Consider the following 135,586-nt stretch of genomic DNA (forward strand, 5'->3'; position numbering starts at 1 on the left):
CCAAGCAGGACATCATTTAACTCTCCTGCAGAATAAGAGAAATGTTGGTTGGATATACATGTGTTAAGACTTGGCAATCAGAAGCTTATATGGCTATCTATAATAAAGTATGACAAACACTTCCTTAAGATGACCTCTACACCTGACTTCTCATTAGATTACCAAAATTATGCAGCCTGAAAGGACCTGTCCCCCATTTTTCTGAGTCTGGTCCTAGGTGGGTGTAGGTCAGGTGTTTGTGAAATGTGGGACGGAGATGTAATAAGGTATCAATTAGTTTTAATGAATACCACGTTCTTTTTCGTTTAATTTCATGTTCAGTACTTGTACAGTTGTGTTTCTTTAGTTTCACTGACAGATTGATTTATTGTTTTTTTATTTTATTTTTCGAGAACATGATGGTGATATGATAACCACAAATTTTACATGAGTTGCGGGAGCGCGGAATTCTACCAGGTGGAAATTTCTTTCAGGAGTCTGTTACAGCTGGTCAGACATTCTTTGACATACAGCTAAGCTAAGCTTGAACGTTAGCCTGCCCAGGAGCAGGCTAATTCAGCGGCATACATTACCATAGTTACTCAGCGGGCATTCAAATAAGCCACGTTGGTGGAACAGAACTCTCTCTTAAATGAGCCAGAATTATCTAAATAAGCCAGGGTTTCCCTTCATCCAGCTTCGTGGAACCAGGTTTTGATGGTAATCTGTGACTTTCTTCTTATTGTTGTTTGTCAACAAGACTACAACAAGTCTTAAAAATGTAATAGACAGAAAGCACATTTAATTTTTATTTTGCTGTACTCCAAAGAGTACAACAAAACAATTTGATTGTATGATGGCACAGGCATTAGCAAAGCCAAAGCCCACAGTGCCCGTACTCTTGTTATAGTTTAAAGCACCATTGTGCTTTTTCCTCCCATGTTTGAAAGGAGAACTGAAAGAAAGAGGGCGAGTGAAGAGAGAGTTGGAAAAAATAGACACCAATAGCCAAAAAACAAGTGACCAACTGCTGCATCTATGAAGAGAAAATAAAGTACACTGTGGCCATGTCAAGACTCTGCAGAAACATAAATGGAAGGAAACACACAACAAGAAAACAAACAGCAACAACATCACCAGCAGCAAGTATATGAGAAAAAAAGTCTCTGTAGTGACTGATTATTATTAAAGCCAAAAGTCAAATTGTAATAGTTGGGTGAGCATGTGAGTGAGTGAATGCTAGTGCATATGTGTATGTGTCAATAATATGCCAAAGGCTTTACATGAATTGTGTATAATGATTTGGGAAGAGGGACCCTCTCCAGAGATCAGGAGCAGACAGGAAAGGCTCCCCGACCCTCCCCCCAGCAGTGGACAACCATGCACACAACGCAAAGACATACACTCACAAATTCAAAGACACACACTCACAGATACAGACACAGCCTCACAGATACAAGGACACACATTTACACAGATAGACATACACTCACAGATGAAAAAAAGAATGTGGCCATCCAAGTCAAGTCAAGTCAAGTCAACTTTATTATCAATGCTGCCATATGTACAGGACATACAGAGATATTTAAATAGAGTTTCCCTCTTATCCCTGGTGCAAACAGCAATAAACATGAAATAAAATATAAAGTAGAAGATAAAAAATTAAATTATTATATTAAATTATTATTAAATTATTAATGATTAAATTATTAATGATTAATTATTAAATTATATAAAAGCTAAAAGATATAAGAAAAGGCACACATTCACTCACTCACAGGTCTCCAGGGGCCATGCACCAGACACCTCAATAGACCCAGAACCAGACAACCAGTCCCTCCTCCTGGTCCCTCCAGCTTGGGCCAAGCACCAAGACACCAGGAACATACACAGAAATCCCAGCAACAACAGTTGGTGAAATCCGCTTATACTTCCTGATGGCGCATGTGGCCAAAACCCAATCTCTGTCCGGCACCACTGTGCCTGAGATTGACACATCTTCAGTTATCACCTTGACAGAGACCATTCTAACCCTGAATAATATATGATCTGAGCAGTAGCAAGGCCTTGCACATCCACATGCCCCCCAAAATCCTTTGTGAATAGGTGTGTGATATGTAAGGGGAGGAGGGGTGTGAGGATGCGAGTTACAATAGGCGCCCCCCTTCCCTGTTGTCCCCCACTGGGCAGAAGGACTCTCCGCCCACCCAGAGCTACATTGCACCTCCAAGAAAGCACTCTCCTCCATGACAAATAGATTTGTGACCAGAAGTTTTGACTAGCGTCGATGGATAAGTCTGTCTCACATTTCAAGATTGGTACTGACAGAGTCTGTTTTTGGACAGTAATCTGTATATTGTTATTGTAATTTTGGAGTACTAAGATTAAGAAATTCTGCTACTCTACGGGGAAGTTGTACACTCTAAGAAATGATTCATGGTGTATTGCAGTATATTGCAGCGCTGGACTCGGAGTGCCAGAGCTCCCGCAGGAAATCCGTCAGGCCGAGCCCCGTTATCCGGAAACATGTCATATCTATATTCAGCTTTATCTCACAGAAGTTGTATTCACACTTGTCAGAGTATAATTGGCCAGTTTTGAGTGGCATGATCAGGCCAGCTGCTGTCCTTGTTGTGTTCTTTGGATGTGATAAACAATGTGTGTGTATGTGTGAGTGCTGTTTTAGGTGTCTAATGTACCAGACCTATCTGCCCTAATAGAGATGTTTTGTCTGACCCAGTTGTTTATGTCATTCTAAGGTCTTGGACCATTTAAGGTCATCTGTTGTGCAGTATGAGTAGAGTGGAAAAGTACCAGCTAGGAACATAGGTTATTAAGGAAAATACAGAATATGAATTTATAATGTCTAAGATCAAAGCCAATTATAACAACTCCCCCTTTTGACATGATTTAATCATGTCAACTAAATGAGGTAGGAATGTTATATTCTGTATTGTGTCACACCTGTTAGCGGCAGCCAACTTAGCAGGTCCCTAAACTGCAAGTGGCCCACTACCTTGAGGTGCAGCACAACCAGACAGGAGACTGGTTCCCCCTTACCAAGGAATCCCCCTTTTGATATAACTTCATTATGTGAGCTGTTATGTGTAAGCTGTTCTTCTTTGCGATTCTCAGCAGCAAGCAAGTTTTCATTGCATATGCATTAGTAAAACAATTGTAATGCGTTAGCTAAACCTTTCTGTATCAGGAGTGTTTATCATGATGCTGGGAACAGAACCTCTTTCCCAGAATAGTTCAACCTTCATTACTCAACTGATCATAACTCTGCAATGAGCACATTTCATAAAAGCTATAAGTAGCACGCCTGTACGTGTATGCAAGGAATAAATTAATAAATGTTTTAATATTTCTTAATATATGTGGCCCCGAACCCAATCTCTGTGTAGAATCTTAGTTCATTTTGGCCCAAAACTATATGTGGTTTGAGTAGTGTCGAGGACCTGCTAACCCATAAGTACCATCACAACACATAACAATAATTAACTAAGCTACAACAATTTATAAAATATAGAAACTCAAAAAGTGCTTAAGACAATTAACATTACCATCAGGTAACTGTTCAACTGTTCGCAGCGAATAGGAGCGAAAAACCCGATGGCTGATATCTGGGAAAATTCTCCTATGGCCCCATTCCCCCTTGGCGACCGACCACTTAATTACCTTTTGTCATGATCGTGGGAAGGTAGGACCCAGATGCAGTTCTCTTTTAGATAAAAAAAAAAGGTTTATTCGCAAAACAAGACCGGGAGCATGAACAAAGGGCGCGGCAAAGCCGGATCATCAAAATGACTTGACTACAAAAAGAACTATGACAAACAAAACGAGGCTATACAAAACAAGGCTATGAAAAAACACTAAACAAACAAGGCTATGAAAAACACTATGACTATGGCTATGAGGCATGAAACCGGACTTATCTTTAGTGCAACAAAGCATGGAGGGATAGTGAGGATTCTGCAATGAATCAAAGTAAACCAGGAAGCTAAATACTGTGAGGGGAGTGATCAGTGACATGAGGTGCAGCTGTCAACAATTAGACAGGTGACGTGAGTGAACTGAACGTGACAGGGGAAAAAACATGACTTGAACAAAACATGATTAAACAAACTGTCATATAACATAAGGTGATAGGGCAGACTGTGACAGAGCCCCCCCCTCAAGGATGGCTCCCAGACATCCAACGAGGGTGGGAGGGAGGGGCTCTGCAGGGCCAAACCCCGGGTCCCGTCTGGCGGACGGCCAGACTGCCAGGGACCAGATCCCCAGCTCCGGTGACCTGGCCATCCCTTCAGGGCAGTGAGGCGAGGTGAAGTCCGCTGCGGAGCTACCAGAGTCCCCACTGGCACCAAGCGGCGGTGAGTCCGCCCGGGCTCCCACCGGCGACGGTGCAAGGTCGCCCAATCCTCCATGGGCCAGGACCATGAGCCCACTCGGGCTCCTGTGGGCGATGGAGTCGACAAGGTCTTGCCCACCCGGGCTTCCATAGGCAGCCAAGTCAAGGTTTTGCCCACCGGACCCATTCCCCCTTGGCGACGCCCATAGCCCCCCCCTCAAGGAACGGCTCCCAGACGTTCCCAAAATGGGGTGGGTGGGTGGGACTCTGACCACAGCAGCAGGCTTGGTCGTGGCTACAGGCTTGGTCGTGGCTACAGGCTTGGTCTTGGTCTTGGTCGTGGCTACAGGCTATGAGGCATGAAACCGGACTTATCTTTAGTGCAACAAAGCATGGAGGGATAGTGAGGATTCTGCAATGAATCAAAGTAAACCAGGAAGCTAAATACTGTGAGGGGAGTGATCAGTGACATGAGGTGCAGCTGTCAACAATTAGACAGGTGACGTGAGTGAACTGAACGTGACAGGGGAAAAAACATGACTGTGATATAACATAAGGTGATAGGGCAGACTGTGACACCTTTCAGTGCCTAAGGTCCCGCTCCGAACAGCCGATTCACACCAATGGCAATGGACATATGTATGAATTCCAATGATTAGTAATTGGTCTACTTAAAATCATTAAACTAAAGAGGAACATCACAAAACACAAAACAATACAGACATTGAAACATGATGTGAATATGAAGATATGACCCTGTTGAGAACAGATGAGTAATGATAGACGTAGTGTAAAAACTGACAATTTCTTTTGAGTGAAAATTTCATGATAACATTGTGCAGAGTGGTGAAGTTCAGCTCAGTCTCTTGTGGTCCAATCCTGTCACTGCTTGGTGTTTAGTTGTCCTTCTGGCTGAACCTCAGTTCAGCAGTCTGAGCTAACTAGAGAGAGGTTGCCAGCACTTCACTTCCACAAAGGGGTCTTTACCACCCGTTTCCCCTAACTAATCTTTTTCTTTGGGACAATTCAGGAGATAATTCAGATTATTTTGTTTACAGTGGTTGAAGGTTGTGTGGTTGTTCAACCATTATCTTGGCATGATGATCATGCCTCCCAGAATTTCAGACTGACGTCTTGTCAGTCACTTGGCTGTGAGTCCTGTAGAGGTTCTGCTGCCGATGCAGTTAATTTGAGCTGTGGATGAATGTTAGCAGGAGAGAGAACCGAGAAGCACAACATTTCATTTTCACAATGTTCTATATTCAGGAATTCCCTTTTAACAGGTTTAATCCCAGTATTCATTGGTCGACCAATTAAGTTTTCATATGAACCCCAAACAAAAACAAATAAATAAACCGAAAAAAATTAATTGAATAAAAATAAATTAAATGAAAAACAAAACAACTGGCCAGTTGATAGAAACCATGTTTTAGGACAGTACCGTAATACTCACCAACCTGCTGTACAGCATTAATGTGAAATCCAGTACCATCAACTTTTTCTGTGGAAAAAACTTCAAACCATTTAGAGAACACAGCAAGACAAAGAGAAAACACAAGACAACATAGAACAAAAGACAAAAGAAAGACAAAGACACAGACACAGAATTTTGGGAAAAACTTGAGAAGTGTTAGTAAACTATGATTAATTGTTACCTTACTTAGAGCAGCTCTGCCTCAGTTTATTATGTTTTACTTAATCTTTACTTCTTCCTTCCAGTATGTGTGGATGTATGTGGGTGTATGTGTACGTATAGATGTGCGTGTGTGTGTGTGTGTGTGTCCTTGGGTTTCACTGTTTTGTTTTATTTTCTTCTATCTTGTGAAGCACTTTGTGCTACATTTTCTTGCATGAAAAGTGTTATAAAAATAAAGTTTGATTGATTGATTGATTGATTGAGTGCACCAGATTAAACAACTTGGATCATCTTCCGTGTAATTTCTCGAATGAACCAGAACACATGATTAAAACGTTCTCACAGAACATTTTATTCATCCCATTCATATCTTTTTCGTTTGACCAACATGTCATGACTGAGCACAGATCGGATTGTACATATTGTTTCTCAATAAATTGCAATTGAAGTGGGTTGTTGCCATTTTTCAGAGATCTTTTAGTCACCTGGTGTGGAGTGGTGGGAAGAGAGGGTGTGTCCAGATTATTGTTGTAGTTCTTTGTCACTTGAGCTTTTAATGTCTGACTTGCACACCGGAGAGGTGTGAAAATTAGTTATTGTAACCATTATTGTTTCTGCTACTGCGGTTCTACAGTCTAGTCTCCACAGTAGTGTTTTCCTTTGGTTTCATCGTCAGTGGTCCGTTCAGTCTCTGATAGAGTTTTAGTCCATTTGGTCTAGTCTTTGTCAGTAGTCTAAGTCAGTCCGGACCTCAGTTAATGTTCTTTCGGCAGGATCTTGAGCCTGAGTACAGTGATCTTTGTGGATCCAGTTACTCAGTCTATTCTCGGTCAACCATACCTTTACACAATGTGTTGTAGCTTCTGCGTCCTGTCCATATAGGAGAGGACCAGTTAAGTTTGTTCACTTTCCTGGTCCTGTTCCTTGGTAAGTATTTCTGTAACCTGTTGAGATATCCTCATCACCGTGTTATTCAGTTGTTTCACATTCACACAAGTTTCCATACTGTAGTACAACAGGGGGTGAGCCTGTTGGTGCAGTTGTAAATGGACAGGGTGTTTTCTCCCTGTCATGACCTCATGTGGGACAACATGACAACATTCATGGTGACATTTGGAGTAAATCTTAGGCTGACACAATACGTAGAGCTTCAGCCCAGGTTAACTGTGTGTCTGCACAGACTTCTGTTCGGCCTTTTTGATGGTTCTATTTGATCTTTTCACTAGTCCTTGTAAAGCTGGGTGAGAGACTGCACCGAGCTTATGTGTAATTCCAAACATCTTTTCTACTTCTCTTAGTTCTTCATTATAAAAGTGAGTGAGTACCATTGTCTGATCTTATCACTTCTGGTACCCCAAATCTTGGAATAATTTCTCTTGTAAGCCATTTAATGACTTCTTTTCCTTTTTCGGTTTTAGTAGGTGTGGCTTCTACCCATCTAGAAAAGGGATCCACACCCACTAGAAGATTTCGTTTACCTTCAGTCCTGTTTGCTGCTCCCATGTCAGTAAAATCAATTACTATCTGTTTCCAAGGGGCATCAGGTACTGGGAAACTTGTCTAGTCCTGCTTTGAGAGATACTTTTGGATTGAACAGTTTACAAATTTCACACAATTGCACAAATATATTTTATTGTGTCTTTTAGGTGGGGGTGCCACCAGTGTTGTGAAATGAGCGCTGTTACTTTTGAGCTAGCACAGTGAGCTCTACTGTGTGCTTCTTGACATAGCAAATTTAGTAGTCCAGTTGGAGCTACTATTTTGCCTTCATGATTCCAGCAGAGTCCTGTGGAATCTTTTTTTTTTTTTTTCGTTCCATGCTTGCTTTTCAGATGGTGCCGCTGCTTCGTGAAGTTCTTTAATGTTTTGTATACATAATTCTCGTTGTGATTTTTCCTCCAATGTTTTCTGAGACATCTGATTAAATGCAGTATACCCTGCTTTTGTTTTTGCTGCCTTATCTGCCGCATTGTTGTCTCTCGCTACTCTCCCATCTCCCTTTTGATGTCCTCTGCACTTGACTATAGCAACTTGTTTTGGTTCAAGTATGGCATAATATAGTTCGAGTAATTGATTTAAGTGTTTAACCGGGGTGCCTGCTGAGGTCACAAAGCCTTTCCTTTTCCAGTGACACATGTCTGGTTTAGAGGCATGTCTTTAACACTGTTTTTGTTGTTATTTCACTAATTTATTCAATGTTTATTGTTAAATTCATTAATATTTATCTGCAGGGTTAGAATTTGCTAATAGTATTAATATAGTGTTCAGCTCTACAGCTCTCTGGTTGCTGTGGCTGTTTTTAAATGTGTCATGAAAACAAACCTTGACTTGACTTGTTATGACTCAGACTTACTGCAGCTGTCTTTAAATTTCTTTTAGAGTTTTCTTCTTCAAGAAACTCATTGGACTCGTTGTGCCTTTTATTGCTGTGTTTTTGTTAATTTCCTAATAATCTAACTCATTTTAAACCTTTATATAAAGCACTTTGCTGCTCTGTTAAGATAACAGGGTGCTGTTGAGAGTGTGAGGTGCTGTTGAGAGTGTGAGGTGCTGTTGAGAGTGTGATGTGAGTGTGATGCTGTAGTGTCGCGAGATTGTGTGAGACAATCGGCAGATTCAAACAAGGCGCGCCTCAAATAGAGCAAACAATATAGTAAGATTATAATTACGCCAATAACTACTGTTTAAATAAATATATTATCGGGTGAAACAAAAACAAAACACTGGAGTACAGTGAAGAAAGCCTGGAGAGCCTCACGGATTTCATCGACGAGTGTTTTGACAGGATCGTCATGGGGAAAACTAACCAAACCCCATCTGCTAGCAGCAAGGCTTCAACTTCAAAGAGAAGTCGTAATGAAGAGTCACCCGGAGCGACGTCTCCAGCTGGTAATGATTCAACGGACATTTTAACATCGATCGATAACAAATTATCCAGCTTCAACGCCCGTATGTCTCTGTTGGAGATTCTACACAGAGAGTTCCAGGCATTACGGGAGTCGTTGGAGTTCAGCCAGCAACAGGTGCAGACGCTGGCTGCAGAAAACGCAGCCCTCAGAGGATCGGTGAAAACACTCACCGAGGGAATGAGCCGGATCTCTGATGAGAACAAGAGGATAAAAGAATCAATTATTGATCTCCAGGCTCGTAGTATGAGGGACAATCTGGTGTTTTCTGGAATCCCGGAGCAGGCAGACGAGGATCCTGAACTTGCAGTGAAAAACTTCATTCAAAATCAGCTGAAACTTCCAGGAGATGTAGTGAACAACATTACTTTTCACCGAGTCCACCGCCTGGGAGGGAAGAGACCTGATGCCCGCCGACCGAGACCGATTATGGCCAAGTTCGAGCATTATCAACAGAAGGTCCAGGTGAGGGGACGCGGCAGGGAGCTGAGAGGAACGGACTTCAGCGTCAACGACCAGTTTCCCAAAGAAATCCTGGAAAGACGCAGGGTTCTGTTCCCCATCCGGAGAAAGTTCATGGAAGGAGGCTCCCGAGCTGTAATCGCGGTGGATAAGTTATTCATCAACGGGCAGCTGTACCGCGACCAGGAAACCACTCCTTGGCTCTTCTAAATTCCAGGTGATCTGTATTCGTTAACTTGTATGAATCATTTCACTGTAGATGACATAAGTAAGATGAAATAATCTATCCAATTCACAGTTAACTATCAAGGCAAAATATATAACTCACTGCCAGTCTCACCAGCACAGGATGTATGCAGTATTTGTTTATTTGGGTATGTTTTTTTGTTTTTGTTTTTCCTTTTTCTATCTCACACTTCCACTCTTTTGCACTGTTTTTCTATTCTGTCTTTCTTCCCCAACCCGCTGCGTTTCCACCTTAATAAGTAATGTTAACAAGCACGGCGCACATAGAGTTTTGAGCAGAGCACATAATCAAGTTCCACACAGCACACAGACAACATCAACATGGAAATTAACTCAGCACACATGGTTCTCACAGTGTTATGTATCGCAAAGAAAACTATTCTCATGAACTGGAAAGCGAAGAACAATCTGTGTATTAACCAGTTTAGAAATTTTCTTTTAGACTATATTAGCATGGAAACAATGTCTGCCTCCTCAAAACATCAATTGGCTGAATTTAATTCTCTCTGGTCCCCACTGATTAGCTTTATCACATAGTGGTGGTGGTGGGTTGCTTTCCCGTCGCTCTGGGCGGTTGGGTGTGTGCTGGGGGGGGCTGTGTGGCTTCGGGCGTCTGGTGGTCTCTCGGGTCGTGGGGACCGGGTTGGTCATTGCTGGGGGGGACTGTGTGTCGGGCTTGGAGGGCAGTTTTGGGGGCTTGCGGGTGGGACTGTCTTGCGGTGTGGGGCGGGGTCCCTTAGGGGCCTTGGGGTGGTGGCTGCTGGCTCTATGCCGGGTGGCCGGGCCGCTCTGGCGTGGGTGGTGGTGCTGGGCCTGGGCCCTGGTGGCTGGGCGCTGCCTTGCGCCCATGGGGGGGGGCCCTGCCTGTGCCTGGGGGAGCTGGGTTGTCCTGGACGCGCCACAGTATGGGTGGGTTGGTGCAGGTCCTGGTGCCGGGCTTGTTGCTCTGGGACCTCCAAGGTGTCCGCAGATGGTTGTTTTTTTTTCAGGGTGTTGGGGCGTGCGGTGGGGGGGGGCGGTGCTTTTCCCCCGTTGGGGGGGGGCCTGGGTGATGGTGGGTCTCAGGCCCGGGCTGCTGCGACTGGTGTGACCGGGTGGTTTGTTTGTTTGTTTTTTGTAGAGGTCCTCCGGGGTGGGGTGGGGCGGGATGGGTACCTTCTGGGGGTACAGTAGCTCCCGGAATATGGTCGTTGCAGGCCCCGAGCCTGGTGGACATCAGCCCCTCCTGCCCTGGGTTGGCTCCCAGGTAGCGGGGATGCCTATTGCAGCCAGTAGGTGGTCCCCTTTGGTTGCACTCTGCAGTTCCCCGCCCCTGTTTTAATTACACCTTAGACATTACTACTTATCAAACACACTCACACACACACATTAGGTCTTGGGGGGTGGTTACACTGAGTGGCATCTGGTGAGTGGGGCTCTTTGGGTATGTAGGCTGCCCAGAGGGCCACGCTCCCAGTTCTACAAGTTTGGCTGCCCCTCAATTTTAATCGCTCACTATTAGAAAATATTGAAGAGCCAGAAGGGTGAGGGGAGGGGTCTTCTTCCCACACCCCTGCTTCCTGGTTGCTGCTCGGGGCGGGAGGGGCCAAGAGGATTAATTAATTGTTCTGCTGGTTCGGGGTCTGTGGTGGCTGGGGGGCTGCTGGCCCCCTGGTGTGCCTGCTGCGCTACACCCCAGCGGAGTTGAGGGAGGGAGGACGTGTGGATGTATGGGATGTGAAAGTGTGTGTGGTTAGGGGCTGCTGGTGGCCTGGGTCTTGTGGCCCTCTCTGCCTGCTTCTGATTGCTGGGGGGGGGGGGCTGTGGATTGTGGCTCTGTACACTTATACACTCATAACTAAGCACGGTTACCATGTAGGTCCTGTGCCATGGGTGTTGCATGTTCTCACACACACACACACACACACACACATTTATTAGCCCAGTAGCATGGTCGCTAAGCAGTTGATGTATTATCATGTCGTCTCAGGTCATCTATATTCACAGCTGTGTTGTATGTGATTACCGCTTCTTGTGCTTGTTTTTGTTTGGTTGTGTGTTTGTTTTTTCTCTGCTTGTCTGCTTTCAGGTGCTCCTGGTGGCGTTAAGGCTGTATTCCCCTCAGAGGCCATGGATTGTTGTCTGTTTTGTTTTTTACAGGTGTAGCAGCTGGTTGTCTGGTTTTTGTTTCTATTTTTGTTCTGTTTCCTCTTCTTTCCTCTTCTTCTTTCCTTGTCCCCTGGTCCGGTTCAGTTCTATTACATGTCATATATTGTAAACAGAAATAAATAAATGGGCATCAAGGGGAGCTTTACATTTAGAAAACTTCCCTTGGCAAAGCAAATCTGTTTGGCATCAAATGTATTCAGTCCTGTTACTGTGATCTCTAACACAATAAAGGTTAACCTTTAATGCTTTAATATGGTAAGAAACTGTCTGACATCTATCTGCCTGACCTTGCTGTTAAATCCTGATATTTCCTGCTTCAGTTGGAAATCATAAAGTCTCAATTTGTAGAACCTCTTTTGTTCACGCAGTTTTTCAATTAAAAGATCAGAGATTTAAATGCTATGTTTGTTTGTCTGACCTTAACTTTTTAAGAGAGCTGTTAAATCTTAATTCAACAACAAACTTGTTCTAATGTTTAGTTTTAAACAGTCTGTTCTTCCTGGATTTATTTTGGATTTTTTATTGCTTCTTATCTCTTCACTGTGATACTTGCATTGAAAAGCGGATTTCAGATTGTCCATTCAATTTGGTATTTCTCCCATTCAAATTTATTTTAAAATAAATTAATTGTTGAATTGATGATAAATGCTTTAGTAAAAACTTCCATTATCATTGTAAATTTTTCAACTAAATAACTATATGTAACTCTGGTATTCTTTAAGTACAGGCCAATGATCAATCAGAATCTGTCCTCACTCTCAGGGCTGAATGAGGGAAGAAGGAAACAGGGTTGGGATGAGATAATCTTAGGGTGAGAGCATTTATGACAAAGCTAAGGATATCTAACCTTTTTTTTTTCAATTACACATGTCCACATGTACAGCCTAAGCTGTTTATGCTGAATCTGTATAAATGGTCAGTTTTTTCTTTTGCTAAAAGGCATGCTTCTGTTATTGAGCATTGTTGGGAAGATGTGTCTTATCTTCTAGTGTAGTAGGATGTGTCCCTGGAAAAGATGATGTTGTGTCTGGCACATGCTGTGTTAGTTGTGCAGAGGACTGCGTCTTAATAGAGAATTTAACTTCTCCAAAAAAATACTGACAGTCTGCAAGAAATGTTACTGTTTTGTTGTTTTTTTCCCGTCTTTTTCTGCCCTTGCTCTCTACAATAAAACTACCTCCTTTAGCTTTGCTGTTGCTTGATTCCTACTGCCTGTTGCCTGTTTTGAAAACATAAAGAAATCACTCAGTTGTGGTGGAGCACTTTCACACCCTACAAACATTCCTTTCCCTTGCATTTCTCTCGTCCAGTTTACAAATCTATCTGTCCCTCTTTTTCCGTCTTCTCTTGGAACTTTGTCTGCCATCTCGTCAACGTGTCAAATAATACCGACCCCAATGAGCCGGGTTTACATGTTTTCCACTAATCAACAAAGGTTTGTGACATATTCAGGTATTTCACGTGTTAATCAGAATGGGTGAATGGCGCAATGCCCGAGTGTTGGACCCGACCAAGAAGCTTCTACACAGAATCTTTTACTCTTACGCACTTGATCGCTGGGGGTTCTCCCAGTCTCTTCACTCGTTTTAATTCACCAATCTCTGTAACACCCTAACTAAATTCCCCTTTAATTTGTAGTCCAATGCCCCCCTTTTACAGAACCACTTGAGATCTGTGTCAGTATAGGAATTCTCGATCAGTCTCGACTGCTCGATACACTTCCACTAACACAGTAAAATATCAACCAAGTAGCAAACCACCCCACATTTTCATGAAAAATAACAAACTTAGCCCTGTGTCCTTATGCAGAGATAAACCCTTAGTGTATCGTCTGCAGAACCACTGCCGATTGCGGAGAAAAAAAACTAAAAACAGACACACCGCTGATCGCGTATTTTACAGTCCAACCACCAAACGTGAAGTAATACAGACCCACCGCCGATTGCAGATAAAGGTCCAAGTGCCTCTTGCACAGAAATTACTCACTCAGTCTATTGTGACGTAATACAGACCCACCGCCGATTGCAGATAAAGGTCCAAGCGCCTCTTGCACAGAAATTACTTACGCCGCCTATAGTGCAGTAATACAGACCCACTGCCGATTGCAGATAAAGGTCCAAGCGCCACTTGCACAGAAATTACTCACATCGCCGGTCGTGCAGTAATACAGAAATTACTCACACCGCGATAGCGGACTAATAGACCCCCGCCCATTGGCATCTAATTCCTATTCAGTTTAGAAGACAGGATGAATTTATGTTATATTAATTTATGTCTTTTATTTGGCCAAATTGTACTAAACTAGGACACATATGACTCTCCCTATGTGAGACTATGTGTTTATACTTTACATGTGACCACCTAGTAAACCTGTACACAAATTTTGTGCTTTTGATTTAGTGATCGGAGGACATCCTAATTCAGACAATTTAGTTTAGAATGACCAATGTGCAGAAATTTCACAAATCCTGATACAAGAGGTTTTCTGCTCACCTTGTGTTTTAGGCGCCTTGAATTGTCTGAAGAAGAGTCCCCTCCAACCAGCTCCGGAAGTCCTCGATCGGACACGGTCTCAGAGTCAGCCAATCCGGGTCACGGCACCAATTGTTAGCCTGATTTTTTCATTGGAAGCTCAAGAATAAGCTGGAGAAATCGTTTATTAAAAAAGTATTTATTAGTGGTCACAAGTAAAGTATATTGCAGCGCTGGACTCGGAGTGCCAGAGCTCCCGCAGGAAAAGCGTCAGGCCGAGCCCCATTATCCGGAAACATGTCATATTTATATTCAGCTTTATCTCACAGAAGTTGTATTCACACTTGTCAGAGTATAATTGGCCAGTTTTGAGTGGCATGATCAGGCCAGCTGCTGTCCTTGTTGTGTTCTTTGGATGTGATAAACAATGTGTGTGTATGTGTGAGTGCTGTTTTAGGTGTCTAATGTACCAGACCTATCTGCCCTAATAGAGATGTTTTGTCTGACCCAGTTGTTTATGTCATTCTAAGGTCTTGGACCATTTAAGGTCATCTGTTGTGCAGTATGAGCAGAGTGGAAAAGTACCAGCTAGGAACATAGGTTATTTAGGAAAATACAGAATATGAATTTATAATGTCTAAGATCAAAGCCAATTATAACAACTCCCCCTTTTGACATGATTTAATCATGTCAACTAAATGAGGTAGGAATGTTATATTCTGTATTGTGTCACACCTGTTAGCGGCAGCCAACTTAGCAGGTCCCCAAACTGCAAGTGGCCCACTACCTTGAGGTGCAGCACAACCAGACAGGAGATTCTTGTTATCCCCCTTTTGATATAACTTCATTATGTGAGCTGTTATGTGTAAGCTGTTCTTCTTTGCGATTCTCAGCAGCAAGCAAGTTTTCATTGCATATGCATTAGTAAAACAATTGTAATGCGTTAGCTAAACCTTTCTGTATCAGGAGTGTTTATCATGATGCTGGGAACAGAACCTCTTTCCCAGAATAGTTCAACCTTCATTACTCAACTGATCATAACTCTGCAATGAGCACATTTCATAAAAGCTATAAGTAGCACGCCTGTACGTGTATGCAAGGAATAAATTAATAAATAAATGTTTCAATATTTCTTAATATATGTGGCCCCGAACCCAATCTCTGTGTAGAATCTTAGTTCATTTTGGCCCAAAACTATATGTGGTTTGAGCAGTGTCGAGGACCTGCTAACCCATAAGTACCATCACAACACATAACAATAATTAACTAAGCTACAACAATTTATAAAATATAGAAACTCAAAAAGTGCTTAAGACAATTAACATTACCATCAGGTAACTGTTCAACTGTTCGCAGCGAATAGGAGCGAAAAACCCTATGGCTGATATCCGGGAAAATTCTCCTATGGCCCCATTCCCCCTTGGCGACCGACCACTTAATTACCTTTTGTCATGATCGTGGGAAGGTAGGACCCAGATGCAGTTCTCTTTTAGATAAAAAAAAAAAGGTTTATTCGCAAAACAAGACCGGGAGCATGAACAAAGGGCGCGGCAAAGCCGGATCATCAAAATGACTTGACTACAAAAAGAACTATGACAAACAAAACGAGGCTATACAAAACAAGGCTATGAAAAAACACTAAACAAACAAGGCTATGAAAAACACTATGACTATGGCTATGAGGCATGAAACCGGACTTATCTTTAGTGCAACAAAGCATGGAGGGATAGTGAGGATTCTGCAATGAATCAAAGTAAACCAGGAAGCTAAATACTGTGAGGGGAGTGATCAGTGACATGAGGTGCAGCTGTCAACAATTAGACAGGTGACGTGAGTGAACTGAACGTGACAGGGGAAAAAACATGACTTGAACAAAACATGATTAAACAAACTGTGATATAACATAAGGTGATAGGGCAGACTGTGACAGAGCCCCCCCCCTCAAGGATGGCTCCCAGACATTTATAACAATTATAACACTTATTCAGAGAAGGTAGTGAAACTTGAAATAAATAACGGTTGCCTTTACTTAATAATTTCTAGATTTTCAGGAAACAGATTTGAGTTCACCTAACAACAGAAAATTATAAGTTTGTGAAACTTGATTTTCTAGCGAGTGTACTTAAATCTGAGATCACTGGAACTGGTGCTGACTGGATCATGTCTGCAGTCAGACCACGCCAAGAAGAACAAGAGATAGAAGTTAGACAGACCATTCCTCAAGTTTAATTTAAGACTGGTCATTTGGTAAGTACCTGGTTTTTTTTGCCAATACAAAAAATGACATCAGCATACAGTGCAAAAAGCATGTTTTAGTATGGAAATTAATTTAAAAATAGCCCAGCAAAGCTAGCCAACTTCAAAGATATTTAGCTAGTTCATCAATTAAAGTGTTTTTTGTTCTTCGGGGCTCCCAAATGTTAATTTTTGCAGAACATAACATCAATCAAACACATCAATTTTAAGTCGGAGATAAACAACATCACTATATGTTACATAAGTTCATAGTACAGACATAAATTGAGGTAACAATTTGCATGGACTTCTTTTTTTGTAGAATTGAGACAAAAAAAGGAGTTAGAATCGCTTAAATAAGTAATTTGGCAACTTTATTGACCAAAATGCTACAATTAGAATTAAGTTGGTTCAGTGTGATTAAACTTGTAGAGGTAAAATGAAAGCTTATTGGCCGTAGTAAAAAAAATTGGTTTGTCCAACTTGAAAAGTCTCACTGTGTCTACTCAATAGTAATTGAGTTGGAAATACTTAAAAAGATTTTTAATTTCAATTCAATTTTTTCATTGTATTCTTTTTTAGAGTGTAGGAATAGTTGGGTGATTGTATATTTCTTACTTAGTATGGATTTTACAATTTGATACCATACTAAAAAGTGACTAAAATAAATTATTTAAATTTTTGACTTCCAATTATATGTTCTAAACACTTTATTTCATGGTTGTTCCACTGAGTAAAATTCAGCATTTTTTTGTTTTGAAGGATGTCAGGACTGTTCCAGATGAGTGTATGATTACACAGGTAGAGTGAAGACTTGATTATTTTAAGGAATTTCCAAAAGGCTGTCAGAGAGGAGCTGATGTTATTGCTTTTGAAACACTTATTAGGCTTGATATTTGGGCTAATAAATGGCAAGTTTGAGATTTCTAAATCATCGCAAAATTTTTTTCTAAATCTAACCATGTCGTGGACAAGATTTACACCATTTCGACATATACTGTAACCTGTTGGCTAAGAAATAATGGTGGAAATCTGAAGAGAAGTCTTCTACTGCATTTTTGTTGGGATGACAGATTGTGCATTAAAAAAAAAACTTATTTCTGATTGTGAACATGTTAGCCTGCAATGAAACAACTCCTCCCTGTTATCCTGGACAGGAAACATAAAGCGAGCCATATCGACATTCACCACTGCGTGAACTGCGTATATGTATAAGTATATGCATAGGTGGTGTGGGCTTGCATGACTCTTGAGTCTGCCAAAGGGAAGGATTGTGAAAAGACAGTGTCCTGGGTGGACGGGGTCTTCCCGGATCTTTGGGACTCATTGGAGGAGAAAGCTCAAGTCCATCTCGTCTGGAGGGAGTGGAAGCCAATGATCCACTGAGCAGTCTTGATGACCTGCTGCAATTGTTTCTTCTCAGATGCATAAATGAATGAAACAGAAGTATAAAACAATTTTATTTCTACATACTTTCTAGTTTTTAAATAGTTTTTGTATAGACAATTAGCACGGATTAACTTAACACAGTTCTATATTTATTCTATATGCAAATATCTAATTCCTCTGCACAATTTTAATTCCTCTGTACATATTTAAATTCTATGCAAATGCTTAATTTCTCTGCTAAAGTTTCATTTTGCGACATCTATCTATCTATCTATCTATCTATCTATCTATCTATCTATCTATCTATCTATCTATCTATCTATCTATCTATCTATCTATCTATCTATCTATCTATCTATCTATCTATCTTTATTCTTTATTCTTTATTCTTTATTTTGCCTTCTTGGTTAAGGTGGTTCTTACCTCACTAGTCCACCAGTGCTTGGACCTCCTCCCTGTATGGTGCCTCATCATTGTTAGCCCCACAACGATTGTGTTGTCTGCAAATGTGATGAAGGTTTTGGAGCCATGGGTGTACAGCGTGTACAAAACTGGACTCAGAACACAGCCCTAAGGAACACCAGTATTGAGGACGATGGTGGAGAATGTGGAGGTGCCCATGCTGGGGTCTGTTAGCCAGAAAGGCCTTGATCCACAGACAGAGGGATACTGCAGCAAGCTGATTTGCACATGATCTCAGCACCCTTCCTGGTACTCCACCTGGTTCTGGTGATGATGTCGATGCCAAACAGGACTCGCAGTACTTGATGTTGTTGGATGGTGGGAGGCTGGTCATGCTCTGATGGTGTCAACTGTGTGTCCTCTGCCAGTCTGCTGTCCTGTTCAAAGCAAGAGAAAAATGCGCTGAGCTGGTCTGGGAGAAAAGTGGGGTTTTTTTGTGGCACTGCTTGTAGTCCGTAATGGATGGCACCTGGATTGGGGATTATTTTCCTTGAAACTGGCCTCTATCTGCTTTATGTACTTTATTTTAGTAACCTTGGTGCCTCTGTTCAGGTCCGCTCTCGCCTTTCTGTAGGCCTCCTTGTCTCTTGATCTCAGTGCTGAATCCCTGGCCTGGAGTAGAGCTTTGATATTGGTGTTAAATCAGGGTTTTTAGTTGGGGAATATTTTCACCTGTTTTCTTGTAGTTACGTCGTCCATGCAGAAACTGATGTATGACAGCACAGAGGACATGTGGAGATCAATGTCTGGGTCCTCAAAGAGCTCCCATATGGTGGACAATTTGGCCTCGTCAGTCCAGCACTGCATTGGCTTGTATTGTGGCTAAGACCTGAAAAATGAAGGGCTTGTAAGCTAGTGTCAAGAACAGGGAAAGATGGTCCTAAATGAGGGGTTCTGCCCTTCCTTGTTTTAATGTCCACATTCTTGTAAAATCTGGGGAACACATTAGAATAGAATGGAATAGAATGATTGTATATAAGAACAATAATAGTTAAAGCTCCAAGCAGCCATGAAAGGGCCCTTGCAGGTGCGCACATCGGGGTATGCGCTGGACTCAGTTCGATGTGCACCATACAGCCGTCCGTCAAGTGGAGAGCTGGATGTGAGAATCCCAGCCAGGCGTAGTACCGCCAGGTGTAAAAAGTGACGTTTTTGGCAACCAGTAGGTAGTGCTATAAGCTTGTGTAAGTTTGGTCATATGTATGCGTTCTGGGTGGAGCCCAAGTGCAGCCTATGAAGTTTGGGGAAGATCAGACAATGTATGGAGAAGTTATAAGTTACTGTGTTTTGTGGCGAGCAGTAGCAAGTCCTCAAAGTTTGAGGGTCTGCCACGGTCACAACCTTCAGACTTTGGAAAAAATTCTCCTAACTTTTAATCCCCCATGGCAGAAGAGTAAGTACATCAAGTTAGAGAGCGTGAACATTAAACCAATAGGTTTAAAGGTGTAGGTTTAGACCCTAATAATAATAATAATAATAATAATAATAATAATAATAATAACGCCAACAGATACAAAAGGTTTCTTGCTGTTTCACAGCTCGGACCCTAATAATAATAATAATAATAATGCCAACAGATACAATAGGTTCCTTGCTGTTTCACAGCTCGGACCCTAATAACGCTAACAGATACAATAGGTTCCTTGCTGTTTCACAGCTCGGACCCTAATAATAATAACGGCAACAAATACAATAGGTTCCTTGCTGTTTCACAGCTCGGACCCTAATAACGCCAACAGATACAATAGGTTTCTTGCTGTTTCACAGCTCGGACCCTAATAACGCCAAGGGATACAATAGGGTCTCCGCTGTTTCATAGCTTGGAGCCTAATAATAACGCCAAGGGATATAATAGGGCTTCACTGCCTTGCAGCTCGGGCCCTAATGATACTTAATGAATAAATTAATTAATTAATAAATTTGAGGAAAAACATGTCAGTAGTCACTGTTAAAAAGCCTTATGGCTGTGGGGACAAAGGAGCTCCTGAACCTTTCAGTCCTGCAGCGCAGTGAGTCATCCACTGCAGCTGCTCCCATGTCCTGTCAGGATGCTGACACATTGCAACAATATGACAAATAACGGTGGGAAGCAAAGTGTTTTAAATATCAGGAATGAACATCAATATTCAATCCTGGTCTTACTGTACTTCCCAATCATCACAATATTATAACTGATTTTCACCAACTGTACAGGCCATTTAGCCAAACATACGTTATATGACATGAGTTAATTGAACAAAATTTTAAGAACAATATTTTTCAGTACTTTTCAGGAAAAGCCATCTATGCCTCCAAAAATCACACTGTTGTAGTTTTGTTGTTGAAAGACAAAATAAAGTGGGTATCTATAAAACACATATTAACACATACAATATATAAACATGCACACATAAACAATCTTAATTTTACTTTACTTATTGTACAAGTTTGTGATTTGTATGAATGTGCATCAGAGATTTTAGGCTCGGGACTTAGAATATTCTTCTGACCATACAACAAAGCTGGGCCATTCTGGGCACTATACTTTAGGGCTGCAGCTATGGAATATTTTGGTAATCAAGTATTTTATCGAATATTCCAATGAGTAATCGGATAAAACAACTTTTGCTTAATTAAAGCCAAATTCTAAATATACAATAGAAAGGAAGTCATGCTGTTATAATACGCCATCTCCATCTTGCAATGTACACACACCATGATGTTGTCCAACCATCCATCTATCCATTTTGTATACCTGCTTAATCCGTCAGTCGGGTCGTGGGGGGGCTGGAGCCTATCCCAGCGGTCATCGGGTGAGAGGCGGGGTACACCCTGTACAGGTTGCCAGTCCATCACAGGGCCACACAGAGACAAATGAGACAAACAACCACACACGCTCACACTCACTACTAAGGACAATTTGGTACAAAAACCAATTAACCTAACATGCACGTTTTTGGACGATTGGAAGACACCGGAGTACCCGGAGAGAACCCACGCATACACGGAGAGAACATGCAAACTTCACACAGAAAGGCCCCAGCCGGGAGTTGAACCTGGAACCCTGTGAGGCGACGATGCTAACTACCACACCTTTATTATTAATCTAAAATGATCCCACACCTTTGCCATCTTCTGTCTCATCCTCTAAGAACTTTCGCTTTGCTGCGTTTTCTCATTTTCGCTGTTTTGCTGTTACCAAAAGCCCGCTTCCGTTTTCTTCCCCTTTGCAGGGAATACATAACCTGTAACGCAGACCTCTTCAAATGGCGGACCGCAACTTTCCCAAGGGATTACAGGAGAGGGCTGCAAAAGGGCAGAGTTTGATTGCATGTTACAATAGGAGCAGTTCAACCAAAGTATGGTCATGCACAGCCCAAGTAAGACATACAGCAGCATCCCTTCACGTTTTGTGGATATTGGATAGCATTTTCATTATTTTATGATGTGCATTTTTAATTAGCCTTTGTGAGATATGACTAAATTAAAAAAAAAAAATTAAAGCTGCTATAGTTTCCATATTGTGAAAACCCATTTTGCCATGTGCCTGTGTAGTGTCCTTCTCGACATTCCTAACAGCTGGGCTACACATGTCAAAGGTAAGCCTAAAGTGAGATGGTGTGATGCATATTCTTTAGAAATCAATTCTCTCATGGGCAACAATAATTGGTGTTTAGTTTTATCTTTACTGCAGACCATTCTCTGTACAGGAAAAAATACACCCAATATGTCCTGACCTCCCGAAGTCAAGGGAAGGAATCCCTAGACAGCACTAAGAGCATTGGGGCAGATGGCAGATGACTGGGGACGGGGGGCATGACCCCCCCGGATTCATAGTGACCTCGATCCCGTCCGTACTTAAGGCGGCAAACATCGCCGATAAAACTGATGATTAATGTCCCATTACTTTGATTAATTTACATTGCAGCATGCATTGAGTGTGCAACAACTAATAATGTGTTCCAGTTGTACCTGGATGTCGGAATTTCCTAGATCCGAATCAGACTATCTGTCTCGGAAAGTTGGATTAATCTTACCAGCCCTACATAGAATTCATGCTATTTACAACTCACATAAACAGTAGTTACATGCTTTTTTGTATGTTTGTAAGGCTGAGATGCGCTGGGAGTACTCAGAGACTGTCACTCCCCAAGGTCCTAAAGAGGAACAAGTTGCTGCACGTGTCAGTGACAGAGTGGATGATTTCAATTCAAGAAAAAAAAAAAAAAAAGGAAGAAACCAAAGACAATCAAAGTGTTTTTCCTAAAACCAAACAATGTAAGGTTTTGGTGGGTGTTTAGTATTCCAGAAAGTTTCATAATGTATGGCCGGTGTTAATCAGGTAGGCCTTTGTTTAACAATGTTCATTGTTGTTTATCCATGATTTCAAATAATTATAATAACTATAATAATTCTTCTCATTTAATATTAACCATCCAAATACCTTGCTAAGCACCTGGATTCTTGCCATTCACTATATCACAATCATCAACTTTTAAAAAACATGTATAACATTAATGTGGGTGGTAAATATGTCGGAGCCAAGTTTAATGCTGGAGTCGTATCTTGAATAACATAACTGAAATCTCTCCTGATCAATAAAGGAGCTAGATGAAAGCAAGGTTATGCAAAATTGATCAAACAAAATTACTAATTCCCATATTACACATGTAAATCTGACATTAGAGTTATCGGGGGCGAACCAACCACTTTAACATTAGTGAGTAAATTAAGATACTAAACACCTAACTCTCATTGGTTGACCTATCAATGACAACATTCCCGTCCCCGCCCCCCTGCTCTGCTCTCTCATCTCCAGACACAAGTCACTTTTTTTTAATAAACGTCTCGCAAGCAATGTGCCAAACGTCAGAGCTCATATTTTGCACGGTGTGACGCGTGAGAACAAATTTGTCTGCTTGCAACAGCAGATTCGAGAATTTGTAATTGATAAGATGAAGTTGTAACTGAAATTCATATATGCTAAAAAATAATAAAAAGATTTTAAAAAATTTTAAAATTATGTCTTGCCATAGAAGCATCTCCCCTTCGCTGTACCTCTCCCCGCCCTAAATCTTTGCGTCACATGGTGCACATCATTAGGACCAAGTGGAGGAAGCCACTCTCTTCACTGACCTGGATTGAGGAGGATTTCGCACGACTGAGAGGAGAAGATGTCAATGCAGGTAAACCGTGCTTTTTCTCATCACTATATGTTGCTTTTATATTTTGATACAATATTTTATGTTTTACTTGTTGCACAAAATGTTTCGTCGTTATGGATTTATTTTGAGAAATTGATCAAATAATTGTCTAAATTCTTTGTTCCGAGCATACTCACAGTATACCCTGAATCCTCTAAATATTATATAGGTTACTATAGATATAATACACATTTAAATGAACCTGAGTGAAATTAAATGTTTATGTATTTAGCAGACGCTTTTATCCAAAGCGACTTACAGATAAGCAGATAGGGTAAGGGGGTCTTGCCTAAGGACCCCTATTGGAGTTTCATGCAGGGGATTTGAACCCTGATCTCCCACATGCAAGGTGGCAATCATACCACTACACAATCCAGTCCCTGGAACGTGCAACAACAAACGATTAAACAAGGTAAAAGACTGTGAGCATATGCTCTCTCCATGTCGACTTAAGCTCCTGTTGATATAACAAAATTGCCTACATTTTTATTTCAAAACAGGATTGATGCTTTCTGAACCGGATCCTCATATTTGCACCCGCCCACACTCCTGTCACGCAAAGCTGAAAAAAAAACAGCCGAATATTCTGAGTTGCTCAGATCTGCCGAGCGGATGGAGCTGGGACAGAGAGGCCGTAGCTGCCCACCAGCGCCGCTTCAGGAGCCGCCGTGCAGGACTAAAAACGTCAGCTTTCCAGAAAGACTCCTCTGATCAGATTATTCCCTGCTGCATCTGGGCTGCTTGAGATAAAACTGATTAAAATACCTGATCAAAGATATTTACGGAAACAATCGTCCTCTGCATGGAACTGGAGGGGGCAGGGTAGAGGAGGGTGTACAGCCGTCTCTTTTCGGGAGTGACCAAACCTTTACAACTGAAGTGCAACTCCACTTGCTAATGGTAAGTTATGTTGTGCCTCTTTATAGTAAAATCAGATTACAGTATATACAACACATGGAGTAGTTATGTTAAGTTCTGAACCCTTCTTTGCCTCTTCACACTGTTCGTGTGCGTGTAAGACAGGAAAAAAAAGAGAAGAAAACACTGCATAGCTTGTTAGACTGTATGGACTAATACTAAGTGTGTGTTTGAATGGTTTAGAGTGGTCAACAAGACAAAAAAAGTGCTATACACACACAGAGACACATATATAAAGTAATAATTTATTTCAGCATGTCATAGGTTGAGGGTAAATATCCACCGCATAATATCACAGCAATGATGACATTTATTGTTTCTAAAAAAAAAACAGCAGCTTATTTTATTCTATCTGAATAATGAATAATATAATATTGACATAATATTATATTATTCAGAATATATCATATTGAATAACATTATTTGCAATTATAGCATTTGTTTCAGCAGCACAAATGTAAATACATTAATTTAATCAGAACCTCAACCACATGGGCATAAATAGCTTTTTTTTTTATTTTTATTTTTTTATTTAGAACTGGCTTATCATTGGTTGTGATGTCACAAAACCTTCCATGGGTTAATATTCTACACTCAGATTGTATGTGGGCTTAAAGAAACCCAACTCTTAGCAGAAGAACTAAACATATCCTACATATAATTTTCACACTGAAGCTCAAACTTTCAAGAGAGCTAATGATGACCAAAACGCATTGTTGAATGGAAGGATATCTTTCTTTGGCCATTGGTCAAAATCCCCTAAACATTAATTAATAATGTATTGAAAATGACCATGCTTTAGATGCAATTCAACATTTTACCTAATTTTGTATTTATTTTTGATGAATATGCAAATTAGCCCCATATTTCTCCTTTTACTTATTTGACATTTTATTGTTACCTTCACACCTAATGCTCCTAGAGGACTTGTTGTAGGCTGGTCGATTAGTCTCGACCAGGAGGAATAAACTGGCCATAGAGACTCTCACTCTGACTTAAAATGAATAAAATGCATACAGTGAACTAGTTGATATTGGGCTGTATAATATTGGTAATTTGGACAAAATTTTTAACTTTTGTCTCAGTGTTAGCAGTGTTTCTACCACCAGCTGTTTTTACCACTCAAACTGCAGAAAATCACAAAAATAATTGCATTTATTATTTCTAACACACATCAGCTCTGTCAAGCTATTTTGTCTACATGTTTGGATGATATTAATTGCAATTATAGCATTTGTTTCAGTGGCAACTTGCTTGCAGAGCTGCTTGACAGAGGTTTTCATGCAAATCTAAATAAACCCAAAAGGGAGGTCCAGGAAAATTGGATTATCAACTGGGGCTCATATCCCATGGAAACTCAAAAGTCAGTAGTTTGCTCCGTTTCTTGAATTATATTGAACCATTTTATGGTTGGGTTTTACTAAATTACTTTATATATTTTTTGTAAACATCAGTTAAGGTTATATTGTCATTATTTTGCTGTGCTGAAATCTAATTATATTCACTATCAATATGTATGATCAATATTTAATTTTCTCTGGTTGTAAAACAGTGGACCGGCATGTGACACACAAGCATTTTATGAGTTTAATGTTTCTTAAAAACTAGAAACTACAAGTAGCACAAATAGCTGCCAAATTATTTATTTCAATCTTCACTCTTCGTAAAAGAAAAATTATTATTATTATTAAATTAGATCAATTCTTATTTGATTGGATTTTTTCCAATCAACACCAATGTGCGTATCAGACATTGGTGTCTGATACGCACAAGATTAAAGTCTTCCCAACGCTGGATTCCCAACGTTTGTACATGGTGTTCATCTTTATCGAAATAATTGCTTTAGGAAGAAATTACAGTTCTGTATCTTTAAACTTGCCGTTCTCAATCAAAACATTTAGTAAAAGGCTCTAATGACCTAAAGCTCATGTCTATGCTTAAGCACAGGCATCAAACAAAAGAAGCTTAATAAGAACATCTTGCATAGTGGCACTGTGAGTGGTCAGCTGAGATAAATGGGGTGTTGTTCACTAATTTTTTTATGCTGTGTGTGAGCATGCCTGTATTGCCTTTGTTGTTTTCTTTTTCTGGGATTTGAAAAGGATTTAAGCAGTCATGCTCTGTCTAATAGATAGGTTGTTCAGTGGAGCGTAAGGAGAGAGCATGCTGTCCTGGGGAGAGATGAGAAAAGGAAGACATGACAGTGTCTGTAAAATAAACGACCTTGGAACATAAAGCAAAAGCGAGATGACACTGTTGTAAAAATGGAGCCACAATAGCTCTTGATTTTTACCTTCACAGGAATTTCATTTTGAATTGCGCATATGCAAGAGTGTGTTCCTCTGACTGAAAGGACAAGGCCTAACTCTTGTTTAAAGGCACCTTTTGTCTTTTAACATAGGGGCAATGTTAGACCTCTCTAGGGCATGCATATCGGTTACTTTATATGAGTCACTTTCTCAAAGCCTCCTTCTAATTTAAGATCGGCTAAGTAGTATTGATGTCAGTGCAGCGATCATTATTTCATAACACTCATTTGTGGTTTTCTTATAAGCGACCAATTAAAGCACTAATCAAAGGAAGAGCTTGTCATGTTTTTTTTGTGTGTGTGTTTAGTAAATATATTGTTAGCCCGATTCTTTCATTGGAAGCCCAAGAACAAGCTGGAGAAATCGTTTCTTAAAAAAGTGGTCACAAGCAGAGTATATTGCAGCGCTGGACTCGAAGTGCCAGAGCTCTCGCAGGAAATCCGTCAGGCCGAGCCCCGTTATCCGGAAACATGTCATATTTATATTCAGCTTTATCCCACAGAAGTTGTTTTCACACTTGTCAGAGTACAATTGGCCAGTTTTGAGTGGCGTGATCAGGCCAGCTGCTGTCCTTGTTGTGTTCTTTGGATGTGATAAACAATGTGTGTGTATGTGTGAGTGCTGTTTTAGGCGTGGATCTAATGTACCAGACCTATCTGCCCTAATAGAGATGTTTTGTCTGACCCAGTTGTTTATGTCCTTCTAAGGTCTTGGACCATTTAAGGTCATCTGTTGTGCAGTATGAGCAAAGTGGAAAAGTACCAGCTAGGACATAGGTTATTTAGTAAAATACAGAATATGAATTTATAATGTATAAGATCAAAGCCAATTATAACAACTCCCCCTTTTGACATGATTTAATCATGTCAACTAAATGAGGTAGGAATGTTATATTCTGTATTGTGTAACACCTGTTAGTAGCAGCCAACTTAGCAGGTCCCCAAACTGCAAGTGGCCAACTACCTTGAGGTGCAGCACAACCAGACAGGAGATTCTTGTTATCCCCCTTTTGATATAACTTCATTTTGTGAGCTGTTATGTGTAAGCTGTTCTTCTTTGCGATTCTCAGCAGCAAGCAAGTTTTCATTGCATATGCATGTGTAAAACACTTGTAATGCGTTAGCTAAACCTTTCTGTATCAGGAGTGTTTATCATGATGCTGGGAACAGAACCTCTTTCCCAGAATAGTTCAACCTTCATCACTCAACTGATCATAACTCTGCAATGAGCACATTTCTTAAAAGCTATAAGTATCACACCTGTTCGTGTATGCAAGGAATAAATGAATAAATGTTTTAATATTTCTTAAAATTAGTGTGTGTGTGTGTGTGTGGCCCCGAACCCAATCTCTGTGTAGACTCTTAGTTCATTTCGGCCCAAAAATATATTTGGTTTGATCAGTGTCAAGGACCTGCTAACCCATAAGTACCATCACAACACATAACAATAATTAACTAAGCTACAACAATTCATAAAATATTGAAACTAAAAAAGTGCTTAAGGCAATTAACATTACCATTAGGATCGTCCACTGTTCGCAGCGAATAGGAGTGAAAAACCTGATGGCTGATATCCGGGAAAATTCTCCTATGGCCCCATTCCCCCTTGGCGACCGACCACTTAATTACCTTTCAGTGCCTAAGGTCCCGCTCCGAACAGCCGATTCACACCAATGGCAATGGACACATGTGTGATTGGCTATGATTAGTAATTGGTCTACTTAAAATCATTAAAGTAAATAGGAACATCACAAAATAATACAGACATTTAAACATGACGTGAATATGAAGATATGACCCTGTTGAGAACAGATGAGTAATGATAGACGTAGTGTAAAAACTGACAATTTCTTTTGAGTGAAAATGTCATGATAACATTGTGCAGAGTGGTACAGTGCAGCTCAGTCTCTTGTGGTCCAATCCTGTCACTGCTTGGTGTTTGGTTGTCCTTCTGGCTGAACCTCAGTTCAGCAGTCTGAGCTAACTAGGAAGGAGAGGTTACCAGCACTTCACTTCCACAAAGGGGTCTTTACCACCCATTTTCCCTAACTAATCTTTTTCTTTGGGACAATTCAGGAGAGAATTCAGATTATTTTGTTGACCGTGGTTGAAGGTTGAAGGTGTGGTTGTTCAACCATCATCTTGGCATGATGATCATGCCTCCCAGAATTTCAGACTGACGTCTTTTCAGTTTCTTGGCTGTGAGTCCTGTAGAGGTTCTGCTGCCGATGCAGTTCATTTAAGCTGTGGATGAATGTTAGCAGGAGAGAGAACCAAGCAGCACAACAATGCAACATGTCATTTTCACAAAGTTCTATATTCAGGAATTCCCTTTTAACAGGTTCAATCCCAGTATTCATTGGTCGACCAATTAAGTTTTCATATGAACCCCAAACAAAAACAAATAAACAACCCGAGAGAAAAAAAAATAAAAAAATAAAAACAATAAGAAATGAACATAAATGAAATGAAAAACAAAACAACTGGCCAGTTGATAGCAATCATGTTTTAGGACAATACCAAAATACTCACCAACCTGTTGTACAGTTAATGAGACATCCTGCATCATCACCTTTTTCTGTGGAAAAAAACTTCAAAACAGCAACATAGAGACATATAACACAACAACAGTTGATAAAGACATACACAGAATTCTCCTGGAAACCTTGCTTTACAGGGCTTTAGGTATACAAACAGTTATCTTCCTCACTTAGCCCAGAGAAGTTTTCCAGAGGAATTGTATCCCCATAGTGTTGAACTAATTGATGAGCGGGCGGTGCAGGGAACTTATTATCAATAGCCGTTGTGATGCATTTTAGACAAAGGTGTCGAATACATGGAATGCAGCAACACCCACATAAAGTCAAAGTAGTCACTGCTGCTACTAGTAATATAAATGCATATGTAATCATTGTTTTCCATGTACCGAATGTTTTGTCAAGCCAGTCGGCTAGTAGGTTTTTTTCTTTTCCTGAATGTTCTGTCATTTCCTCTGACATGGTTCGGAGGCCGGTAAGAGCTCGTGTCACAGAGCCATCTAGAGCAGTGTTGTTTGGAATAAACACACAGCAGTCTTGGTAAAACATAGAGCACACACCACCTCTTTCAGCCAGAAGGAAATCCAAAGCCATTCTGTTTTGATAAGTCATCAGTGACGTTGCAGCTAATTGTTCATGTAGGCCTGATATGGCATCTCTGGTCATGTTGTTCATTCTTTGCACATTAAAGTGAATGTAATTGATTCTGTCCACATTCTTGTTAATAGTCGCCCACCAGAATAAGGATGATTCGAACCCTGCTGCAATCTGATTTACTAATTTGTATTCATCAGGTACTCCTCTCGGGACGCCAATAGCATCTATATAGGTGGGAGAATTCTTGTACATATCAAATGTATTTTTACTGTGTCTAATTAAGCGGGGAGTATCACGGTACGCTGTGTACTGCCATGAAGCCACTTCTGATGCTGATATTTTGATGATTTTTATTTGTGCAATTAATGATAGTATAGTACATGTTCCTGACAAGTTGGGAGGAAGTGTGTTCCGTAACCGCTTCTTACCACAATACCAATACACGTCTGAGCGGGCGTACTTAAATTTGGTGGCATTATTCCACTTCGTGACATTAATCATAGTGGCACAGTAGTTATCAGGGATATCCCCTACATTGGGGCCAACAGTATTAAACCTAGTTAGACAAGTGTGATTTGACCTTACAGGTATGAATATTGGTGGGACCACATTCTGTGGAGCTAACGGGTGTGGGGCCTCCAGATGTCTGCAGGCCACATCAGGATTTTCAGTCATATGCAACTGCATCATGCAAAAGGTTTCGTTTATTGAAAAAAGTGATGGTGCAGTGAGTAAAGCTGGCTTGGGGGGGGGGACACACAATGCACTCTTCCTTTGTAGCTAATTTGGCTGCATTTCGTACCCAGTCCAACCAAATATTTTCTTGAGTGAAGCCTGTTTCTATCTCCATACTTGTGACTACAGTAGTACTATTATTTAATGGGGCTTTTGACGTCACATTTATCATAAAGAAGCCTAAAGGATCTGTTCCTCTTTGATAAGCTCCTAAAATATATCTGCCAGAGTCTGATTTCTGGGGGTTCTTCAATGTAAGTGTCAGTGGGTTAGAGGTACCTTTATTACAAGATTGACGAGGTGTAGTTTTAAACAAGGATAATCATGTTTTTAGTGGGTTAGGTCCTGTGCTTGCTTTGGTAGGGAGGTAACCCCAATCATTCGGACCAGTGTTAGCTATGACATAACTCCAAGACGGACAGTACCAGTAGGGGTACCATTCCTCATCGTTTTTTCCCATATTTTCAGGGACTACACAAATGTACTTTTCTGACCCTTCATGCTCTTTTTCGTTCGACCCACATGTTATGACTGAGCACAGATCGAATTGTACCATACCATCTTGTTGCTCAGTAAATTGCAATAGGAGTGTGTTGTTGTCTTCTTTTAGAGATCTTTTTTCTACATGCTTTGGAGTATTGGGAAGAGAATGTATGTCTATATTACTGTTGCAATTCTTTGTCACTTGAGCTTTTAAAGTCAGAGTCGCATAACCCAGGAGAGATTTGAAAATGAGCAAAGTTACTACTATTATTACTTTTTTCATCGTTAGTGCCTTACTCTCTCTCTCTCTTTTAGAGTTTTAGTCCCAGTGGTCTAGTCTTTGTCAGTATGTGAGGTTCCTAAGTCAGTCCGGACCTCAGTCAGTGTTCTTTCAGTAGGATCTTGAGCTTGAGTACAGTGAGTCTTGTGGATCCAGTTACTCAGTCTGTCTTCTGTCAACCATACCTTTACACAATGCGATGTAATTTGTGCTACCTTGTATGGTCCCATCCAGCGTGGAGAGGACCAGTTAAGTTTGTTGACTTTCCTTAGGACCCAGCTTCCAACTTCAACAAGTGAAGTATCGTGATCCTGTTCCTTGGTAAGTATTTCTGTGACCTGTTGAGATATGCTCATCACCGTGTTGTTTAGCTGTTTCACATACTCACACATGTTTTCATGCTGTAGTAAAACAGGGGTTGAGTCTGTTGGTGCAGTTGTAAATGGGCAGGGCATTTTTCTCCCAGTCAAAATCTCATGTGGACTCACATTCATGGTGGAATTTGGAGTAGATCTTATGCTAAATAACACAATAGGAAGCGCTTCAAGCCAAGTTAACTGTGTGTCTGCACAGACTTTTGCTAAGCCTTCCTTGATAGATCTATTTGCTCTTTCCACTAGTCCTTGTGATGCTGGGTGATAAACTGCACCAAACTTATGTCTAATTCCAAACAACTGTTCCACTTCTCCTAGTTCTTCATTGGAGAAGTGAGTACCATTATCTGATCTTATCACTTCTGGTACCCCAAATCTTGGAATAATTTCTCTTGTAAGCCATTTAATGACTTCCATCCATCATCTGCCGCTTATCCGGGGGTCGGGTCGCGGGGGCAGCAGCTTGAGCAGAGAAACCCAGACGTCTCTGTCCCCGGCCACTTCCTCCAGCTCTTCCGGGGGGACCCCGAGGCGTTCCCAGGCCAGCCGAGAGACATAGTCTCTCCAGCGTGTCCTGGGTCTTCCCCGGGGTCTCCTCCCAGTGGGACGTGCCCGGAACACCTCCCCAGGGAGGCGCCCAGGGGGCATCCTAACCAGATGCCCGAGCCACCTCATCTGACTCCTCTCAATGCGGAGGAGCAGCGGTTCTACTCCGAGCCCCTCCCGGATGACTGAGCTTCTCACCCTATCTCTAAGGGAGAGCCCAGACACCCTGCGGAGGAAACCCATTTCGGCCGCTTGTATTCGCGATCTTGTTCTTTCGGTCACTACCCACAACTCGTGACCATAGGTGAGGATGGGAACGTAGATTGACCAGTAAGTAGAGAGCTTCGCCTTCTGGCTCAGCTCCCTCTTCACAACGACGGGTCGGTGCAGAGCCCGCAACACTGCAGACGCCGCACCGATCCGCCCGTCAATCTCCCGCTCCATTCGTCCCTCACTCGTGAACAAGACCCCGAGATACTTGAACTCCTCCACTTGGGGAAGGATCTCATTCCCATTTAATGACTTCTTTTCCTTTTTCGGTTTTAGTAGGTGTGGCTTCTACCCATCTAGAAAAGGGATCCACACATACTAGAAGATATCGTTTACCTTCAGTCCTGTTCGCTGCTCCCATGTCAGTAAAATCAATTACTATCTGTTTCCAAGGGGCATCAGGTACTGGGAAACTACCTAGTCCTGCTTTAAGAGATACTTTTGGATTTAAAAGGTTGCAAATTTCACACGATTGCACAAAATATTTTATTGTGTCTTTTAGGTGGGGTTGCCACCAGTGTTGTGAAATGAGCGCTGTCACTTTTGAGCCAGCACAGTGAGCTCTACTGTGTGCTTCTTGGCATAGCAAATTTAGTAGTCCAGCTGGAGCTACTATTTTGCCTTCATGATTCCTCCAGAGTCCTGTGGAATCTTTTGTTGCTCCCTTCTCGTTCCATGCTTGCTTTTCCAATGGTGCCACTGCTTCTTGAAGTTCTTTAATGTTTTGTATCCATAATTGTCTTTGTGATTTCTCTTCCAATGTTTTCTGAGACATCTGGTTAAATGCAGTATACCCTGCTTTTGTTTTTGCTGCCTTATCTGCCGCATTGTTGCCTCTCGCTACTCTCCCATCTCCCTTTTGATGTCCTCTGCACTTGACTATTGCAACTTGTTTTGGTTCAAGTATGGCATAATATAGTTCGAGTAATTGATTCAAGTGTTTAACCGGGGTGCCTGCTGAGGTCACAAAGCCTTTCCTTTTCCAGTGACACATGTCTACATGTACAGCCTGAACTGCATATGCTGATTCTGTGTAAATGGTCACAGTTTTGTTTTTTGCTAAACGACATGCTTTAGTTATTGCAACTAATTCTGCCATTTGAGCAGATGCCGGCTGTGGAATGATTTGTGCCTCTCGTGTCTGCAATCTATCAGATGATTCTTCTACAACAGCATAAGTTGTCACTAATGTGCCATTTGCTGCGAGATGGCTATGACCGTCACAGTACAATGTCATTTCAGCATTTTGGATGGGTTGTCTGTGCAGTGTAGAGTGTAGCTGCATTTCCTTGTCAGTTTCTGCAATACAGTCATGGTCTTGTGTAGTATCCATCTGTGAGGCCATATTAGCTCCTGTGTGTGAAAAGTGGATGTGAGGTTTATCGAGCAGTTGTTGTAGGCCCTGGTATCTTTGTGCTGATAATGTGAATGAATTGGAATCCAAAAATGCTTTCACTCTATGCGTTGTGTGCACAATGGTCTGATTATTCATTGTAATATGCGAGGTTTTCTGTACTGCTTTTCCTATAGCAGCTACATGCCGGACACATGTAGGATGGCCTATTTCTACATTATCTAATTTAGAGCTGCAGTACATCAACACTTTTCTGTCTAATGTGATCCTAGTGTCCCCCTTTTGATATAGTACAGCATTGACAAACCCATCTTTTTCATCAACATCCAAATGAAACGGTTCAGAGTAGTTTGGAGCATGCAGGGAACAGGCAGCAGACAACGCAGTTTTTACTTCAACAAAAGCTTTTTCTGCTTCTACCGTCCACTGTAGTGGAGATTTGTAGTTTTTGTATCCTGCTTGCGTTATTAGTGCTCGCAAGGGTGCTACTAAGCCAGAAAAGTTTGGGACAAAGTTTTTGCTGTATGTTACTAGACCTAATAATTGCATCATTGATTTCACCGTGGTTGGTTTGGAGTAACTCAGGATATCGGTTTTTTGTTCATTAGTCATATGCACGCTGGAAGACCAAATGATACGGCCCAAGAAAGTTACCTTAGGCCTCCCAATCTGGAGCTTAGATTTTGTGACTTTATACCCACACTTTGCAAGATGACGTAAAACTATCTCAGTGGCTGTCATGATAGAGTCTGAGTCTGGAGCTGCCACAAGAATATCATCAACATACTGTAGAAGGGAGACACCTTTTGGTAGTGTCAACGTTTGTAGTTGTTGTTTTAGAACATGATTAAAAATAGAAGGTGAGTCGATAAAGCCCTGCGGTAGATGAGTGTAAGTGTATTGCGTACCCTCATATGAAAAGGCAAACATCTGTTGAGAGTCCTTATGTAGTGGCACACTGAAGAATGCATTAGCCAAATCAATGCATGTGAAGAAGTTTTGTTCGGGTGCAATGCCATTTAACATAGTGTATGGATTTGGCGTGTCATAGTTAGTGGGAATGACGACCTTATTAATGGGTCTGAAATCCTGTATCATGCGATAGTCAGGTTTTCCAGGTTTTGGAACGGGAGTTATGGGAGTATTCCATAAAGAAGTGGTGGGTGTAAGAACCCCAGTGTGTACAAGTCCCTTAATCGTGTTTCTAATACCCGTGATTTGGTTCAACTTAAGTGGGTATTGTGCCCTATAGATAGGAACAATGTTGTGTTTCAACGGGATAGATACAGGTGTGACATCAAGAAGTCCCACATCCGTGGGTCCCTTAGACCACAATGTGTCAGGCAGACTGTCTAGCAATGCCTTTGTGTGTGGGTGATCAGTGTTTTCTTTGCCATGTGTTCGAGACACATAACGTTTTTCCGGGTGCAATATGGCGTGTGAAACATGACAAATCATATAGGTCTGTGTGGAAGGCGAGTAGCGAAGATTTTTATTCTGAGTAGGGCTCCAATCGCATGCCAGTAAACACTGTTTTACCATTGGCCCCAAGTTCTTAGCTTCTCTTCCATTAGCTACCTGCAAAGTGATATGAGGCGCAGATGTGTCTGACAAAGCATATAACATTTCCATCGAGGATGGCAAAGAAATTGCAGCAGCAACACCCTCCGGGCCTACATAGATGTCACGTATTTCTACACAAGGTTCTTCTCCAGTCTCATCATATTGCTGCACAAATCCTTCCCACAGGGCATCATAGTTTTCATTACCAAACAGTTCATAATTAAATGTACAATGTGGTGGATCAATGGGATCGGTTTGGAGACGTATGATAGAAATCCAGGGGAGCCATGAGGAAAAAGTGGCATGGAGTGGGGTGGAGAGAAAATCAGGGATAAGTCCCCACCATATCTCAGCTCTTTTTTCACTCCCTGGGTCAGGGGAATCAGCAATTGTTTGTATCATTTGCTGAATTGCTCGCTTTGGTGTGGCACAACGTTGCGCAGATCCATTAGGGAAAGTGATGTCCACATACTCTGGAGTCATAAGTACAGATATGTTTTGTGAACACAAGATGTCCCTGGCTAAAAGATTCACAGGGCAAGAAGGAGAAAGGAGAAAAGAATGTTCAAAGGTAAGTGAATTCCACAAACATGAGACAGGTGCTGACAGCGGCCACTCTTATGTGTTTCCCGAGAAGCCAACAACAGGTACAGTATTCTGTGATAGAGGAAGTGGCATGTTTAATGTTGAATACCTGGCTCCTGTGTCGATCATACACGTATAGTCTTGGCCGTTAATTGTTCATTTAACTAAAGGCTCAAGAAACAAGTTGTCTGCACACAGTGAGTCACCTGCTGCTAGTCCTGGGCATCCCTATTGCGGCATTTGATAACTGCCAGGGGCCTGATGCCAGGAATTCTGGTGTGAGTCCAAATGTGTAGGGGCTTGACGGGGGCCCTGCTGTGGAGGAGGGTAAGTATTATACTCGTACTGTGGAGGTCCCCCTTGTGGTTGTGAGTACTGTTTAGTACGACATTGTTTGGCCCAATGGCCTTGGTTTCCGCATAGAAAACATTGATCACTTTGTCTTGGGCCATATTTTACCGTGGTAAAGTTTCTGTGTTTTCTTTTCTTGCTGAATGGACCTCTGCTTGTTATGGCAGCAGGTCGGTGCAGATATGGAGGTTGGTGTGGGTATGTCCCATATGAAGCAGGTGGAGTCAGTGATTGCATAGCAGGAAGAGGAGGAGCCTGCTGAGACATTTGTTTAGCTTGAGCTTTGTTTTGATTTACTTTGTCTCTCATGTCTTTCAGTTGTGTTGTTGCCACTTGTGCCTGAAGGGAAATTAATTCCTTTTTTTCTTGTTCTCTTTCTTCAATTTCATTATCAATATATTGACTGACATGGGCAGCCCATACTGTATATGTCAAGTTTGTTAATCCCACTACCTGTTTTAGTGTAGTTTGCACAGAAGGAGACAGTGATGCTTCCACTTTTCCTCTAAACAGCAACTCAATGGTGTCACTAACAGCTGGATCTTCACCAGTACTATCCTGCCATAGCTCTCTTACTCTTAGTAAATAGGCTGCCCCTCTCTCATCTGCATTAGCTGGTATTCGACACAATTCAGCTGACCTCATGTGTATGGGGAACTTTTCTCGTATGAGGGGCCATAACAAATACACACAATGCTGTAGGGGCGTACTGTCTAGGGCCGTATCAGTTTGGCAGCGTTGTTCGATTTCTGCCAACATGCCTAATGAGGTGCATGATGCGAACACCCGTCTGAAATCACCTAGAGCAGGGAGTATTCCAGCACATGCTTCTAAAAATGCCTTAATCCATGGTGCCCCCCCTTTATTTATATCCGGTAACTGAGATTTAATCATTACAGTGTCTTGCAAGGAGAATGGATTGTACGTGGTGGTAGTACGACCATCACCGGTTGTCGCTGTTACCAATGGTATCTGATGATGACTCTTATGTGTATCTTTGCAAGAGTGAATATTACCACTATTTGGTGTCTGAATAGAGACCTTTGACATATTTGGATTTTGTGTCTGGTAAGTTTGATTTATCCACTCATGCGGTTGGTGCTGCTCCAATACAGAAGTTAGGCCACGTACTAAGGGTCCACCACATGCAGCCCCTGATTTATTCATATAGACAGGTTCAGATGGTGTTGCCCGGGACCGGGTTTCTAGTGACTGTAGGTCAAATGTGTCAGTTGAGCCTTCAGAGGCTGGTGGTTCAACTAAAGTACTAGTGATTAATGGATTAGTACTATGTTGTGTCATGTCATTGAGGTACTCTTCTGCCTGTGTTTGCGCATGATTATCTCCTGGGAATGCAGCTGTTTGCAATATGCCATTTTTAACAATCACTAATTTACTCATTGTGGGAGATGTATTCTGGGTGTTAGTTTTTACTCCTGAAGTAGTAGGTTTCAGATTGGGGCATCTGTTTTTGGAGAGCATCCAATAATCTGCGTGCCTCAGCATAAGGAGGAGGCAGCGTTGTCTGTTCCTCCTTAGTTGCAGTTATGTTGGGCAGAGGTGTCTGTGTCTTATCTTCCAATGTAGTAGGATGTGTCCTTGGAGAAGATGACGTTGTGTCTAGCACGTGCTGTGGTAGTTGTGCAGACGACTGCGTCTGAATAGAGAATTTAACTTCTCCTAAAAAACACTGACAGTCTGCAAGAAATGTCACTGCTTTTTTTCATCTTTTCTTGCCCTTGCTCTCTGCAATAAACCTGCCTCCTTTAGCTTTGCTGTTGCTTGATTCTTACTGCCTTATGCTTGTTTTGAAAACATGGAGAAATCACTCAGTAGCGGTGGAGCACTTTCACACCCTCCAAACATTCCTCTCTTGCATTTCTCTCGTCCAATTCACAAATCTATCCGTCCCTCTTTTTTCATCTTCCCTTGAAACTTTTTTTATCCATCTAGTTAAGGTGTTAAACAATACCGACCCCAATGAGCCGGGTTTACCTGTTTTCCACTTCTCAACTATGATTTGTGACATGTTTAAATGTTTTACACGTGTTAATCAGAGTGGGTGAATGGCGCAATGCCCGAGTGTAGGACCCGACCAAGAAGCTTCTACACAGAATCTTTTACTCTGTGCGCTTGATCGCTGGGGGTTCTCCCAGTCTCTTTACTCGTTTTAATTCACCAATATCTGTAACACCCTAACTAAATTCCCCTTTAATTTGTAGTCCTATGCCCCCCTTTGCAGAACCACTTGAGATCTGTATCAGTGTAGGAATTCTCGATCAGTCTCGACTGCTCGATACACTTCCACCAACACAGTAAAATATCAACCAAGTAGCAAACCACCCCACATTTTCATGAAAAATAACAAACTTAGCCCTGTGTCCTTATGCAGAGATAAACACTAAGTGTATCGCTCGTTTACAACAACAGCAGAACCACCGCCGATTGCGGAAAAAAAACAAAACAGACACACCTCCAATTATGGAGAGGGAGAGAGAAAAAAAACAACAAGAAAATAGACACACCGTGAAGTAATACAGACCCACCGCCGATTGCAGATAAGGTCCAAGCGCCACTTGCACAGAAATTACTCACACCGCCTATAGTGTAGTAATACAGACCCACCGCCGATTGCAGATACAGGTCCAAGCGCCACTTGCACAGAAATTACTCACATCGCCTATTGTGTAGTAATACAGACCCACCGCCGATCGCAGATAAAGGTCCAAGCGCCACTTGCACAGAAATTACTCACACCGCGATAGCGGACTAATAGACTTCAGCCTATTGGCTTATCTACTTCCTATTCAGTTTAGAAGACAAGAGGAATTTATGTCTTTTATTTGGCCAAATTGTACTAACCTAGGACACAAATCACTCTTCCTATGTGAGACTATGTGTTTATACTTTACATGTGACCACCCTGTAAACCTGCAGATTTATTAGTGATCGGAGGTCATCCTAATTCAGACAATTTAGTTTAGAATGACCAATGTGCAGAAATTTCACATATCCTGATACAAGAGGTTTTCTGCTCACCTTGTGTTTTAGGCGCCTTGAATTGTCTGAAGAAGGGTCCCCTCCAACCAGCTCCGGAAGTCCTCGATCGGACACGGTCTCAGAGTCAGCCAATCCGGGTCACGGCACCAATTGTTAGCCCGATTCTTTCATTGGAAGCCCAAGAACAAGCTGGAGAAATCGTTTCTTAAAAAAGTATTTATTAGTGGTCACAAGCAGAGTATATTGCAGCGCTGGACTCGAAGTGACAGAGCTCTCGCAGGAAATCCGTCAGGCCGAGCCCCGTTATCCGGAAACATGTCATATTTATATTCAGCTTTATCCCACAGAAGTTGTTTTCACACTTGTCAGAGTACAATTGGCCAGTTTTGAGTGGCGTGATCAGGCCAGCTGCTGTCCTTGTTGTGTTCTTTGGATGTGATAAACAATGTGTGTGTATGTGTGAGTGCTGTTTTAGGCGTGGATCTAATGTACCAGACCTATCTGCCCTAATAGAGATGTTTTGTCTGACCCAGTTGTTTATGTCCTTCTAAGGTCTTGGACCATTTAAGGTCATCTGTTGTGCAATATGAGCAAAGTGGAAAAGTACCAGCTAGGACATAGGTTATTTAGTAAAATACAGAATATGAATTTATAATGTATAAGATCAAAGCCAATTATAACAATATCATAGGTCTCATAACAGACACCCTAAGGGCTGGTTCCCAAAAGTGCTATGTAAAGTAAAAACAAATAGAACAAAACCAAGCCACGCCTGCTTAGGAAGGTATGAATCCTGGACTTTAGCCCCTTCCAGGTAATTTGTACTGTGTTGTTAAGGACAACAGCACTACCTAATGAACAAATGTAAACGTTCCAGTGACTCAACATTTTTCAGGTTTCCTTTATCTTCATTCCAGTTGGCAATGCAGCAAAGTTCCTATTTACACTCCAACCTCAAATAATCAATTATTCCAGAAAATGCATGTCAATAATTCTAGAAAAAGCAGGGGGATTTTTTTTGTTAAAAGCACAACATATTTTTCTGAAGTGTATCAGTAAGTCAATGCCTCTCATCCCCAGGCATATGGCTAGCTGTCATCCACTGAGGGGATGGCTGATTGTTGCTCGACTTCAGAACTGGTATCCATAGCCACTCTTTGTGATGATCTGACTGAGGGGGTTCAGGCCTATGCAGAACAGAGGTGGGGACAGAACATCCCCTTGATAGATGCTGCACTTGATGGTAACTTTAGTAATTGGCTTGGAAGTGTCCTCCAGGGTCATCTTTCAGACTCCCATTGAATTCTTAATGAAAGGTCTTTGTTTGTTGTTGTGGAGTTCCAAGCATTCTACTGTCCTCACATGTGGTATTGAGTCATAGGCTTTCTTGTTGTCAATCAAGGTGGTGCACAGTTTTGCATGTCTTAACTGCATGTCCTGAGTGACAGTTCTGTTGCTTCCAGTTCTCAACTGGGCTCTGCTCATGTATTGAGCTATGATGCCTGACAGGAGCCTCCATGTTGTACAGAAGCAGGTTACTGGCCTGTAGTTTAATCCCTCTCTGAGGCTCTGTCTTGATCAGAAGTGTTCAACTTTCATCTAACCCATCTCAATGGGTCCCATCTACGAGCAGCTGGTTCATTTGTGCAGCTAGGTGTCACTGGAGTACAGTTAGTTTCTTAAGCCAATAGGTGTGTATCACATCAGAGCCAGGGTTCAATTCTTCACACTTGAGACTCTATCTTGGATGTTAAGGTTAGGGTTAATGTTAGCAAGGAGTATTTCAAAAGTCAGGGAACAGATTTGTCATTTTCACAAACGTGTACATTGTTCCTTTTAGTTCTCATATGTTTTGTATTTTGTCTGTGACTTAAAATTTCAGATGTATGTGATTTTTTTTTTGTTTAAAGTGCAAGTGCAAATTTAGATGTCAGTTTATTTTTTGTTGTACATTCTCTATAAGTTCTCACATCATGTCAACAAGCTCTTGCATTTTGTAACAGTTAGTTTCTTAAGCCAATAGGTGCATATCACATCAGAGCCAGGGTTCAATTCTTCATACTTGAGACTGTATCTTGGATGTTATTTCCTCCTCCATTCATGAGGAGGAAATAAATAAAAGTTAAAATTACTGATTGTAAAAGGTGAATACTTTTTTGTAGTATTCTGAATAACAGCAATACCACTCATAAGAGAAAACTGTTCTAGTTAAAGGCAAATATACAACTCTCAAAATACACTTCCAGTTTCTATGTCTGATTTCTAGTGTCTGCCCTGTGTTAATTTAATATTTCAAGAGATTATGTTAACATGTTGTACATGTTTTATAGTGTGCACAGTTATTTTAAGACAGTGACATCATTGTAGAAAGGCAACGCCACAACTTACTGTAAGGAACATTACTGCTTGACTTTAAAAGCTTGAGACTGTTTTTTATAAGTTAAAATTCCATAATTACAACTTGGATTCCATTTGAATGTATGATTAGCTGACTGTGTTTGGACTAATTTAGAAATCTATTTGATTGATTTATTTATTCATTTTTATGAGCTAGTTAATCCAATTGATGGCAGTCCTGATGCACTTGTGAGCTTGATGAACTACAAATATATATCTAATTTGAAAAATATATACACAGGGGGACTAAAGGGAGCTCCATAAACACAATTTTTTGGTGGTTGCAGAATGATGTTGTGCAGCGATGTGATTTTAAACAGTCGTTGGTAGGGTAAATTTGGTTGCTTGAAGATAGAAGTAATAAGTTGACTGAAGTTTAATGATCAAAATTTCTCAATTGTGTGGCATCCCTATTAAAAAAAAAAATGAAAATCACAAAATTGCACACACACACACACACAAACCCGCACAACATTTCAGATGATATCTGAAAAAAGCTAAACAGACCATCCTTTGTTATTGTTCTTCTGCTTACCAGTCAGTCAGTAACTGTGGAACTATAAGCGTATTTATAAATTACTCTTTGTTATTAATAAGAATAAAAAAATAATGCTGGATGTGAATTGAAAGCTTGTTTGTAGTGCTTGTTGGACTCCACCAGGGCTTCCACTTGCCATTGTTCCTCTGTCTTTTTTTATAGACGGGATCTCAAGGCATAGTTGATGAGATGAGTGTGTATGGTAACCTCAGGGTTGTGTCTCTACTTTTTGCGGGTGATTTGGTTTTGTTGGCTTCTTCAAGCCATACCCTCCATGAGCACTGGTGTTGTTAATAGCTGAGTGTGAAGCGTCCAGAACGAAAGTCAGTCCCTCTATATCTGAAGTCATGGCTTTCAACTGGCAAAAGGTGTAGTGCTCCCTCCGGGTTAGAGATGAGTTTCTGCCTCTAGCAAAGGAGCTTAAGTATATCTGTATCTTGCTCACAAGTGATTGAAAATTGTCAGCAGTAATTCAATTAAATTAAATTCAGTTTTATTTATGTAGCGCCAAATTACAACAAATGTCATCGTAAGGCACCCTCAGTAGTGAGGGTGTTGTAAAAAAGGAGCCGAGCCGAAAGGCAAAGCTTTTGGTTGACTGGTCCATCTTCATTCCAATCCTCACCTATGGTCACAAGATTTGGGTAACGACCGAAAGAATGAGATCACGGATACAGGCACCTGAAATGAGTTTCCTTTGGAGCGTGGCTGAGCTCAGTCTTAGAGACAGGGTGAGAAGCTCAAACTTCTTGAGGGAACTCCAGAAACTTCTGGAGTAGAGGCACTAATTAAACGGAGACAGTAGATGTTATTCAGGAATTTGATTATGATACTGACTGGTTGCCTCCCTTTGGAGTTTTTCTGGGCACATTCAACAGGGAAGAGGCCCTGGGCAGACCCAGAAAATACTGAAGGGATGATATAACTCCTAGATAACTCCTAGGTGGAGAGTATTGCTGAGGAGTTGGATGCTTGGGTTCCCTTCCAGGAGGGGTATAGGTTTTGTCTTGATTGTTTTTGTTAAAAGAGGAGCCACTGAGTCCAGCATTGACTTAAGATTACTGTTAAAACTGTATATGATAAAATCACAAGGTGCTGGTAAAATCTCTGGAGGAGTGCTCTGTGAAATCTGGATAAACTTTGCAGCCACTTCAGAAGTTATGTAGCGTTTCCTCACCGTTCTCACCGGGGCCTCCCACTGATTGTAACTGGTGATGTTAAAAAACACACAATAGTGGTCAGACACAGCCAGGTCCACGGACAGGCCGTAGGTTACGACCAGGTCCAGGGTGTGTCCTCTGTTGTGGGTTTGCTGTGCTACATGCTGTTTAAAATCCAAGCAGTTTAAGAGGTTTAAAAATTCTCTGGATACTGGGTCTGAGGTGTTGTCAATCAGTGGGTCTACATGATGAGATTAACTCGATTATAGCTATAGTTGGGTTGCTCCTTATCTGAGCAAGGGTAATTATCCATGAAAATATGGCGGTGAATGAATCGAATCACTGGCACAACGCATGCCATACCCCAGTACGATAAGTGGCGCTGTACCCATTTCAACTATTGCTAATAGAGCCACTTCCGGTTGATGTCACATTCTCCATTGCGTTGTTTATTTCTTTCTGACGGCAACAGAAATATCGTATCCTTCGCCTTCTGGGTGATGATTGCGGGAAAAAATCTCGAGCATGCGCAGAACGCTCGATCCGATCCACTGTCGTCTACATGCACGTTCAGTGTACATTTGGATTGAGTTATCTCCGGGGTCTTAATTCGATCGCGAGTAACCCGATCCGATCCGTTTTTTTGTCAGATGAAGGTGTCTACATGAACAGAATAACTTAATCTTATTGTAATTTAGCCATTAATCCAATCCGATGACACTCATGTAACCGCACTGAATGTGTTGATTAAAATCACCAGTTATTAAAATCCTGTTGTAGGTGGTGTGAATGATTGATAGAAATTCAGGAAATCACTGATAGAAGAAGATTGTATGAAATATGCTAAATACAATTAACTTACTTCCAATAATTAGAATGAAAATCCAATAATGGTAAAATAGTATCAGCCATAAAATGTGAAAGACTTAAGAATGGAACAGATTGAAGGGTGTGACGTAGATACAAAAGAAAAATAACAATAATTGATAATGTGATTAATTAGTTATGATAATCAAATAAAAAAGCAAATGCACGAATAAACCTACAGAAACATTTTACTAAAAAATGTGTATTGCAAATCAGGCAGTCTTGCTGGTTAGATTACTGATGAATGCGTCCAAGGTTGTTACTAAACTTTCCTCCTTGTCCTGTCTAGCATTATGGCAGCAAAATGCACTATATGCACAATCACTTCCGGGTTTTAAATAGGCCAGCTCGGGTATTTCCAGTCTCGGTCAAGATGGGGTTCTATAACCGCTGCCTGCAGGACCTTCCACAGTTAACGATGTAAATCGCCTAATCCAAATAAATTCCAAAGCTTCATCAAACATCCACGAGAAAGGATTTAAGCTGTACATAAGCATCTATATCCATGACAACGAAGGTTGTTGTGGTTTTATCATCAACCCCAATGCACCCTGGCTTGGCTCATCACCAGATAGGTTGGTGTGGGACCCTAAAGCTGAACCTGTGTTTGGACTGCTGAAAGTGAAGTGCCCAAATGTGAGAAGCTATGTACTGTGCCTACCTTGGGGTCTTCGATGGAGTGCTCCAGCTCAAACAATCTCACTCATACCACTGGCAGGCACGTGGCCAACTACTCATCACTGGTTTGGAGTGGTGTGATTTTGTCTTCTATGCTGAAGATGACATGTTCATTCAGTCATCAACAATCAAGCAGAAGGTCAATTACTTTTACTTCTACTTTTACCTATGCTCTTGGCTTAAATGGCTCTGTTTTACATGTTGTATATTTGTAATCTGCGATTGTATTATTTGTATATATATTTTTTTTCAAATTTTATTATTTATTTTAAACAGTGTGTTTTTGCTTTTTGTATATTTGTAGTTTTTGAAACCTCTACTTCTGATAAACCCATACTAATGAGTCAAAGACAGTGTCTCTTTATTTATGTTACAGCCTTTCTCGGCAGTTTGCAAAATGCAGTTACAACCATCAATGAAGATAATCAACTTTTTTTAAACGAGCGTAGGTTTATTCACTAAAAAGAGAGACACTGGAAAAAAAGAAGAAAAAGTACAGGACCCTCTGTACGGCGATATAAATGCATTCTTAATCAATAAACCCATGCAACAATAACAGTATATAACAGTTAAATTAATTAAATCCATCAAATAAAACACACCGTACATTAATCTTGACATTTTTAATAGCCAGCAGTACATTCTGTATTTAAATTCACCTATGTAGACCAAGCCTTTATGAGTGGACCACTCTGGTAGTTTAATAGGAGGCATGCAACTACTGTACATAGAGCTGGTTAATGTTTCCAAACATATTTAGGGGGATGACTGTGAATTTGTTCTCCTTCAATCTACGAATGATGTGCTTAACATGCACTCTGAGATGTGCTATAGACTGGGTCTCCCTGACCTCGTCTGATGGCATCTGAGCTCTCCCAGCAAGGAATGAAGGTCTGTACACTTTACAGGGAAACCAGTCATCCACAAGGAAGTCTCTGTCCACCATGATTGCCATATCTAGCCTAAGCAGAGAAACCAGTCCTGACTCCACAAAGATCTGCTTGTCACTAAGTGAGCCAGCAAAGAGGGGAGAAACAAAGGTTACAGCACCATGGGGAGCCAAGCCAATCATTCCCTTCAGTGTACAGTGGGACTTGTAGCTGGAATACACTTCACTCTGGAGTAAAGGAGAGGTAGGTGTTTAACATTTGAGTTCTGTGCAGTCCAGGTACCAGGCCAACTTAAATGATGGAGAGCAGGCAGGGCAGTTTCGGAAAGATGTTGCTTAGGGACTGGATAGAATAGATAAATCAGGGCTTCCAGGAAAGTTGAAGCTGTGGTCTGCCATTTGGATTGTTTCCTCGGTTGATGTGGCCACTGTTTGTGTATGAGATTCCATTATCTGTTGCAGAAAAAATGGAAAGATTAGTTAGCTTTTAAATTAGGAAGTGGCAAGGTGTTCCAGATGCTTAAGTACTGTGGCACTGTATGGGAAAGGCATACTCCAGCTCCCAGTACCTAGTCTAGTAGAGGAATTTAAATTTACTAACGTTGGGACAGAGCTCCTGTTAGCTGGGAGTAAAGATGTGGTAGTTAGTAAGGTGGTTCCAAACCCAACAAAGGGGAGGAAATGGAATCCAATAATGGCAGCTCTGGAGGCAGAAGCAACTCTTAGACATACAGAGATTGTGAGTAATGTTCAAATAGGCCGGGGAGGCTTGGGGCTTCGTCCAGGCAGACTAGTGTGGAGTAGAGCAGGTCCCAAGGAGAAGAGAAAGCTAGTTGTTGAGCAGGTTCGTAGACAGAAGGAAATGTTAAGGTGTACAAAGGCAGGGGCTCAGGCTAAGCAGGGACAGGGGTTGAATTGGGAAGATGTAGAGAAGAAAAAGCTTAGTTGGAAAGAGCTGTGGAGTATGGAGGAAAGGAGTATTAGATTTTTGATAGGGGCAACATACGATGTATTGCCAACTCCCCAGAACCTAAATCTCTGGGTAAATGGAGACCCATTATGTTCGTTATGTTCAGGTACTACAACTCTAAAGCACATTCTGTCAGGTTGTAAGGTCAGTCTGTCACAAGGCCGGTATACGTGGCGACATAAACAAGTATTAAGAAGCTTAGCTGCAGGTACTGAAGATAAACGCAGGCAGGTAAATTTAGGAGGGACGAAGGTAAAGAGTGCAATTCAGTTTGTTCAAGAGGGGGAGAAAGTTAATAAGATAATAAGGAGGCTAGGCAGCTTAGAGGATGCTTGTGATTTGGGAGATGCAGAGTGGTTTAGGAGGAAAGCTTGTTGTTCGCCAGGAAATAGCCTCTACAAACCTAAGGCCTGATATAGTCTTGTGGTCTAGGAGTAGAATGAGAGTCTATTTCATAGAGCTGACTGTTCCTTGGGAGGAATTAGTGGCAGAAGCATATGAAAGGAAAAAGCTTGGGTATGTGGAGTTGGGAGCAGAAGCAGAGCAGCAAGGATGGAAAGTTAGGATATGTCCAGTGGAAGTAGGTTGCAGAGGATTCGTTGCAGTCTGTTGTCTCATTGTTGAGGGAGTTGGGTGTAAGTGGACAGAGTGTAAGGAAAATAGTAAAGGAAGTGTCAGATGAGGCAGTAAAGTCCAGTCAGTGGATTTGGATTAGAAGAAGCAACAGTAGCTGGGGGCCCAGCAGGGGGAGCACTCAGGGTAAACAGACTCTTGGAAGAAGCAAGGAAGAAATCCAGGATGTATTTAAGTGGAGGGTGTGGCCCATATGAGTCTTTTGAAACCAGGCGGCCATTTTAGGTAAGTTGGCCTGTTGGGCCTTTTTTTTTTTCAGGCATTTTCAGTGATTGTAGGACTGTTTAGTTGAATTTGTCTGCTAAATCTGCTAGTGTGTCTTGTCCTGCCTCCACCTCGGGCACCCTCTTTACTTTCATTACCCCCTACCCGAACCAGGGTTTGTATCCCATTCCTATTTATCTTTGCCTCTTCTATTTCTACCCCTACCCGAACCAGGATTTGTATCCCCACCCCGCTATGACTGGTGTGCAGTTGGTGAGAGGCTGGGGTAGTTTGTGGTTGGGGGGAAAAAAAAAAAAAAGATGGTTGTTGTGGTGTAAGGATCAGTGATGGTTGGCATTAGGGGAGTGATTCTGGGACGCCAGTGATCACTGTCTAGCCTCCCGGAGGTGCCATGGGCCCAACAAGATGAAACACAGATGAAAAGAGGTTCCCACCTGATGACCCTGTTATAAAAATTAACTCGCAGACAACGATATGAAACCAAGAAATCCCTCAGAGGCCTCAGTATTTTACTTGCAAGGGGAGAACAACACACAAACCTTCTCTCTGCAGATTCACAAGAGTTCTCCAATGAGTGGTTGCCTCCCTTGCTCTTTTATTTGGTGACACACACACACACATGCATACAATCCTCTATGTGCCCAGGTCTGGTATATCTCCTGAGTTTGGAGGCATCTCCTTATTTGGGGAGCTATAAAGATAACGATCAGTGGGGAGACAACATTCCTTCTTAAAACAGTTCTCTTTGTCTCCCAACTTCTCCTTGTGAAGTTTTGATATGAAATGGCCTCTCTGGCTGTGACTTTTATATAATGATAATAAGCAAATTTTTCTGACAGACCCCAATGACATTTTGGCCAGCACTGCTCACTGGTCTACATAGGGAGTATAGGGAATTATTCACTGAGTCTGGTCCATTTTTTTAAAAATTCTATTTATTTATTTAGCACAAATTTCTTGTGTTTACCTTAAATTCATGGTTCATCTAGTGGGCTAGGTTTAAGCCATTTTGATATATATTTGTGGTGTTCGTCCTGAATGCTAGATGCGCTGTAAGTAGAGAGGAGACAGAAGAGAAGAGAGGAAGGTGAAGTGACCGCCGAAGCAACATGTCATGCTACACACAATATCCTCCCAGTTTCATTACTTTATGTTGACAAAGTGAGTAAAGTAAAGTCACGGTTGCTTCTTTTAACAATACCACATATTGGAAACGAGGATAATGGCCTTGAACCTGAGCCAGCCTGAGCCAGGCATGGATCCGGACTTTTGAAAATTACCTTCTAGTGATGTCGGAGTCAGATCTGCCAGAGGAACATAAACGTGCGTTGCTCATCCACTGCTTGGGTGCAGAAGGTCAGAGACTTTTTTATACATTGATGGTCACTGATGACAAGTACGCCACGGCACTGGAGGCTCTGATAAACTTCTTCACACCGAAATTGAACATGGTCGTGGAATGTTACCGTTTCAGGCAAGGTGAGACGACAGCTTTGAAAGAGCTGGTCACAACATGTCAGTTCGGGAATATGGAAGACGAGATGATAAGGGACCAAGTCGTTGAAAAGACTAAGTCAGCACGCATCTGTTAGTGTTTACTGCTGGCAATACCCCTTACACTCTCCAAAGCTTTGGCGATAGCTCGCAAAATTGAAATCGCTGTGTCAGAGGCAAAAGCTATGTGCAACAAAGTGACAGACAGAAGGCGCTGTGCACGCTGTTCACCAGAGGCTGCAATGAGGTAGAAGGTTTGAGAAAGAAAAAAAGAAAACATACTCAACGTCACAGACTGTGCAAAAGAAAACATGTTACAGATGTGGTTCAACTCAGCACACTGCTAACTTCCAAGGATGTCCTGCAAAAGAGGCACACTGCAATGCCTGCACGAAGAAGGGACACAGTGCAAAGGTCTGCAGAGGAAGCAAAAATTGTGAGTGAGGTGGAAGCAGTACCAGAAGGGACTATTTTGAATCTGAACACTTGTGGCAATAGTAGTATAATGCGTACAGTGAAAGTCAGCGGTCCAGAGTCAGTGATTCACGATATTGAGTTAATGCTAGACTCTGCCTCAGCAGTGTTAATATTGCAAGAGCAAATGGTCACTGAGCTTTTTCGTGAGGCTTCTCTTATAGAACCCAAACTCAAGCTGAGGGATTATGGTGGGAATTGTCACACCGTAATGAAGTGCGGGCCCCGGTGCGGTCACAGAGTCAGGAGGACAAGAACTCTTAGTTCAAACAAAAGTTTATTAGTTAACAGAAAATCTCACACAGAGGAAAAACCTGGCCTGGTGAGCAGGGAAGTCGGCCTGCAGAACCGGAACAAAAAACCAAGGTAATCCAAGAACTGAAAATAATCCACAAAACATCAAGGGTCAGGATCCAGGTCGTGAACCAAACAGGCATAACAAATACATTAACACACGAGCAAAGAAAGGCGGAGAAGACCAGATATTTAAACTAACGGGGCAATCAAGGGAAGATGGAACACAGGTGAGTTACGAACCAGGTGTCACAGCTGTGGCTGTGACAGTACGCCCCCTCCGACGACCGCCTTTAGGCGGCCCACCAGGCTTGTTAGGGTGGGTTCTGTAGAAGTCGGTGATGAGGGCATGGTCCAGAATAAACCGACGTGGAACCCAAGAACGCTCCTCCGGCCCATAACCCTCCCAGTCAACCAAATACTGGAAACCCCTGCCACGACGTCTGACATCCAGAATCCGATCAACTGAGAAAGCAGGATGGCCATCCACGACCAGGGGGGGAGGAGGAGGTTCAGCTGGAGGACCAAGTGCACAAGAGGTGACTGGCTTTAAGAGGGACACATGAAACGTGGGGTGTACCTTAAGGGAGTCTGGGAGCTTAAGGCGCACAGCCGAGGGATTAATGATTCTGACCACTGGAAAAGGACCAATGAAACGAGGGGCCAGCTTACGGGAATCTACCTGCAAAGGGAGGTCCCTGGTGGATAACCACACCATCTGCCCAGGCTGATAATTAGGAGCGGGTGAACGCCGACGGTCCGCCAACAGTCGGTTCCGGGCAGCGGACCTAACTAACGCAGCCCGAGCCTCCAGCCACACTCTGCGAACTCATCGCAAGTGTTCCTGAACAGAAGGAACGGACACATCATCCTCCTGGGAAGGGAACAAAGGGGGTTGAAAACCATACATTACCATGAATGGCGACATACCAGTAGCAGATGTGGAGAGACTGTTATGAGCGTACTCCACCCACGGTAGCTGAACACTCCAGGAGGATGGGTTACGTGCACACACACATCTTAAAGCGGCCTCCAGGTCCTGGTTGGCCCGTTCTGTCTGGCCGTTCGACTGAGGATGGTACCCAGACGATAGACTAACCCTCGCCCCCAATGCGCCACAGAACGCTCGCCAAACCTGGGAAGCAAACTGGGGTCCCCGATCAGAAACGATGTCCATGGGGATACCATGGAGACGAAAAACATGATGAACCAAGAGCTCAGCAGTCTCCAGAGCAGAAGGGAGCTTCGACAGTGGTACAAAATGCACAGCCTTAGAAAAACGATCAACAATAGTAAGGATGACAGAGTTACCTGCAGAAGGAGGCAGACCAGAGACAAAATCCACCGCGATGTGAGACCACGGCCTTGAGGGAATGGGGAGAAGGTTCAGCAAGCCAGCGGGCCGTTGGTGCGAGGCCTTCCCTCGGGCACAGACAGAGCACGCTGCCACAAACTGATTGGTGTCACGGACCAGCGTGGGCCACCAGAACCGCTTTCGAATGAGCTCAAGTGTGCGTGCAGCCCCAGGATGGCAGGCCAATCTGGAGGAGTGCCCCCACTGCAGCACCTGAGACCTAACGTTCTCGGGAACGAACAAAGAGTTAGGTGGTCCGATCTCTGGACGGGGACAACGGGAAAGGGCCCTCTTAACCTGCTGCTCAACCTCCCAATGGACCGCTCCCACAAAACAGCTTGGAGGGAGCACAGGCTCAGAAGGATCAGTCAATGGTTGTCTCTCTGTCTGACGGGAAAGGGCATCAGGCTTTAAATTACGGGAACCAGGTCTATAAGAGAGTGTAAAATTAAATCTGCCTAAAAAAAGTGCCCATCTGGCCTGTCGAGAATTGAGACGTTTGGCTTGCTGAAGGTAGGCCAAGTTCTTATGGTCCGTCCAAACCACAAATGGAATTTCTGCTCCCTCCAGCCAGTGTCTCCACTCCTCTAATGCCAGAACGACTGCTAAAAGCTCCCGGTTACCCACGTCCTAGTTGCGCTCAGCCGGAGACAGCCGGCGAGAAAAATACGCACACGGATGCAACTTCTGTTGTGAGACCTGCGAAAGCACGGCTCCCACACCACTGTCAGAGGCATCCACCTCCACTACAAACTGCTTAGAGGCATCAGGGTGGATGAGAACAGGCGCAGAAGAAAACAGCTCTTTAAGTCTTGAGAATGCCTGGGCAGCTTCAGAGGTCCAGGTAAAAGGGCTGGAGGTGGAGGTAAGTCGGGTGAGTGGTGCAGCCACCTTACTAAAATTCCTAATAAAGCGCCGGTAAAAATTAGCAAAACCAAGGAAACGCTGAAGTTGCTTGCGGTTCTCAGGTGCTGGCCACTCAACCACCGCCCTTACCTTGGCTGGATCAGAGCGAATCTGACCTCTTTCAATGAAAAAGCCCAAAAAAGAGACTAACTGGACATGAAACTCGCATTTCTCAGCCTTGACAAATAATCTGTTCTCAAGCAATCTTTGGAGAACTAATCTGACGTGCTTGCTATGTTCCTCCAGTGTGCTAGAAAAAACTAAAATGTCGTCCAGATAAACAAAAACAAAACGGTTGAGCATGTCACGGAGTACATCATTAACTAAGGATTGAAAAACTGCCGGTGCATTAGTTAACCCAAAAGGCATGACCAAGTACTCAAAATGGCCAAGAGGTGTGTTGAACGCCGTTTTCCACTCATCCCCCTCACGAATACGGACAAGATGGTATGCATTCCGAAGATCTAGTTTGGAGAAGACAGTGGCTTGATGAAGGGAGTGAAAAGCTGAATCCAATAGTGGCAGGGGATATTTATTTTTGACAGTGATAGCGTTCAGACCACGATAGTCAATGCAGGGGCGCAAGGTCTTGTCTTTCTTAGACACAAAAAAAACCCCAGCACCTACAGGGGAGGAAGAGGGGTGAATGATACCTGCTGCCAATGACTCCTGTATGTACCTCTCCATGGTCTCTCTCTCGGGACGGGAGAGGTTGTAAAGGCGGCTGGAGGGGAGAGGAGACCCAGGCAGTAAGTCTATGTGGCAGTCATAGGGACGGTGTGGTGGGAGAGAGAGAGCTTGATGTTTGCTAAATACCTCAGCCAAGTTATGATAACAAGGAGGAACCCCAGAAAGATCAGGAGAGACGGAAGGAACTATGGCAGGAGGACTCAAGGCTGGAACAGCAGATCTAGGACAATTATTGTGGCATGCTACACTCCAGCTAATGATTGTGCTCTGTGTCCAGTCAATGTTGGGATTGTGCAGCCTAAGCCAGGGGAGACCTAAAACCACAGGAGTATGAGGAGCAGGCATAACAAAAAAACTGATAAGCTCATGGTGGTTACCAGAGATAAGTAAAGATAAAGGAACAGTCTGATGAGTAATTACCGACAACAACCTACCGTCTAGAGCATTTACCTTACGAGGTGCTGTAAGTGACACAACAGGAATATTATGTAGTTTAACAAAATCTGCGGAAATAAAATTCTCATCTGCCCCAGAATCCACAAACGGATTCATAGCCACCTCCTTAGAGTCACAAAACAAAACGGCAGACAACTGAGTACGTGTGGAAGGCAAACAACTTGAATCTTGGCTCACCTGGGTCCCCCCCTCCTCAGGTGAGCCTAGGCTTTTGGCAGATTGGGGCAGTTCTCTCGAACGTGGCCGGGTTGGCCGCAATAAAAACAAAGCCTCGCCTGAAGTCGCCTGAAGGAGTGTGAGCACCTGCTGGAGTGGACACCTCCACCTGTTGGCCAGAGGCAGGGCCAAACAACGGGGTACAGGCGGAAGCGATGCAGCTCCGGTCACGCTCCCGGCGTCTCTCTCGCACGCGGTTGTCCAACCGCCTCGCAAGGTCTATTAAATCTAATGTCACACGAGCAAAGAAAGGCGGAGAAGACCAGGTATTTAAACTAACGGGGCAATCAAGGGAAGATGGAACATAGGTGAGTTACGAACCAGGTGTCACAGCTGTGGCTGTGACAGGAATCCTATAGCTGTATAGGGTTGCTTACAAGTTAATGTAGCATTTGGGGACCTAAGTACTACTACAGTGTTTTAAATCGTTAACAACAGGTCAGCAGTCCTAGTATTTATTCCTGTAGTCTTCTCATTCAGACTATGGACTCATTCATTTTTTAACTTCACTGTTTTGCAGATTGAAATATGTAATTGAATATTACACATTGACATTGAACTTTACTGGATACGCAGGTCGTCGTTGCATTCAGCAGCCTATATGTGAGGATCTATGTGTAAGCTGTTCTTCTTTACATTTATCAGCAGCAAGCAAATCTTCATTGCACATGCATATGAAAATAGTAAAACAATTCTATTGCGTTAGCTAAACCTTTTATATCAGGAGTGCCCATCATGATGCTGGAAACGGAACCTTTTTCCCAGAATGGTGCAACTTGCATTACTCAACTGATCATAACTACGCAATGAGCACATTTCCAAATATAACTCCTCTACATGTATAGATGTTTGATATTTCTTGATATTATTCTGGGTGTAGGTGGCCTAAACCCAGTTTCTGTGTGGTGATATTACTTTAAACTAGCTGAACTCTGCCTCTGATAATTTAAAAGAGGTGTGTACAAATATCAATCTTTCTCAGGTAATTACTGATCCTACAAGACCAAACTTAAGAGATCCTTCAAAGTTGTCCCTGATTGGCTTAATCTTAACAAATCAAAGGTAGAAAATCTCTGACTCTGCAGCATTTGAACTTGGTGTTAGTGATCACTGCTCAATAGCCTGTATCAGAACTGCAAAAATGAAAATATTAGGTCCATGCTTGGTATCCAGGCGGAACCTGAAGCATCTCAATGAGCAGACTTTTTTTTAACTGATCTGTTGAATAGTTATACTCATGACCCAGATGAAGATCTAGCTCTTGACGATTTTTGTAAATCTTTTAATTCCATAGTTGATAAACACGCCCCTTTTAAAATAAATAAATAAATAAAAAAAAAAATATAAAACTCAGAGCAGTTCTTGTCTCTGGCTTTCGGCAGAACTATCTTCTTTACTTAAAAAATAAATAAATCTTGGATGCTAGCTAGGCGTACGAGGGACCCGGGTTACTGGCTTGCTTTTAGGCAGCTTAGAAATCAATGTGCAGTAACAATAAGAAAGGCCAAGTCTGATCATTATCTAAATTTGATTCCCAGAGCTTACTGAAATCCCCAAAAAATCTGGAGGGCAGTAAACTGAGGTTGTTTCCCCAATATATCTCTGAGTTTAAATAAAGGTTATAACTAGTGGCACCTGCAGTGTCAAGGGAGCAGTGGTGGTACTCTGTCCTGCATCATCATTATTTGTGCTAATCCATACTTCATACCATAAAATTGGGACTAAGAGTAATGATTAACAATACACAGCTCTTAACCCACAAAATTCTGGTAATCTGAATGGATGCCACGGTCTGTCCATTTTCCCTGTCTTATTTTATCCACACTCTATGTTCTCGTGCTAGCCGTTGTTTTCTTCACTGAGGTTGAGATGAAACCCCTCCTATTGAGAGAATTCCCCTTTGTAGTCAGACTTATGCCTCAGAGAACGGTGATGGGTAACTAATCTTTCCCTTGTTCTGAAGGTCATGGCCTTACTCGTTTACAGTGTGATAATGTCTTTAACCAGTGCTTTTGCTACTGAGAGTGCATCTCATTATGCACATGCAAATACTTCAGCCCATTTGGTAAAAACCTCTGTTATCACTCGTTTCCCTTAACATTAATTTAGTTAAATGAAATCTACCCAATAATGAAATCCATACAAATATGCTGAAAAGGCTACACTGGCTAAGAGAATTATCCTCGTTTTGGTCTTAGATTGCCCTGTGTTTTGCACACATTTGACCTGTTAGATGAAAATGTATTTATTTATTTTTTAATAATTAGTAAAACCATATGTTGTAAAAACCTTGTTCATTATTGTACATGACATGGTCCATATTTAAACAATCTCTTTGGAAGTACGGGTTTCCTTCCGGTCATTCATACAAGTCTAACTGTGATGTAGATGGGACTTTTATTCTGCCATATCTGTCTTTCTGTTTGTTTTTGCACATCACATAACACTTGGTGGTTTATTTCTATGTGAGGTTCTTCCCCCTCTTTTTTTCCTATTTTTGCTTCTTCCTCTGCTTCTCTATTACTATTTGAGACAGGATCAGTGTTTTTAGTATGTGCAGCACATTTACAAAAAGCTACTTTAGCTGGTAATTGAATAACATCTAACAATGCTAAAATCAGGTGTTTATGGTTTATAGATCTACCTGTGGATGTCAACATACCTTTGTTTTTGCATTACTTTGCAAACACATGTAAGTTGAGAGATCATACTGTCAGTGTAAACGTTAACAACCCTTTTGTTCTTTAATTTACAAGCTTCAGTTAAAGCTACCAATTCGACTGCTTGAACAGAGTATTTTTTTTTGGTAGTGGTCGTTTTAAGAATACTTCAGTTTCTGTTACTACAGCAAATCCTGTAGTATTTGTGCCATCAGGGTTGGGTAAAACACTGATAGTTATTTCTGACATGCAATCATGAGGATCTCCATCTCGTGGGGTAGGCAGCATGGCTGGATTAAGTGTAGCACATCTCTCTTCAACGAGGTGTGGCTGTGAAAGAAGAACAGTTATGCAGGAGAAATGTCTGGAAGGAGACAGTAAAATATTCTGTTAAGTAACAATATCACAGCCACTGCATGAGGTACCTTAAGTGTTAATGGGTGAAATAACACTATAATTGTTGATGCCTGCACTGCCAAGGTTGCTGTTTGTGTGAGTGTTCGTGTGTTTAAAGAACCTGTGGATAAATCACACTGGCCTTATATGGCAAGTCTGAACTAGTATGAACTAGTCTGTCTTTTATCTTTTTGGAAGGTCCAGCACTCTGGCGTAGCCTTCTGTCTGTTTGGACTCTCATATACATTCGGTTAATCATAGAAAAACAAGAACAAAACTTTTTAACCCCTTAAATTTATGAAACAGACAAGGTACAGTTATTTCCATTCTAGAAAATAAGATTAAAAATAAGAGTAATCACCACCATTCCTATAAATTCTGGCTATTCTAACAATATAAATCTTCTTTTTAAATGTTCAATGAAGCCCTTTCACCTTTTTCTTTTCTCTGTTGGTATTCACTTAAAAGCCGATTAACAAAAATAATGAATTTCTATCAACAAATGTGGGATCTAAACTCCAGTGCCTCCTCTAAAATCATTTCCTTTCTCAACTTATAAATGTGTGTGTAAGTCACAGCACCCGTGCAGCCAAAATGCCTTTTTCCCTCTTTTCTACATTGTGTACTGTGGACAAACACACACTTTTTTTTTTTTTTTTGGTGTGCCAGAGCGTTGTCTCACTTATCAGATTATGCTTAAGATATGAATGGGTTTATCAGTCACATCAGAAAACATACATACTGATCCTCCCATAATAAAATGGTCAGATCATATCAAACACACTTTGTTGCTTGTGGTCGTCAAATCTGCGAAACAGCGTATACACGTGGAGACACTGAATGAAAGCTTACCACAAGAACTCATAGGTTTGGCAGTTATTGCTCTGCCATCAACAATCATACACCCATTTCATTTTCGTGAGACATGTGAAGGCACCTGTATATGTGTTAGTTTATATATATTTGAAGACTGTCTTTAATTTATTTATATATATATATATATATATATATATATATATATATATATATATATTATGGCATGCCGTTCAGGAAATTAATCTTTGAATATATGGAATGAAACTTTGAATATATTGAATGAACCTTGAATATATTGAATGAAACTTTGAATATATTGAATGAAACTTTGAATATATTGAATGAACCTTGAATATATGGAATGAAACTCTGAATATATGGAATGAACCTTGAATATATTGAATGAAACTTGAATATATTGAATGAAACTCTGAATATATTGAATGAACCTTTAATATATGGAATGAAACTTTGAATATATTGAATGAAACTCTGAATATATTGAATGAACCTTGAATATATGGAATGAACCTTGAATATATGGAATGAAACTCTGAATATATTGAATGAAACTCTGAATATATTGAATGAACCTTGAATATATGGAATGAACCTTTGAATATATTGAATGAAACTCTGACTATATTGAATGAAATAAATATATATATAAAAGTTAGGGTAGCTACTGACAAACAACCATTAAGCATGTCACACATTCCACACATATATCATTTCAGGACACTTAGACCACACAGTTAACAAACCACAGTGAAGCGTGTCAAGCTGCGCAAACATGTAACATTTCAACAGGACACTTACACAGCACATTCAAACCAAATAATCAGACAATATACAAAAACATATACCCCAGCTGGCATTGCTTCCTGCCTATTTTTTTCTACAACTTTTTATATGTGCGCACACCTTTATTCACAAAATCTTCAACTAATACTCTTTTACCGAAGCTGCTAATGCTCCATTGGCCGAATACAGAGTCCCTTGGATCCCATTTCAGTTAATTTGAAGACTGTCTTAAATTTAACAGGTTAGCGCATTTTGACCTTTACAACGCAGCACTATGAAATGCCCATAGGATCAAGGTCCCTATGACTTTAACTCTCAATAGCGTGCATCCACGCTCAAAAAGTCAACTCTTTATTTCTTTACTGCAGCGTGCATGTGTGCCACGCCCAGAAACTTAAATTCTGCATTTTACTACTACTCAGTAAACCTTAGAACAGAAACTCACAGTTCTGTTAAATACTACTTCAATAACTTAAAAACAGCACAATACCTCTATTAAAGCAACACAAATTTAGACAGAGCATGCCCAGTTACAAAACAGAAAACACCAAAACCCTCCAGTATGGCCCCTGCTCTCATGAGTAGGTGGAAAAACTCACCCTTTTTGTTAGCTGGCCTCAGAGACCACAGACCCCACTAGGAAGGGACATATTCTACTCACTACAGATGCAAGTGAGAGACGGTCAAGTCACTGCAGTTACTGGTAACCAGGCAAAAGTTTCTGTAGCAATTATTACAGGGGACAAATTAGGATGTGCTAAAGGATTTGTTCATAGAATTAATGTCCGTCCAGATGTCAAGCCAGTACAACGGAAACTGCGTAGATAGCCTTTCTCAGTTAGAGAAGCAGTGTCTAAGAAGTTAAAGAAACTCGTAGTGCAGGATGTTATAGTGCCGTCTGAATGGATTTCACCTATAGTAGTTATCACAAGAAAAGACAGACCAGAACCAAGACTCTGTGTAGATCTACGAGAACCTAACAAGTCAGTTGTAGTTGATGGCTTTCCACTACCTCATATGGAAGAAATGTTCAGAGTTGAGAGGAGCAACACTGTTTTCCACATTAGATCTCCAGAGTGCTTATCATCAAATGCTGCTACATGAGGACAGCCGCAGCTTCATTACCCATGATGGCTTGTTTCGCTTCAAGCTGGTGCTATTTGGACTGGCATCAGCGCCCAGCTGTTTCCAGCGGATGATGCTAACTATCCTCAAAGGATTGCAGGGGTTCCAGTGTTACCTCGATGACATCATTGTCTCAGGTGCAGCCGCTTCGTCGTAGACAGGATTCGGGGCTGAAGCTGAATAAATCAAAATGTAACTTCAGACAAACAGAACTGTCTTTATTGGGGCACACAGTGTCGGGTAAAGGACTGCAGCCTAATGCCTCACAAGTGATTGCTGTTTCACAAGCGCCTCCACCTACAGTCCTGCCCAAATTGAGGTAATTTCTAGGGGTCACATCATGCTATTCCAAAGTCATACCAGACTATGCTGCTGTTGTTGAGCCCCTGAGAGCACTTTTGCAGGCAGCAGAGACGTTCACATGGACTTCTGAGGCTCAAACGAGTTTTGAGACTGTTAAAAGACTTATAGTGAACAGCCCTGCACTCTCTTTGTACAACCCAGAACTGCCCACTGTTGTCACGATGGACGCGTCTGACTATGGACTAGGAGCAGTCCTCACTCAGATACACCAAGATGGTTCTGAAAAAACTGTTGCTTTTGCATCATGCACACTCACCCAGGCAAAGTGAAAGTATTCCACTGTTGAAAAGGAGTCCCTGGGCTGTGTGTGGGCAACAGAAAAGTGGAGAATATACTTGTGGGGGAGACATTTCACATTACGTACTGACCACAGCCCTCTCACCACACTTCCTGCCTCAAAAGGCCAAGGAGGAGCAGGTATACGGATAGCCAGGTGGTCATCTCGGCTATTATCAGTCAACTATGACATTCAGTACAAACCAGATCGAGAGAATGTAACTGCGGACTGCTTGTCTCCACTTCCACTGCCAAGCCCAGAACTTAGCTCGGAGGATGACACAGAGGTGGCACTTATGTCTGCACTTACAGTCATCAGTCAAACTGACTTTAAAGGTGCCTGTGCTTCATGTCCTGTACAAAATCAACTACGTGAACTGCTCACTTCAAGATGGCCGAAGTCAGCAAAAAGCTTGTTGCCAAACTGACAGCCTTTTTTTAAACTTCGGCAGAAACTCGCTCTACAAGATGACTTAGTGGTGCGTGGCACACACAGACTCTTGGGACCGGACAGTCTCCAACCAAAGCTGATCTCCTTGGCACATGACACACACCAGGGAATTGTGAGAACAAAGCAGAGACTCAGATAAGCATATTGGTGCCTGTGCCATATCCCGAGTGAGCATGGGAAAAAGCTATTGATGTGGTAGGGCCCTTTGATAAGGCACCTATCGACTGTTGTTTTGCAATAACACTTATTGACTATCATAGCAAGTGGCCAGCGCTAACCTTTGTTCCACATGTCACTTCACGGACTGTTATTCCGTTTTTATCTGCAGTCTTCAGCAGAGAAGGTAACCCCAAGGAGCTGGTTTCTGACAATGGCTCTCAATTCGTGTCACAGGAGTTTGAAAAATTCCTCGGTGACAGAGGCATTGTGCACAGGAAGTCTTCTGTTTGCTATCCAAGGGCAAATGGAGAGATTGAATGTTTTAATCACAGCTTGAAGGATAGTTTACAGACTGCCTCACTGGAAAGAAAACCATAGAAAGAGTTTACAAGGGAATTCCTACATGTCTATCGTGCGACACCCCACTCTACAACTCAGCGTTCACCAGCTGAATTGTTGCATGGTCGACCCATGCGCACCATACCTAATGTGGCCGGACGTGCACTTCCAGTAAACAAGGCACTGTCATCAAGAGAGGTTGCTCTCAGACTGAGAGAAACTCTCAGGAGAAAAGCAAGGCTTACACAGACCACAAGCGAGGAGCTAAAGCTATGTTCTTCAGAGTTGGGTCATATGTCCGGGTGAAGAAACCTGGCATTCTTCCTAAAACCCAGTGTAAGTTTTCCAAACCACTAAGAGTAATGGAGAAAAGAGGACAGTATACCTACCTGCTGTCAGATGGAAGATGTTGGAACGCATTTTACCTCGCACCTGTTTCTCTTCAGGAAACAGAAATCAGGAGGGTGACATTGAGCTATTTCCTTTGGACTTTGTGAATACACCACCAGAGTCACCACGAGAGACATCCACAACACAGGCCAGACCAGCCAGGCTCAGAAGAGTGCCTGAATGGACTAAGGTCTTTGTGTGTTGAATAATGTCTGGAAACATCTAAATGCTCTTGATAATGTTCTGATTTCAATGACTACAAATGTAGATGTGACTGATTAATCCTTTGTTCCTTATGCAGGAGTTGAAATGGTAACACATTCATTTTGTGTGTAAATGAGGTAAAGGAAGTCAGAATATAATGCAAGTTAAGCACTTTATGAAAATAATTTACAGACTGTGTCATACATGTCATGTTACAAGTTAGAGCAGGAAAGAAAATATTTTCATTTGAAACGTGAAAGCTATTGTTCAGATAGACAAGATTTGCTTATTAAGGGGGATATATGGTGTTCTGCCTGAATGCTACAGGCACTGTAAGTAAATTCAAAATTAGTCTAATTCATACATACAGTCCCAATTCAAAAACAATTTCCCAGCTAAGGTAACCAACAGATTGCACCGAAACTTTTCTTCAGTCCTATATCTCGTCCTGAGCAAACATGAGGCGACTGGAGAGAAACCAGAAAACCAGACTCAGGAAGGGTGGCCATCCACCTTGACCAGTTGGAGTTTGAGAAGACAGAAAAGGGATGACAACTAACACCATTCAAAGGATACCTTTTGAGACAGGAAAGCGCAAGTTAATAACCACAATAATGCCAAATGTACATAATCATATGAGAAAAAAGAGAGCAGAGTGAGGTTCCACAAGAGAGGGGCCTGATAACTGAAGGCCCTGCCTCCCATTCTACTTTTAGAAACTCTGGGAACCACAAGTAAATCTGCAGTTTCAGAGTGAAGTGCTCTGTTCTCAGATCTTTAAGATATGATGGAGCTTGGTCAGTAAGAGATGAATATGTGAGGAAAAGAATCTTAAATTCTATTCTGAATTTAACAGGGAGCCAATGAAGAGAAGCTAAAACTGGAGAAACATGATCTCCACTGTTAGTTCTCATCAGAACTCTGGCTGCAGCATTTTGGATCAGCTGGAGGCTTTTCAGAGAATATGTGGGACAGCCCAATAAAAAATAATTACAGTAGTCCAATCTTGAAGTAACAAATGCATGACTAGTTTCTCTGCATCACCCTTAGACAGGATGTTCCTGATTTTGGCAATATTACGAAGGTGAAAGAAGGCAGTCCTAGAAACCAGTTTTATATGCGAGTCAAATGATAAATTCTGGTAAAAAATAACTCCAAGGTTCCTCACTGTAGAACTAGAAGCCAAGGAAATACCATCTAGAGTCATCCAGGTCTTTATGTCTTTTAAGACATGCTTGAAGTCTGACCAACCTATTGGTTTCATCTGGTTTCATAGATAAGTACAGCCGAGTATCATCATCAATCAGCAAATTTATGCCATGCTGCCTAATAATGTTACCTAATGGAAGCATGTATGAAGTAAAAAGAATCGGTCCACGAACCCTGAGGAACTCCATGACTTACTCTGGTGTGTAAGGAAGCTTCTTCATTTACAAGAACAAAGTAGAATCTATCAGATAAATATGACTTAAACCAGCCTAATGCAGTTCCTTTAATTGCAATAACATGTTGAAGTCTCTGTAACAGAATGCTGTGATAGATCGTATCAAATGCAACACTGAGACCCAACAGGACAAGCACATACACAAGTCCGCTCTCAGAGGCTAAGAGGAGATCATTGGTAACTTTCACCAGTGCTGTTTCTGTGCTATGATGCACTCTGAATCCTGACTGAAACTCTTCAAACAGATGTTGAGCTGCAATGTTTTTTTCAAGAACTTTAGAAAAAGGGAGATTGGATATAGGTTGATAATTAGCCAACGCTTCTGAATCAAGAGTATGTTTTTAACTAGGAGTTTTATTCTAGGAGTGTCTCAAAGAGTTCTCAAAGGGATCAGCCACAATCTTCCTTGCACACCTCAGAGTCCTCGAGGTGTATAGGTCCGGGAGAAATGGAAGATTGCAGCCAATCACCTTCTCTGCAGACTGAATGACATGCTGCAGTCTGCCCTGGTCCTTGGTGAAGGCAGCAGCGTACCAGACGGTGATGGAAGAGGTGAGGATGGACTCAATGATGGAGGAGTAGAAGTGCACCATCAATGTCCTTGGCAGGTTGAATTTCTTCAGCTGCCGCAGGAAGTACTGGGCTTTCTTGATGCTGATGTTCAGGTCCCACTTGAGGTCCTGGGAGATGATAGTTCCCAGGAAGCGAAAAGACTCCACTGTGTCAATTGTGGCGTCACGGAGGGTGATAGGGGTAGGTGAGGCTGAGTTCTTCCTCAAGGACACAACCATCTCCACTGTCAGTTTACTGCATACAGACCTGTTGGCTCTGTAGGAAAACTGCAGGGATCCAGGAGGTGGGATCGGATTAATGGCTAAATTACAATAAGATTGAGTTCATGTAGACACCTTAATCTGACAAAAAAAACAGATCGGATGGGGTTACTCGCGATCACAAATTATCCAAATGTACACTGAACGTGCATGTAGACGACCGTGGATCGGATCTAGCGTTTTGCGTATGCTCGAGATTTTTGTTCCGCGATCGTCAACTGGAAGTCGAAGGAGACGATATTACTGTTATTGTCACCGCCATCGGAAAGAAATAAACAACGCGATGGAGAATGCGCCGTTGTGCATCACTTTTGAACCATGCTCATTAGAAACTAAATGTAGAGGGACGTAGCTTCATCTTTTTCTTCGTTCGTTTCTCGAATGCCTTAGTTTTGTTGTTGTTGGTGGTGGTGAAGACGTCAACCGGATAGCGATAGTTGAAATGGGTACAGCGCTACCTATCGTACTGCGGTATGGCATGCTTTTTGCCAGTGATTCGATTAATTCACCACCATATATCCAAGGATAATTAGCCTTGCTCAGATAAGGAGCATAACCCAACTATAGCTATAATTGAGTTAATCTCATCATGTAGACCCACTGAGTGAAGCGTTGTGGGGGATGCTTTCAGGGCATCTTCAGGTCTATTGAAGCGACAGTATAACTCGTCCAGGTTGTTGGCTAGGCATTGGTCCTTTATGGAGTGGGGGGTTTTAGACTTCTTTCACCGCTTTGCTAAACTTGGACATCGCCTATGTGACTCTGTCTTTGTCACCACTCCTGAAGGCCTCTTCCTTATCCACCCTTAACCTTCTGAGTTTGGCTGTTGGAAACCCACCTGAGCGGTGAGCCACTATCAGTGGACGATGCTAAATTTTGTCACTCGTGACGCTAACACCTTCTCTCTCCTTCCCTCTCGACCCTGCCTACCAGGAAGACAAGGACGAGCCTTAGGGTCATCTGCTGGCAGCTTTGGTTAATTACAAAAGGAAGTACTGAAATACTCCGACTGTGAAAAAGCTCTACTGGCCACAGTGCGGGCAGTAAAACATTTCTCCAACTATCTTGGAAGCCAAAAGGTCATCATGGAAACTCGCCACCAACTCACCACATTCCTTAACAGCCAACGCATTAGGGATGGGGTGGTTACAAATGCCCGTGTAGCCTCGTGGTTGGTGGTTCTGCAAAGCTTTGACTTAGAAGTCCGCTATTCTCAAGACAAAAAGAGTCCTCTCGGCACCAATCTGGTGCCTCAATCTCAAGAAGCCACTGCTGACCCTTCCCACTCAAACGTCTGAGTAGTGATGCGATCTAAAGCATCCAAAACCTCACCAGACTGAGCATCTAACGATGACTCCATCTCGGTGGAATCCGGTTTCACCGACACTGACCTTATAACCGCCTAGTCTCTTGACCCCACCATCCACAAAATGGTGTTATTTCTATCCAATGACTCTGACAAACAGTCAGATTCTGATTTTCTAACTTTAAAAATCTCTTTGCCACTCGCTCAGATCTGCGGTTGGTCAAAGGTGTCTTGGTTCATGTTTCTGATGCCCTCTCTTCACCAGCGTTCGTGGTACCTCAGAACCATAGGGGGGTGATGCTTGTGCATGCCCACGACCTTCCCACTGACGGACACAAAGGTGTCAAAGCAAAATACAATGCTTTAAAACACGTGGCATACTGGCCACAGATGAAAAAGGATGTAGCCGACTACATCAAAGGATGTCTTGTATGCTGTCAGTTTCAGCCAACAAACCCAATACACCGGGCTCCTTTGCATCTCGTTTCCATGGTCACACCTCCAAATTGATTTTCTGGGACCACTCACCAAATCAACCCGATGCAACAAATACTTCCTCACTGTGACGTGCATTCACCAAATGGGTAGGATGCCTACCAGCTGCAAACGACACAGCTGAAACTACTGCCTACCTGCTCATGAACCATGTTTTCTCAAGGTTCGGCCTTCCAAGTCGCATCAACTGAGACCGAGGGACACACTTCACAGCAGAAGTCATGCGGCAACTGTGGCAAGCTCTGGGTGTGAAAGCAAACTTCCACATCAGTCGCCACCCGCAAGTCTCAGGTCAAGTTGAGCGAGCCAACCGAACCCTGGTGAACATCCTTAAGAAATATGTGGCATCCAACCAACAAGATTGGGATGTAAAATTACAGCTGGTCTTAATGGCCATTAGAGCAACGCCACATGTAGCCACGGGAATTTCCCTTTTCGAAATAATGACAGGCAGGCAAATGACAATGCCACTGCATCTGCTCTACCAACCAGATGAAGCCAGTGTGGCAACAGCATACACAACCCACCTGTACATGAAAGACCCAAGTAAACACCTACAGGCAACCTTTGCTTTCGCTCAGAAACGCCTGGAAAAATCTGTCGAGGGAAGGAAAGCCTACTGCGATCAAAAAGCCTCACATGATGAACTCCAAGTGGGGTAAAAGGTCTGGTATTACACTTTCACCAGACCAAATTAGACCACACGAAAGCCCCAGGGGACCCACTGGGGACAATCAGGTCTTATCAAACCCATAAATGGCGAGAGTAAAAGTCTTCTTAACTAAACCTTCATCGAGCTTCCTCCTAATAAACGCTATTAGTCAAAATATTTAAATCAGAATAGGCGGTACTACAATCAGCTAAAATGAAGTCCATCTTCCTGATCCACCTCTCAGCCTAACAAATGTCACTAAGACACTAACTACAAGTGGGGTTGAACTAGTCAACGTTAACCTTAGTCCAACCAAAATGCAACGTGAAATCATCCCTAATTTACATCACTATGTGCCTGTCTTCCATTAGGATGATGACACTCTGGCTCATGCTTGTGACGATGGGGCTGGCAACTATTCCAAGTTGGACTGAGATGATTGAACCTGGACCAGATTCTGGAATTGTTCAGAAGAAACAACCCGGTATTCTGATCACCGACTGCTGGCTGCATACTCAGAAGGTGTTTGTCTGGTTCAGTCCTGAAGTAGTGTGCGGAAGAAATGCTCCCACCACTGCCAGACTGACTTCTTGGGCCGGCACTTGCTGGAAAAGAGAAATCATAACCCATGCTGAGGTGGATATCACCCACATATTAAAACAGCTACATAAGTTCACCTTCACTTGGGCAGAGCTGAGTGGTGCTAATAACAGAGAGAAGCGATTTATTGGGGGATCCTGGCACCAGCGTCTGCCATTGGCTCCCTTTTCAGTTTGGGGGTGTCTGTCGTCAATGTTGCTGCAATCAAGCGTCACATCAATGAGTTGCAGAGTGAAATTCCTGGTATCCAACAGCAATTAGATAGGCAGCGAGGACAGTTAGGAACAGTAGCCAAAACTGTGGGAGGCACAGTCTTGGTGTTGAACTCCCACAGTGAAACTCTGAAAACGGTCGCAGCAGAAGATACACCGTTGTCGGTCTTAAAGGTTGACTATGCTCACACACTACTGGTGACTATGCTCATGTCTGATCTGACAAGAGATGTTAGTTCTTCTGTAGATAATTTAGCCATGGGCAGAATTCCTCCCTACTTAGTATCACTAGCTTTAGTACAGTACAGAACTCGCCAACCCCTTACAAGCCCATCTAGCTTATACACTGGGCAATGCGGTTCCAATCTATGTTGATACAGAAGCCCGTGAAAGGGCCTTCATCATCAACCTGCCCATAATTACCACCAACAACATCTACCAGCTAAAAGACGTGGTTAATGTTGGAATCTGGCAAGGTGAAACCCACGTTAAAGTGCACACACCAACGGTGGTAGCATATCACGATAGTTCTCCCAACCTATACCTTGCGCCCAATTTGCGAATGTGTACTCTTACAAGGGACATTCATTATCTCTGCCCCAGTAAACCATTTGTGAGAGATGATACCGGGGACCTTTGTGGACTCCAACTTCTCACAAGATTTCCAGTGTCCAACCACTCTCCCACCAAAATATCAAGTTACCACCACGCAAGTGGAGATTGTGGGGAAATCGCTGGTTGGTTAACACTCCAGCGAAAGTAGCTACCGTTAGCTACGATCAGCACGATACGTCCACAAGAATCGAACTACCGAACCACATAATGTGGGTCACAGTCCCTGAAGGCGCAATTCTTCACATAGGGGACCTGGCTCTCTATCACCTTAACACTGATCAATATCATGGCGAAATTGAAATGTCTGATTTCTACTCTAAACGATCTCTGGAACGTGATGCGAACACGGTCACTCAACTCCAATACGAAGGTGTTAAAACCATCGACGTAAGCCCAGTGGAGAACGTGTTGAAAAAATAGTCTCACACAACAAACCGCCCCCTTAAGACTTTGTCCGATGCATGGTCAGGCCCAGATACCGTAATCGCAGCCATGGTTGCCCAAGGCTACCTCCTTACTTTTGGGATAGCTTACCTCTATTTCCGGCGCGCTAAACTCCCCAGGGCCAAATTTACAAGTGGACGGCGTGCCCTAGGAACACGTAAGAAGCTGGATCAGACGCAAAACACCAATGATCTGGTAAATCTTGAGGAGGAGACAGATTTGGGAGAAAGTAGGGTTAGCCAAATCCCCATGGTCCATGAACTGGTGAGTGATTACTAAACTCTATGCCAACCCAAATGAATTAAGAACAAACCTAATAGTAATCATCCTTCATCACCTCCCCTTTTCATCATTTTCCCCTGTTTAGTTACTCACCTTTCATTTAACTTTTATTAATAGCTAGTTAGTAGACTAGGATTATGACTGTAACCACGTTAAGTAATCGTAGTCCCATTTATTATATCATTAGCATTGTGTATGTTAGAGGTACCACGGGTTAACTACTTAGAATTACCAAACCACAACCATCATGGAGAAGACCTCAGTCTCTGAACCTCGACCTACTGGGATTATTCCTCTGTGAGTCGGATCTCCATTTTCAATGCATGTACCATCAGAATACCCAAAACACCAAAAACATTAATGGAATAATATCATTATCACTTAAATCATCACTAACATTATTATTATAACTACAATTAGCCCAAAACCCCTTGAAGCATAATTGACAATTTCAATCTTTACACAAACACCATAAGAACCTTTCAATACATTAAATTTATACAAGTAAATAATATAAGTAAAAATGAATAATCAAATAAATAAAATATGCAAGTACACCCACATAAACACACACACACAAATCCATAAATGTAGGGCAAGCATGATGGATGGTTGCCATTACTACTACATAGTAGCAGTGTTAGCAGAAATACAGCATTTGTAGAAGCTTATGTATGGGTGTTTCTTTTAATGTTCTCATATTTATTAATGATAATAATATAATTTAGATAATTATTGCTTTTATTGTCACTTTCAATAATTTACTTGAACCAAAGAGATTTGGTTTAAGTAGTATTCATATTTGTTATTATCATGATTATTTCTGTTATTTGCATTTTTGTTTGTTTTTCTTTTCTTTTGTCAGTATTTTGTAAAATCATTTTCTCTTGCCCCCTTATTATCATGTGTGTTATTGTCACTTTTCACAAATGAGGAAATAGAAAAAAAATTAATTATTCTAATAATCATGGCTCACTATACTGTATCCCTTATGACATCACAGTAAGTTGTTTATAGTGATCTACGTCAGGGATACGTGAGGTCAGACATAGCAGTGGACGTAAACCCCCGTTCCATGAATGAAGAGCGGACGTAACCGCCCGCCCGGTTTCTTAATGTCTGGGGGATTGAGGGTGCGTCAACCCGATTGGGACATAGAAGGGAGTGCCGCTGATCGTTTAGTTTGGGAGCCGCTAATCTATGTTATAAAAGTTATTTTTAGTGACAGTCACATCAACAATGATCAGGTTATTACTTTGGCACAAAGAACACGGTCCCTTTACAAATAATAGTAATAAGGAGTCTGCTACATCAATCCGTTGCTTTGCATCCCCCGACTGATTGTCTGATGGCCTACGCCGAACAGCTCCGCTATTTCCTTTATTTTTAAACCATTTAATAAATAGCTTTCAATAGACTCGAACAGATGTGATGGTTGGTCGTCCTCGTCCCATTTGAGGCTCCACAGCATCCAGCCATTCCAGGACTGAACAGAGGTTTACTATGGCAACCTCATTAATGTGTAAATCTGTGAGTATGCAGCCAAGCTCTCTGACTTGTTCTACTCGGCCACGGGCATCAGACCCAGATACATTATTAGATTCTACCAGCTCAGCTAATTCTAACAGTGTTTGCACAATTTGAGGGAGCGCCATGATCTGTGATGCGTCTTCTTAAGACCCGGCAATTCAATCAATTTTCCGCCACATTTGCAATGTAATGCAATGCAGATGTGCACACCGCCCCCTACTGAACAAGATGGGTAACTCGGTCAGCAGGAAGGTGAAGAAGAGCTGACGTCACTCTGCTGCGCCGCTCAGATTGCTTTTTCGTATTCGAATCATGGGCAGGACTTTGCGGGCAGACCATGAAAACGAAAAAGCAATAATGTGCAGTCTTGAAGAAGAAAATGGAAATGGAATGATTGATTACTAATTTTATTTATGAGTCCAATAATGCAGCCACATTCTTAAAATGAAAAAGCATTTCTGCAAATGCATTTTAATTTTCAAATTTTACATTTCAAATTGAATTTTGGTATCTATTTGCTGGGGCATATTTTGAAAATTAAATCTCAAATGTCTATTTCTTTTTAATTTTAATTAAGTGAAAGATTGAGCACTCTTGAAGATGAAAATTAAAATGCAAATAGGATGATTGATTACTAATTTCATTTATGAGTCAAATAATGTGGCCACATTCTTGAAAAATGTGAAAAAGCATTTCTGCAAATGCATTTTAATTTGAATTATGGTTACAATTCGCTTCAATACTTTATTCCTAGAAATGTAATACTTAAGTTGATAGTTATTGTCTTCTTTTTGTCCTGCTTGCACCATGAAAAAAAACAATAATTTAAAGCAGTTATTTTTGGTCAAAATGACAACTGTAAGTTTCCCTAATTTTACAGGATCTAAAGAGAGTACTGTTCTTCCCTCCATACCCTGGGGATTACCTACATCCAGTGGTGTATGCCTGCACTGCAGTCATGCTCCTCTGTCTGCTCATCTCCATCATGACTTATATTGTTCACCACAGGTGAGAGAAAGATAATTTTTTTGCTTCAAACTACTTTTCCAAACTTTTTTCCAGTTCAGGACAATCTTTTTACCATTAGCATTCTACGTAAACACGACAAGTGAATCTAATTTTGGTGTAGTGAATTTCTCTTGCGAACAGGGTATCAAAAGTTACATCAGCCTTTGCCCAATCACAATTATTTCACTTCACCCTACCACTTAACACTACATCTTTGTTTAACATGGGTAAGGTCCCCCTTTTAGAGACCAAGAAGTAATGTTCATGTAGCTGTTTGGTTTGCTAGATAACTACTGCCTGATCCCAAAAAGAAAAGGGGCATCTTGCTACTGTGTGAAAGACAAGAATGAATGAAGCAAACTCACAGGGTGACTAGAAAGGCTTACAGTTTATGATGAAGGATTCCAGGTCAGGAGAACAATGCTGCTGGATCACTGTGACGTTCTTGCACCAACGATAGGGCAAAGGAGAGAAATTGGGATTGAGCTTTAATGACCTCTACAGAGGAAGCTCATTTTGATCACTTGTAATGTGTTTTTTCCTCTTTCACTACCCTAGCTCTTGAACATAGGTGAGCATAAGAATCTAGTTGTAAAATTACTTCAATTATTTTTATTTATATTGCACATGTTAATGAGAAAATAGAAATTCAGGATACTTTATTTTGCCAGAAAGAGATACAACAACAAACAATAAGCACTGGTCATCCCTGCTGCAACACTTTATTTTTTCATTCCTCATGCTGTAATAAACTTCCTCATTGTTTCCTCAACATATTCATTGTTTAAAAATTGTCGTTGACTCAATAATTGAATAACTCTTTGTAAAACACAATTTCATAGTTCAATGTTTCAATGTTGGGGAACATGTAAGCTTACCATTTCTAAGAGAGATTGTTCTTGATTTTTGACATTGGTTAAATATTTTGTTGCATATAATTATCCTTTCTATGTCACAGTATCAAGTTTTGCATTTTCAGGAAGTGGACACTGCAGAGATGGCATTTGGAATGTGTGGGACCTCAATCCCCCTTTTTACTGGATTGGATCCATAGTCACCTTCCGCTCTTGGCTATAGACTGTAATTACTGACTGTAATTACCGACCCCAGAGTCAGGAGAGGAAAACTTTTAATTCAAACAAAGTTTATTTGTGGAGAAAACTCTTTCAGAGAGAAACCTGGCCTGGTGAGCAGAGAAGTCGGCCAGCTGGATCGGAACAAAAACTGTGGTATTCCAAGAACTGAAAATAATCCACAGAAACACTAAAAGTCAAGGTCCAGGGTTATTAACCAAACATGCGTAATAGAAACATTAACACACTAGCGAAGAATGGCAGAGTAGACCAGGTATTTAAGCTAATGGGGCAATCATGGGAAGATGGAACACAGGTGAGTCAAGGACCAGGTGTCACAGCAGTGGCTGTGACAGTAATTTAAATTTCTAACCTGTAACAGGTTAGTACAGTTAACTGCATTTAAATATCTGTTTAGGGGCTTGGCTCTGACAAACCAACTAGCTTAAGCACTGCTTTCACAGCATTGCACAGAAATCTGTGTGAATGTGCAAGTCATATTAAGTCAATCAAAATAACACATTTTTATGATATTCAGTACTAATGTCACTCACCTTTTACTTCCAGAGCCCCTTCAGGAAATGTTCACACCTCATCTGTTGCCCTTTACAAACATTGTGACAAGGCCCAGAGGATCACAGGACACAGATGCAGGGAGATTTCAGAACAAGGTGTTTATTAATTGTGACACAGGAGATTTACCTGAACAGAGCAAACCAACAGGCTGTTAAACTCCTGATGCGCTCTCCTCGATAACTATATTCGAGGAGAGTGCGGCTATGAAAATTACTAAACAAAGCTCTCTCCACTCTAGGAGGAAAACAGAAAGGCTATTAAAGATTACAAATTAACTCTCGCTCTCCTGGTGAGGCAGACATAAACAAAGAAGTTATTAAATCAACGCGCAACAGAACGCGCAACAGAAAATCTCTCCAAAAACGGAGGGACGAAAATCAGGCTATGAAAAACTATGTCAGCTAGAACTAAAGCTATGGCAAAAAGTTTTACAAACAAAAAGGCTCTGCAGGAGGGTGACTCGACCACAGGCACTAGGATTCAAGGCTTGGCAGTTTACGAGGGATTCAAGGCGCGAGGGTGAAGAACTGAAAAGTTGCGACACACTGGCAGAGGACAGAGGGAAACGCAGACTATTTGAACACATGAGGGAGCATGGGGAACAGGTGGAAACACTTTGGAATCAGGGAAGACAATTAGACATCTGACACAAGAGGAAGGGCAAGGTACCTGAAACGAGAGGGGAAGTTAATATTTCAAAATAAAACAGGAAATGACGAGACCAAAAGACTTCAGAATAAAACACATCACAGGTTCCTGACACATTGTATCTGTGGTGTCATGTAAACACCTTGTTTCTTAACTGTTAAGATTATTGTTATCGATAGCTAAAAAGTTAACAGGTTGATTCCTTGCTGGTTGAAACTGAATCATACTTTATAAATCCCTAAAGGGAAAACATACTGTTGTAATATAAATAAACAAGTAATAACCACATTATTAACAACAGTTGCAGAGATCTGTTGCTTTGGGCAGAAATGACAAAGTTAGGAAAACTTTGTTACTGCGGAGCTTAAAAAATACTCTGACTGCACACACTCCATTGTGTAATCACAATGTTACTCTGCGCTGTGTATACATATATATATATATATATATATATATAAGCCTTATTAGTAAAATAAAAGTGGAGCTTCTCATCTCAAACCCTACATTGAGCTGATTTCAGAGGGGACTATATGCTGAAGACGTTTTTCCATTCCACTTTTTTAAACCGTAGGAACCATAGGTAAGCGTGTAGTCTGAGAGCGAAGTACTCCTTTGGGAGTATGGAACTATGACATCTTTAAGATTTTATTAATGTAGGTAATTATAAGCGTTGTATTTTGTGCAGCCATGTGAAAAAACATCTGCTTTTTTGTTGTTGAACCAGCAGTGAATGAAACTTAAATATGGTGCTGTCCATCTTTATTATTCTGACTTTGTTCATTGTTTTCAGTGTGATCCGGATTAGCAGAAATGGCTGGCACACCCTCCTCAACTTCCTCTTTCATACAGGACTGACGTTTGGAGTTTTTGCTGGAGGCATCAATCAGATCAACTTCCCTTTGGTTTGTCAAATTGTAAGTGTCTTGACCTGCTTTTTTTGAGGTGACATTTTATATACAAATTTTTGTCATTTTCTGCGCAAAATCAAGTTCTTAATAGAGTTAAAAGCCAAAGTGGTTGTTCAAGCAGCTTTAGACAATCCTTAGGCAAATGGCAAACAGGTATTTAAGATCCTCTTGAAACAGATATTAAGATGTATAATTTAGTCTGCTTTGAAAAATCTATAATGTAATTTATTTTCTAGAATAAAAAGTAGAATTGAATGCTCAAAAATTGTCACAAATCATAGATTTACTTCCACTTGCTAAAATGACTTTTAAATAGAATAAAATTGAATGACACTAATCCCAAACTGAGAAATTAAATTGTTACAGTGTAAATTTACATAATCGTCAATAGTCATCAGTCATTTTGTAGGGCTATTGCTGTGGGCATAAATTACTACCATGTTCTTTATTGCAGTAAAGTTGAAAAAGCCTGTGACTGAACGTGCTGCGTTGTTTAATAACTGTGTTGTTAATAACAGTGGTTCTCAAATGGGAGTATGTGCACCCCTAGGGTATGTGAAAGCACTCCGGGGGGTACTTAAAAACTTGAAAAAAACAAAACACTTTAAGAAATATCATCCATGTAGAAATCCTTTGAAAATAGTTAATTAGTAATAGTTTAAGATATGACAGTAAGTTTGTAATCAATTTCATCATCCTAAAATAAATGGAGTCTTTCCCGTGGTTTGACCCATCTGGGCATGTGTCACATTGTATCACCTGTCAATTACTGCTGTCTTGAAAACTAAAACAATAGAGTAATGGTTGAAGCATAGCAGCAATACTGCTGAAAACAAGGAGGGGTAAATGCCAATGAAGGCAAAACCAAAGCCAGCCAAAATTACATTAGTAGATGTAAGATCAGTACATCAGAGTACAGTAGAATTTGTTTTACTGGGATTTAAGTCCACCAGTTACAACTCACACAAGGCATTGTGTTTTTTCTGTAGGGAGAAATTAGCCAACAGTAGCATGACACCAGCCCATCTTCAATGGCATCGCAAGACAAAACATGCCATGTCATGTTGGTAAGCCATCTGACTTTTTAAGAGAAAACTTTCTGAATTCAAGACACGATGCAGCCACTCCCAAAGCCCTGGAGACCTTATAAGCAGTGTCTTTAATTGTAGCAAAAGCTAAAAAATAATTTGCTGTAGCTGAAGATCTGCTCCTTCCTTACTTGTTGTGCTGGCTGAGACCATGTTGGACTCAAATGCAGTTGAGAAACTAAAGACTGTGCCGTTGTCAAATTACTCTGCAGCGACTCTTTTTTTCACTCCAGCTGGAGGAATCCACAGATGTATGGGGAAACTTGTTGGGAACTTGTTCCTTTTGTGAAATATGTCGATACTGACAACATTTGCAAAACTTTGGAGAGGAAAACGATAGGAGAGGACATTTTTTATGTTTTCAACGCCTTCTTCTATGAAAATGGCCTGAGCTGGAAATCCTGCGGCAGCATCTGCATGGACGCAGCCGCATCAATGACAGCTAGCGCCAGAAGACTCATGACACGCATTAAAAAAACTCAGAAGTGAAATGGACTCATTTATTTTAGTGTTATGTCATACACATGGAGGCACTGGCATCCAAGAAAATGAGCCTTGAGTCCATGACATTTTAAATGACTGCTTCAAAGTGATCAACTTCATAACGTCAACGACATTTAATGCACACCTTTTTTGCCGCCTCTATGAATATGGGAGTTGAACACAACTACTGCTGCACACAGAAGTGTGCTGGCTCTCTTGAGAGAGGATACTCAACTGGCTGCCACCTTGTTGGAGGACACAAACTGGCTGACAAAGCTGTGCTATCTGGCAGATCCATTCAGCAAATTGAATGATCTGAATATGGCTCTACAGGGCAAGGGCACCAGCATTTCAACAAGGTGAGTGGCATCCTGGAGAAAGCAGAGCTGTGGTGAAGTGATTGTGCATAGGAGGATATTACCTGGTCTCCTCAGGTGGATGATTTTCTCTCAAGTAAGGATGTGGACAGGGCTCCAGTCAAGTTGGTCATAGTGGGACATTTGACCTTTTTGATTCAAGACTTTGATTACTACTTTCCTGATATAGAGGAGAATTCTGAACATCTGGATTGGATTGCTCCCAAATTAAACAGAATCAAGCTACCTCACTTCTCAGTAAAAACTGTTGGACGTGTCATCTGACCGTGGCCTCCAGATTAAGTTTTCCACATCCACACTCACACAGTTTGGGTGTATGTGAAGGAGGAGCACCTTGACCTGGGACAGAAAGCTTTGTAGCAGCTACTACCCTTTTCCTCCTCGTATTTATGTGACGCCTCCTTCTCTACAATGACCAATCTAAAGAAAGCAAACAAACAGACTGTGCCTGGAGAAGAGCTTGATCACAGCAGTTTCCTCCCTGCCACCAAGATGCACAAAGATCATCAGTAAAGTACAAGGCCAAGTTTCTTACTTAAATGTAAATGCAAAAGCATGCAGTTCAATGCAACAATGCAATATGTAGAGTTGGTTCGTAACGTTAAGATGTTAGTCTTCTTTTTGAAAAGGGATCATCATTAGTTTTATGGTGGGAGTATAATGCCATGTGGTGCTCTATTTCAGCTAGCCAACACAAGTCTTCAGTGTCACAAACTATGGTCTTTTTTTGTAGGTAGTTGGTATTCCAGGTGATTGTAGAGATATCCGGCTGTAGTTTTTGGAACTTCTCACACAGCAGTGTAGGTAAGCTGAATTGTGTAAAAAGCATCCGAAAAAACACAATCCTCACAATGCTGCCTGATAAGCGTGAGTTCACTGAAAAATATAGACAGTGGCATCTTGAACCCCAACCCCAGGACTTTGATGATATCGGATGTTAGGGCAACTGGTTTATAGTCAGTAATGGGGGATTTTTTTTAGGGAGATGATATCAGAGGACGTCAAAGATGTCTTTGATAGCACTGGAACTTTCTCCTTGGTCAGGATAAGGTTGAAGAGGTGCTGTATTATCCTACATAGCTGTTTTGCACAGGCCTTTAGGACCATGGGGCTGACACCATCTGGACTTGCAGCCTTGTTCTGGCTCAGTCTCTCCAGCTACTTCTTCACCTAACTGCTGGAGGCAGACGACAGGAGGGGAGGCAGAGGACATCTCAGTGTGTCCTGCTGTGGGGGAGATGTCAGTTAGGCTGTGTTAAGATTATTTAGAAGATCAATGTAAAAATAACCTCATGTTAAATTTAACTGACACGAGAGCAACACAGTTGAACTGATGGGAACTTAAACAAAACACTTACTGCTGGGGGACTACTTCTTACGAGTAAATATAGCTTGAGTAATAGTGAAATGCCTACTTCCGTCCATACAGCAAATAAACTGAACCATACAGACACTGTGCTGTAGTTCTACATGTTTTAGTGTTTAGTGCCTGTATTACTGAATGTTTAGTATTTATACCAAGTATACTAAACATACAATTTAATGCAAGCAGTTTTTTTAAGGCTTTATAGACAGCTATACACAGAATGAAATCCTAAATAATTCTATTTAGGGACCCTATTTCCAGAAAAAATGGGAATTTTTTTTACATGCAATGAATACTTGATTCAATTAGTTTGAGTCTTTATTCTCAAGCACTCTAATCAAAATACTCAAATTAGTTGTTTGTTCATCCTTTCAAATATACAATATAGTTATATGCAAATATAGCATTCTCTAAACTAATGCTCCTTGACTAGACAAGAATGAAACTAACTAAAGTGTTTCCTTTAACAAGCCTCAAAGTCCTCTGTCAGTAACATAACAACACTTCACTAAAATTGTTTTGTTACCTCTTGGTTGGGTTGAAGTTAGTGATGGGAATTTGACTTCCACTTCTAGCTGTTGTAATTAAGCCAAAAACCTATTGACAGTAATCATACTAAACATGATATATTCTTTTAATCCAACAGTTTGGTACAGTTTTAGTATAAAAACATGAATGTAAAAACATAGCGCGTCATTACATGTGTGTACTGAAAGATTTATTTACTACAAATTAACTTACAAATTTGAAGAGGCTGAGCTTGGCCACATACAATCCAAGAAATACTGGGCATCCATCTCCGTTTGCAAGAGTATATTATGTAATATCTGTTCCAACCCTTGATTGACTTTGTGGCTTTTTGCTTTGCGGTAAGATGTATTGCATCACTTCCTGCTGCCTTGTGTGTGTAATGTGACATTTCTTGCTCATCTTGAACTACGAATAATCACCTTATTTCTCCCTATAATTGACACCTCTTGCAGAGTTAACGCTATCACATACATGTTATATTCTAACGCTCACTCTTACAGATCTTTAGTCTTTATTTTTCACTTTTTAGCGGTGTGTTGGGTTCTCTAGCTTAGCATGGCTACCAGGTCTCTTCCTCCATCTCCTGCTTTCACCTGCTCTGTGTGTCAGATGTTTAGTTACTCCTCTTCCTCCTTTAGCGATGATGGTACATGTAAAAAAATTTGTATTCTTGTAGTTTTGGAGGAGAGGTTATCTGAATTGGAAGCTGGGCTCTGCACTGTTGAAAACCACCCGATAGCGAGCCAAGCCCCTTTAGCCAGTGCTGAGTCAACTAGCCTAGCAAGCTGTATTAGTCGTTCCCTAGCAGATCCCAAGCAGCCGGGACCTCAAAATGGCTGGGTGTCTGTCAGGAAAAGGAATCATAGTCCTAAAGTCAAGATTCACCATCAATCTGTCCACGTTTCAAATAGATTTTCCCCCACTCAGCGACATACCCACTGAGGACAAAACCCTGGTAATTGGTAGCTCTATACCCCCCCCCCAATCAAAAAACACAAAAGGAGCAAATCCTCTTGTGCAAACAAAATTTAAAACAAAAACTTTAACTGAACAAAAACATCAAACTAATAAATGTGGTTTGCTGAATATTAGATCTCTCCTTTCAAAGTCTCTGTTAATGAATGATTTGATTTGTGGTCATCATATTGATATATTTTGTCTTACAGAAACCTGGTTGTATCAGGAGGACTATTTAAATGTTCATGTTCCTCGGACCACAGGCAGAGGAGGAGGAGTGGCAGCTATCTTCAGATCAGGGTTAATAATCAGTCCGAGACCCAAGATTAGTTTTAGCTCTTTTGAATCTCTGATTCTCAGTTTTTCCCACCCAAAGTGGAAATCACAAAAACCTCTTGTGTTTGTTGTTGTGCATCGTCCACCTGGCCCTTATTCTGAGTTTCTGTCTGAATTCTAAGAGTTTTTATCCCAGTTAGTGCTGAGTTTCATGTAGATGTATTCATGTATTCATGTAGATGTTGAAAATGACAGCCTAAATATTAACTTTAATTCTATATTAGACTCAAAGTCGTTCACAGACCTACTCACTGCCTTAATCATACCCTTGACCTTGTGCTTACTTATGGCATTGAGAGTGAACAGTTAACAGTGTTCCCTCAAAATTCTGTCTTTTGACTTTTTCAACTTTTGAATTTACATTACTTGACTTCTTCTCAGAAGAATTTTACATATAGAAGGTGTCTATCAGAGAATGCTGTAACCAGTTTTAAAGAGTTGATTTCATCATCCTTTTCTTCACTGCCATGTGCAGATATGACAGAGGACGGCTACCTAAATTTTACTCCAGTAGAACTTGACTCTCTTGTTGACAGCACTATAGTTGTAATGCGTACAGCACTGGACAATGTTGCCCCTCTGAAAAGGAAGGTCATCAGTCAGAAGAGGTTGGCTTCTTGGTATAATTCACAGCTGCGTGCGTTAAAGCAGACTGCAAGAAAGCTGGAGAGACCTTCCTCTAATTTAGAAGAGTCTCAATTAGTCTGGAAAGACAGCTTAATAACGTATAAGAAAGACCTTCATAAAGCTAGTACTGCTTATTATTCATAATTGGTAGAAGAGAATAAGAATAATCCCAGGTTTCTTTTCAGCACTGTTGCCAGGCTGACAAAGAGTCTGAGCTCTGTTGAGCCATGTATTCCTTTAACTCTCAGCAGTAATTATTTCATGAGATTCTTTATCAATAAAATTGATTATATCAGAGACAAGATTAATGGAATCCTTCCCACTATTATGACTGATGTATCATCAAGTGCAGCAGCTTTAGAAGTATCTGTAGAACCTGATTTGTATTTAGACTGTTTCTGCCCAGTTGATCTCTCTGAGCTAACCAACAGCAATAGTCTCTTCTAAACCATCAACTTGTATTTTAGACCCAATCCCAACCAGACTGTTCAAGGAGGTTTTCCCCTTAATTGACACTTCCATATTGGATTTGATCAATCTGTCTTTGTTAACAGGATACCTGTTAACAAGGTACCTCAGACTTTTAAGATTGCTGTAATTAAACCTTTACTTAAAAAACCTAGTCTTGATTCAGAAGTGTTGGCTAATTATAAACCTATATTCAATCTCCCTTTTTTGAAAGTTCTTGAAAAAATTGTTGCAGCTCAACTTTATGATCACTTACATAGAAATAATCTGTTTGAAGAGTTTCAGTCAGGATTCAGAGTACATCATAGTACAGAAACAGCACTGGGATCTCCTCTTAGCCGCTGATAGCGGACTTGTTTCTGTGCTTGTCCTGTTGGATCTCAGTGCTGCATTTGATACGATCGATCACAGCATTCTGTTACAGAGACTTGAATGTCTTATTGGGATTAAAGGAAATGCATTAGGCTGGCTTAAGTCATATTTATCTGACAGATTCCAGTTTGTTCTTGTAAATAAAGAATCTTCCTCACACACTTACTCTGGTAAGTCATGGAGTTCCTCAAGGTTCTGTGCTTGGACCAATTCTTGGACAAACTGTCTGCTTCTAAATTCAGACAAAACTCAAGTTGTTCTCTTTGGACCTGATTGATTCAGGGAGAAATTGTCTAGTAATATACTCCAGATGGTATTTCCTTGGCTTCTATTTCTACAGTGAGGAACCTTGGAGTTATTTTTGACCAGAATTTATCATTTGATGCACACATAAAACTGGTTTCTAAGGACTGCCTTCTTTCACCTTCGTAATATTGCCAAAATCAGGAACATCCTGTCTCAGGGTGATACAGAGAAACTAGTCCATGCATTTGTTACTTCAAGATTGGACTACTGTAATTCTTTATTATTGAGCTGTCCCACATATTCTCTGAAAAGCCTCCAGCTGATCCGAAATGCTGCAGCCAGAGTTCTGATGAGAACTAACAGGAGAGATCATGTTTCTCCAGTTTTAGCTTCTCTTCATTGGCTCCCTGTTAAATTCAGAATAGAATTTAAGATTATTTTCCTCACATATTCAGCTCTTACTGACCAAGCTCCATCATATCTTAAAGATCTTATTGTGAGATATTTTCCTAACAGACCACTTCGCTCCCAAACTGCAGGTTTACTTGTTGTTCCCAGAGTTTCTAAAAGTAGAATGGGAGGCAGAGCCTTCAGTTATCAGGCCCCTCTCTTGTGGAATAAGCTGCCAGTAAATGTCCAGGAAGCAGACACCCTTTCCACTTTTAAGATTAGGCTTAAAACTCCTTTTTGATAAAGCTTATAGTTAGGGATGGCTCAGGTGATCCTGAAACATCCCATAGTTAAGCTGCTATAGGCTTAGACTGCTGGGGGACCTCATCTGTCACACCTTTCCTCACTTTTCTCTCATTTTCCCTTGTTTAATTTCTCAAATGATATTACGTACATGTGACATTATTGTGGTTATTAACTTGTGTTTCCCTGTTCCAACAGGTATCCTTTGAATGGTGTTATGGTGTTTTCCCCCCTCTTTTCTGTCTTCTCAAACCCCAGCTGGTCAAGGCGGATGGCCACCCTTCCTGAGTCTGGTTCTTCCAGAGGTTTCTTCCTGTTAAAAGGGAGTTGTTCCTTTCCACAGTTGCCACAGGCACGCTCAGGACGGGAGATTGGACTGAAGAAGTTTCGGTGCAATCTGTTGGTTTCCTTAGCTAGGATATAGTTTTTGAATTGGCTCTATATGAATTAATTGAAATTTTTATTAATTAATCGGATTTCATTGGATTGTGATTACAATGAATTGAATTCCAATTGGCTTGAATAGGACTATATTATTTAAGTGCCTTAACATGACAATTGGGGTAATTTGGCGCTATATAACTGTTTGAATTAAATTGAATTTCACAAAATTATACACTGTTTTATTTACCTATTGTAAGCTTAAGTTACAAATCTTTGAATTAGTAGACTAAAGTTAACTGCCACAATCAAGTTTTGTTGAACAGAAAAATTATTTGTTTGAGAAAGCCCTCATCAGGACAGGTAGATCTATATACATACATATATCTACAGCCTAATCGGTACTATGCTCATTGCTCATTACGTGAGGAGAAAGAGTTTGTCTGAGGTCTGCATTTTGTAGCAACAGTTTGTTTATTTAATATTTCCTCCCATACATTCCTGTAAATGGCAGAAAGTGCATTACTGATGAACTGCCACAAAAACACACACACACACCCATATACCTTCATGTCTGTTATCCATATCAGTCTTGGACATTTGTTAAACTGCAAAATCTGAAGTCTGCATGAGAAGCAGCAGCCGCTGACCCTGCTCTGTCATTTTATGTGGTCTATAACTTCATGGCTGAGTTGCTGTCGTTCCCATTCGCTTTCACTTTGTTATATTACCACTGACATTTGACTGTGGAATAGTATCAAGGAAATTTCACGACTGGACTTGATTAGTCTTTGAATGCAATCGTGGATCCTTTTTGCCTACATGGACAAACATCCCATTGGGTTATTTTTTTGGAGAGTCTCTTTATTTAATGTGCACATTATATAAAGTACAAAGATTTTTTTCCACTTCTTTTTATTTAGAAAATATAAACATATCCAGAATGTAATCAAAGCAACATGATTTTAAAAAAAGAAAAGAGGCATGTTTATCATTGTGCTACATCACGCTTCATTTTAATTACACTTATTACCCACAAAGGAACTGATAATATTAATCTTTTAGAAAATTAACCTTTGTCCATCCATCCATTTTCTATACCGTCAATCCGTCGGTTGGGTAGCGGGTGGGCTGGAGCCTATCCCAGCAGTCATTGGGCGAAAAGCGGGGTACACTCGGGACAGGTCGCCAGTCCATCACAGGGCCACATAGAGACAAACGAGATAAACAACCATGCATGCGCACACTCACTCCTACGGACAATTTAGAGTCACCAATTAACCTGACATGCATGTTTTTGGATGGTGGGAGGAAGCCAGAGAACCCACGCATACACGGGGAGAACATGCAAACTCCACACAAAAAGGCCCCAGGCTAACCTTTGTCCATTCTTGCTAAATAGTTTCAACTGCTCAACAGTCTGTGGTTGTCTGGCTGCTCTCCTCCTCATGTTGCACCATCTATTTTCAATAGGGGTGTAAGAATGGTTATACAGACGATATGGTTGGACGATACAGCAAAAGAATACTTAAGCAGGATTGTTGCATGTCACAGAAGAGATCTTTTATTGTCACATCTCCAGCACCTGACAAACCTCCTCCACATCAACCAGCAACCACCCAATGATGACAAAAATGGCCCCTTATATATAGTGTCTAGCCAAATTGAATGAGGAAGAATCCATTTACCGTTCTGACATACTCACATTCCCCATAACGCACGTTTCTCTTTTTCAGTTCACATACTGCTATATACATATCAATATTAACAAATACAAACTATCCCAGTACATTACAATAATGAAATGCACCTTCTCCCAATACCCTGCACTAACTACCATTTGGAACTATAAAAATAGTGCCTGCTTCCTGGGGAAGCCTTTTGCCAGAACACCCAAAGAGACTGGTAAGTACCACTTCACACACACACTTTACGATTCCCAATGCACTGACACTTATTGCACAACATATACATTGCACAACAAATACATAAACCAGTCAATAAATGATAACTATATCTATAAAAAATGTGCAAAAAAAAATGCAATGTGCAAACCGTCTTGTGCGAATCCAATAAAATCCAAATGCTTTACCAAAGTGCCTGTGCAATTATTAAAGTGCATACATTATCAGTTAAGGTGCATGATGCCGTATTTACACAACACCGCCTCCAGGGAGTCTAGACTGCAGGCACGGCAATCAAGCACGCATGTTCTGTGTCTGAGAAGCCACATTGTTATATAAATGAGGCCAGTCATTGTGCTGATGAAATAACCACTGACCTCCCAGGAAAAGAATGAGGTAGTGTGTGTCTCTTCAAAATTCCACTATTTGCTTCTATGTCAAATTTGCAGTCACACATACACTATATTGACAAAAGTATTCACTCACACATCCAAATAATTCATTTCAGGTGTTCTAGTCACTTCCATGGCCACTGGTGTATAGATTCAAGCACCTTGGCATGCAGACTACTTCTACAAACATTTGTGAAAGAATGGGTTGCTCTCAGGAGCTCAGTGAATTCCAGCGTGGTACCGTGATAGGATGCCACCTGTGAAACAAGTCCAGACGTGAAATTTCCTCACTACTAAGTATTCCACAGTCAACTGTATTATAACAAAGTGAAAGCGATTGGGAACGACAGCAACTCAGCCACGAAGTTATAGGCCACCTAAAATGACAGAGCAGGGTCAGCTACTGCTGCTTCTCATGCAGACCTCAGACAAACTCTCTCTTTCTCCTCATGTAATGAGCATGGAGCATAGTACCGATTAGGGTGCAGATGTAGCTCTAACTGGCCTGCACAGTCCTGACCTCAACCCGATAGAGGACCTTTGGGATGCATTAGAGTAGAGACTGTGAGCCAGGCCTTCTCCCAAAGAGCCCAAATAACTTGTTGCATTTCTGTTTAGAGTTGATATCTTGCTCCTCCTTGTGTAATAGCATACACTTTTGGATGCAGCAGCAGATTGTGTTTAGTGAAAATGAACCTATGTCGCCGTATTGACCTTTGTGGGATGACTGTTTCTCATGCAGATCTGCCTGAGAACTCCATGGTCACGAGCATCCAACCGTGGTTTTTTGGCCTTGGCCTTTATGCACTGATCTTTCACCAGAGTCTTTGAAACTTTTCAGAATACTATGTTCTTTGATGTTTAAAGGGCTACAGTACTGCACAAAAGTCTTGAGTCACCTCTTATTTCTTCAGATGCAACAATTTACCGACACATTTTCAAACATAAATGGAATTACAGTATAAAAAGCAAAAACAAATTTTGTGCAATTCTAACAAGCTTGAAACCAATATTCGGCCAACTTTATTCTTTTTAACATTCACACTCTTTTAGGCAAGCTTTCTGTTGATTTTTAAAAAAAGACACTGGAGCCTGGGTCAATTCACTCCAAGGGTCAATTCAGAGGCACCGATTAACTTGACAGTCATGTTTTTGGGCGGTGTCACACTTACAGGGAGAGGACATGCAAACTCCACACAGAAAGGCCAGAAACTGTTTACCTTTTAAGACAAAAGAGCAAATGAAACCAGTTTAAGTTAAATATAAGTTATTTTAAAAAGGTGCAGGAGCTAAGTCTTAGAAACAGTACAAAAATGCTAGAATGCCAGAAAAGGAAGTGACTACTTCCTTTCCCTAGTGAGTCACTACATTAAGATATTGCACAAGCAGAAAATTGTAAATTATCAGTGATTATTTAGTTCTATCACACCCTTCTATTATTATTACTTTGGGCAGCTGTAGCTCTGGAAGAATAGCAGTCGTCTGCCAGATGGAAGGCTGGCTTCCAATGCGCCTATTAGTTTGTGAATGTGTGTGAGAGAAAAAAAGCACTTGTGACGTAAGATTGTACAAGTTGAGATGTGTTGGATGAGTGTATGTGAATGGATAAATGTGGCTTGCAGTGTTAAAGAGCAGTCAACTGGACTTGAAAATGTAATACTGTCCGATTTAGCAATTACAAACATTTGCAGCACTTTCAGAACATTTGTGGTCATTATTATTCAATACATTAACTGCAAAATGGTACATTTTAAAGCATGGTAAATAGAATATAGCTAGATCGATCTATCTATCTATTGCGTATGTATACACATATACTAATTTTGAGAATTAACTCTTTATAATCATGTGTTCACATCTCTACATTTTGTTAGGTTGGCATTGTGCTTCATTATGCTTCCTTGTCAACCATGCTGTGGTTGATGTTTACTGCTAGAAGCATCTGTAAAGATGTGTCCAAAGACCCGCTTCAGACTCAGGACAGGAATGGACCCGCCCAGACACGCACCAAGCCAGCCATCCTGAGGTAAACTTTAAGCAGGTGTAGTTGACTTAATCACTGAATTAATTAATGAAGTCATAATTGGACAAGATTGTATCAGTGCCCTGATATTTTTGTAAGAGGATCCTTGTTGCTCAATGTTAGAATGCTATGAAATAATGCATAACAAACATTTAGGGTCTCTTTTGCAAGAACAGGAACTGATTCTATTCTGATTCAAAGTGTCAAACCAAACTAATTTATATTAGGTTCATCTTTGAGTACACATGAAGGGACTGTTGATTGACAAAAGTAATAATAAATACAAATGCACTGAAAATGAGCCAATGAAAATCAGACATTGCTTTTGAATTGTGGCTCCATGTTTCACAGCAGGGACAGTGTTGTTTTCTTGGTATGCTTCATGTTTGCATCTGTGAACATAGAGCTGATGTTTCTTGTCAAAAAGCTCCAGTTTTGTCTCATGTGCTCAAAGTACATTCTCCCAGAAGCTTTGTGTCTTGTCAATATGCATTGTGGCATATTCCAGTCTCGCTTTTTTATGATTTGCTTTCAACAGTGGTGTACTTCTCGGTCGTCTCCCATGAAGTCCACTTTGGCTCAAACAACGACGGATGGTGTGATCTGACACTGATGTACCTTGGCCTTGGAGTTCACCTTTAATTTCTTTGGAGGTTGTTCTGGACTCTTTGGTTACCATTCATATTATTCATCTCCTCATTTTGCCATCAATTTTCCTCCTGCGGACACGTCCAGAGAGGTTGACTGCAGTGCTGTGGACCTTAAACTTCTGAATAGTTTGTACAACTGTAGTCACAGGAACATCAAGCTGCTTAGAGATTGTCTTAAACCCTTTACCGTTAACATGCTTGTCTATAATTTTCTTTCTAATCTCCTGAGACAACTCGTCCTTTGCTTCCTGTGGTCCATGTTCCGTGTGGTAGACACCATGTCACCAAACAGCACAGTGACAACTTGTCACCCTTTGAATAGGCTAACTGACTGATTATAAGTTTGAAGACATCCGTGATGCTAATTAGAGGACACACCTTAGTTTAACATGTCTCTACGGTCAAATGATTTTCAATCTTTTCTAACGGTACCATCATTTTTGTCCAGGCCTGTTTCATTGGTTTGTTTTTTAAAATGAATCTGTTGAACTACTATTCAAAAGCAATGTCTGATTTTTGTTGGTTAATTTTCAGTATGATTTTATTTATTATTACTTTTGTCAGTTTCAAGTTGTTTCAGTGACCATTGTGTTTTTTTCTTTCATTAACAGAGGGGTACCAACAATGTTGGCCACGTGTTTACAACTGCACAATCATGGCTGACAGCCAGTCTGATGTCAGATCCACACTCATATTTAAAACCTAAACACAATTCTCATAAAATGCTCCATGTTTAAGAATGACTTTGGTGTTTTCAGACTGCAATATAAAAAAAAACTACCTTAAACATAGAAGGAGAATAAACATAGTGCTTTGGTAAATTATTGCGATTCTATGGTAAGTTAACAGTAGATTACATATCTCATTAAGACAAAAATAAGGTCTAGGTTGAGACAATAGACAATATCTCATTAAGTTCTCCCCTGCACTTTTTTATCAACTGATTATTAAGCCTCAATTAAAACAGTCCTTTTATGCCAGTAGTTCACACATCACATTTGTGTTCAAACTAGATGTGAGAAGATCCCCATTTATCCAAGACTTGCTGTACACACATGATCCAAGGTGACATATAAACTCACCCAAGGGCTTAACTTTTTTTTGCTTAATATTTGGAAGTACTGCCCAGTTACGAACCAATCTGTTTCAGTTGCAGTTATGCAGTGGCTATTTTCCAAGACTTCTACATTCCACATTATTATAGGTTTTCATTTTCACTTTTGAAATATGTCTAAGGAATTCCAAACGCCGAGATGGCTGGATTCTCAGATGTTTACACTTAAAATGTGCACAACATAACATTCCAGTCAAATAGAGCCAATAGTACGCTTGGTAACTTCAGTTTACATGTACTTGGTTGCGCAAACGATTCTTCCCTGATGCTTATTTAGATGAGCCTCCTTAGAAGTCATTATAATCAAATAAAATGAAATACAATAAAATAAGAATTTTTTAATCCCTAAGGGAGATTACAGTGTATGTATTTTTTTTCCATTATTGATCATTGATCAAGTTATTGTGTTATCTCCTGTACCATTTTGTTGCCTCGGACCTGAAAGAGCTGTTGGTTCATCGTTGTATTGTAGAAAGGATGTGCACTATTTTCCAGTATATTTTGCAACTTGTACATCTTTCTTCTCTGCACCATTCCCTGAGTACAGAGCCCGACATTTTTATCAGTTAGTTAATTTTCTTTGAGTCCTTGGCTCTGATGCTGCTGTCCTAACAGATGGCTGCAAAGAGATTGCACTCTCTACCACAGGCTTGTATAAGATTTGCATCAATTTGCCGCAGACACTGAAACACCTAAGCTTCCACAAAACACACCATCTGCTCTGTCCATTCTTTTAGATAGCCCCAGTGTTGCATTTCCTGTCTATTATTTTGGCAAATTGTATTAAGTGTAATTCCTAGAAGTATTTACAAATGCACAGTCTCCAAATGCTTTCTGTTAAAAGTTATATATTCCTATGTCTTTTTATTTACATTATTGCCAAGTCTAAGTCCAAATATTGTGAACACAGAACTTAATATTTTCGGACAAACTCATAAATACATTCAACAATATACCAAATAGTTTTTTACAATGAATACCATTGTCTTGTTCCAGATATGTCATATGGCTCAGTGAAATAAGCAAGAAAATTAACTTATTTTTATTAAAATGAAAAGTTGAATTAAATTTTGAGCAAGAAATCTTTTCCTGACACGACTGAATTATCTTCAGATATTATTCAGCCTTTTATTAAATATTTTAGATATCAAACTTGATACTTGCCTTTAGTATATTGAGATACAGGGTTACAGATTATACCAATCTTTCGTTATTATTCCAGAGCTCAGGATCTCATCAAAAAATATGTAAAGGCAAGAAAATATGGCTGGTATCCTTTTTATTCTGAATAGTGTCTGCAGACTTCCCTGTTTTAAGTGTCAGGATTACTGATGAGTTATATTCCCCAGCATGCCTATTTTTTTTTTATGTTTTCTTTTATTGGAGTGTTGGAGACTTGCTGGGGTTGCACTGGTTTTCTGAGATAAATGCCAAAGTCAGTTTAACTCTCCATGGTAGCATGTACTATTGATAATTTTCACCTCTGTTGACAGATTCTATGTTGTTAGTGATGGCGTCCCTCTCATTATTGTTGGAGTTACAGCAGCTTTTGGTATGGATAACTATGGCAGCAGGGAAGACGCTTTGTAGTAAGTATGTGCATCTAATCATGCCTACTATAGGTGTTTAATAAATAAAATGTAAGTTTATGTCTCTGTGTGTCATTTTCAGTTGCTGGATGGCATGGGAACCAAGCCTGGGAGGCTTTTATGCTCCAATGAGTCTTCTGGTCTTAGTCATGTCTATGTACTTCTTGTGCACTCATATCCATCTGAAACGCCACCCAGAGAGGAAATATGAGCTGCGTGTTCTGAGTGAGGAGAAGCAGCAATTGTCATCCAGTGAGTCAAACCATCATTGCCAGACTGACAGTGGAGGAGCTTCAGCGCCTGTAGGAGTCTGTCCATCATTTTCTGCAGGCGTGTCGGTATTAGCGAATGAGCATTCATTTAAATCCCAGCTCTGGGCCACAGCCTTCACCCTCTTTCTGTTCCTGGCGACATGGGCTTTAGGAGCATTGGCAGTATCACTGGGACATTTCCTGGATATGATATTCAGCTGCCTGTATGGGGCCTTTTGTGTCACACTGGGACTCTTCCTTCTCATCCAGCACTGTGCCAAACGTGATGACGTGTGGAACCGTTGGTGGGCTTGTTGCCCAACCAGGTCCAAAACCCAGGATGGGGATGGTGATGGCCAGAACCAAAGGCAGGAGCTCCATGAGCCTCACTGCCATCTTAGCTCCCCATGCTCAGGGAAGCAGCCACTGCTTTCTCCCCACCTTTTTTTTGATAAAATGACACCACCTCCTCAAAGCCCAGCTCCAAGTCACACAGGTCCATGCCGTGTGGCTGTAATGAGTTCCACATCTCCTATCTCATCTCTCATAGAGCCAGTGCCCTCACCATGCCCACAGTCACTTCCTGTTGATCTCCCTCATCCACCTCTTCCACTACAGAGCTGCCTTACTGACAGAACAAAGTCCCGCTCCTTTAACCGTCCACGCCCATGCCTTCAAGACTACCGTTCTCATATGACTTCCCTCAGTATGGATGGCAGTGTGCACAGCTCCCACCTGGACAGCCCTCATGCTACACACCACCTTGAAGGTTCGCCACTGGTTTCCAACAGCCCAAACGCAGATTTCCAGCTGCTGTGCCCTAGCCCTCACTTAGATAAGCAGCTGACTCCCTGCCACAGCTTGCAACGCCAGACCTCCTGCCACAACATACAAGACTCCCACCATAGCCATGTCCACAACATGCACGACGGCGTTACTTCCTCTCATAGCCTTCACCTGCCTTCTCATGGGGTGCACCCCTGCCAGTGGCATGTTTACAGCCCAGCTGATCACTCTTCCAATGCAAGATGCTGTGAGAAACCAGATCCCTTTATCTCACAATATCAGCAAGAACCTGATACTTACAGCTGCATGTCAAAGATGACGGACATAGTCAAGGATGATCACAGTCTGGATTCAGAGCACAGATGTTTTCCAAGAAATACGTTGCCTCGGCAGCATGCCACTGTGAGCCACCGAGGGGCCATTTGCCGAAATAGAAGTCTGCAAGAAGATGGTCTGTTTGGTTCAGATGTTACAGGAAATATACGGACTGGTCCTTGGAAAAATGAAACTACTGTATAGTCTTCTTGTGCTTGGAGCAGCCTTTAAGCAGCTCTGTTAAAGGCTTTACTTTATAATTGTTTGGTTCTCCTTGCCTTCAGCCTTGCCCTTCGACCACAGACTGACTTTTCTGCAACTTTAACATCACAATATTTTATATTCCTTTATAAAACAAACAAACAAAACAGCTTTAGGTATGTTTCAAATAAATTTTTGTGAATAATATTTAATCGCAACAATGGTTCAGTTGAGTTTGAATATTTAGCTCTAAAGCTGTAAGCTACAAGAGGGTCCCCTTATAGACCCACTTGTAAAAAAAAATGTCTTGATGAAAGAACAGTGAAATACAATCTGAACAGACATTGTGACTATCTGATATGAGTTGCTGCCCAATGTAAGCCCATGCTCAGATAAAACTCACAAGTGCCACAGTGAAATAATCATCCCCTATCCCTCACTTTGTATATTGATATACATAACCTAAATACTCTTTTGACCACTGATGTAAATTTCAGCTGTGCACCAAAGTCAACGGTTACTCATTTTAATCTACCACTTTTCATTACATTTTGCTTGTTATAAAGGTGAGAAATTGGGCATAATGCTGATTACTAAGTAGATTTACTTTCTTATTACTATGGATGGATCTATTATACTTACTAAGCAGCCACAGCTTTGTAAACCACCTGGTTGCTTGTAAATGTATTAATAGGCTAAATAAAATTTGGTAAAGAGAAAGACACTCAGCAACTAAATCTGAACACCCTGAGACACATAAGCTTTTTAATGGCAATACCTTTGTAGTTTCTAGGTTTCATAGATCTATGTTAGGGGTCGCTATGATTTAAGAGGAAGAGCAGTGGACTTATTCTGACAGTTGGTGGGTCAGTTATTTAATATTTGGCTTCCCCAGTCTACATGTCAAAGTGTATTTTTGCAAGACAGTGAACTACACTTTGCCTCTAATACACTCAACGATGTGAGTGTTTGTGTATAATGGAGAAAAAGCACAAAGTAAGACGACAAGAAGTACAGTCTAACAAGTACTGAGTGAATGGGTGATTTTGGCTTGTCAAGTAAAAGGTGCATTTGTGGTCAAATTACCATTTTACTCCACAGTGTTTGTGCATGCACATCTTACTTCAGGCAAGGACCTAGTGACCCAGTGACAAACCCAAATATAAGTGGAAGCATAACAATTTCTTATACTGATGGGATACAAAATCCACTTGTGTGCAGACAATACTTATGGCTGACTGATTTTAGATGTGCCCTCTAAGAAGACAGTGAACCAATGTGAGCCAACTCTTAAAAATTCAAATTAAAAAAGATCTCAAAGAACAACAAGTTAATTACATAATTAGAGGTTTAAGGGGTTATTATCAAAACCTATATATACAAGATTACTGGTCAGAAGGGTACACCCTTTTAATCTGTATTTTACATTTCTGATTGTAATTACAAAGTGTAAATTCAATTTGGGAGTTACTTATTTAAAACATATTCAGTGTGAGCATGTGTGTTTTTTGTGTGCAATAGTGCATGTAATTTCATACAAATGTGGTGTGTTTGCGCTATGTGTTTGTTATGGATCCACACTTGCAGAATTTTAGAAATACCTTACCTAATTTATAACTAAGATTAATTTATGAAGACTATAAATATTATAAGGAGACACTTTATTTATCATGTCAAATAGATTCTAACAGAGTCTTGTTTGACACATATTGCACTAGCATGTACTATAGTTATCCTCACCTGTTGAGATAATAATTCTGAAAAATTGCAATATGCTATGAAGCACAAACTTAGTGCTTAAATCACATTAGTGCCAAAAAGAAAAGGCCAGTTTTCACTGTGACGAGAAACTACACAGAGCACAGTTTGTTGCAGAATACAAACTTGAACTCAGGTTTTAGAAGATCATCAGCAACACTATCAAGTAGTCTTAATACTGTTTTCCAGATAGATTTTTCATTAGTAGAGTGGTAGTTAAGTCAAGTGTGTTATAGGAAATCAGTCTATTTTATAAAAGTGGTTTGAAATTCTTTTCAAACTTCAACATCTGCCAAAGCTACTTTGAGTGGTGATGCAACTGATTACTCAAAGCTACAAATACATTTGCTTGCTTTTTTATCTTTGAGTATAATGAGAAGTATTGACTGTATTAAACATGAAGCCATAGCCAGTCGATGATTAGCCACTAAGAAATAAATAAGTAAATTAAAAGTAACTTTTGTGTATGACCTAAACAAATTAACGATTCAATTTACAAAGTAGTCACAAAGTGGACCAAAAGAAAATCAGCTGTCCCCCCCCCCCAACTTCTTTTTTTTCATATTCATAAAATCAACCTCTGGGAGATGCTGTTGGTTTTATGCAAAACTAAATTCAGGCCAACAAGTGATAAACAGTATTGTGTGATCATTACTTTAGATATATACTATAATTTAGTGAAAGGATTACTTTGTTATGCTCAAATGTCCCATGCTACATCAGAAAGAAAATCAGACAAAAATAATACAATAAAGTTGCAGCTATGGAAAAGGAAATAATAGAGCTATTGTTATTTTGTTGAGCTTAACTTGGGTATTTAGTATGTTTTTGACCCTCTCTATTAAACATCTGTCTGGTTCGTTATATTTAACCATGCATTTGGAACACACACTTCTTTTGTATTTTACCCCTCTGTATTGTGCTCTCACATTGTTATTGCTGCTGTTATTTTCAGAAAGAATGACTCATATTACTGTTTATGTGGCTTAAAGGGGAACTCCGGTATTTTTAAACCTAGACCTTATTTCTGGCATAAAATAGCACTGTTACCTCACAGCGAGAGGGTTCCAGGTTCAATACCCGCCTGGGGCCTTTCTTTGTGGAGTTTGCATGTTCTCCCCGTGTATGCGTGGGTTCTCTCCGGGTACTCCGGTTTCCTCCCACCATCCAAAAACATGCATGTCAGGTTAATTGTTGACTCTAAATTGTCCATAGGAGTGAGTGTGAGCGTGCATGGTTGTTTGTCTCATTTGTCTCTGTGTGGCCCTGTGATGGACTGGCGACCTGTCCAGGGTGTAACCCGCCTTTCGCCCGATGACTGCTGGGATAGGCTCCAGCCCACCCGCTACCCGACCGACGGATTGACTGTATAGAAAATGGATGGATGGATGGAGATCTGCCTACATCCATATAACGGGAGAGAACACGGCAGAGACAATACAGCCTCTAAATAAGGCATTATCTGTCTTTATTTCACCAATACTTTAAGACGAATGAATGAACAAACGAATGCGTACTATTGCACTGATAGCTTATTTATAGTTTATTTACTCTGTGCTCTGTGACATTCGGCTAACTTCACATGTGTTTGCTACTGATAGTTTTGTGCAACAATACAATAGTAGCAATATAAATTTATATATTTAATATATTTAATATCTATCAGATTTTGACGACGTGGACGACAACTTTGAGTACGATGGACATCCTTACCGGAGTGAATGAGCTGTGCTGCAGCGGCAGGCGTCGATGTGGTTAGCTTTTGTCATTCATTCATTTGTCTTAAATTATTGGTGAAATAAAGATAGATAATGCCTTATTTAGAGGCTGCATCATCTACGCCCCTGTTCACGCCATTATATGGATCTCGAGGAAGCTAAATATCTTCCGAAGGACACCGACTTTCACCAAACTGCTCTCGGTGAGTAGATGAACGTTTATTTCATGCCAGAAATAAGGTCTAGGTTTAAAAATACCGGAGTTCCCCTTTAACCTCTGCTTTTTCGTGTTATGTTTGTATATCCAGTTTGGTGTAGGCTTAGATGTTATCATCAAAACACACTGACTTGTCTGATTTCTATGACTGTGTACATGTGACATGTATGCCTGAAAAAAGTGTTTCCCAGGCAGGGTTCAGAAATCACATGTTCAAATGGCACTCACAGATGCTGTTCAAATATTAAATCATTTAAAAATATCTTTATTTATTTATTTGTTTGTTTATTTGTGTCTCTCATTTATATTGTGAATTTTCCAAAAAGTGTAAAGAATCAAATGGAATCTTAAAAAACGTTGGAATGCATATTTGGGCACTTTTTGGTGTTTGCACTTAAAATAAAGATTAACTGTGCTATACTGTCATGATTTGCTTTTGTCCAGTGCTATACTATACAGAGTTTCCCGGGGTCATGTTCTTTTATTTATTTTTTCATTTTCTTAAACACATTTTGTCTCTTCCCTTAATCAAACAAAGATTGATTATTTGATTCCGGGCATACTTCTAACAATTTGGGAATAAATGAGAGAGAGGCGTCTTGGATGTAGCTAAGATAAAACAAGGTCTATGTCAGATATTGGGGGACAAAGACATACTGATTACAAGTTTTAATAGGTTTTGTAATCAGATAAAACCAGAAACTAAGGCATAAAGGCTGTGAATATGAGATATGAGCAGTGACCTTCCCAACCAGCAGTTATCAGAGTACCAATTAACAAACGCAACGACACAATTAACAAAAACAACTTATCCTTTAAAACTGAAATTAATGAAATTTATCAAAGTCAGCACAATGATATAATCAAATACAAGCAACTACAACAATAAAAGGCAATCAACAATGGGTTTGTGTGTGTTTGTATGGGAGAAGAGGGAAGAAACACAAAACAAAATGGCGGCCATTACCATGTGAGCAGTGCAGTCACAAGATTGTGGCTGTGATTGTGCTTTCATAAAAGGAAACTACAAAAATGTCAGACACGTTGACTAGAGATTTATGGTTCTTTGTTTAAATGTGCTGCATATGCAAGGTTCCGCAGATGTGGTACAGCATAACAAAGAAAACCCTGTAACAACTGGGCTTTTTAAATCCCTGTTTGTGAGTCCAGTTTTGGTTAATACAGCACTTCAACTGTTTGTGTGTGATTTAAGGTGCTAGGTTAAACAAAGGAGGATGTGTCCACGCTTGTGTCCACAATCATGACAATGACGATGACTATGGTTGATTCATGACTGGTCGATTCAATATTTTATATATATATATATATATATATATATATATATATATATATATATGATTATCCAGACTACCTGATTTATTAATATTTATGAGTTTAAGAGCAATATGTACTTCTGAAACTCTGACAGGACTAAAACTAAAAGAATTACTCACAGAAGAAGCACCTGAGCAAGTACTATAGGGGTCCTCAACATTGAAAGACTCAAACAAGGAAGCAGGTGTAATAAAATTCTCATTAAAAAAAACAACCGTCCAAACTTTATAAGAGATTTTTGTGAGTCCTTGACAATGTATGGCAGTAGCTCCACACCAGCTAAGAACTGAATGGTTTTCCCAAATCTAAAAGGATTAACAAGATTGTTTGACGTTTCTGTAAGAAAATAATCAGCTCTGGCAATTCTAAAGGCAGCTGTGCATTTATTGTTGCTTTCTGCAGTGTGACAGCACTGAGCCTTGCAAAAAACAGCTTAGGAAGGTCTGAAAAGCATGTCAAAGAACCTGAGGTGTTCCCCTGACTTCTAAACTCTCCAGATACCAAACTAATGGTATCCTTTGCTAAAGTCCTGGTATAAGCAACTCCAGGAAACCTTCAGATGTTCTTTGACCACACCTTGGCTGGTCAGAGCTCTTTTGGCAGGTTGACAAGAGCACACTCTATATTAGGCAGCTTTTCATAATGTTATGGCTCATTGGTGTATATTATATCGTAATATATTTCTATAATATAATTTCACTTTGTGATAAATAATGAATCCATGTCATCTTTCAAACTCTGCATGAAATAATTTACAAATTAATTCCTTTTTGTCTGTGACAATGATCTTGTCTCTCTGCTGGTTTGATCTCAGTGCTGTATCTGATATCACTGAGTATACCTTATTACAAATACTTGAAGTATTATTCGACTATTATTGAGATCAAGGGTATTGCTGATAAAATCCAGCCTGTAAAGATATATACTGTGAATAAATGCTTTACAGAAAGGACTTGTTTTTTTTTATACTTAGATTCAATGACCTATTTCAGATAATCGTGAAATATGAGATAAAAGCTTTCTGTTAACTGTTGTATTTGGCTCAGCATATCAAAAGTCTTCTCCAGCGATCCCATCCCCCCTCCATACACTGTTGTCCTCCATGGACCACTAGCCTCAAAACACTTCAGCAGCAGAGAAGTCAGAAAAATTATGCAGATGTCCCTGATGTGAACATGACCTATTTTGAAGCACTACAGAAGCCTACAGACCTCTGTCATCCTGCTGCAATGGCCTCTCATCTGCACCTGGCAGCAAGCCGGTTATTGGATGATTTGTTTATTCAGTGAGAACCCTTTTTGTGCATTTATTATCTTATGTTTTATATTTTTTATACCTGATGTATACACAGTATATATATATATATGTGTGTGTGTGTGTGTGTGTAATGTATGTGTAATGGTGTGGGGGATATTTTTAGGCCCCTTAGTACCAATTAAGCATTGTTTAAATGCTGCAGCCTACCTGAGTATTATTTCTGACCATGTCCATCCCTTTATGACCATGGTGCACCCATCTTCTGATGGCTACTTCCAGCAGGATAATGCACCATGTCACAAAGCTCATATCATCTCAAACTGGTTTCTTGAACATGACAATGAGTTCCCTGTACTCCAATGGCCTCCACAGTCATTAGATCTCAATTCAATAGAGCACCTTTGGGATGTGGTGGAACGGGAGATTCTCATCATAGATGTGCAGCCGACAAATCTGCAGCAACTGTGTGATGCTATCATGTCAATATGGACCAAAATCTGAGGAATGTTTCCAACACCTTGTTGAAAGTATGCCACAAAGAAGTCTGTTGCAGAGTTACTAAAGAGTATCTACCTAAAAGCTTTTTGTTTCCTAATGAAATTATGACATAGGGAAATTATGACATTTAACCAGTTAAAACTCTGGTGGGATATCCAGTAACATTTAATCTGTACTGCCCTCGTGTGGAACTTTTCAGCAAATATCAGTTTTACAAAAGAAAATAAAAAATGAGCTCAAGGGATTTTTTTTTTTGTCCTTTAGTGTGTCTGACCACCTCTAAAGGTGGTTAGATTGGTCTGATTGAATTCTGATCCATATGAGATCCATATGGGATCCATGTGGGATAAGAATATATCACTTTCAAATAATGTAAGACTTTAGACATTAAATGTAAGACTTTAGACCTTTTCTGAGACCTTTTAATGAATTTTTTTTTTCAGCTGTTTCACTTTCAACCAACTTCAGTAATCTGCTTCAGTAATCATATGTACAGCGAGTGTCCCAAACTGATCTCATATTTAAAATTGAAATTTAAGATGGATTTCTTTAGAATCATGTCAACCTGAGCACATTGTATTACCCTTTTTTCCTGTAAGCATGATTCAGCTCAGATGATTCAAATGTCAAATTCACATCTGGTTCAAGTCTCTTTGAAGGATTTGTATACATTACTCAATTTCATTGTTACAGAAACATATAGCAATTTATAGCAAAGTATTTTCGCATATCAAACTGAAGATGAATGACAGCTTAGGGTGTGTAGGTTAGACCTTTGAGAGAACTAATTTATAAATACTGTATCTTTATTGTCAAAAACAAGTCTCAACTGCTGTACCTCATAAAATTGATCCAAATATGATTAACATGGAAAAGAAATGTGTGGAGTGTCTGCATGTTTAAGGGAAATTCAGTTTTATTTTAATCTTGTTAATTTTCCATTAATGTTGTGTTTTCAAAAATCTCAGCAGCAAAGATAAAAAAAACGTGCAGTTAGCACAGACCATGGCAATACAATGAAAACATGAGTGAGAACTACAGCAAGTTGAAATACACAAATCAAATTCTTTGATGCCAGGTGCATGCGAGGCCTAATGGAGGGACACACCACATGAAAAAGCATGACTATGTTTAAATAACTGTTTATACTGATTGGTGTTGCATAACTTAATTTCATTTTAATTTTTCAAATCAAGAAACTGAGTTAAACGGAAAGGCACAAGAGGGTTCAAGAGGGTCTGTACATTTAATTGAGAATCATATCAGAACAATTAGAACAAAGAATACAGTACATGTAGTAAAACTTCAAAATATACATTTGAGGCACTTTGAATTTGAAATGGGAAATTTGCAACAGTACTTTTGAAATAGAGGATCTTCATTCTGGCTTAACTGTAGATGTAATCTTTGTGAATTGGATTTTAGTTTTAGATTCATGACTGATATATGACTCAACTGAGTCATATATCCCCATACAGTGCTGTGATTATCAGAGTTTTGACCCATCTACAACACTTTTTAAATTTTCAATGATAAAAAGTTAAAACATTCTTTGGCCTTAAAGCTGTGAGGAAGAAATAGAAAAACTACATGGATCAGTCAGGAACAAATTGAAGTAAGGCCGAGAATTGATTTGAGGTTTGCATCCATTTTGTGGTGTTCGGGGAACTTGTACAAAATAGTGAGTATTACAAAATCAAATTATTAGATGGACTGCAAATTTGTGAATGCAAGATGCCATTCAGTTGTTACATGTGCTCCTTAAATATTTACATATTCTCATAAACTGAGAATGATTTAAATATTTACATATTCTCATAAACTGAGAATTATTTAAAAAAAAAAAAAACAGTGGTCCTTAAAATTAAGTTAAAAAGTTTAAAAAACAGAACAGCCTTTATTCATTTTAATGACTTAACCTTATAGAATATGAAGTATTCTAGATTATAACCCTTGAAATTAACAAATAAAAATTCACTTTGAAGATTTTTACATTTTAAAACAGGAAATAAGTTACAGAACTGTATGGCCATTGAGATCTTAAACATGATTAATTTCTTCAAAAATGAAAAAAAAGACTTGAAGACAGTAGAATATTTTTAATGGATTACAAGTTCTACCTTTAAAACAAGGCAAACCATATTTTGACTCCAGATATTATTCCTGCCAACTCAGAAAGCGAGCAAATGCACTTCTCATAATGTTCAACTGCTCCTTAAACAAAACCAAAATATCTTATTAAATCTAAAGTCAAGGTCTAGTTTAAATCATTTGCAAAGATGAGTGGGAGATTGCAACAACAGGTACTTGAAATATAGTAGGTTTACAGGACTTAATCCATGGAATTACCCTTGTTCATGGAACAGCTCATAAAAAGAAAATAATAAATTAACTAAAATAGCAAGTTGTGGTGAAAACTATTTCAGTAACTGGAGTTGTACATTTAAAATCAATGTCAAAGTATGAAACATAAGTGTGGTTTGCACTGCTGAATACCTTCTGCATCATAAATGAAATAAAAACAATTTCAGTTCAGTTATCATGTAATGCAATAAACAAAATTCATACAGAGATTATACATTCCATGTCATGTAGCCATTGTAGACCCCCCCCCCCCAAAAAAAAGTAAAAAATGTAACTAATTAAATGTATATACAGCATAATGGACTTGATGACAGATGTCATTAAGTTAAACACAGAGGCTATAGTATATAAAAAAATTTAAAAAAAGAAAAGAAACAACAACTGTTTAGTCCCCGTTCAAAGAATTTGATATCAACATGATCAGAGAGAACAGTAAAAAAAAAAAAAAAAAAAAAAAATTATTGGGAATATTGGGAATCAGGATTCACCACTGTACTACTCAATAGCTAATTCAAGTAAAAACAAATTAAACAAAACAAAACAAATGGTGCTTTACATCTGTGCACAGTGTATAATTATATTTCCAGTAAAATGTTATGAGATCTGCGTATGATCCAGCTAACCCCTCTAATCACAGAAACTATTTTTGTCTAACCCAAGCAGCACCAGTAGCTGCAGCAACAGTTCAGAGGCTAAAAACATTGTTTTGATTCCCCATGATGCTGTGATAGTTGTCCAAATACCTCAAATCTTTAGTAGTGCTTGATAATTTTACAGGCCTCAATGTTACCGTCTGCCTCGTCGCATTATTTGATAAGTCAACAATTTGATGTGGTCAGGATGTGCATCAATCATGATGGCTAATGAACAAAAAGGACATGTCTGAAAATAACCAGATATTGGAATAATAACTTACTATTCAAACAATGAATGTGACTAAATAAATTTTGTTAGCTTTAAAAACTAGTGATTTTAGAGGTTAAAGTGAAATTTTAATGTCAAGTCACGTGACACAGATAAACGCGAACTGTTTCAAAAGCAGATTTTAAGTTATGTTTATGCATTTGGCAGATGCTTTTTAACCAAAGCGACTTACACTGCACTAGCTTACTTTATTAAGAAACCCAATTTGACAACAAAATCACATCAACTTTCAGGTGCAGTATTTGAAACTTGATGTCTTACACCAGTGTCTCTGACCCAACCAAATAAACAACAAAACAAAAACAGCCCACCTGGTGCAAAACCTCATATTGTGCCTTCTCGCAGTTTGTGGGGCAGTCCATGTCAAGAGTACCATTCCAACATTGACCACATCGTCAGCGCACTTTTTCACTTTAAAAAAAAAAAAAAAAAAAAAAAAAAAAATCATTTTGGAAGTCTTTCAATCGAAGAACCATTTTAACTAATAAAGGCCCGTCATGCAGTGACAACAAGGAACAGAGAAGCTCAGACTGCAATATGCAACTATGACTTCACTTAGTACATAGCTGCTATATAAAGGTTCAGATATCACACTACCATATTTGGCTTGCAAAATCATAGATTCATAACATGGGTTTTCAAGGAAACAGTCGGAGCTGCTGACATAAAAAATAATGTCATACTTCTTACTGCATAAGAAGTTCTAACCCATCTCTCTCAAATACTGAAAGGAAGCCATGAAACAACTTTGCTTAACAGAAACAATTCATAGTGGTCTCACTTTTGGAACACTTGGCAGATTTAGGAGGTTACTGTGGAAAATTGTTAAGACAGTTGGTGCTACAGGTTGACAAAATCCTACCAAGGAAAGTAAACTAATCTGGACAACAGCACAATGTAAAATATTCAATTATTATCGATTCAATTATCAGACAAAAAAAACCTTTGGATCAGAAAATAATCTTTTCACAATTATGAAAAAATTATTTTATCCAAGCATTTATAGTTAGTCGACTATACAAATTCGGCTGTACTGGCCTAATGTGTAGTATAATAAAATATACAACAGGCACTAAACTAGACCTATGCGCCTTTTTTTCTTATCAATTTATAATAAAAAAAAAAGACAAAAAGAGTAATAATCACCTGAGTAATTTGATCCAACTCTTTGTACCTTTGCTGTATAGTCTCTTTTCTGTCATCTAATTTTCTTACCACATCCCTTAATTACAGTGTCCCCTTTTCACAGTTACATTTTACATGTGCATGCATGACTTAAATCATGCCTGCAGTACATAATTTACCACAATATACACCTGTTAAAAGATAAACTATGATTCACTTATTATGTATTTACAGGAACTAAAGATTAAACAAACTGACAGTGGAGGGTCATTAAAAATATACAACTTTACCATCCAACCTTAGGATGACAATGTATCAACCCATTCATAGGACGTGGGAAATTTTCAGAAGAGTTTATTCCAGTCTCTAGTTGCTTCCATTAGATGCCTCTGGCCATGGCCAACCCAGTCTTCTTGGTTGTTGAAGAGCCGACCGCAAAACCAGCAGTCAAACACTACTGATCTTTGTCTACGTGATATACTACCTCTATCAACTACCTCATATTTTTTTTTGCTTTTTTTCCTTAGTTTCAGTTTGAGAAGGAAGCGTTCTCGAACAGTACTCTGAACTGGCCTTGTACTTAGATTGTCGTTATTAGCCAATGCACTTTTGGTTGATGAATTATTCTCAAGAGTACTAAGGTCAGAGAGTGCTTGGATTGTTTTTTGACACAGGGAGACCTTTGAGACAGCACCTTCGTACCTGTTGACTACCCTCATGATGTTGGCCACTTCAGGAATGTCAGCATCTGGATGATTGAGTACCACTACAGGCTGGTATTTGCGAGGGCATTTGACCTGCTGTACCAAGCTAAATGGGGCAAGTCTCAACGTTCTTTCCACCTCTTTGGCAACAGGCTTCCATAAAACAGTACTTTCTTTGTCAGACTGTACTTTATTAGAGAGTCTTCTAGCCTTTTGAATTGTTGTTGGCAGTTCATCAAATAACGCTTTCCTGCGCCTTTTCCTTTGGCTTGGAGGCCTTATTGGCCTTGGAGCCAACATAAGTTTCTCTGCTTCACATGGTTGCACCTTGACATTCATCTGAGAAAATGAAATGTTGGATTTCTTGACATCTTTTTGTATGCTGATCAGTCTCTTTACTCCACTGGAAGCACTTGCATTAGTTTTGTTTGATGACACCAGGAAACACTTGGTTTGAGGTCTAGTGGCCAAAAACAAAGGCTGACTACTTGATGTGGCAGCACCACTTGGAGGAAGGCTGGCAGTGGGGGTGACAATTTTTAATATTACTTTATTTCCAGCGCTTTCACCGATTTGGTTACTGATAGTTCCACTCTTTACCTCTTGGTTGTTTAGAAATAGGCCTGATTTGTGTGGAGATATGTATCGGAGCAAAAATGCTTGGCGACCAGTCTGCAGTGTGCTGGGCTTCTCTGTAGAACTCTTGGGCATAGCCAGAACTGGCCGCGAATTCAGTGGGAACTGGGTACTTGTCAGTTTGAGGGTTGGAGTACTGGGGGTTTTAGCAAGATGGACAGACCTTTGCACCAAGTAGCATGCTGGTTGTGTCTTTGCCATTTTATTAATTGGTGTACACTGTGGTGCACTTGAAAGAAGTACAGGACCCTTCAAACCTGGACTGCTGATAAGGTAATGATTGGAGGTGCTGTTTACGCCTGGTTTAAAAGCAGAGAAAAGAGTTTTTCCCTCATCTATAGCTTGTGGTTTTGCTGATGGCACAGCTGTCTTGGTATCTTTAGTAAGAGTTAGTCCACTGGTGTTAGTTGATTGTTCCAACCCTGGTTTTAAGAATGATACATTGATTTGGGGATTTGTAGAATTGGTTATGATTTTGAAACCAGGGGCAGCCTTAACTTGTACAGGCTTGGTAAATTGACTGTTAGTAGACTTCAAGAGTACTGGTTGCTTACCCTCTGGTAACTGAAGAATTCTGAGAGTTGTTTTGGGGACAAAGTCATGGCTTGCAATCGAAGATCCTGTTCTTTCTTTATTGAGTTGTTGGGTAATAATTGCATCTGAATGTTCTTCTACAAAATTGCCCAAGTAAGTTGAACTGCTCTTTGTTTCTGACTGCTTTGTAGAAATGGGAATACTCTCCTCCTCAACTTTGATAATATTGAAGTCTTGGAGCACTGAATCTGCATTTTCCTCAGTCAGAGGATCATCAACACTAACTATGTTCTCGTCAATGACAATGTCACAATGTTCTTTTAAGTGTTCTGAAGATTCTGGCAATGTCAGGCTAAACTGTGATGATTCACAGTGGGTTTTTTTGTGTCCAGAAATACCGTAAAAGTTTTCGGTTGTATTTGGTAAAGTGCTAAATATTTCCTTGGAATAGTTATGAAAGGTAAACACTTCCTGGTTTGGTGTATTTTGGGTGCCTTTTCCTGTGGAAATGGCACTCTCTGTGCTGCCAACTGATATAGGTTGTGATGGCTGTATTGGAGTCTCCAATTTCTTCTTGTCATTTTTACTTTTAATGTCAATATCTAAGCCATCAGATTCTTCTGGAGTAATCTGAGAAGATGGATCAGTATCCATAGTGTGGAAAGCTGAGTCCACTTTGTTTATCTCAAATAATTTGTTACTGCCATCAGTCAGCTGAGGTAACTCGTGTGAAGATCCACAGTTATCAAGAGTTTTTCTGAAAACAGGTATGGAACAGGTATGCAAGGTTTCTTGAACAACTGTTGAAGTGACCTTAACGGTGGACATTGTCGTAGTATCACTAATCTTGGAAATTCTGTGGCCGATTGCATCAGATTTGCAGGTTAGAGAATCCAAATTATCATTCCACTTATGTTCCTTACTTCTGCATGTTGTTTCATTGAAGTAAGTTTGATCACCCACATGATACAACTCATTTGTCACTGGATGTAATGTAGCAGCAGGGGTCAAAGATCTATTCAGTAAGAGATTTGTTTGTTCACCATCATTGCTTGTGTGTGGGGTGGAGTTAAAGTTAAAAACAGAGGTTTCCTCCTCCTCCTCAACCTTCACTTTTACTGCCATGATATCGTCTTGATCCATCTGAAGGCAAGACGTGCATGTTGTTGAAACAGCTAAGCAATGTGACGTTGAGCTCTTACAATTAGAGCATTGTCCATTCTCAATAGAGGCTTTACTTTTACCCAACACTGGATGTGATACCAAAGGGCCAACACTGTCAACTATGGAATAATTCTGAGTGGACAAGCCTTGCTTTTCTGTCGGTATTACTTTGAGAACCAAATGTTTTTTGCCATCAACCATCTTGAATCCCATAACCTTGGTTGTACAGTTAGGGGGAAGAGAGATTTTGTTCTTAACCATCACAACAGTAAGTCCATTAGCATTGATGTTACTTCCAACATCAGAGCTTAAAAAGTTGTCACATTCCTGCAACATGACTGGTGTTGAATGTTCTGTGTTATGAAAACTTTTGCTCCAACTTCTGTCCCTTTTTGCTACAGTCCCATCCATAAAGTGGTTGGTCTCCTCCAAGAATAGCTCTGGTTTGATTAGTCTGCCATTTCGGTTTGGTACACTCCCAGAGTGATGGCTCAGTTCTGACATTCTTTGAGCCTCCTGTGATTCACCACTTTTTTTAAACCGTATTAAATTAGCTGAATTTGCTGGTGCAGCTTCCCCTTTGTGAACACTTGCTGTGTGTTTTCTAAGCTTCTCACTTCTTGATGCACCAAATCCACAGATTTGACAAGTGAAAGGGAGCGTATCCAAATGAGCTTTCACATGATTCTGGTGATCTTCTTCATTCAAACTAATATGTCTGCATTTTGAGCACTTCCAATGACTCTCGTTATGATGATGGATGTGTTGGACAAATGTTCCTGCATCAACAGTCGTAAACTCACACCAGTCACATTTGAAATGTCCATTTATACTGTGACACATGATGTAGTGTCTTGTAAGCAAAAGCAAAGAGTACTGAACGCCATTGTTGCAAAGCTCACATGTAACCAGAGTATTCCTGTGTTCAATTCGATGGCGCTGCAGAGCAGGGAACTCATTTGTGACAAAATCACACAAATCACAAGGGTATGTAGGAAGGCTTCCATGATGAGCAGCTCTGAAATGTTTAAGGAGATCATTTGGGCTAAATGTAAAATCATCTTTACATACTGAGCATCCAAAGCTCAGAATTTTTCCAGAAAAGACAGCCCCCTGCTGAACTTTACACTGAGCTTTTAGAGTTGGTTTATCTTTTTTTGTAGAACTCCTGTGTTCCTTTATGGGAGATTCTTCTGAAATATTGAAGAGTGGCCCATCCGTTACTTCTCTGAAATGCTTGTACACAAAGTCTTTTACCTTTTCTTTTTCATCCTCTATTACTGATATGCTGCAATTTTTGGCAGGTTCATGAGGTATTGTGAAGTCTTCCATAATTACAAATCTGCAGATTTCTGTAAGAGGAGACATCAAAAGACATTTTTCATTAATGCAGACAGAGTGATTGACTTGTATAATATGTATTTAGCATAACTATTAACAGAACAATAAAAATGTACTACATAAGTTAATTGCTGGTCAGACTGATTTCATGTCCACTCAAAAGCAGACAAAAACTGAGGACAACTGAGTGCACCGGGCTAGCCCCTTCACTTTTTGCTTACTTTAAAATGAAAAATGAAATTATGTGAAACGGTAATTTATTTATCCCAAAAGCAAATTATATACTTTTAACAATATAACAGTAACATATTATTTGTATTGAACATTTAATTTTACTTGGACAAAATTGCAATTGCTTCCCATTGAGTTACTAACACCCATAGTGAAACTTCTTTGATACATTTGCAAGATTCTGAAAAACATTAATGCTCCACAATTCCACTGTGTCTGTTCAAATCTAAAGTATTTTATACCATCTTAAAAAAAGCCTTACCAGTAATTGTTCTCTTCAAAAATGCCAGTAAAAGTTATTTTCTACAAAAAAGAAGCCATGTGTGAACATGATCAAGAAACACCACCATCTTCTCTGGGCCAAAGCTCATTTAAAATGGACTGAGGCAAAGCAGTAAACAGTCAAACTATTCAAAATTTAAAGTTCTTTTTACGCCCTGCCCCCTGAACTAAAAAGGATTGGGACCATCTGACTTCTTATAAGCTAAGAAGTCTACATCTCTGATGGCAGGAGGACATACATTTGGTATGAGACGTAAAATATGACAAAGACAACCAGATGATCCAGGACAGATGAGCTGCTACAATCCAACATCTTTTTCTAAAATCAAGCGAAACTAATTCAAAATACACACTTAACTGTTCAGATGCATTTGAATGTCTTCCCTCCTACATATAAACAATGCTCCAGACTCATACAGTTTCTGGTGCTATCTACAACTGATTCATAGGAGATGTTATATTTATCCTGTTGTCCGCTGACCATTTCTACATTATGAACAGCTGTGTGGCTGCTCTGCATCTCACAACACAGGACATTGCTGTCAAGCAAATTATAGCTCCAGTTTAATTGTAAGATGCTAAAACTCCTCTCCCTGAAAAACACAGATGACTCTTATATATTTGCATATAAATCTTGTCAGTGATCATACTTTTATAGGAGCCCTGACGTAGCTGACTGCCAAAAGTTGACTCTCTTGTATGTGGTGCCTCTGCTGCCTTACATGGGAGAGTGGCAAGCTAGCAGGTGAGCCTTTAAATGTGTTGTCATTGATAAGACAGTTGCTTTGTACACTAATTTTGATGTCCCATGAGTCTAAACAGCAAGATTGTGTTGATCTTAAATTGAAACGCTTGGCTTCGCAAAACTTCAGCACAAGCCAGTTAGGCTTGCAAGGTAGACCTTGCCACATCCACCCTTACACAGCAGTGCAAATCATTGTTAAATTTGTTGTACCAAATCTTACAAAGAGAACCCACTCTTCATTCATCTAAAACGTCCATTAATACTGCCACTACTGATAACTGGAAAAGACCAAGTAAGCTAATGACACACAGTCAAAATGGTCACAATTTATAAAACATTAAGTAAAAATACACCCGAGTGTCAGTGTTGTATTTGTATTGTGTTGTACCTGTAGTCCTTTTGTAAAACCTCAACCATCAGTGCCAAGATGTGTCTGAGCAGCTGTAGTGTGGCAACTACGCCTGTAAAACAGAGGATTTTTTTTTTTTTTTTTTTTAAATAGAAATAACAGCTTTAGGTTTCGAGGCACACAATGCATCTAACACAATTTAAAATGGGTGTAACAGTGCTTATATATCAGTCATAATCCCCTGGAATATTTTTTTTGTTATTTAGCAAATGGTGATTTCTGGTGTGAAAGTGACAGACTGCAATAACAGAAAACAACTAATTAGTTTCAATTAATTGCAGCATCAAACTATCAAGTGTGTCTCCCTCTCATTTCTCATCTCCTCCAACATGATTTTATGCAACAGTAACAACACACACTGGCTAGCTAAGCCACCTCTGTAGCTATAAGGGTGGAATATGTCAAGCAGGAAGTTCCACTGGATTAGTTAAGATGTTATAATATGCCGGCGACAACCATGATACTTTAATTTCATTGTATAAATGTTGTATCAACATTCACATTTCTGTTTTCTTGAATCGGTGCATTTTTTTTAAAACTTTAGAATTTTTTTCTGTACTTTTTCTGACACCTAACACCTAACTGAACTGCTAATTAAACCAATCAAATTATCAAAATTTTTTCCTGAAAATGCTCTGCCACTGGAAAGAATGAAAGCATGCCCTTCAAATTTTGTTTTTTCTTTTTAATCCAACTATTTCCACAGTTTCAGGTAGACACACAATTTAAACAGGTCACAAGACAATGTACTATTATCATATGATTGAGCTATCATATTATTTTTATGCCTTGAATGGATAGAACAGTAGAAGAGAGACAGGAAAAGGGGCAAAGAGAGGGGAAATGACATGCAGCTTAGGTCATCTGGTGTGGGACTTGAACTGGGGTGAACTGCAGCAAGGATTGCACAAACCTGCAAAAACCACTACGCCACCGACCACCCCATATGATTAAGCTTTTTAATATCATCCACCAGTATTTAAAATCCCTTAATTTAAAAACCCTGCAAATTTTGTTTCCTCCAAAACTTTACTCTCGTTTTTGACTGAGAGAAGTGGGTGACTTCACAGATGTGACTCTGTAACTCCCGAGCCATTTCAACTTCTTATCACTCTCAAAACCTTCACTTGTCAAATACAATTTATACATAAAAATGTGGCTACCAAACGCTATGCCTTACAGAATTTGAACTGCAAGCCTTCAAGTGAGAGAAGTGCCTTCGTCTTAAAGTATTGGTGAAATAAAGACAGACGATGCCTTATTTAGAGGCTGCATTGTCTATGCCCCATTCACTCCAGTTATATGGATATACATGGATCTTGAGTGATCTTAAGTAGCGTCCGAAGAATGCAGACTTTCACCAAAATGTTGTAGATGAGCAGATGAATGTATTTTATGCCAGAAATAAGGTCCAGGTTTAAAAAAAAAAAAAAAAAAAAAAAAAAAAAAAAAAAAAAAAAAAAAGAACTTCACCATTAACTTCGTGTCTACCTTAGTTTTCTTAAATTGGAGAAGGCTCACAACTGTGTCCCAAGAGATTTTGAGGGGTACGCTGCAGGGGAGAATGAGTTACAAGGCTATATTATTGTTTTGCAGGCTATTTGGTTCCCGCATAACAAAAATAAGAGCTCTGTCTACATTTTTGGCACAAAGTTAAGCTTACAGTGAGTGTTGAACTCCAAATCACAAGGTTGCATCTCTGCTTTTTGAAGATGATGTAGTTCTGTTGGCTTATTCAAGCAATTACCTTCAGCACCAACTGAAGTAGCTAAGAGTGAAGAAGTTCGAATGACAGTCGGCTCCTCCCAATCTGAGGCTATAGTTCTTCATTGGATAAAGGTAGACTACTAGGAGCTTAAGTATTTTACGATCTTGTTCACGAGGGAAAGCTGGAGCGAGAGATGGAAGACAGTATGGAGCTACGTCAGTGGTAATGAGGGTACTGTGCCAGTTCACTGTTGTGGAGAGAGAGACGAGTTGAAGGACCAAGCTTTGGATTTACTAATCTATCCTTGTTCCAACCCTCACCTATGGTCACAAGATTTGGATAGTGACAGAAAGAATAGGGACTATCCAGATAGGGACCATCCAGTCCCTATCTATAGATTGGGATAGATAGGGACGGATAGTGTAGTGGTAAGATTGACACCTTTCATGTGGGTCACCTGCCACCTGACATGTGGGTGACCTTGGTTCAATTCCCCTGCATGAAAGGTACTGCCTCCAGTAGGGGTTCTGAGGCAAGACCCCCTTACTCACTCTCCACGCCTAAGTCGCTTAGGATAAAAGTGTCTGCCAAACGTATAAACATATTGCAGATAAAAGCGGCTGAAATTAGTTTCCTTGAGAGGGAAGCTGGGCACAGTTTTAGAGATAAGGCAAGGAGTGCAGCAATGCAGAGGGAGCTTAAGAGTAGGCTGCTGCTCCTCCACATCCATCAGCTGAGGTGATTCAAGCATCTGATTGTGATAGCTACAGGTGGTATGAGGGCCCGACGTCCACAAGTGGGGCTTGTGCTTACAGCTCAACACTGTGCAGGGCAATTGCCATTTGCCAAAGAACACAGATACGAGATGCCTATCTTGGTGGTTCCATCCACCAACGCCACGTTGCACCTCAGACTGTCCAGGAGTTGACTGATGCTTTAATCCAGGTCTGGGAGGAGATCCATCAGGAGAACATCTGCAAGCCCAGGAGTTGTAGGGAGGTATACAGGCATGTGGAGGCCACACACACACAACTGAGCCTCATTTTGACTTGTCTTGAGGACTTTCCACTAGTTGGATCAGCCTGTAATGTGATTTTCCACTTTTATTTTGAGTATGATTCTAAATCCAGACCTTCATGGGATAATAATTTTGATTTACATTGATTATCTCCCATGCGACAACTGGAGAGTTGCACCGTCGCGTGGGCTTTTCTGTGTGGAGTTTGCATGTTCTTCCCGTGTATGCGTGGGTTCTCTCCGGGTACTCCGGCTTCCTTCAACCGTCCAAAAACATGCATGTTAGGATAATTGGTGAATCTAAAATTAGGAGTGAGTGTGGTTGTCTGGTTGTTTGTCTCTGTGTGGCCCTGTGATAGACTAGCGACCTGTCCAGGGTGTACCCCGCCTCTCGCTCGATGACATCTGGAATAGGCTCCAGCCCCCCCGCGACTCGACCATCACATTAAGAAGAAAATGGAATCTATGCTATAGCCCCACCAAGAATTAGCCCTACCATAAAACCGAGAGAAGTGCAGAGTCCAACAGTGTCTCCACGTCAGGCAGCTGCGATGACAACTGTCACTCATGTGAGCGCACTTTAAGTGCATGCTCGTCACAAAACCCGGCAGATTGTACTCATTTGAAAATCTCAACATTAATATTGTTTTTGGAAAAAGCTTTGTTGCTGTGTTTTCCGTGTTGTCTGTTTCATACTCTTCCTTGGTGCAGTCTTGTTGCCTAATTAGCATACTTAATTGGTTGAGCTGTGTTTTGACTCTTGTGGTAGACTATGGCTTTAGGACAACTTAACTATACCATCTCTCTCTGTGTCTCTGTGTGCATTTCTAGCTGTGGGAGGGTGTTGTTTTATTGAATATATATTCACAATAAAATTATGGCACTGATTTGAGCCCCACCACTGTATGGGTGAGCCCCACCGCTGTATGGGTTAGCCCCACCGTAGTTAAACCAGGCAACAACAAACCACTTCAGACAACAACAAACCACAGTGAACAATAGTCAAACATGAACAAAGAAGCTGATGAGACCGCTTTGATTGGGCCCGTGGATGGGAAATTTTGTTTAAAAAAAACAAAAACAAAACAGACTGATGGGATGGTCGGTAACGTAGTAGTGGGTTTTGCAGTTGGCCCCGGTTCGAATGCCGCATCGGACAGCCTTTTACTGCGTGTCATTCCCCCTTCTCTGTTCTCCGTCTCTTTTTATCTGTCCTGTCCATTAAAAAACTGATGGATGGATGGAAGCGTCAATAAGAGCACGATTGGTTAAGTACCACCTTGAAAAAAATAAATAATGTTTTGTTTCTTAAGCGTATGTATTCAGTCATTATTCAATGGTATACTAAAATCCATGTGATAAACCTGGGAAAAAAGTAGCGGCTTATAGTCCGGCATTTACAGTCATTTGTTTTGTTTTCTGAGTTTCACAGAATTTAAATTCTTGCAGCAGTTCGGTTTGACATGCTGTTGGAAGACTTTAAGAGAGCTGATGTCACGTCTGTAGCAGTGCAGAGACAAAACTGAGACTCGTTTATTTATTTTTTCCTTTTAAAAATGTAAATGCTTCTGAGACGAACAGCTCGGCTTACTTACGTTAGGTCACACAACTGGCAAAACTATTCTTTGAGGGGATTTCAGCTTTTTAAAAAAAAAATAATGGTCTAGATATGAAGCCTGTATGCATGCTTGCGACTGATGGGGCCCCATTAATTTCAGGAAAAGTGAGTGGTTTAGTAGCACATTGGTCTGCTGTTGCACCTCAGATAATATTGTCACAATGCACTGTGCATTTGGCAGTGTTGTGTGCAAAACTGAGAGGGGACAGTGTGATGACAGCAATTAATTATATTTGCTCCACATACAGCCTCAAACACAGCTTATTCCATAACCCGCAAACGTATATGTTTGCTGAACACCAGGGCCTACTTTTCAATAATGACATTAGCTGTCTGTCCATATGCAAGGAACTGGAGTATTTTGGTGATCTCAGAAAGGAGATCACAGCTTCCCTCCACAGCAGCAAGCAAAACAAAGGCAGACACACACTCGAATCGCATACTGGACGACAACTTCATGGCCAATATCTGCCTTCTGAGAGACATACTCAAACCCCGAATTAATTTAATTTTAGATTACAAGGCAGACACAAAACTGACATGGAACACATGGAACAGATGCAGGCACCCCCAGAACAAATCATATTTATGATCACAAATTGTGAAAGAACAGAAGCCAATTAAAACGATTTGTTAATTAGCAGTTGCTTAAAGAATTTCTAGATTGTTGCTCTATTCTACTGCTTCGCTCTCAAATGACACTGCATAGTCTTGGAAGACTTATGGTACGCTAGCTTTACCTGGAAGAATTTGTACTGGACACCTTTTTTGTTTGCGTTTTTTTTTTTATTACACCTTATAAGCATCTAGGTTATGTCGGGGTCTGGCAGTAGTAAAATGTTCTTCTCTTATTGTTTTTATGGCAGTTGGCAAACAGCTTGATTCATCAGTGCCATCTTGTGATGGTAGTATCACATTACTGTCAGATACAAATTAAATTAAAATACTTGCATATCAAGACATTAGATGCATATTATAGCTTGATTATTCAAAAAGATGAAAATCATTGCTCATCAAATCATTTTTGACAACCCTATTCATTAGTCAGCTAATGATCAACAAATCTGAAAGTCATTCACTTAAAATTAGCTTCTATTTTTCAAAGTGACAGAGCAAAAGCTTTTTCACATCCATTGGTCTGCAACAAAGATAAGGAGCCATGAGAGCTATGGTAAGCTGTAAACCTTTAAACATTTATCAAACCAAAGTGCTCTTGTTTAAGCAACAGTCTGTCAGTTTATTTCTAAGCATTTTTCACAAGTCTCAGTGCAAACACCTACAAACTAATGAGGTAAACAAATGCCGTTATTTTTTTATAATGAGCAACAAAGTAAAAAAAAAAAAACAAAGGGAATTGTAATGTCATCACTGGGTCTTTAATACCATATTAAAACTACTGAAACAGCAATTTGAAAAGTATAAGGCTAATTGATAGGCTAAGTAATAGAGAAAATATTAAGATAATTGGCAATCAACATATGTGAACAAGGGAAACAAAACAAACAATATTATATTACATATATGTGTGTGTTTAAATTGTGTTTTTCATAAAATTCCTTTAAAAGGCCCGAGTGAATTTTATCAAGACATATCTATGCGTTATTTTAAGTAATACAAACAGATACATTAAGCCAGTTATACCAAATGTTTAGAACAGAGCTGAGGTGATCGTGTAAACCGCGGACAGGTACCCGGACCCAAATTATGGAAATAGGACAAATATAAATTAAGCTTGTACAATAGAGGAAAAGTTTAATCATCTCAAAGCGGTAACTCAGAATCAGCCATGTAAATCAACGCATGGACAGACACAAACCATGGAAGAAATGGAAACCACTTCGGCAACATCACATTTAGACACTTTCATTTAATTTGTATTTACTTTTCCGGGCGACTTGCTCCATCGTTGCTTAAGTTTAGGAGACGCAATGACACACTGCATCAGTGGGAGAACTAAAGGCTGGATAGGGATACCTACACAAGAATCCACGCTGATTATTTTACTGCATTGTGCCCATTTCTGACGCTGTACGTGGAAAATACATGGTCTGCTCCGCGGCTACTTTAGTGTCCGCAGAGTTTAATTACCAGTTATTTTACACCAAAATAAAGCCCCCACCCACGCAAAGAAATTCAAAGTTACAGAAAATAAGTTATTTCTTACTATGAACTCGATGGAAGTTCAGGCTGCGTCCCATCAACGTCCAACATTGTTAAAGATGGTTAAGGTTGAAAAACACGTACACAACAGAAACATTTTCCTTCCTTCTCTCCTGTCTGTGGAACCACAGCGACGGCGGCCATGACAGTCCATCCGGGTACTGTTGTGCTCTTGACTCTCATGTCGAGGCGGATGAATATGTGTTACTTGTCAAAACCAAATTAGTGACTCGGGTGATATTTTTATTAATAGAAAAACCAACAAGAGAAACTTTCACATAAGAGTAAATGTATTCAGTTTAACAAGAATACCAAAATAACCTGTCGGTGTTGTTGCAGCATAAGCCCTACGTCATCTTTTGCCCCTGCGTGTGTGTGTGTGAGAGAGAGAGAGCGAGAGAGAGAGCGAGAGGGGTGGGGGGGCTGAGTTCGTCAGTGTTAGCAGGGCGGAAGAACAAGCAATGAACAGTAATGGCGGACACACGCTATTTCCTGTTTAATGCGCACATGTTGGTCGAAATGCCTTCGTTGATCTCCTACAATGACTTACATTCTTACAAGGCCACCTAATCTCTTTACCCACTGTCCTTCTCTGACTCAGTCTCATACAGACACAAACATACATGAACAAATACAAATTTATAGTATTAGTGAACCCGGATTCCATATACTATCTTTATAACAAAGTACTGGAACTTGGTCGCATTTTTAACTGAACCCATTTCTTTCTTCATAACTACTACACTTCTTAGTAGCTGATAAAATGTTTAGATTTTAATGGATTGCCCCTCTGCCGCTAATATCTCTGTTAAAAAAGTGTGTGACTGCAACTGTAACCACAAAAACTTGGAATATATACATATTTATAAATAATATAAAATGTTATATTTAATATATATATATATATATATTAAATATACTTAAGTCATGACTCTACTTAAGTCATGACTTCGCCATAGAAATTGTACAAGGTATGTACAAATTTTATACAAAGTATACAAAATAGTATGTGAAATTGTTAAAAACCTATTCAACCAACTGTTGGCATGCTACGAGCATGTATGGTGGCCAGTGTAGTTGACTGAATTATTAGGGCCGAGCTGCAAAGCAGTGAAGGCCCTATTGTATCTGAAGGGGTTCTTTGCACATTGATCGCATTTTTCGGTGCTTTCCCTTGCACCAAAACTCACCAATTTTGCCATACACATCAGGCCTGGTGGCCGTTATGTTTTAGTGGAGTTGCTTCAAAATTACTCTGTAGCGCTCCCTAGACATTTGATAAATACCGGTGCCGTTGGGGTTAGTTTAGCGTAGCCAGACCAAATTCAGTTCATTCTTTCGTCATGCCCTGCTGCACAAAAAAACCTCTTGACGTCATGGTGCCAGACCCACAGGAAGTTGGCCATTTTGAGTGGAAGATGCAAATTGGTGCCATTTTGCCTATTTCCACACCTCACATATGATCAAACTCCGCCTACAGATTTAATGCCAATGGATTCAAACTTGTTCGGGTTACTCTTCAGCCATGGGGGATTAAAAGTTGTGATCAACTTTTACAAAGTCTGAAGGGCGTGTCCGTGGCAGACCCTCAAACTTTGAGGACTCGCTACTGCTCGCCACAAAACACAAATTCACTTATAACTTGTGCATACATTGTCCAATCTTCACCAAACTTCAGAGGCTTGTCCACAACTCTGCCCTGACTGAATACATATGCGCATACTGACACTCAACTATAGCGCAACCTGCTTGTGGTTAGAAACGTCACTTTGTTTCCACACATCGCATATAATCAAACTCCTCCTACAGATTTAATCCTAACGGCTTCACACTTGGTCAGGTTACTCTTCATCTATGGGGGATTAAAAATTGTGATCAACTTTTCCAAAGTCTAAACGGTGTGGGTGTGGCCAGGGGGTGAAGATCGTGTGATGGCGTTTGTGGGATGAAAGCCATATAATCATCATATGGTCATGAAACTTGGCACACATTTCCACGCTAACGACCTCGTACATATGTCAACAATATGGCTCTGTAACGCCCCCTACTATACTTCTAAATATTGGGGTTAGTTTTGGGTAGGCTGACGAAATTCGGTGCATGTCTTCATCATGCCCTGGCTCACAAACAAGCCTTTGGATGTCATGGTGCAAGGTCCACAGGCAGTCGGCCATTTTGAGTGGACGATGCAAATTGGTGCTGTTTTGCCTGTTCCCACACCTCACATATGAACAAACACCTCCTACAGATTTAATGCTAATGGTTTCAAACTTGTTCGGGTTACTCTTCAGGCATGGCGGATTAAAAGTTGTGATCAACTTTTTCAAAGTCTGAAGGGCGTGTCCGTGGCAGACCCTCAAACTTTGAGGACTCGCTACTGCTCGCCACAAAACACAAATTCACTTATAACTTGTGCATACATTGTCCAATCTTGACCAAACTTCATAGGCTTGCCCGGGACTCTACCCTGACTGCATACATATGCGCTTACTGGCACTCACCTATAGCGCCACCTGCTGGTGTTTGGCAACATTACTTTGTATCCACACCTTGCATATGATCGAACTCCTCCTACAGATGTAATGTTAACGTATTCATACTTGGCCAGGACGTGCGCATGTGCGCAGGCCTGATCATCATAGTTATGTTATTTTTTTCTCAACTGCATCAAAACGTCAAAATCATCTTTCTTATTCTTTTGTAGAAATTTGTTTAACACCAAGCAGTGCTCATACTACAATGCAACAAATAATTGAATTTAATTCAAAGTTGATGGAGTAAGAGACTAGGAATCAATCTATCAGTAGAATTAGAAGCTTAAGTGTCACACACACAAAATACAGAGTGGTGGAGGTTTCCACCACACGTAATGTTGAAAGTGTTTTAAAATGATTTTAGCCCTTTCTGATTCACATATTTAACTGCTAATCAAAAACAACAATGGAAACTTCCATTCTATAGTCACAATCAACAATAGATCACCAAGGAGGAGGTGTGAATGAGGTATAGACTCACATGAAGGTATGAAGGGTATTATACAATGGAGTCACAAATTTGTTGGTTAGAGACATTTTTAACACAAGTTAAACTACAATATTCCCATTCAAGATTTGAAATAATTTTTCTTTATACAACACAATGTTGAACTGAAAAATTACAAAAAAAGAAAAAACACCTCATGGCAAGATAAGGTCTGATAGGCCAAAATAAAGATGTCTATGAATTTGTAGCTGCCAGGAAAGCCTGGTGGACTATACTGGTAGAATTTAGGTAAATCAGTTAAAAAACACCACCCAATAGGCTAAACAAGATAAGGTTCGGGGACTGTTCTGCAAACAACTGCTGGAGGTCATATTAGGTTCCACAGTGACTTTAATTAAATTTAATTTAATTGAGAGATTTTTTTCCCGGGATTGTCACCCGGAAGTCAAAGGAGACAGCATTACTGTTGTTGCCGCTCTCAGAAAGAAATAAAGCAATGGAGAATGTGCCACTGTAGATCTCTTTTGTGCCATAACCATTCTCATCACAAACTAAATGTAGAGGGACATAGTTTCATCTTGCTCTTCGTTCGCCATCTTTCTCAAATACCCGAGTTTGTTGTTGTTGGTGGTTAAGAGATCAACCGGAAGTGGCTCTATTAGCGATAGTTGAAATGGGTACAGCGCCACCTATCATACCGGGGTATGGCGTTCTTTGTGCCAGTGATTCGATTCATTCACCGCCATATATCCAAGGATAATTACCCTTGCTCCTCAGAAGGAGCATAACCCAACTATAGCTATAATTGAGTTTATCTCATCATGTAGACCCACTGACTGAGAGTGTTCTCTAAAGGTTGAGATGTTTAGGTACCCTTGGCATCACTTCTGAAATATCAAGGGAATGTCTCCTTAACCATTTTTTTTCCCCAAAAGTGAATACTAACAGAATGGTCCTTGATACTTTGTCTCTTTTATCTGCCTTCCTTTCCTCCCTAGTCTACCAGTCATTGGCGGCAGAAAAACAAAGCTTCTCCCAGAAAGTATGTTTTTTCTAGTCTAATTCTATTATGTATTACTTGTTCCCACTTAAGTACTCTTAAGTCACACTGAGGGTTTGCTCTCATTTAAAAAGTAGATCAAAATAAATCATTCAAAATCATAAATAGATAATACATTTCAAAGTTAAAACAATCTAAATTAAATTATATTAATTGAAATGGTTAATTTAATGTTAATTGTCATTTATTTAGAGAGAAAAGTATCACTACGTGAAGTGTTAATGATCGCAGCCGCGCTAATTACCTGCATCCTTCATGCTAAAGAGACGCATGGCGTCTCCAGCTTTTTTCCCCCCAACACAAGACACCTTAGAAAAGTATCCGATAAGCGATCCGCCCGAAGAGGCAGCCGGTTAGACGGTGCTAGTTGTCGGTTTAAATCACCTTCACTGCAACGTGGGGAACGTATGTGCCTGATTTGTTTGGACCTTAATAACGCTCCTGACTAATGTTTAGCATATGGTTTAGATGCTGTACATTTGCTTAATTGTCTCTGCTACATAAGGTTTAATTTGCCGTCGCACACACGAGAAAAAGGATTCACTGGATGAACTCAATTTAATTGAGGGAAGCTTTTCCATCCAATAAATATATGTAGGGTGAACTCAAACTATACATTCATGCAATGTAATGTAGTCGAGTTAGTCCAACCAATTTTTATTTAATTACTTCAAATGAAAATAATCACATATGATAAATGCAAATGATTTATGTTAGTTCAATTCAAAATAATGTAATTCAATGGAGTTGAACACTGCCTTATTAGAAGTGTTTTATCTTCAACCAACTCAATTTATTAAATTCAGTGGAAGTCAAATTGTTTCAATGAGATTAAATAAATTTAACTTAGGTAAAGAAGGAAAAATACATTATTTTGTCTCTCAAAACAGTATGTTTAGAATACATACAATTTAACTGTCAAGGAAACACTATCAAAGAAAAAAAATGTGCAAACACTTAACTTACTTTACATATAAAACTAATAGTTCAAAATAAAAATAAAATAAAAAAAGAATAAATAGAGGCACTTTTGTGCAGTTAAATTCAAATCAGTCCTCACAATACATGAAAATATACATCCTGACAGTTTAAACTTCAATTTGTAATACATAAACCATTTTTTAACAATGTTGGTTCTCTAGCAGCGGTTGTCTCTCCAGCCGTTCGGGAGCTCTCTCACAACGTACCAGCCATTGTAGACATCTCTCACACACCCAAGTCAACTCAGGAAAAAACAGGAGATGTATTGCACTTGACTCTAAGCGCTCCACTTTGCTCGCTTCCAACAAGGTGCCACCCACTTTATTGAACTGACAGGGAACGCAACCATAACGCATGTGCAGTATAGAGGTTGTTTACAGTGACAGACATTGCACTCCAACACCCCCACTCGATTATGTCACTCATCTCAATCACAAGATTACATGCCAAAAAAATATAAAACAGAACCTCTCAATTTTGACTCTTGTAGCAGACTTTGTGAACACATCTGCCACCATGTTTTCAGTAGGACAGTACATCAGACTAATGTTACCTTGTAACACGTTTGACCTTGTGACGTGGTACTTAATGTCCACGTGTTTGCTTCTCTGGTGGTTTACAGGATTCCTTGCCAGACGTATTGTGCCTTGATTGTCCTAAAAGATTGTACTTGATGCATCCTGAAAACTGTAATCCAAGTCCTTCAAAAACTGTGTGAGGTAAAGAGCTTCCTGGATTGTGGCTGCCAACGCCATGTACTCTGCCTCACACGTTGACAGGGCAACAATTTGTTGCTTCTTTGTTTTCCATGAAACAATAGCACCATCCTTATGTACGCTAAAGCAATAGCCTGTAGTGCTCTTTCGGTCTTTTGGGTCGTTAGCCCAGTCTGCATCAGAATGACCCATCAGTTCAAGTTTAACATATTTCTTATAACACAACTCAAGGTCTTTGGTTTCCTTCAAGTATCTGTACACGTTTCACAGCTGTCATATGTTTTTCTCTCGGATCTGACATATATTGTGACAGTTTACTCAAGATCCAGCTGATGTTTGGTCTGGTACAGGTCATGACGTAGATTAGGTTGCCTAACGTTCCTTTGTATTGCCTTTGGTCTGTTTGGTCTCCTTCTGGAATAAGATCACATTTTACCTCACGAGGAGTAGCTCTACTTTTGCATTCACACATGCCAAATCTCTCCAGGATCTTGCCAATGTACCGGGATTAGTTCATTTTGACTGTTCCTGCTGTATGAGTGAAGTCAATCCCAATTAAATGTGACAGTCGTCCCAACTCTTTCATTTTTAAATTATTTTTCAGTTTCCCTTTGACATCGTTAATACATTTCTCATTGCTTGCAGCCACAAGTATATCATCTACCCATACCAACAAAATCACCTTTTCCTTTTCTGTCAGTTAGTGTAGATACAGTAGTCTGTCTGACTTTGCACATATTCATTTCATTCGACAAGAAGGCCCTTCTATTGTGTGGATTGAGGTTTATATTCACTCACTTTGAGAATGAATGTGTCACTCTCTTCCTTCGGCTGTTTTTGTTTCTCTCTCACAGGTACACAGTCCTGTGATGTCTCTGAGATGGTCACCATCTTGCTCCCACCATGTGCAGAGTTGGTCTTCCTTGTGTTGTGCTGCAGAGTTTTCTTCTCCTTGCTTCTACAGTCTCTTACTCTATGCCCCACTTTCTCACAGATGAAGCATTCTCCGTTGAAGTATTTCTCATCCTTGGCTTTATACCTCGGTCGGGGCGCTTTGTGTTTTGTCATCATCACTTCATCGGTTCGGGGTCTGTTACAGTAGCGTGTGCATTCAAAGCTCCTCAGCCTAGTTTTGAACTCCGTGAAGTTTAACGTCTCTTTTGTCTGAGCACATGCACCAAAAAAGGATTATATTCATCCGTCAGAACTTTTAAGACCATCGCCACCAGAAGTGCGTCACTGAGCGTCTCTTTTGCTCGATTCATTGCCACGGCTATCTTCTCGAAGCGTGCCAAATAGTCAGCTAGCTATTCCCCATCAGCCATTAGCATTTTGGTCAGTTCTGTTCTGCTTTGTAGAGGATTAGCATTAGCGTTTTATTGTCTAAGCAACCACACAGTTCTGCATACGCAAGTAAATTTCTCTGTGGCTTCTAGATCAGCTGGGTCCCTTCCCAGTACAATTTCTTTGAGGCCTATCGTTTTTAGGTAAGCTAAGAATCTTGCTTCCCAGATGTGATATCTGGCTTCATCTCCATCAAACCGCAGCGGCAGTCCGTGTTCATATATGTGGCATTTTGGGCATGCCTAGGCCCATAACCTGTTAGTTCTCTAGCAACGGCTGTCTCTCCAGCCATTCGGGAGCTCTCTCACGCATGTGCATGCATGTGCAGTATAGAGATTATTTACAGTGACAGGCATCGCACTCCAACAAACCACTAAAAGTGGGCTTAAGACTAAAACTGGTTTCACACTACAACAATTTTGTGTCTACAAAGGGCCAAGATCTGAAAAAGAAAAAAAAAAGCAGTAGACAAAATTTACTGTCAAAAACTGCTATATATGAAAATGCTTCAAAGAAGTTTTGTGTGACTCCAAGAGACCTCACAGCCAATTAACAAATTCTGGTTGGCTTGGTAGGGAAAGAGTTGTTAAAATGAGTGTATTGGAACAGAAAGAAACCACGACTAAAAATGTCTAACTTGCAAATGTCTGTAGAGCAGGGAGGCTTAGCTGTCCCAAACATTAGGCTCTATCAGCTGGCTGCACAGCTCCGGTACATAGCCGAGTGGATTAATAATGATCCAGATTCGGTGTGGTTAGATCTGGAGTCGGCAAACGCGGGTAATGGCCTCACAGGTGTTTTATTTGCCTTGGACTCAACGAAAACTAAGAATGCTAGGGACAATAACATCATAATTACAACAAGTCTGAAAGCCTGCCAAGCGATAAGAAAGTTGGAGGGTCGTTCTAAAACATTGTCGTCGCTAGCTCCGATATATGGGAACATGGATTTTGCCCCAGCCTGCTCAGACATGGGATTTAAGATGTGAGAGGAGAGGGGGATTTTAACTCTGGGACATTTATTTGATAAAGGAGTGATGCTTACATTTGAACAAATCCGACAGAAATATGGTCTCCCCAGTAATCACTTCTTCAGGTATCTGCAAATTCGCAACTTCATTCAGAATCAAAGAAGGTATGATTTTAACTGTCAGACTTCACAGATGGAACGTTTACTTCTTGGTAGAGGCAAGAAAGCAGTTCTCGGTCGGGGATATGCTGAGCTCAACTCTGTTAGCAATATGAACTTAGAGTATCTTCGATGCAAATGGAATGCTGACTTAAATCTTACAATAGATGTCATCAACATGAATCAACATGGTTGGAAATATGGCGATTAGATAGATCTCCATATGTAACAGAACCAGAGAGACCCAGTTTAGAATATTACATCGCTTGCAGATTACACCACAACTCAGACACAAGATGAACTCAAGTTTTTCTGAAAAGTGTTCCAAGTGTCAGGTAGAGGTGGGAAGCTATAGGCACTGTGTGTGGACATGTATCCATTTTGAGGAGTACTGGGGTAAAATTGTTAGCAAACTTAATTTGATTTTTAATGTCCAGCTTGATGCTGATCCTCAGGTTCTGCTTCTTGGCTTGCGAAGTCGTCATATTAAAGGGTCTCATCAAAGAAGGCTGCTCGGTATTCTTACATTTGCTGCTCGGAAAAATATATTGCTTAGATGGATCGATAATGCTCCACCTACAATTAAGGGTTGGCACAAAGTTGTATTTGATTTACTACCAATGGAATACCTAACGTGCAGATTCAAATGTAAGATGGATGATTTTAGTAGGATTTGGACCCCTTTCTTTAAGTATGCAGGTAAAAGACTCACAACCATTGTATTAAAAAGGGATGTTAGATGGCAATGAGGGGAACTGGCTAACTGATGTTTTTGGATCATAAGGTTGGACATTCATTTATTCATTTGTTTTTAATCTATTCGTTTTCATTTAAAAAAACAAACTGACAAAAAGAAAAAAAACAGCCTTTTCTCTCTAAATTGACAGTTATTTTCTTTATTACTCTTCCGTCTTTGCTGCATCGCTGTCAATGGTAACTGGACTGAGCGTGTCCTTATGTATTTGTGTGATTGTGTATATATCTGTGTGTATATATACTTGGTTCCCACATCCTCCCAGTGATACTCTCACAGATTATTTATATAGGGAGATGTTTTTTTTTGTATTGTACTGTGTATAACACACAAGTAGTCAGAGATTTGTTTTTGTGGCCATGTTGTTTTGTTGTTTGCTGTCTGTGTTCATGTCAGAAAATGTAATAAAAATATAAATTTAAAAAAAAAAAACAGCCTTTTCTCTCTAAATTGACAGTTATTTTCTTTATTACTCTTCCGTCTTTGCTGCATCGCTGTTAATGGTAACTGGACTGAGCGTGTCCTTATGTATTTGTGTGATTGTGTATATATCTGTGTGTATATATACTTGGTTCCCACATCCTCCCAGTGATACTCTCACAGATTATTTATATAGGGAGATGTTTTTTTTTGTATTGTACTGTGTATAACACACAAGTAGTCAGAGATTTGTTTTTGTGGCCATGTTGTTTTGTTGTTTGCTGTCTGTGTTCATGTCAGAAAATGTAATAAAAATATAAATTAAAAAAAAAGAAATGTGTATAACTGAGCTGCCGTTAATGAGTGTGATACCTGGAAAAGTACATACACAACACAGAAAAAAAGCCTGCCAGGACTCAGCAAACTGTTTTCAACATGGATTATACTAGACAAGAGCAGAAAAAAAGAAATGGCAGTTCTCATCAATGAAGTGATAAAAACAGGTTGACTGACCCAATGCAATTCGGATCACAATGGTAGATAACAAGAGACTTGCCAACATGACAACTGTGACTCCTTGATGAAAATCTTATAACCGAAACTTGGCTTAAGAGGTCAATACATGTAGTGCAACATTTTAATATGACTATATTTAACCCCAAAAAAGGCAATAGTAAAAGATTTAAGAACAATTTAAGGTTGTCACAAGGAAATTATGACCATTACAATGAACAACTTTAGCAAATGCTAATTCCAACCAGTGCAGATTGCCAAGGGGTGGTACTGAATTACAGAATAACAAGGAGACAGAGGCTCAGATGTACCATTAAAACTGATTACAGAAATGGTTGGCATGGATGACCTGAGCTTTTAAAGAGACAACAAATTAAAAATGGAAAAACAAAGTTTCTCTTAGAGTTGACACATTGCAATCAACAGTTATACCCAAAATTATTTAAATTTCAACTCCAACATGAAGGAAATGTTTGCAGTTTTGCATCGCATATAGGTCCAGTACGGTCCTCGTATCACCAGATGGCAGAGGCACTGTAGCTTCAGTTGGGACTGAAAACAGATGATGGGTACACAACAGAGGATGCCATAGGTGAAATTGAATAATTTTCGCAAGGTACAACCCTTGCACAAACCTATTGAATCCATTCTACTCTTCAAGTCCATTCATCTTGCACAACTTATTCAAGTCTTTTTAAAATGAAGAGGGAATGCATCCATGAAGTCTTCAAATAGTGAGATCACTCAGACAGTAAGTTCAAACTGGAACAAAAACACAATTTACATCAGAGAGGTCATTGTGGGGAATTTGGGTGGGGGGCTAAGAATGTTTTTCATTCTGATATCGATTTCCTCATGCATAAAGGTCTAAGCAAACAGCTTGATCATCAGCTGCTGTATTTTTACATTCAGCTTGTGTCAATCTAGGTCATCTGGAAAACTCAGATCAAGTGCATAAATCAATCCAAACAGCAAGATGAATGCCATGATGACATGACTAAGGTTGGTCAGGACTTTAACGCCTTCAATAACAACACCAATATGTGTTTATGTTTATGCATTTGGCAGATGCTTTTATCCAAAGCAACTTACAGGTAGGCAGGTAGGGTATGGGTACTACTGGAGGTAGTACCTGTCATGCAGGGGATTTGAACCATGGTCTCCCACATAAGAAGGTCATCAATCATACACTACACTATCGACCACCGTCACATAATTATGACACTACCGGGACAGCAGCTAGTCAGTCTGCAGTCTGACACGTCCTCAGTGTGTGGGTTTGCAGCAGATAAAGCTAAAGCGAATGAGGAAAAAGTTCAAGTTGGAAAAGAAGGAGGAAATGAGTAGAAGTGGCAGCTAAAGTGACGGCGAATGTGTGGTGCGCACCACTTGTTGACCAAACACAATTAAATTGAGTTGGACCCAAACCTAGTAAATAAGTTCAATTGATTAATGCTGAAAGAAAGCCATTTAATCATGTGGAAATACTTTCCATGATTTTTTTAAATTCAATCAAAGGTTTTTTTTTTTTTTAGTGTAGGTGGAAGAGGTCTGAAAAACATCAAATAACTGTATTAAAAAAACAAATACTTCTACAGGCTCCATTTTTTATTTTACTAATTTGCCTTTCCTAAAGTAAAAGTGACCACAACTTCTGTCCACCAAAACCTGGTCACTTAATAGTGACCTCCAGTGTCCAGTTTCAATAGTAGGCTACCTTTAGATGTTCCATATTGTTTTCTCAAGAATAAGACATAGGTTAGGTCTCATCTGATAACATATTTTGGTGTGGGATGGGCTCTGTGAAGCTGGGAAATAAAGTGAAATAAACTTACCAAACATTCCTTGAAGAACGTGTCTGGATCTTCATTTAAGTAGATCGCCAGGCTTTTGAGAACACACTCCCTCCTTGTGTCAATGTCATCACACTAATGCAAGGATGATAGAGACATTTATCTAAATGTGAGTATGGTGACTTTTTTTGCATTTAAAACATGGCTGCTTTGTTGCACTAGAGAGGAAATCAAATGGAAACTACATAAAGTTCTGTGGATTAACACACTTTACAAAAGATCCTCTTCAAAATGAGTTAACAGTATACTTACAAGAGATACTTCTAGTAAATTAAAAAACAAAAAAAATAAACTAATTTTAAATATAATTTACATTATGCATTTATAATAACCAAATCATTGACTGCCATGACATTCTTGATCCTTTGCCCCTTCAATCCTCCTTTGTTCATGAAAATCTGCATTTCAAACAATCTTCTTGTTTGAAAAGTGGTCCAGCTGAGACAAGAATTTCACTTGTAGTGGCTTGGTAGTGATCTGCATGAACTCTGCATTGACCTGAAAAATAAATAAATATTTAAAAAAAAAATAGGTTGGTTACACTAAAGTAAATCCTATATGCAGTTCATTAAAAAAAGTATTTTTGTCTGACTGTGCAATATACTTACCAGAATATTTGGTCATTCAGAACATTTAAAAACAGGTCAAAATTGCATATGAGGAAGTTTAAGATGATAACACATTAACTTTAGAATGGCTGGAAAAACATATTCAGATTGAATCTGAGAAATATATGATTGAGATTAAATTCAGAAATAAAGTATAAAACGTACAATGAATACTTGATACTTCATTACATACTTTAAATTACATGACATTAGGATACTTAATATTGAAGCCACATTGAAAAAAAATCCATGCAGTTACATTAACTGCTATATAACCATAGGCGATATGTGAACCACACCAAAAGAACAGAGGCCCCGGTTTTAAAGCAGGCCAAGTTCAGGTGTTTGGTCCGCACCAGACTGCAAATGAGCATTCTCAATACTCCAAACTAACCATAATACGTGAAAGCAGACGAGAGTTTAAAACGGATAAAACAGCGCCGGTGTCACTGAACAAGTGCACTGAGCCATTAGATGGGCGAGCGCACAGGGATGTAGCATCATGGCATATTTTACTGACTTCTCTGAAAGTACCTTAATTGATCAATTTCTTCCTGGTGTGAATGAGGAGCTACATACCTTGCTTTTCAAAACTTACTGACTTGATAAAGTCCGTTCTGTGTTGCTCGAAATGTGCTAACAATCATGAGCAGGGGGTTTGACAGCTTGTCCGCTTTTTTTAAACAAGACAAGTTGAATGAAACTCACGTCCATCCATCCATCCATCCATCCATCATCTGCCGCTTATCCGGGGGTCGGGTCGCGGGGGTAGCAGCTTGAGCAGAGAAACCCAGACGTCTCTGTCCCCGGCCACTTCCTCCAGCTCTTCCGGGGGGACCCCGAGGCGTTCCCAGGCCAGCCGAGAGACATAGTCTCTCCAACGTGTCCTGGGTCTCCCCCGGGGTCTCCTCCCAGTGGGACGTGCCCGGAACACCTCCCCAGGGAGGCGTCCAGGGGGCATCCTAACCAGATGCCCGAGCCACCTCATCTGACTCCTCTCAATGCGGAGGAGCAGCGGTTCTACTCCGAGCCCCTCCCGGATGACTGAGCTTCTCACCCTATCTCTAAGGGAGAGCCCAGACACCCTGCGGAGGAAACCCATTTCGGCCGCTTGTATTCGCGATCTTGTTCTTTCGGTCACTACCCACAACTCGTGACCATAGGTGAGGATGGGAACGTAGATTGACCAGTAAGTAGAGAGCTTCGCCTTCTGGCTCAGCTCCCTCTTCACAACGACGGGTCGGTGCAGAGCCCGCAACACTGCAGACGCCGCACCGATCCGCCCGTCAATCTCCCGCTCCATTCGTCCCTCACTCGTGAACAAGACCCCGAGATACTTGAACTCCTCCACTTGAGGAAGGATCTCATTCCCGACCCGGAGAGAGCATTCCACCCTTTTCCGGCTGAGAACCATGGTCTCGGATTTGGAGGTGCTGATTCTCATCCCAGCCGCTTCACACTCGGCTGCGAATCGCTCCAGTGAGAGCTGAAGGTCAAGGCCTGACGACGCTAACAGAACCACATCATCTGCAAAAAGCAGAGACCCGATTCTGAGGTCGCCAAATCGGATACCCTCAATGCCCTGGCTCCGCCTAGAAATTCTGTCCATAAAAGTTAGGAACAGCATCGGTGACAAAGGGCAGCCCTGACGGAGTCCAACTCTCACCGGAAACGTATCCGACTTACTGCCGGCAATGCGGACCAAACTCTGGCACCGGTCATACAGAGACCGAACGGCCCCTATCAAGGGGTCCGGCACTCCATATTCCCGGAGCACCCCCCACAGGACTCTACGAGGGACACGGTCGAACGCTTTCTCCAAGTCCACAAAACACATGTAGACTGGTTGGGCGAACTCCCATGCACCCTCCAGGATCCTGCCGAGGGTATAGAGCTGGTCCACTGTTCCACGGCCAGGACGAAAGCCACACTGCATCTCCTGAATCCGAGGCTCGATTATCCGACGGATCCTCCTCTCCAATACCCCCGAATAGACCTTACCAGGGAGGCTGAGGAGTGTGATACCCCTATAGTTGGAACACACCCTCCGGTCCCCCTTTTTAAAGAGGGGGACCACCACCCCAATCTGCCAGTCCAGAGGCACTGTCCCCGATGTCCATGCAATGCTGCAGAGGCGTGTCAGCCAAGACAGCCCTACAACATCCAGAGCCTTGAGAAACTCAGGACGGACCTCATCCACCCCGGGGCCCTGCCACCGAGGAGCTTTTTGACCACCTCGGCAACCTCAGCCCCAGAAATGGGAGGCCCCGTCTCCGAGCTCTCCGACTCTGCCTCTTCCGAGCACGTGTTGGTAGGATTGAGGAGTTCCTCGAAGTACTCCCCCCACCGACTCACAACATCCCTAGTTGAGGTCAGCAAAGCCCCGTCCCCACTGTAAACAGTGTTGACTGTGAGCCGCTTCCCCCCCGAGACGCCGGATGGTGGACCAGAATCTCTTCGAGGCCGTCCGGAAATCGTTCTCCATGGTCTCACCGAACTCCTCCCAGGCCCGAGTTTTTGCCTCAGCAACCGCCAAAGCCGCGGCCCATCTGGCCTGTCGGTACTTATCAGCGGATTCCAGGGTCCCACTGGCCAAAAAGGCCCGATAGGACTCCTTCTTCAGCTTGACGGCTTCCCTCACCACTGGTGTCCACCAGCAGGTTCGAGGGTTGCCGCCACGACAGGCACCGACCACCTTACGGCCACAACTCCGATCAGCTGCCTCGGCAATGGAGTCACGGAACATGGCCCATTCGGACTCAATGTCCCCCACCTCACCCGGGATATGGTTTAAGCTCTGCCGGAGGTGGGAGTTAAAGCTCCTTCTGACGGGGGATTCTGACAAACGCTCCCAGCAGACCCTCACAATACGTTTGGGCCTGCCAGGTCTGATCGGCATCCTCCCCCACCAGCGGAGCCAACTCACTACCAGGTGGTGATCAGTTGACAGCTCCGCCCCTCTCTTCACCCGAGTGTCCAGGACATACGGCCGCAAGTCCGATGATACAACCACAAAGTCGATCATCGAACTGCGGCCAAGGGTGTCCTGGTGCCAAGTGCACATATGGACACCCTTATGCCTGAACATGGTGTTCGTTATGGACAGTCCATGACTGGCACAGAAGTCCAACAACATAACACCACTCTGGTTCAGATCGGGGGGGGGGCGTTCCTCCTAATCACACCCCTCCAGGTCTCACTGTCATTGCCCACGTGAGCATTGAAGTCCCCCAGCAGAACGAGGGAGTCTCCGGTAGGAGCACTCTCCAGTGCCTCCCCCAGAGACTCCAAAAAGGGTGGGTACTCTGAACTGCTGTTTGGCGCATAGGCACAAACAACAGTCAGGACTCGTCCCCCCACCCGAAGGCGGAGGGAGGCTACCCTCTCGTTCACTGGGGTAAACCCCAATGTACTGGCACACACCACGGGCAACTCCAGAGTGGAAGAGAGTCCAACCCCTCTCAAGATGACTGGTTCCAGAGCCCAAGCCGTGCGTCGAGGTGAGTCCGACTATATCTAGCCGGAACCGCTCAGCCTCGCGCACCAGCTCCGGCTCCTTCCCCAACAGAGAGGTGACATTCCACGTCCCAACAGCTAGCTTCAGTAGCCGAGGATCAGACCGCCAAGGCCTCCGCCTTTGGCTGCTACCCAGCTCACATAGCACCCGACCCCCTTGGCCCCTCCCACGGGTGGTGAGCCCGTCGGAAGGGGGACCATGGGCACAGGCCCGGCCACCAGGCACCCGCTGCCGGGCCCCACCCCCGGGCCTGGCTCCGAGGGGAGGCCCCGGTGTCCCATATCCGGGCAAGGGATCACGAGGTCCAAATTTTTTGTTCATCATAGGGAGTCTTTTGAGCTGTTCTTTGTCTGGTCCCTCATCTAGGATCTGTTTGCCTTGGGTGACCCTACCAGGGGCTTGAAGCCCTGGGCAACATAGCTCCCAGACTCATTGGGGCACGCAAACTCCCCCACCACGATAAGGTGACAGCTCAGGGGGGAGTCGTTTACTCAATTACGGTAGTTATTAGTAGCCACTGTAACCTAACGCACTGTCTCTTACTGATAGAGAACTATTGACATTAATTCAGCACAACAGAAAATAAAAAAGATACTTACCAGGAATTGATTTTTATTTACAAAGCCGATGTCCAACGTGCTGCTTCAGATACAGCAGGAAGAAGTAGAGCAGGAAGTGTATACAAGAGCGCTGAAACATGCACATGCGCACGGGGGCGGACCCAAAATAAAATTAATACATTTTGAGTTAATGAATCTGAGACTGTTTGCTATGAAATCATTTTACTTAACATCCATATCATAGCTTTACACTGAGTAACACTTCAAAAAATAATCCATTTGGTCAATGTACAAGGTATTTTTTTAGTACTTATTTAGATAAAAATACATGTTTACTTTGCATTAATGATGAAACTAAATTAATGCTAAAATTTTAGACTTTAAGTTCAAATAAAAAATTAGTTGATGTTATTTAATCAGGATTTTTTTTAAACATGGGAGGTTGTTGTGCTAAATAATGTGTATATGTATCTTTTGTTTTGAAGGTTTTTCACCTAAGTGAACAGCTGACAGAATCTCCTGACTGTTTGAAACTGAAAATAAAGAAAGCTAAAGGAAAAAGTGTTAGAGTGGAATCTAGTTTACTTCAGGTTGAAAATCAGACCCTTTCAAGTTAGGGAATTTTCAAAGTGGAGGAGCAACTTTACATGTACCAACAAACTCAAATGAGAATAAATGCTTCTGACGACTTACTAATACAATTCTTGTTGTCAGTTGACAACCAGGCCATCTGACTGCATTCCAGAGACATTGAGTTTGTGTATAGAAAATGTACAGTGTTTTAAATTTAAAAGAAAATTTATATAAGAATACACCTCGACAAACCCTATATTTTCATTGGATCATTTCAATGTAATTCTGCAAGTCAGTGTCATAAATTCAAGAGATAACTTCATAAATATAAAGCTGGACTCAAGAGATGGCACTTGCATCAAAACAGATGAAAATGTGATGAATTTAACCAAAATTCACAGCAGTTTGTAACAAGTTAATACATTTTCAAATAAAGATTCCCAAACTGTCAGCACCACCTGTTACTAAAAATCAAGCGATATAGATTAGCATGTGTCAATAACATTTTGGAGAAATTATTAATCTGGTTTTCCTTTTCACGACTTATTAAAAGAAAAGGCAGCTGTCGCCAGTTTTGAGTTGACAAAAGTCTTCTTTGAATACACAGTATCTGCTGTATGATATTTTATTCTGTTTAACCAGCAATCACACAAATTTTTGTGTTTTTGGCTTTTAATTTCCAGCATATTTTATCCTTTTTTCGTGCAAATAGATGATTTATGCAATTATGGGAATTTTTAAGTAGGGCCGGGACTTTAACGCATTAATTAAGATGAATTAATTACACAAAAATTAATGCGTTAAAAAATTTGAGCATTTTAATCACACTTATTTTTGCAATGGATGAGTTTCAGGCATACCGATTATACTGGAGCACCAACTAATGTTCATGACTTCAGACATAGGCGGCGCCAGGTTAGGGCTTGGTTGGGTTATAGCCCCACAAAGAATTGTATAAAACCAAGAGAAGTGTGGAGTCCAATAGCGCCTCCACTTCAGGCAGCTGGAATGACAACTGTCACTCACATGACGTATGTTACGCATGTGAGCGCGTTTTAAGTGCATGCTCGTCACAAAACCCAGCGGATTGTACTCATTTGAAAATCTCAACCTGGTGGGTTTTAATTATTGTTTTTATTGTTTTTGGAAACTTTGCTGACTTTGTTATTGCGTTTTGCGTGTTGCCTGTTTGATGCTCTTCCTTGTTCCTTGTATACAGTCTCTCTCTCTCTCTCTCTCTCTCTCTGTCTATGTCTGTGTGTGTGTGTGTTTCTAGCTGTGGTAGGGTGTTGTCTTATTGAATATATATATATATATATATATATATATATATATATATATACCTTTTATATATATATATATATATATATATATATATTCACATTGAAATTATGGCATTGATTTGCACGGTGGTGTGGTGGTGTGAGCGTGTATGGTTGTTTGTCTCGTTTGTCTCTGTGTGGACCTGTGATGGACTGGCGACCTGTTCAGGGTGTACCCCGCCTCTCGCCCGATGACGGCTGGGATAGGCTCCCCTGGCGACCTGACCGACGGACCTGACCGACGGAAAATGGATGAATGGATGGATTTGAGCTCCACTGCTGTATAGGTTAGCCCCACCGTAGTTGAACCAGAAAAAAATGGTGCCGCAACTGACGTCAGACAACAACAAATCACAGTGAACAATAGTCAAACATGAACAAAGAAGCTGATGAGACCGCTTTGGTTGGCCCTGTGGATGGGCAATTTTGTTTTAAAAAACAGACGGATGGGATGGTCGGTAGCGTAGTAGTGGGTTTTGCAGGCGCCCCGTGTATAGAGGCAACAGTCCTCACTGCAGTCGGCCCCGATTCGAATCCCGCATCAGACGGCCTTTACTAAAATCCATGTGAAAAAAATTGCTTCTCACTGTTTTCAGCTCAAATATTTATATGCGATTAAAAATGCGATTGTTTTCGATTAATTAATTACAAAGCTTCTAATTAATTAGATTGATTTTTTTTTATCGAGTCCCGGCCCTAATTTTAAGTGTTCTTAATTTTTTTTTTCAATTTCAAGCCTATTGTAAACGGCAGGGTCTAAAATAGTCCTGTTAAGGTTCCTATGCACAAAAACATGCACATTGAAACCCATTCAAATCACTATTTTTGATCCTGCTTGAATAATAAGTACAGAACATGCATCTTCTCATTTCTCCACTTCATTTGAAGCCTTTGGCTTCAAGTGTGTGCTCTGAGGGATTTCCTTTCTGATTACATAATTTTAACCAAATGTGGCAAATGGTGAAAATACCTGCTTTTTTCCGATAGAGGGCCCTTGCACTCTATCTTCCCCCCTCCTCTCTCCACACGAGCGCTGAGGAATTGACCCTTCGCTAAGCCCCGCCTCCCTTGGTTACTGTTGCTACACCAGTCAAGCTTTCCTTCCTAGAGTGAGAAACATTAAGTTTTACCAGTCATTAAGTCATATTCCTCAGCAATTTTTTGAGGAATTATCTGAGGAATATGAGAAATATCTGAAATTTTCTATCAAAATGATCAGAGGTGTCACAGAAAAGCAGACAAAAAGGTCTCCAATATGCGTTTGAAAGATACATTTAGATTACCTAAATGTTGGGGAAGTTCAAACGAAGAGGAACTCAAAATAGAGGGAAAAGTACACCGCTCTCAATGTAAGTGCCAGACACCACGTGTTGACACTTCGAATAACAAAAAACAGCACATACAAGAACAATAACGTTCTTGTACAGCAGGGTAACTCGATATATATTCTTTAAATGAAATGTTATGTTAGCTAATCCCACAGGATTTGGGAAGTCAGTTGTAGGGCGTCCCTTCATAAAATGATAAAATATATCAGTATGTCAGAACTCGTCTCTGTCTGTTAGTAATTATTTTGCTTAAATATTACGCAGTGGCTCAAGGTTGTTAACGTCATCACACAAAGCTATGGTTAGCTAACGTTGGCAAGCGCTTTACCTTAGAACAAACGTAGGTGCTTTTACTGATTTTTGGAGAGATTCAGCTGTTCATGTGGTCTTCTACAATGCTTTATCCACACCCGGCATCTTTCTTGTTGCGTCTTGGGCTTGGGGAAGGCAAAGAATTCAACACCACCCTCCAAACTTCTTGGATATCGACTGTCCGACTTGTAAGTCGTCCCGTATGCACACTGCTGCGGCATATTGTTTTCTGCCGAAAGCTTGACTGGCGTCTTGTGCATAGTTACGGTTTCTAACGTAGGATTGGACAGAAGCCGTTTGTGGGAGGGGCTTAGCGAAGGGTCAATTAGGTTTGTTTGAGTGTGTGAGTGCGTGCGTGTGGGAATGTATATGTGAGTGAGCGTGTGTGTGCACAGGCGCACGTTACCGAATGCCTAAAAAGCACAGGTAGCTTTTAAGTGGCAACTTTTCCATATCTTACATTGCACATGTAATTTTATGCAAACATTCAAAGCATT

At 40.7% G+C, this 135,586-nt stretch overlaps 2 protein-coding genes across 5 annotated transcripts; one reads left to right on the top strand and one right to left on the bottom strand.

Annotated features, from left to right (window-relative positions):
* Positions 1 to 23,403: 23,403 nt before the first annotated feature.
* On the top strand, positions 23,404 to 95,577 carry LOC140278665 (adhesion G protein-coupled receptor A1-like). Of its 3 annotated transcripts, none has more exons than XM_072373721.1 (7): positions 23,404 to 23,454; positions 23,973 to 24,372; positions 70,891 to 71,018; positions 74,106 to 74,229; positions 86,319 to 86,470; positions 89,725 to 89,820; positions 89,903 to 95,577. In XM_072373721.1, exons 2-7 carry the CDS (start codon positions 24,370 to 24,372, stop codon positions 91,374 to 91,376), a joined length of 1,977 nt encoding a protein of 658 aa, XP_072229822.1. In that variant the 5' UTR covers positions 23,404 to 23,454; positions 23,973 to 24,369; the 3' UTR covers positions 91,377 to 95,577. The 3 variants fall into 3 exon arrangements, with proteins under 3 accessions (XP_072229822.1, XP_072229823.1, XP_072229824.1); XM_072373722.1 differs by lacking the exon at positions 23,404 to 23,454 and adding an exon at positions 23,774 to 23,884; XM_072373723.1 differs by lacking the exons at positions 23,404 to 23,454; positions 23,973 to 24,372 and having other exon boundaries at positions 70,805 to 72,762.
* Positions 95,578 to 101,881: 6,304 nt separating this feature from the next.
* On the bottom strand, positions 101,882 to 115,492 carry LOC140278364 (zinc finger protein 518A). Of its 2 annotated transcripts, none has more exons than XM_072373349.1 (3): positions 115,203 to 115,492; positions 108,595 to 108,667; positions 101,882 to 106,959 (listed from the first exon to the last, which is right to left on the bottom strand). In XM_072373349.1, the coding sequence occupies exon 3, from the start codon at positions 106,937 to 106,939 to the stop codon at positions 102,914 to 102,916; it is 4,026 nt and encodes a 1,341-aa protein (XP_072229450.1). In that variant the 5' UTR covers positions 106,940 to 106,959; positions 108,595 to 108,667; positions 115,203 to 115,492; the 3' UTR covers positions 101,882 to 102,913. The 2 variants fall into 2 exon arrangements, with proteins under 2 accessions (XP_072229450.1, XP_072229449.1); XM_072373348.1 differs by having other exon boundaries at positions 115,123 to 115,492.
* Between the last annotated feature and the right edge of the window lie 20,094 nt (positions 115,493 to 135,586).

The sequence above is a fragment of the Leuresthes tenuis genome, unplaced genomic scaffold (genome assembly GCF_036924035.1).
Source record: "Leuresthes tenuis unplaced genomic scaffold, fLeuTen1.0.hap1 SCAF_20, whole genome shotgun sequence".
In the NCBI taxonomy this organism is placed as follows: Eukaryota; Metazoa; Chordata; class Actinopteri; order Atheriniformes; family Atherinopsidae; genus Leuresthes; species Leuresthes tenuis.

What these genes read in the sequence shown, in the direction of transcription:
- LOC140278364 (XM_072373349.1), bottom strand. Translation starts at nt 106,939, where the DNA reads ATGGAAGACTTCACAATACCTCATGAACCTGCCAAAAATTGCAGCATA.
- LOC140278665 (XM_072373721.1), top strand. An exon ending in TCCCTTTGGTTTGTCAAATT is followed by an intron (nt 74,230 to 86,318) that starts GTAAGTGTCTTG and finishes ACATTTTGTTAG; the next exon opens with GTTGGCATTGTGCTTCATTA. An exon ending in AGCAGGGAAGACGCTTTGTA is followed by an intron (nt 89,821 to 89,902) that starts GTAAGTATGTGC and finishes TGTCATTTTCAG; the next exon opens with TTGCTGGATGGCATGGGAAC.